The 144,179-nt window shown below is 42.8% G+C and overlaps 4 protein-coding genes and 1 pseudogene across 14 annotated transcripts in view; 3 read left to right on the top strand and 2 right to left on the bottom strand.

Moving 5' to 3' along the window:
* The window catches only part of LOC129811703 (60 kDa lysophospholipase-like), a 41,335-nt gene extending 5,998 nt beyond the window's left edge, over positions 1-35,337 (bottom strand). Inside the window, exons 1-15 of one of the 7 annotated variants that reach the window (XR_008752930.1) lie at positions 34,654-34,991; positions 27,062-27,203; positions 23,940-24,051; positions 23,520-23,645; positions 23,348-23,431; positions 16,158-16,284; positions 14,390-14,502; positions 13,260-13,445; positions 13,058-13,171; positions 12,674-12,793; positions 12,290-12,385; positions 11,289-11,452; positions 1,207-1,293; positions 680-779; positions 1-413 (exon numbers count right to left, since the gene is read on the bottom strand). The exon at positions 1-413 is cut by the window's left edge and continues 485 nt beyond it. Coding sequence is in view for 4 of the 7 variants with exons in the window: in XM_055863225.1 (XP_055719200.1) it covers positions 344-413; positions 680-779; positions 1,207-1,293; positions 11,289-11,452; positions 12,290-12,385; positions 12,674-12,793; positions 13,058-13,171; positions 13,260-13,445; positions 14,390-14,502; positions 16,158-16,284; positions 23,348-23,431; positions 23,520-23,645; positions 23,940-24,051; positions 27,062-27,203; positions 34,654-34,930 (1,918 nt within the window). In the remaining 3 variants the exon portion in view is untranslated. Of the gene's footprint in view, positions 414-488; positions 523-679; positions 780-1,206; positions 1,294-11,288; positions 11,453-12,289; positions 12,386-12,673; positions 12,794-13,057; positions 13,172-13,259; positions 13,446-14,389; positions 14,503-16,157; positions 16,285-23,347; positions 23,432-23,519; positions 23,646-23,939; positions 24,052-27,061; positions 27,204-34,653; positions 34,992-35,201 lie in introns of those variants that run through there. The other 6 variants (XR_008752931.1, XM_055863226.1, XM_055863227.1 and 3 more) reach the window with 6 other exon arrangements.
* A 12,898-nt stretch (positions 35,338-48,235) lies between these two features.
* LOC129811702 (ADP-ribosylation factor 6-like) lies at positions 48,236-52,434 on the top strand. The gene is made up of 2 exons (XM_055863222.1): positions 48,236-48,395; positions 48,556-52,434. The coding sequence occupies exon 2, from the start codon at positions 49,283-49,285 to the stop codon at positions 49,811-49,813; it is 531 nt and encodes a 176-aa protein (XP_055719197.1). The 5' UTR covers positions 48,236-48,395; positions 48,556-49,282; the 3' UTR covers positions 49,814-52,434.
* A 20,885-nt stretch (positions 52,435-73,319) lies between these two features.
* vcpkmt (valosin containing protein lysine (K) methyltransferase) lies at positions 73,320-75,743 on the bottom strand. 2 transcript variants are annotated; one of them, XM_055863220.1, is made up of 5 exons: positions 75,467-75,743; positions 75,090-75,203; positions 74,831-74,903; positions 74,218-74,337; positions 73,320-74,065 (listed from the first exon to the last, which is right to left on the bottom strand). In XM_055863220.1, exons 1-5 carry the CDS (start codon positions 75,724-75,726, stop codon positions 73,961-73,963), a joined length of 672 nt encoding a protein of 223 aa, XP_055719195.1. In that variant the 5' UTR covers positions 75,727-75,743; the 3' UTR covers positions 73,320-73,960. The 2 variants fall into 2 exon arrangements, with proteins under 2 accessions (XP_055719195.1, XP_055719196.1); XM_055863221.1 differs by lacking the exon at positions 74,831-74,903 and having other exon boundaries at positions 75,101-75,203.
* A 7,508-nt stretch (positions 75,744-83,251) lies between these two features.
* LOC129812107 (mutS protein homolog 4-like) lies at positions 83,252-98,430 on the top strand (annotated as a pseudogene).
* An 820-nt stretch (positions 98,431-99,250) lies between these two features.
* On the top strand, positions 99,251-143,738 carry LOC129811699 (kinectin-like). 4 transcript variants are annotated; one of them, XM_055863217.1, is made up of 35 exons: positions 99,251-99,433; positions 117,018-117,643; positions 117,943-118,101; positions 118,292-118,396; positions 119,567-119,802; positions 119,940-120,071; positions 120,434-120,540; positions 124,957-125,101; positions 125,512-125,608; positions 125,791-125,969; positions 126,298-126,366; positions 126,477-126,514; positions 126,671-126,761; positions 127,167-127,235; positions 127,364-127,401; positions 127,664-127,754; positions 127,875-127,943; positions 128,052-128,089; positions 128,203-128,293; positions 128,519-128,628; positions 128,714-128,813; positions 128,913-128,950; positions 129,075-129,165; positions 130,107-130,193; positions 132,412-132,501; positions 137,524-137,643; positions 137,746-137,835; positions 137,930-138,022; positions 138,138-138,206; positions 138,320-138,403; positions 139,016-139,099; positions 140,045-140,128; positions 141,396-141,485; positions 141,715-141,825; positions 142,730-143,738. In XM_055863217.1, the coding sequence occupies exons 2-35, from the start codon at positions 117,019-117,021 to the stop codon at positions 142,757-142,759; spliced, it is 3,750 nt and encodes a 1,249-aa protein (XP_055719192.1). In that variant the 5' UTR covers positions 99,251-99,433; position 117,018; the 3' UTR covers positions 142,760-143,738. The 4 variants fall into 4 exon arrangements, with proteins under 4 accessions (XP_055719192.1, XP_055719191.1, XP_055719194.1 ...); XM_055863216.1 differs by having other exon boundaries at positions 99,252-99,433; positions 128,910-128,950; XM_055863219.1 differs by lacking the exon at positions 130,107-130,193 and having other exon boundaries at positions 99,253-99,433; positions 128,910-128,950.
* The last annotated feature ends 441 nt before the right edge of the window (positions 143,739-144,179 follow it).

Raw genomic sequence — 144,179 nt, 5'->3', positions numbered from 1 at the left:
CCTCCCTCTAGGCTGTCTCGTCATTGTTAGTAGTCAGGCCTACTACTGTTGTGTCGTCTGTAAACTTGATGATTGTGTTGGAGGCGTGCGTGGCCACCCAGTCGTGGGTAAACAGGGAGTACAGGCCGGGGCTGAGCAAGCACGCTTGTGGGGCCCCTGTGTTGTGGATCAGCGAAATGTTGGTGTTGTTTCCTACCTTCACCACCTGGATGCTGCCCGTCAGGAAGTCCAGGATCCAGTTGCACAGGGCGGGGTTCAAACCCAGGGCCCCGAGCTTAATGATGAGCTTGGAGGGTATTATGGTGTTGAATGCTGAGCTATAGTCAATGAACAGCATTCTTACATAGGTATTCCTCTTGTCCAGATGGGACAGGGCAGGGTGCAGGGTAATGGCGATTGCATCGTCTGTGGATCTATTGGGGCGGTAAGCAAATTGAAGTGGGTCTATGGTGTCAGGTAAGGTAGAGGTGATATTATCCTTAACTAACCTCTCAAAGCACTTCATGATGACAAAAGTGAGTGCTGTGGGGCGATAGTCAGTTAGTATACAATCCTTTACTTTTCATGTTACATAACTAGTCTGTGTTATCTATACTATCCATGTTACATAACTAGTCTGTGTTGCCTTTACAATCCATGTTTGTAAGTTGGAGAGAGGCTCCCAGTCCCAAACACTCACCACCTCCATCGGCGTCTGCCCGTCGTAGCCTGGCGTGTCCAGGTCTCCCCCGGCCAGGTGCCACATCTCCAGGCCCTCAATGTCAGCACTGGCTGCCAGACTGCGACACAGTACCAGATAATTCATTGGGAGGGTTGATATTCAAGAGGTTTCATGATAAAGGGACTAAACAAGCAATCAGATATCTACAGTAATAACATCAGGTTTTATAGCATAATCTTAGAATAAACACACTATTTGATTCTGAATAGGACTGTGTGTGCTTGTTTGCTTCCAGAGAAAGGCCTTGCTCCAGTAACAGAGAAAATATTCACTTTTTAAAAAGAGATATCAGTTAAACGGAGCAATTCAGGGTTCTGTGGTGGTGGTGGTGATGTTTGGATGCTGCAGAGGTCTGAAGCTATGTGGTCAGGGAGCATTCCGAGTGTTTATGGCAAGACAACTAGGACAACTGGTCATACCTGCACAAACTATGCAGGATAAGTCTTGGGCAATGCATGTGAGAGAAAGCGCTGTGTGTTTCTCACCTGCACAGCTCTGAGCCGGCATCCTCCAACTCATCCCTGGAGAAATGAGCTCCAGTTTTTCTCAGCAGCTTCACCACCTCTTTGTGTCTGGATGGACAGACAGATGGACAGACACACACGCATAGATATGACCGACCTTCTTCAAATACAGATGCTATACACCGTGTGCTAGAATCAAGAAAAAGATGAAAGGTAGAAAGAAAATCAACATCACACAGTGTGAGTCAGAGTCAACTGAATCCATAAGGTGGAACAGTACTGATCCATTGTTTGAGGTCTGATTTATTATGACTGCAACGTGCATTAGTCATATTTCTAGTTTTCAAACATCTGCTGACAGTGACCGGTTATGGCACTGTGACTGGGTGCTAAACGAGTAGGGACAAGTTCCAGGTAACCATGGAGTCTTAACAGAACATCTTATTTTTATTTTATAATTTTGTGTGGGGGGGGGGGGGGGATTGCCTGTTTTGCATGTTATTTTGGCATTATGTGTGTCACATACATTTGCAAACAATGTAAAAAAATATATAATATATACACTGCTCAAAAAAATAAAGGGAACACTTAAACAACACAATGTAACTACAAGTCAATCACACTTCTGTGAAATCAAACTGTCCACTTAGGAAGCAACACTGATTGACAATAAATTTCACACGCTCTTGTGCAAATGGAATAGACAAAAGGTGGAAATTATAGGCAATTAGCAAGACACCCCCAATAAAGGAGTGGTTCTGCAGGTGGTGACCACAGACCACTTCTCAGTTCCTATGCTTCCTGGCTGATGTTTTGGTCACTTTTGAATGCTGGCGGTGGTTTCACTCTAGTGGTAGCATGAGACGGAGTCTACAACCCACACAAGTGGCTCAGGTAGTGCAGCTCATCCAGGATGGCACATCAATGTGAGCTGTGGCAGGAAGGTTTGCTGTGTCTGTCAGCGTAGTGTCCAGAGCATGGAGGCGCTACCAGGAGACAGGCCAGTACATCAGGAGACGTGGAGGAGGCCGTAGGAGGGCAACAACCCAGCAGCAGGACCGCTCCCTCCGCCTTTGTGCAAGGAGGAGCAGGAGGAGCACTGCCAGAGCCCTGCAAAATGACCTCCAGCAGGCCACAAATGTGCATGTGTCTGCTCAAACGGTCAGAAACAGACTCCATGAGGGTGGTATGAGGGCCCGACGTCCACAGGTGGGGGTTGTGCTTACAGCCCAACACCGTGCAGGACGTTTGGCATTTGCCAGAGAACACCAAGATTGGCAAATTCGCCACTGGTGCCCTGTGCTCTTCACAGATGAAAGCAGGTTCACACTGAGCACGTGACAGACGTGACAGTTTGGAGACACCGTGGAGAACGTTCTGCTGCCTGCAACATCCTCCAGCATGACCGGTTTGGCGGTGGGTCAGTCATGGTGTGGGGTGGCATTTCTTTGGGGGGCCGCACAGCCCTCCATGTGCTCGCCAGAGGTAGCCTGACTGCCATTAGGTACCGAGATGAGATCCTCAGACCCCTTGTGAGACCATATGCTGGTGCGGTTTGCCCTGGGTTCCTCCTAATGCAAGACAATGCTAGACCTCATGTGGCTGGAGTGTGTCAGCAGTTCCTGCAAGAGGAAGGCCTTGATGCTATGGACTGGCCCGCCCGTTCCCCAGACCTGAATCCAATTGAGCACATCTGGGACATCATGTCTCGCTCCACCCACCAACGCCACGTTGCACCACAGACTGTCCAGGAGTTGGCGGATGCTTTAGTCCAGGTCTGGGAGGAGAACCCTCAGGAGACCATCCGCCAACTCATCAGGAGCATGCCCAGGCGTTGTAGGGAGGTCATACAGGCACGTGGAGGCCACACACACTACCGAGCTTAATTTTGACTTGTTCTAAGGACATTACATCAAAGTTGGATCAGCCTGTAGTGGGGTTTTCCACTTTAATTTTGAGTGTGACTCCAAATCCAGACCTCCATGGGTTGATAAACTTGATATCCATTGATAAATTTTGTGTGATTTTGTTGTCAGCACATTCAACTATGTAAAGAAAAAAGTATTTAATAAGAATATTTCATTCATTCAGAAATGGATGTGTTATTTTAGTGTTCCCTTTATTTTTTTGAGCAGTGTATATTAGAGGTGTCGACCGATTATGATTTTTCAATGCCGATACTGATTATTGGAGGACCAAAAAAAGCAGATACTGATTAAAATCGGCCAATTTTTATATATATATACATTTGTAATAATGACAATTACAACAATACCGAATGAACACTTATTTTAACTTAATATAATACATCAATAAAATCAATTTAGTCTCAAATAAATAATGAAACATGTTCAATTTTGTTTAAATAATGCAAAAGCATAGTGTTGGAGAAGAAAGTAAAAGTGCAATATGTGCCATGTAAAAAAGCTAACGTTTAAGTTCCTTGCTCAGACCATATGAAAGCTGGTGGTTCCTTTTAACATGGTTCTTCAATATTCCCAGTTAAGAAGTTTTAGGTTGTAGCTATTATATGACTATTTCTCTCTATACCATTTGTATTTCATATACCTTTGACTATTGGATGTTCTAATAGGTACTTTAGTACTGCCAGCCTAATCTCGGGAGTTGATAGGCTTTAAGTCATAAACAGCGCAATGCTTGAAGCACAGTGAAGAGCTGCTGGCAAATGCAGGAAAGTGCTGTTTGAATGAATGCTTACGAGCCTGCTGCTGCCTAGCACCGCTCAGTCAGAATGCTCTATCAAATCATAGACTTAATTATAATAACACACAGAAATACGAGCCTTAGGTCATTAATATGGTCAAATCTGGAAACTATCATTTCGAAAACAAAACGTTTATTCTTTCAGTGAAATACGGAACCGTTCTGTATTTTATCTAACGGGTGGCATCCCTAAGTCTAAATATTACTGTTACATTGCACAACCAATGTCATAATTATGTACAATTCTGGCAAATTAATTACAGTCTTTGTTAGGAAGAAATGGTCTTCACACAGTTCGCAACGAGCCAGGCGACCCAAACTGCTGCACATACCCTGACTCTGCTTGTACATAACGCAAGAGAAGTGACAATTTCCCTAGTGAAAAGAAATTAATGTTAGAAGGCAACATTAACTAAATATGCAGGTTTAAAAATATATACTTGTGTATTGATTTTAAGAAAGGCATTGATGTTTATGGTTAGGTACACATTGGTGCAACGACAGTGCTTTTTTCGCGAATGCGCTTGTTAAATCACCCGTTTGGCGAAGTAGGCTGTGATTCAATGATAAATTAACAGGCACCAAATCGATTATACGCAACGCAGGACAAACTAGTGTCGTGTCTTTACTATCATTAAATTGAAGACTTAGTTTTTATCAAAGATTCTCTGTAATTAGTATTACGCGATTAAACTGATTAATCATGTAACTGTAATTAACTAGGAAGTCGGGGCACCAAGGAAAATATTCAGATTACAAAGTTATAATTTCCTAATATAACCTTTCAGATATTTTATATCTGATCAATTAGTCTATGAATTACTGAATTATTTACTTTACCTCACGTTAGTCTCATTCCAAACGTCATAAATTGTTGGTTATCTGCACGAACCCTGTCTTCACTATGAGTCATCCATACATCAACTGTCTTAAATTATTTATTTATTACTAGGTAATTCACAGAAATGCATAAAACAAACAAACAAAGTAAATATGGTTACAAGAAATGATAGGAGAATGTGCCCTAGTGGGCTAAACCGGCATGGCGGCTTGGTGGACAAAAGGGGGAGTCACCTGAGAAGTCACTACAGAGTGATAATTATAACAATTGAAATGCTAATCCTTTGCACATGAACGCTCACTCATTCGGGAACAATTGCAATCAATATATATATTTACGCTCAGTGTGTCGTCTTGATCGCTGTTGAAAAGTTAGTTTCTGTTGGAGAGTTTCCGTCCTCTCTCTCGCCCTCTCTCTCTCTCTCTGTCTGTCGTGGTTAGAGGGGATAGTTCAGAGTGACATTCATGTTGTTGTAGAATGGATGTTTCGGCGGTTGTCGTTCTTCGAGTTCAATGATACCGAATTCCTAGCTGCAGACTAGTAATTAATATCAAAGACTTATTCTTATTCTGTCGGTATCGATAGTCTAAGAGTTTAACCACGTGGTATGGTTAAAAGATTCAGCAATGGTCTGCAACCTTTGTCCACTTGTAATAGAGAAAAACATAGTCTATAATAGAAAACCCGAGTGGGGATTTTATTCGGAAGGGCAGAAAAGGGCCTGTCCCAGGATGCCCGACCATAACTGTGCTCATGGGCGGTCCTCTGATTTAGTTAAACACAAAAGGGAATTGGAGATTCCTTCATTTAAAAAGTCCAAAATCACATTACACAATTTTACAAACAGTATCATCCTCACTCATTCATCTTATACAACAATTAGATGTAAACCTTATATCTGAGGCTATTATATAAACAGCGTTATGGTAATGTGGCCGCACCATCTCCCATGAGCCTCACCAAAATGTAACAAACGGACCAGTTCGTAGCTGGATTCTTCACTGATCTTTTATACCTTCTCTGGAACATAAATGTTGTTCGGACCTCAAGTTCTGTGAGGTGGAAGAAATTCCTTTGTTCTCTATGAAACTTCACTCTGTCTCTATACTGTGGCCATGAGGGGATAATCTCTTAGAGGAATTTACGACCTCTCTGACCACAGCAGCCTAGTTATGGAAGACAGGGAGAGGGGGATGGTGTTCGCCGCACGCAAAGAGGGCAACATCATGACACTAGATAAACTAGTAATATCTTCAACCATGTGTAGTTAACTAGTGATTATGTTAAGATTGATTGTTTTTTATAAGATAAGTTTAATGCTAGCTAGCACCTTACCTTGGCTCCTTGCTGCACTCGCATAACAGGTAGTCAGCCTGCCACGATGTCTCCTCGTGGAGTGCAATGTAATCGGCCATAATCGGTGTCCAAAAATGCCGATTACCGATTGTGATGAACACTTGAAATCGGCCAAAATTAATCGGTTGAGCTCATATATATATATATATATATATATATATAACATTTTGTTAATTAAGCCGCATACAAACATAGTCACTTTTGTTTTCTTGAGTAAAGCCGCTCCAAAATGCTGGCATTTCAGCCTAGCTCAGTGCTTTCTGTGGTGGTGGGGAAAGCCCTTAGAAAATATGGAGAGTTGCGCCATGATTGGCTCAGTATTCTGTCACTCATGGGGACACTGTGTCACTACCAAGTCTAAGGGTAGACCTAGAAAATTATAGCCCCTTGGGTGCTACCATAGAGTTACATTAGAAGTGCCCATCCAAGAAGGCTCAAGCTCATTGGCCACAGATAAAATGACATCAAATCACATTAAATGTACAGTAGCTTTGATTGGACTGATCATGTCAACATCCTACTTTCAAAATCTTAGCTAGCAGTCATCATTATGAATCAAGTCGACAATCTACTGGCAAATCCTTTTTAATCCTTATGAATAGAAATAATAGATAAAGCTCATCGGCCACTGGACATACATTACACAACAAGTTGGAAATCACAAATTCAACAATGAGCGGTTTGGAAAGAATCAGTGACAGTGGCTAATGGCAAGCATTGCAAAGCAATCACTAGCCTGCTATTCGGTGGAGTGGCTGTGCTGTTCCAAATCTGGGATTAAGAGGCTCTTTTCCAAGTTTAAAATTATGAACATTCAACATTGGCCATGCTATCAATGAAGCATAATTTGTGCCGCGCTCAAAACAACTTAAGTCGGAACTGCGAAAACTTTACTTCAGTGAGTTCAAGACAACTGGGAAGTCGGGAATAAACAATCTTCGTAGCCCATGTCCTACTAACATGGTCTATTTTCACCTCATTTTGTCTACTGTTCTGACTTGGTGGTGCACATGTAGCCTATAACCTGTTTGAGAAATGTAATCATTGAATATTGTAAGAGCTTTCATTGTCTGCTTACATGCCCCATTTATTTATCCTACGGTTCTGACTTGGTGTACAGGGAGAACACTGTAAGAACGGCTCATGTTCTGAATTCTGTCGCTGTACATTTCAAAAGTGCTGAAAAAATAGTTATTGACCTTGTCCGTCCTAACTCGCTCATTAATGTCTTAATCGAAATTACGGATTGCCTCTTATCCTCGTCGTCCCCTTACGCCATAGTTTGTACATCTCAATTGTCAGCAAAAATCACATTTGTTTAAGCAAGTCGCCCTATCAGCAATGTTTTTTAAAAGGCAGTAAATTAGGCTGAATGAACTGTTTGGCTGCCAGACAAGGCTCCACTGATAGCCAGGTGTAGTAGTGGTAAGGTGTTGGGACTGCTGTTGAGACTCTGCTGTTGGGATAGCTTTATGTAGGCCCTAACAGTTTGCGGGCACCGGTTGTTACCATTATAGTGCAGTTAATATAATGTTGAATGTTGTGTAGTTGCATTGCTGGCATTAATCCACCTGTTGTTGTTTTTTGCCCCACCAAGATGTACATGCTAAAATCGCCACTGGCTCTCACACACACACACACACACACCTGTACACACTTGTGTATTTCTCCTTGAGGCACCCACAGCATGATATTTAAGACTGCAGCCTTGAATGTCTTACTGTCCCCAAGCGATGAGCACATGGCAATGTCAATGAATGATAATAAATACATGAAAAAAACAACTTAGGGTGAAAATAAATACTGGCGCTATTTGCAGATTACAACTAGCAGCTAATTATTGTGGTGGCCTCAACTCCATCAGAACACCTCTAGTTTCAACCCCCACCTGAAAGACCCAGTAGCAGTCCCCCCTCCTGGACATGATAGTAATAGCAGGCCCAGACTCCCTGCCTCAGACACCGTAATGAGCTGCAGTCTAGCGGCCTACTGTTTGTACACTATTCCCTCTAAAGATTGCCATGGAAATATAAGGAGGTTGTTAATGGCCAAAGGGGGATTTCAAATGCCCCACTTAATTCTGTGTGAATGATATTGTAAGGGGCTTAATACAGTTGTATTCCAGGCACTGGGGAGTACTCTGGTGAAGCCCATGGGAAATAAAGAAATATAGTTTAAGTGAATTGGGGAGAGGAAGATGAAGAAACCCTCGACAACTACTGTGATAATTATTATTTGACCATGCTTGTCATTTATGAACATTTGAACATCTTGGCCATGTTCTGTTATAATCTCCACCCGGCACAGCCAGAAGAGGACTGGCCACCCCTCATAGCCTGGTTCCTCTCTAGGTTTCTTCCTAGGTTTTGTTCTTTCTAGGGAGTTTGTCCTAGCCACCGTGCTTCTACACCTGCATTGCTTGCTGTTTGGTGTTTTAGGCTGGGTTTCTGTACAGCACTTTGATATATCAGCTGTTGTAAGAAGGGCTATATAAATAAAGTTGAAACAAAAAAAGGGCTGTAAACTGCTGTTACATGTGCTGACATGATTAAAAGTGAAGTAAACTGTACCTTTCGCATTGTAGTTTATATTATAAGCTCACAGACAGGGTAACAAATTTGGAGGTACTGCTGAGATTTATTTTCATGTGAGCATCGGCCCATATTCCTGGAACGGACAACGAGTGAGAGACATTGGGAGAGTAGCTAGCTAGCTAACGTTAGCAGGCTAACCACCTAACGGATTGTAGCTATTTTGCCATTGCCTGCATTGTCGCCACGTGAGTAGGACAATGAGTCGAGAGAGGAAAACGTTGTTGGATAAAATCCAACAGAGTTTATGGACTTTAACGGCACTTGTGTGTACGTTTGTGGAATAGGAGGTGTAGATGACTCTGAAGTAAAAGGAAAGAGCCATCTCGCTTTGCGGCGCACATTGATGGAAGATTACTGTGAGAAGGAGGATTTAATGGAATCAGAGGATGAGGGAATGTCTTGGCTGCTTCAACTGAAAGACGAAATCAAAGGACTATCGGACTCTGAGGATACTGTGAAAAGTCTGCCAGCCAGTCGGTGCCAACGATACAAGTGGAATAGCGAATCCAGCGGAGAGACGGGAACTGCGGCAGAACGAAAAGAAGAGGGGCTCCTCAGCCCAGCCGAGAAGTGTTCTCAGCTCCAGAAAGGCACCCGCCACAGAGAGAGAATGGAGTGAGTATGTCCAGTTATAAAGACTTTAAAATCCATGGACAGATAAGAGATCAGAATCAGAAAGATAAGCTCAGCTTCAGCACCCTACAACATCAGATTGAAAATGGAAGGAGAAAAGGGTACCATGAATTAGAAATGATAGAAGCAGTAATCAGAGCTGTGAGCCCAGGGCTTAAGATGAGGAGTTATCTGGAGGGAAAAACAGACATGACACTCTACACACTAAGGCAAATCTTGAGGACACATTATGCAGAGAAGGATGCTGCTGAACTGTATCACAAGTTGACTAAAGCAACACAAGAGCCGGGAGAGTCTGCCTTGGACTTCCTAGTCTGAGACTTTGACCTGAGAAAGAAAATGTTATCAGCCTCAGCTCGTGCCCAATCAGGACTGAAATATGGCACGGAGTTAGTCAAGAGCCAATGCATGCAGGCCATTGTTACAGGATTAACAAACGATAATGTCAGGGCAGAGATGAGAGTGCATCTCCAGAATATTAACACCAATGATGAACTGTTGCTTGAGAAAATGCTAATTGCCCAGGGCAATGAAAGTGAACGCTTGCAAAAGGCCAGGAGTTCACGTAAGTTCACACCCACACGAGTGAACGCAGTACAGAGTGAAGATAACGGGGATAGCGGAGAGGAATGTGCACAGGCAGAGCCATCACAGACCACAGCCCAAAAACAAAAGAAATACAATCCTTTCCTGAGTAAAATTGATGAGAGCAATGAAGCATTCAAAGAAGTGACCTGTCAGATAGCCTCATTAGTACAGTCAGTGCAGGGCCAGGGTGACAGTTCAGTTAGGAGTCGCTCCAACACAAAACAAAGTCCAACCAACAGGGAGAAAAGAAAATGCTAAAGTTGTTATGAGACTGGTCAACAGACTTTCCATCATTGCTACAAATGTGGCAGTGATAGCCATTGGGCAGTAGGATGTAGGATCAGGGGCAACGCACATCCATCGGGAAACGCCTGGGGGTCACAACCATGGAACGGGGAGTGACCCCTGGTACATCTAGTTCCATCCAGTGTTGCAGGGCAAAGGTAGCGAGAACCTCAGAGTTTAAGTTGTGTTCATTGTGCCATAAAGCTGCCTATTGTTCCAAAGTGTGCCAACAGGATCATTGGAAACAGCACCAACCTACATGTAAGACTGACATCTCATGATGAAGTGGGCACGGATTCATTGGGGTCACCCATGACCTTTCCCCGCCGTTCAGCCCGGCAGAGGAGGCCCAGAGACATTAACCTATAACACTTTAGGGCTGCCAAGCTCTTATCAGGATACCAACTAGAGATGTTCAGATGTGTATATTTTCTCTTGTTAACCTTTACTAATCACAGTGTAATAATGTTTAGTGGGGGTTGCATCTTTGCCCATAATGGTAGACTGGACATGTCTAGATAGTTATATGGCTGTTAGCCCAGTTTTCTTAGTTGTTCTCATGACCAGTACTGACATCTTCTGTTTTGAGGCCAGTGAAATGTTTGGGGAAACATTTCGTTTTTGTAAGGGGCTTAATACTGTTGTATTCCAGCCACTAGGGGGTACTCTGGTGAAGCCCATGGGAAATAAAGAAATATAGTTTAAGTGAATTGGGGAGAGGAAGAAAAAGAAACAAAAAAAGGTGCAGTAAACTGCTGTTACATGTGCTGACATGATTAAAAGTGAAATAAACTGTACCTTTCGCGTTGTAGTTTATAATATAAGCTCATAGAAAGGGTAACAATATCATTACTGTGTGATGCACACCCCCCTCCCTGGCAGATATAAGCCATCGGTTAGAATGGGCTACTGGGGGCTTGAATCATAAGGGATGGGTGAACATCAACTGTAGAGGCAAAGCTTTTAAGTACATATCATACTCCATTTCCCCAACACCCATCCCTCTATTCCTCAATGCACCTCAGCCACCCTCCCCAAAATGTAAAGCTCTCATCTTGGCCCACATGTTAGCTCAATCCTACCTGAAGCGCACAGCATTGCGCAGGGGTGTGTCCCCATAGCGATCTTTGGCGTAGCCAGTGGCGCCCTGGCTCAGTAGATACTGCACCACTTTTAGGTGGCCCTCACAGGAAGCGATGTGCAGAGGGGTACGTCCATCATAATCCCCCAGACTTAGATTACTGCCCTGATGACAAGAAACACATCTCATACTGTATAGTTAAATAAAGGTTAAATAATAAATACATTTTTACTGCTCTAATTACGTTGGTAACCAGTTTATAATAGCAATAAGGCACCTCGGTTGGTTTGTGATATTGCCAATATACTACGCTCTAAGGGCTGTGTCCAGGCACTCCACGTTGAGTTGCGCTTAAGAACAGCCCTTAGCCGTGGTATATTGGCAATATACCACACCCCCTCGGGCCTTATTGCTTAAATATATCACCTATAAAATAGGTTCAACCAACTGTAGTGTGGGACTGAGGGAGTAATACAAGCACACACATTTCTCTTTCACCCTGTTCACTGATGATGTTCTGGGTCAATTTGACCCAATACACTACATACACTAAGTACATAAATACATGATTTTAACCTCCAAACATGAATTTTCAGTAGTTGAGGATGTCCTCTTTAATATGCTGTATTTGCTATGTTTATATACCAAACTATTCAAAATGTAGAGCCAAATGTTTGATACTTATACCAAAGTCATAAATCAAATGAAATTTTAAGCTATTTTTTAGCCAAACTTCAGATCACTATCCTACAAGTAAATTAACCCTACCTAGAGAACTAGATGAGGGGTCATTGTGAAAAAATGAAGTGAAATAGTATGGTATCAGTATGGAAACGTGTCTTAGAACACACAAACATATGGTGTGAACTCTGTCCTACAGTCCTGTAATCATGTCGTTAGAACAGGTGTTTTCTTCTCCCCCTCCTGATAGTATGTGAGGTCAGTTGTTGCAGTCATTCTTTTTACTAACAGACATGTTGTATTTACGTAAATGTTCCTCACCATCTCCTTTATGGCATCCAAAGCCTCCAAGTCTCCTATCTTAGAAGCGGCACAAGCTAAGGTGGGGGTCAGAGCATCCCGGACGGCTTCTAGCTCCTGGAAACGTCAGCAGAAAAACCATCAGCCGTCAAGTCAATACAAAGACTGACAATCAGTAGAGAAATGCTTTATGTAACGTGTTGTAAGTGACGCCGATAGAAATACACTATCAAGTTGAATTTAACACATTGGAATGCCCAGGGATAGTTTTTTCTCTCCAAAAAAACGTATCTGTCCTATCAGATAAGCCAGAGCCCAAGGAAAACATGTTAGGTGGAAAGTAACCCAGCAGACTCAATAGTGGTGACAGTGTGTGTGATGTGGCTGGCTGTGCGGTGGCCTCACCTCCTTACAGCTGATGCTCAGGGACTTGGCGATGACCTGGATGAAGCGACTGTCGCTCAGAGTGAGCTTGGCCCCCTGCAGGTCAGCGATCATCTCTCCCCGCAGGTTCTGACTCAGCATCTGGACAGGTACAACAGAGACAACAAAGTACAGATAACACACAAACAGTCAACACAGACAAGCATGATCAAGGAATATACCATCATGTCACTGACCTTTATCCGCATGTGAATCATCTCTGCCATTATTTTCTTCTTAAAATAGGACTAACACAGATGTCACTCTAAAGTTCAGGCTAATGTTGACATAGAAAAGCTTTTGAAGCGAATAAGGGGCCTACAAAGTGTAGTGAGGTAATGAGTGTGTTTTGACTGGGACTCCTACCTTTTTTTTGGCCTCTATGCTGAGGTCCGTCCTGGCCAGCACGTAGGACAGCTTGCACAGGGCAGCCTCAGGAGTCATGTCACAGCCTGCCACCAGTCCTGCGTCACTCAAGGCCTGAGGGGATCAGGAAGACATGTTAACACACATCCATCCACATCATGTGCACTCTCCCATTCCCACTGGACACAGTGTTCTGGGGTACCTTTCCGGTGGCATACGATGTGGTGACAGAACCCCTCAGACACTGGGTGCAGTTGACCATGATCACGCCCCTCTCTGTGGCATTCCGGAACTCCTCAAGCAGGTCAGCGCGGTTGTCAGGGGCGTTTCCACTACCATACGTCTCCAGGACAATGCCCTCCATGGGCGCCTGCAGGAAGGACTTCACCTGCGCGCACACACACACACACACACACACAGAGAGATACAGCCAGCAAGATGAGCGGCCATCTCAGTCTGGCTTGTGGACAAAGGAGTGTACAGAGCTAGGATCGGGTATAACAACCTGCCCAGACCTACCCCCCTCCCCCCTCCTCCAGACCATTATATCTGGTGATTCACTGGCTCCAGGAGATCTCTTCAAAATACCAGCTCTGGCATCTGGAGAGGAGATGGCTCAAATGGCCAGGCAGGGGGAACCATTAACTTCAAGATTTCACTTGGCAGCGGACCTTAGACCTAACTTGTGGAGGGAATCATAGCAAGTTATCTTCCATTGGATTTTGGATCAAGCGCCTAGCTTGCCAAAAATGTGAACAGAATCCCAAATAAACCCCATGCTGGCAGAGACCATGGAAGGCAGAGGAGACACTGATGCATAATCAAAGAAGCAGATAAAAACATATAAATAAAACAATGAGACAGTAAACATTGAGACAGTAAAACCATCCTCCCCTCAATCTGTAGCGAGGAAGGCGTATCTAAGTGTTTAAGTGTCTGTGCCAAGCCCCTCGTCTTTAAAGGGTAATTGGACATGCCCCATAACCCGGTCTCCTTTTTCATTGGACTAAATGCCGCTGGCAGCCCCAAAGCAGCTCCCGGCTGTATGCAGACCACTTGGAACGCCCACACGATGCTGGTTCGTCAGAAAACACAGTAGGACCTGCATGAGAGGATTCACCACAACAGAGCTACAATGAAGACTTTTAGATAAATATGGCCCCAAATGGCTGTTCTGATTTAGTCTTTCTACAATAGGGTATTACTTTCACTATTACTGTATATCAGAAGTAGGAAGACAGTTGTGATTTAATGATGTGGTTGAATAGGCAACAGAATCAGGGCAGAGCCACTATCCACCCCTTCTCACCCCCACCCTGGGAAGCCTCTTACAGTCACAGCAGTGATGCCTGGGAAGAGTCTCAGCAGACCCACGTTACGGTTCATCAGAGTGCTCACTCTGAACTGCGCGGTTGTGTTCGCTCTCCACACCGTGTCCCAGTTAACTGCAGGGGAAATGGAAAAAGTTTAGTGAAAAGATCCATCCTAGGCCATGTCAAAGATTTGACTTGATATTCACTACCGTTCAAAAGTTTGAGGTCACTTAAAAATGTCCTTGTTTTTGAAAGAAAATAATATTTTTTGTCCATTACAATAACATCCGATTGATTCGAAATATAGTGTAGACATTGTTAATGATTTTTAGAAGGCCAGCATCACGGAGTCGCCTCTTCACAGTTGACATTGAGACTGACGTTTTGCGGGTACTAATTAATGAAGCTGCCAGTTGAGGACTTGTGAGGCGTCTGTTTCTCGAACTAGACACTCCAATGTACTTGTGCTCTTGGTCAGTTGTGCACCAGGGCCTCCCACTCCTATTTCTATTTTGGATAGATCCAGTTTCTGCTGCTCTGTGAAGGGAGTAGTACACAGTGTTGTACGAGATCTTCAGTTTCTTGGTAATTTCTCGCATGGAATAGCCTTCATTTCTCAGAACAAGAATAGACTGTCGAGGGGGCCTCCCGGGTGGCGCAGTGATTCTGGGTTTGAGTCCAGGCTCTGTTGCAGCCGGCCGCGACCGGGAGGCCCATGGAGCGGCGCACAATTGGCCCAGCGTCGTCTGGGTTAGGGAGGGTTTGGCCGGCAGGGATATCCTTGTCTCATCGCGCACTAGCGACTCCTGTGGCGGTGACCAGGTCGCCAGGTGTACGGTGTTTCCTCCGACACATTGGTGCGGCTGGCTTCCGAGTTGGATGTGCATTGTGTCAAGAAGCAGTGCAGCTTGGTTGGGTTGTGTTTCGGAGGACGCATGGCTCTCGACCTTCGCCTCTCCCGAGTCTGTACGGGAGTTGCAGCGATGAGACAAGACTATAACTACTACCAATTGGATACCACGAAATTGGGGAGAAAAAAGGGTCAAATAAAGAATTATAATAATACATTTAAAAAAAGAATAGACTGACGAGTTTCAGAAAAAAGGTCATTGTATATGGCCATTTTTGCCTGTAATCGAACCCCAAAAAAACTGATGCTCAAGATACTCAACTAGTCTAAAGAAGGCCAGTTTTGTTGCTTCTTTAATCAAGACAACAGTTTTCAGCTGTGCTAATGTAACAGTGCAGCTTCTGTCCCTCTCCTCGCCCATACCTGGGCTCGAACACAGGAGTGATGGTTGCTGATAATGGGCCTCTGTACTCCTATGTAGATATTCCATTTAAAAAAATCAGCCATTTCCAGCTACAATAGTCATTTACAACATTAACAATGTCTACACTGCATTTCTGATCAATTTGATGTTATTTTAAACACAAAAATGTGCTTTTCTTTCAAAAACAAGGACATTTTTAAGTGACCCCAAACGTCACTTAAAAATGCCATTGCCATTGGCTAGTTATGACTGGTTAATCACTTTGTTTTTGTCATGATTTGTATTTGTCGTATTTGTTTGTATTTGTCGTAACAAATACACCATGAAAGCGCAATACACAAGGGGTGGAACAGTGGCAAAGGTACCCACAGGGCAAACAGAATAATATTAGTCTGAGGAGTGATTAAATAGCATTAATACAACAAAAATAATTCTAAACACACCTTTACAAAGTTAAACAGATGTATTTTTTCTTCATAACAGGACAGAACATATATTACACCACTTGATTACTTTTAATATCCACTTCAGCATTGGCCAGAGGAGCCAGGTTAGGAGAATTGAAGGCATTGAAACTCCCAGAATCCACCTTGGTTACACGGTTCCCCCGGTACAGCTTGTGGTGGAAATACAAACAAACCTAGAGACGTAGATGGAGAATGAATGAAACCTACTAAGACATCATTAAGCATATACACTGAACCAAAATATAAAATGCAACAAATAAAGTATTGGTCCAATGTTTCATGAGCTGAAAGAAAATACATTCTACATATGCACAAAGCTTATTTCTCTCAAATTTTGGGCACAAATTTGTTTATATCCCTGTTAGTGAGCATTTCTCCTTTTACAAGATATTCTATCCCCTTGACATGTGGCATATCAAGAAGCTGATTAAACAGCATGATCATTACACAGGTGCACCTTGGGCTGGGGACACAAGGCCATTAAAATGTGCGGTTTTGTTACAACACAATGCCACAGATGTCTCAAGTTGAGGGAGTGTGCAATTGGCATGCTGACTGCAGGAATGTCCTACACAGCTGTGGCCAGATAATTGAATGTTCATTTCTGTACCATAAGGCAGAAATGTCATTTTAGAAAATTTGGCAGTGTGTCCAACTGGCCTCACAACCGCAGACCACGTGTATGGCGTTGTGGGCGAGCGGTTTGCTGATGTCAACGTTGTGAACAGAGCGCCCCATTGTAAAGGTGGGGTTATGGTATGGGCAGCTACGGACAACAGATACAATAGCATTTTTATCAAAGTCAATTTTAACGCAGAGATACCTTGACAAGAACCTGAGGACCATTGTCCTGCCATTCAGCTTCTCTTCCCCTCTAACCCTGGTCTGGGAATGCCGCAGTCACTTCATGTTTTTGATTTGACCTGCGGCACTCCAGGAACAGGGTTGTCTACCCCTGTACTACTGTTATAGTTTATACACTGAGTGTACACAACAAGATTCCACAGGGATGCTGGCCCATGTTGACGCCAATACTTCCGACAGTTATGTCATGTTGGCTGGATGTCCTTTAGGTGGTGGACCATTCTTGATACACATGGGAAACTGTTGAGCTTGAAAAATACATCAGCGTAGCAGTTCTTCACACAAACTGGTGCGGCTGGCACCTACTACCATACCTCGTTCAAGGGTACTTAAATATTTTGTCCTGCCCATTCACCCTCAATGGCACACATACATAATCCATGTCTCAAGGCTTAAAAATCATTCTTTAACCTGCGTCATGACGTGACTTACATTAATGTGATGACTGTTATTTATCGAATCAACTATGTTTAATTGTTACATGATTAAATTAATCATGTAACAATTAACTCATTAGGAATTTGGGGCACCACGGAAGAAGTTGTTTAACGAGTTACCATCTCCCGAATTAAACTCCAAAGAAATATAAATATAGGTTTTATCGATAACAGTCACTTACTAATCATTACCTCATATCAGTCTCATTCGGAATGTCGCAGACCTCTTGAATCCACAAAAACACCAGCCTTCTCTTATTATTCAGTCCTACACAACCAATTTTAATTATTTACTTACTAACACAGAATACACACTTACATGAGACAAAAGTCACTAGTGGACTAACAAGATATGACAGCTTGTTACACATAAGGAGAGGGAGGGGTAGATAAGAGTCAAACTTATTGTACATTTGGAAACTACCCTCAAAAGTAATACTAATTCTTTGCTCACAAAACACTGCTTGTTTGGGTAAGGAATGCAATGTATTTACGTGTAAATGTCTCTGTCCTTCGTCTCTCTAAAACCAATCAATCCTTCTATGGGAAGTGGCTCGATGGGTGTAAGGCTCTGGTTGTCCTACAGTGGTCACAATGTCCTTAGTAGTTCTGGCATGGAGTGGATGTTTCATCAGATGCACCAATGATTGTCGAGATGGGATCTTCTCCTTCCTTTCTCGGTAGATAGTCAAATTCTAGATCCCTTTACATGAACAGATGCAGACTGTCAAATGTTCTGGTCCAGTCCATCTTCTTCACCTCATGTTGAGGGTTTCTAAGCATTTCAACGTGTGGCCACAGCTTCACGTCTGGTAGTTCAGGTTATCTTCTCACCTTGTGTTGAGTCTTAGAGTTTCAACCATTCAGCTCACGCTGTCCGTCTGGCATGTTAATTCTTAGCGAGTCCTTTTAAGCACTCTAATTCGGAAAGGCAGTTCCATCACACTGACACTCTTCTGACCTCATTAGGGGCATGGCTTAGTTAATGTGCCAGGGACATGAAAAACCATTACCTCATTAGCAATGTGATTTTGGTTTCCTATCTTAACATAGTTTCCTCATTCTTCATATTGTATTAGCATCATATTGGATGGAAACTTTACAGCTAGAATGCGTTTCCTTCCTAAGTTACAGTATTTTCATTATACAGTTTTTAATGACATCAAAATGAAAAGCAATATGACAGGATTATTCTTTAGATCCCCACGGATCATTCTTAACATTCCTATCTTATAAATATTGTTCCCTTATTCACTTTTTGAACAAAATGTTTTTGGGTGGCAAAATGTCTCTAACAAAGATATCCCAATCTTTGTTACAGGAACACAGCTGGCTGCATATACGTCATCAGATACTGGATATACAGATACATCAGAGCGCACAACAGATCATTATACTGTCTACACTCGGTTTGTTGTTTATATTAAAATTGTTTCATTAAAATCAATTTTAATCAGAACTAAAGTTTAGTTGCTAAGGACTCCACAACGTGGTTAGCCTTTATGGCTGGGACTGCAGGTTCGTGTTTCATTTTTGTGTGGATTCCACGAGTGCTAGCTGGCTGCACTACAGACACCTGTCGTCGTGGGAAAGACTCGTTATCTTTTCGTAAAACAACTGGTTGCAGCTAAGGAGATCCTGAGGGAAATCAAAGAGAACCAACAGCTTTACGCTATGGAGGAACAACATACTCCATCATGGAAAGATCCGACTACCTCACAAAATAACTTTAACCTGAAAAAAAAAAGAAAAAACGGGTTAATCTACAGACACGGACGATTTACTTACCGTTGAAGTAGAGGCTAGTTCTCTGGCTGAAATCCATGCAACACTGGAAAAGTTGTGGTAACAGGGTTGGGGGAGTTTGAAATTCTCATGCTCCAAAGAGAAAACAAGGCACTCACAGCCAAGGTAAAAATCCACGATTCCAACATGGATTGTCAACTCAGGGAAAAAAGGGTGATGGAGTCGCTACTAGACATACAAAGTCGTAGCATGCGGGAAAATCAATTTTTTTCTGGGATTCCTGAGGACCCATCAATCCAGAGGGCGCGATCAGAGAATTCATGCAATCCGCCTTGAAACTTCCTATAGACTGTAAACAAGGTGGCTTTCCAACGAGTGCACAGACTTGGAGCGACAAGACCTTCGGTCCCGACCGATCATAGCAAAATTTATCACTACCAACAAAAGGAGCTGATCCAAAGTAGAGGAAGGGAGCTGAAATTCTGTCTCAATGACCAATTTCCAAGGGAGATATACAAACATCGTAAGAGACTGAATCCGGTACAAAGGGAGAAGGGTAAGCGTGCCTTTCTCATTGTGGTCAAACTCTTTATAGGATGGACAGCTATTCCGAGACAGCTCCATTACACCACAGCTGTACTACATTCTACAGGGACTTCAGGTTACGAAACAAATAAAGTATGGGAACTTTAAAAAATATCTGAACATTATGAAGTGGATTTGAACACACACGTACTCAATTACATGCTCGCTTACATCTGATCTTGTGTTTATTGTTTGTCTATCTTTTTATGTATTTGTCTACAAGTTTATATATGTTAACAACAAGCAAGGGGAAGATATCAGAATAGGGGCATAATAACATATTGTATGGAATACATTCGTACTGTAGTGAAGCCGTCTCTAGAGTAATGCACGGTCTCTTTCATGATCATGTGAAACGTCAATTGCTATGGAAATGCTGGAATGTGTTATTCAATGATGTTAAAGTTAATGATGCAACTATGACGGTGATACAATATGGACTACAATTATCATCATGAATATTAACCTCTTGGCGCACAGATCCCTTTATCAACAACCTCTGAATTGCAGAGCGCCAAATTCAAAAAGAATTACTAAAACTATTTATAGTCATGAAGTCACAAGTGCAATATACCAAAACACAGCTTGTTGTTAATCCACCTGTCGTGTCAGATTTAGAAAATTTGCTTTACAGCGAAAGCAATCCAAGCGTTTGTGTGAGTTTATCGATCACTAGACAAAACATTAAAACACCTAGCAGCAATGTAGATTGGTCACGAAAGTCAGAAAAGCAATAAAATGAATTGCTTACCTTTGATGATCTTCGGATGTTTGCACTCACAAGACTCCCAGTTAAACAATAAATGTTCCTTTTGTTCGATAAAGAATATTTTTAGAACCAAAATCCACCATTTGTTTGGCGTGTTATGTTCAGAAATCCACAGGCTCCAGTGGTCATGAATGGCAGACGAAGATTCCAAATAGTATCCGTAAGGTTCGTAGAAACATGTCAAAGGTTTTTTATAAATCAATCCTCAGGTTGTTTTTAACATACATAATCGATAATATTTCAACCGGACGGTAAACTATTCAATAAAAGAGAAAGATAATGTAGAGCTATAACTTTCGCGCGCATGAACTAATCGAAGGACATCTGGCTATCCACTGACACGTTTTGATAAATCTCGCTCATTTTTCAGAATAAAAGCTTGAAACTATGTCTAAAGACTGTTCACACCCTGTGGAATCTGGTTGATATCCCTTTAAAAATGGAAGAAAGGCAGGCAATAGAACAGGAATTCTTCAAAATAAGAGGCACTTCCGGGTTGGATTTCCTCAGGTTTTCGCCTGCAAAATCAGATCTGTCATACTGACAGACAATATTTTGACAGTTTTGGAAACTTTAGAGTATTTTCTATCCTAATCTGTCAATCATATGCATATTCTAGCATGTGGGCCTGAGAAATAGGCCGTTTACATTGGGAAAAATAACGTTCCCAAACATAAAAATTCTGCCTCCTAGCGTCAAGAAGTTAATGCTATACGCACTACATGTTACACAGACACTCAACCATGCAAATTGGCGGAGTTATTTTTTTATTCGGACATCACGCAGTCTTACACAGACATTGATATAGTGAGTGTGTACACATCCAATATCATACACATCAACCTACTCAGATTTACTACACACATAATATCTTCTCTAAATTTTCTAACATCTGTGGCATTGGCTCACAGGCAAGGGAATAAAACAAAAATTGCGCGAACCTACTTCTTAAATATCAGACATTTGAAAGCTCTGGTTGACTGTCATAATACCTCTGATGGCAGTAACTTTACAACAACTAATTATGGTCAATTTAGACTGAGAATAGTATCTAGCTATGATAAAGGGTGAAATAAGTATAGCCAGTTATAATTGTAATGGTTTAGCAGATTTTTAAAAAAGATCAGTCTTTACATGGCTAAAAGAAAAGGAATATAACATACCGTTTACAGGAAACTCACTCTACATCCTTAGATGAAGTTGTGTGTAAAAAGGAAAGGGGTGGTGAAATAATTGTCTGTCATGGACAAAGGAACTCAAAAGGTGTGATGATATTAATTAACAAAAATTTAGATCTGAATGTGCAAATAATCAGGAATGATTCGCAAGGAAGGTGGATCCTTTTGAATATGAAAGTGGACGAAAAAGAGATTTGGCTCATTAATCTATATGGTCCAAATCAAGATGATCCATACTTCTTCGAAAACATTTATACCAATTTATTGAACTTTCGGGCAACAAATGATCAACTCATTATGGTACAGTAGGAGACTATTACACACTGTTAAGTAACTCAATGGACCGTAAAGGTAATCACTCCACAAATTATCATCACCGTGCCCTAAAGGATATCACCAATATTATGAACAAATTAGAAATAGTTGATATTTGGAGACTAAAAAACCCCGACCTAGACAGATATGCATGGAGACTTAATAAAGCTAAGTCATCTTGACTACTTTGTCTCTTTCATCAAAGGTTAAAAAGTTTCAATAGGGGACAGAATGCGATCGGATCATCATCTATTTGGCATTCACATACAGTGGGGAGAACAAGTATTTGATAACCCGCAAAATCGGTAGTGTTTCCTACTTACAAAGCATTTAGAGGTCTGTAATTTCTTATCATAGGTACACTTCAACTGTGAGAGACGGAATCTAAAACAAAAATCCAGAAAATCACATTGTATGATTTTTAAGTAATTAGTTTGCATTTTATTGCATTTATTTAAATGGCTTAAGGACAACAAAGTCAAGGTATTGGAGTGGCCATCACAAAGCCCTGACCTCAATCCTATAGAACATTTGTGGGCAGAACTGAAAAAGCGTGTGCGAGCAAGGAGGCCTACAAACCTGACTCATTTACACCAGCTCTGACAGGAGGAATGGGCCAAAATTCACCCAACTTATTGTGGGAATCTTGTGGAATGCTACCCAAGTTAAACAATTTAAAGGCAATGCTACCAATTACTAATTGAGTGTATGTAAACTTCTGACCCACTGAGAAAGTGATGAATGAAAAAAAAAAAAATTCTCTACTATTATTCTGACATTTCACATTCTAAAAATATATTGGTGATCCTAACTGACCTAAGACAGGGAATTTCTACTCGGATTAAATGTCAGGATTTGTGAAAAACAGATTTGGCTAAGCTGTATGTAAACATCTGACTTCAACTGTAGTTTTTGAGCAGGTTCACTGCAAGTAAGTTGTAAGTTTCAAATATTCAATAAAAAAATAAAAAACATTCCAATCTTGCTACTAGAGCCAGTGGGAGAGTTAATTTACAACAGGGTGTGAAGGTGTGGTTAATTGTCTGCAAACAAAGTTCATCCTCACACCATCAATCAGGGAGGACATAGCCAGTCATATCACCTTATTACCATAGCAGGCTAAAAAGCTAGACACATGTCAACAGCATGGACAATAGTATGAACACACATTCAATTGAGAGAGAAATGTGATAACTGTTCATCTAAAAATGTGCAAATGGGAATATGGTGATGTTTGGCCAAGATGATTCAACTACATTGCATTCAAAAACAAGTGCAGGTGACATGCAGTCAGGTGTGTGTGAGTGCTGCTCCAAGAGGTGTCCCTCCCTCCTCTACTCACCTCAGGAATGACAAACTGACCAGCGATCAGCAGCGCCCCCAACAGGTTGTCTCTTCCATCGTTCCTCATCTCATAGATTGGCACCTGCAAGAGGTCATACATACATCAACATTTCACCCTTCTGTTATCTTAACTATATGAAGCAGTTTAGCTGTAAGGATGGCAGGTGTACCTGGGAGCCGGTGAGGATGACAGGCTTCCCCAGATGCTCACACATGAAGGACAGAGCAGATGCTGTGTAGGCCATTGTGTCCGTGCCGTGGAGAATGACAAAACCGTCATACTTCTCATAGTGTTTCTGGAACCAAGAGACAAAGAGAACAGGATCAGACTTTAAGCAAAGGTTCCAAGGTCAAAATGTGGAGCCTACATCTTGCCACAGGCTACTTGAAATAAGTACTGTATTTAATACAAAAGCTGTACATTACATTTACATAAAAGGAAAGGGACAACTGATTTTTACTTCAGTGAATGATGTGAAATTGGTGTGTTATTGCATTATAATGCCTCTGCTTATGTAAATGGTAAAAGTCAGGGTTATGGTTAATGTAAGGGTGAAGTGCAAGATAAATAAAATGACCACACCAAGTACCTCAATGTCCTTCCCAATTGTAGCCCAGTCATCTGTGGTCATATTGCAAGAGTCCAGCAAGGGGCTGTACTCTAAAACAGTGTACACTATCCTCTTATTTTGTTTACACAGCCTGGGAAAAGACAAGTTCAGTCATAATCATCATATAACAACCAAATCTTCAGAAAACACCCAAAGAAACTCTGTCTACAACCGAGCAGACAGTTTACATTGACACAAACAATCCAGGTTAAGCAAAAAAAAAATACATTTTTAAAAAAGGAAATCACTTTAGGGGTGTAGAGACACCTCTCTTTTTTGTCTTGGTTGTTCTGTTTACTTTACAAACTCTTTAAGAAATTGAGCCGGTTCTGTTTACATGAGGAAAAGGCTGAAGATAAAGGAAAAGAGTGAAACAAGCCTAGCCAACTTTATGAGGCGAGACAAAGTCTATTTGGTTGGGCCTTCTGTTTCAGCAGCAGGGTGCCCAAACCAGTCCCTAAGCGCTGGGTGTGAATTATGGACGTATGATGAGGGAGGGGGGCGACTCCGTGGGAAGCCTATGATGCTGTATGAGGAGTTACTAATTTGCGGGCGTTCTGAGGGGTAAGGGGTGCCTTTGGGAGTATGGAGGGGGGGTTGAAAAGGGGTGTGTTAGAGAGCGAGACCCCATGTTCTAATTAGACGGGGGCAGCTCATCCTGGCCTCCCATGCATATTAATATGTCCTCTAGATGGAGGTAACGTTGGCGTCCCGTATTCTCCTGCTTGAGCTCTATTAAGAGATTGTGCCTGGGCTAAGCAGCTGTGCAAAGACTTTCCTCTTAATCTCCATTTTTAAGACATGGGACAGGACAAGGGCAGGTGCAAACCATCCCCTTGTTAGGTTCAATAGAACAGCAGGGGAAATAGCAAGCCTACCCCTCAGCACCAAAGGCCTAAAGACACCCATCTAATTAGCCCTGGCTCCAGACACAATCCTCAAACATATGTTGTTGATAATATTAAAGTGATAGTGCCGCTGGAAACAATATTCAAATCCCCAATTATTAATTTATCTCCTGGTATAGCCGACGGTGTGGCAGGGAAACGGGTATTAGCATATGGAGGGTTGGGTAGGATGCTGTCCTGTGGCCTGGCCTGCTGATGAGGAACAGAGTGGTGACAGGGGCAAATGGGAGGTTGGGGTGAAGGCTTCCCACAGGGAATCTCACTACTGCTTTTCACTCAGCTGTTAAACAAATCAACTTCCTACTCCAACACAATGTAAAAAATTGAATCAATGTCAGGATATATATTAGCTTTGTCAAATGTTATTTCAAGTCCACTGCACATGCTCACTGCAAAGCAAATATATAAAATAAATAACTCAGGCATTAGGGACATTTAATAGCAATGTTTGGTGACAGCTAGTATGTGTTAATCAACATTAACTTGAAGCCACAAAAAGGAACATAATGATGGTAATAATGAAAAGTAACCTTACAGAAGCAAGGAGGAAAGAGGATGATTGAATCAACTACTGAAATTACACTGAAAACATAATGAGACTGATACATTTGTCTGTGGGACGGAATCTGAATCCATAGGTCCTATGAATCTCCTGTGAGACTGTTGAAGCGATGAGGAGTAGAAGGCTATGGAGGCGACATGGCAGTCCTCCAAACAAATATTACCATGATCCAAACAGGCACAGTGCCACCATCCCCCCTTCACGCAAACAGCTTTAAAATAGCACGCTTGTGTAGTTCTCTTATCTGTCCCCTATAACCCAGCCCCACCCTGCCCCCTCCAGTCTCTATATCTGTGGGTCTGAACTGCTCTGAGTGTGTTTGGGGTGGAGGGACTGAGCCCTGTGCTGGTTCGCTGTGTAGAGATTAGCATGCAGAGGCGCCCCCACTGCCACCGGCATCACAGGCCCAGAGGGGAGGTTGCTGGGAGGGATTTGACCCAGGGTGCCTTGGCCTGGGCCCAGGGGCGATAGCCGGCACCCCTTGGATCCGACCTGCCAGGACCATATTCAGCAGAGGGCCCTCTCTCTGCTCCTGAACACACGCACTGAGAACCAGACTACAGGAATCAAACTCACTCAACACAGATTAGCCTCGCTCTCTGCCAGCGTGGCACCAGCAACCCCTCACAGGCCTATTCTCTCTCTCTGGCAGCAGCAACACTCCTGGGGTTGCTACTGTAACATTACAGACACGTTATGAGAACTTGACTGTTCTGCACTGGTTTTAGCTAGACATGAACCAATGGGAGTAGCTCCCTCCAGTGGGAGCGAGGTGAGGTACCTGAAGAGAGGGAATAAGGGTAGAATGTCAGGCAGGAGTGAACACCGGTACTGAAATGCTGCAGCACAACTCCCTGCAGGTTTGTGCTCCAATGATCACTCCCTGACAGGTCCACACAGACAACAGCAGCAAACTGTTCCTGCCAGGCACTGTTTGACACCAGGCGGGACAGATACAGAGGATTCAAACCACACAGCGTAGCGCAGGCACACAGTATGCTACCAGTATTTCAGGACCCTTTTGATAGGTTATCAGCGAGGTGTGTCGGCATCCTGTCAAAACAACAGTTTTAGAGTGAAATGTTCCCAGGCATGCAGGGAATAGAAATGTTTGTATGATATTCCCTAACAAGCATTGTATATCCTGTAGGCCTACTGCTATGGAGGTGTCATAGTGAACAGATTTTGGGGGAGGAGGTCAACCTTTATCCTGACATGATATGCTGTGCACTAGAATATGTTGCTATTCAAAGAGCCTTTGAAAAAGCCTCGTATGCCTTGTAGGTTGAAAAAGCCATGAAATAAAACCTGTCAATGGTTATAAAACAGGAAGCAGAACTTCAGTCTTGTTTGAATTTGACAGTCAAATTAAGAAGTTATTCTAATCCAGTAAGTGCAATACACACTCATCTCCTGTGTAAAGAAATGGTAAGGGCGTGAAAATGTATGTATCGGTAGAACCGGTAGGTTGAGGTCCCCTTCGCATATTTCTATAAGACCAGTTAAAGACTGACTACTATTACTCTACTCTAATTTTATCATCATAAGTCTTAATCAACAGAAATAGAAGGCTGCAGAGGAGCCCAGGAGAGGTGGGGTGAGGGGGGAGGTGGAATGTATGGGTGACTTACGGCAGGACAAGGGTGTTCTCCTGTGGGCCACTCGTGCTGTCGTAGTAAGACATACAGGTCTGCAGGGCATAATGCTCATCATGGAGGTCGGGAAGCTTTCGCAGAGCCTTCACAAACACATTAGGCCCTGGGGGTGAGAGCACTGTGGATGAGAGAGAGAAAGAATGTGTTGCCATTAGTGTACAGAGCAACATAACTAATCAGAGTACAGGAAGGGTGAGCCCAATAATAGCCTACATAGATCTGAGTGTGGTGTTACTTTTGAAAAGAGGGTAGCAGTAGGCAACATTGGAGCATTCAGATAGGAATATGCTATGTAGAACACACACTCTGACATGTAGAATAAGGTTTCACATCAGCTCTATTGGTGGCATTTCTATCTGCAAAATACAATAACGTTTGTCTACGAATGAGTTTGGCTACCAAATGTAGCCCAGGTTTACTATTCCCAGTAAATCATGCCTTGTATTATACTCAACCCTAGTGGCAAATGTGAGAATCACATCAATATGAAAAGTAGGATGTTTGGAATATAGTTCTAATCATTCATGTATTGTGAAATGTATTGTATAAATCATCATAGTCCAAGCCACTGGAATAAACTGCTGACTAAAATTAGGACCTGTGAAAAGCTGACCATCAGCCACTGGTTACAGTAGATGGAAAGACTGCATATAGACAAATCTTGGGACTTCCAAACAGAACCATTGGAATGGTGTGAAAAGGGTAGACCTAGAAACTATGGCCATGTTATTTATGGTCTAGTGTTTACTCCAAGTACCATCCACAGTAGTGGATGCTGAATGAAATGAGAAGGGCTGGTTAGCCTAGAGATCTCATTCAGAAGACATTTGATCCAAAATGCTTAACAGTTAACGTTTCCTTGGCCCACGAAGGAATCTTCATGCTTTCTCCATTTCCCTTTCCAGGAAATGAATTATACAGGAAACAGTAGCCTTCGGTGTTCCTCAAGGTTCCGTTTCAGGATCTCGCTCTCCTTTTAATGCTATGTGAACGGCACACATCTGTACATTTCAATAAAACATGGTGAAACCAAGATTGCATATCCTGGAAGCCTGTGTTTCAGACATAAGGAAGAGGATGGCAGCAAATGTTCTACTTTTAAACTCGGACAAAACAGAGATGCTAGTTCTAGATCCCAAGAAACAAAGATCTGCTGTTAAATCTTGATGGTTATACAGTCGTCTCAAATAAAATTGAAGGACCTCAGCGTTACTCTGGACCTTAGCAATCTCATTAGGATAAAGGCCTCCTCCATTCCTGCCATTATTGAAAGAGATCGTGATACCTCACATCTCAAAATAGGGTTACTTAATGTTAGATCCCTCACTTCAAAGGCAGTTATAGTCAATGAACTAATCACTGATCATAATCTTGATGTGATTGGCCTGACTGAAACATGGCTTAAGCCTGATGAATTTACTGTGTTAAATGAGGCCTCTCCTCCTGGTTACACTAGTGACCATATCCCCCGTGCATCCCGCAAAGGCGGAGGTGTTGCTAACATTTACGATAGCAAATTTCAATTTACAAAAGAAAGAAGACGTTTTCGTCTTTTGAGCTTCTAGTCATGAAATCTATGCAGCCTACTCAATCACTTTTTATAGCTACTGTTTACAGGCCTCCTGGGCCATATACAGCGTTCCTCTCTGAGTTCCCTGAATTCCTATCAGACCTTGTAGTCATAGCAGATCATATTCTAATTTTTGGTGATTTTAATATTCATATGGAGAAGTCCACAGACCCACTCCAAAAGGCTTTCGGAGCCATCATCGACTCAGTGGGTTTTGTCCAACATGTCTCTGGACCTACTCACTGCCACAGTCATACTCTGGACCTAGTTTTGTCCCATGGAATAAATGTTGTAGATCTTAATGTTTTTCCTCATAATCCTGGACTATCGGACCACCATTTTATTACGTTTGCAATCGCAACAAATAATCTGCTCAGACCCCAACCAAGGAGCATCAAAAGTCGTGCTATAAATTCTCAGACAACACAAAAATTCCTTGATGCCCTTCCAGACTCCTTCTGCCTACCCAAGGACGTCAGAGGACAAAAATCAGTTAACCACCTAACTGAGGAACTCAATTTAACCTTGCGCAATACCCTAGATGCAGTTGCACCACTAAAAACATTTGTCAAAAGAAACTAGCTCCCTGGTATACAGAAAATACCCGAGCTCTGAAGCAAGCTTCCAGAAAATTGGAACGTAAATGGAGCCACACCAAAATGGAAGTCTTCCGACTAGCTTGGAAAGACAGTACCGTGCAGTATCGAAGAGTCCTCACTGCTGCTCGAGCATCCTACTTTTCCAACTTAATTGAGGAAAATAAGAACAATCCAAAATGTATTTTTGATACTGTTGCAAAGCTAACTAAAAAGCAGCATTCCCCAAGAGACGATGGCTTTCACTTCAGCAGTAATAAAATTCATGAACTTCTTTGAGGAAAAGATCATGATCATTAGAAAGCAAATTACGGACTCCTCTTTAAATCTGCGTATTCCTCCAGGGCTTAGCTGTCCTGGATCTACTATATCTCTTGACACAATGATGAAAATAATCATGGCCTCTAAACCTTCAAGCTGCATACTGATATCCTATTTCAACTAAACTACTGAAAGAGCTGCTTCATGTGCTTGGCCCTCCTATGTTGAACATAATAAACGGCTCTCTATCCACCGGATGTGTACCAAACTCACTAAAAGTGGCAGTAATAAAGCCTCTTGAAAAAGCCAAACCTTGACCCGGAAAATATAAAAAACTATCGGCCTATATCGAATCTTCCATTCCTCTCAAATTTTAGAAAAAGCTGTTGCACAGCAACTCACTGCCTTTCTGAAGACAAACAATGTATACGAAATGCTTCAGTCTGGTTTTAGACCCCATCATAGCACTGAGACTGCACTTGTGAAGGTGGTAAATGACCTTTTAATGGCGTCAGACCAAGGCTCTGCATCTGTCCTCGTGCTACTAGACCTTAGTGCTGCCTTTGACACCATCGATCACCACATTCTTTTGGAGAGACTGGAAACCCAAATTGGCCTACACGGACAAGTTCTGGCCTGGTTTAGATCTTATCTGTCAGAAAGATATCAGTTTGTCTCTGTGAATGGTTTGTCCTCTGACAAATCAACTGTACATTTCGGTGTTCCTCAAGGATTCTGTTTTAGGACCACTATTGTTTTCACTATATATTTTACCTCTTGGGGATGTTATTCGAAAACGTAATGTCAACTTTCACTGCTATGCAGATGACACACAGCTGTACATTTCAATGAAACATGGTGAAGCCCCAAAATTGCCCTCGCTAGAAGCCTGTGTTTCAGACATAAGGAAGTGGATGGCTGAAAACTTTCTACTTTTAAACTCGGACAAAACAGAGATGCTTGTTCTAGGTCCCAAGAAACAAAGAGATCTTCTGTTAAATCTGACAATTAATCTTGTTGGTTGTAAAGTCGTCTCAAATAAAACTGTGAAAGACCTCGGCGTTACTCTTGACCCTGATCTCTCTTTTGACGAACATATCAAGACTGTTTCAAGGACAGCTTTTTTCCATCTACGTAACATTGCAGAAATCTGAAATTTTCTGTCCAAAAAGGATGCAGAAATTCATCCATGCATTTGTTACTTCTAGGTTAGACTACTGCAATGCTCTACTTTCCGGCTACCCGGATAAAGCACTAAATAAACTTCAGTTAGTGCTAAATACGGCTGCTAGAATCCTGACTAGAACCAAGAAATCTGATCACATTATTCCAGTGCTAGCTTCCCTACACTGGCTTCCTGTTAAGGCAAGGGCTGATTTCAAGGTTTTACTGTTAACCTATAAAGCGTTACATGGGCTTGCTCCTACCTATCTTTCCGAGTTGGTCCTGCCGTACATACCTACACGTACGCTACGGTCACAAGACACAGGCCTCCTATTTGTCCCTAGAATTTCTAAGCAAACAGCTGGAGGCAGGGCTTTCTCCTATAGATCTCAATTTTTATGGAACGGTCTGCCTACCCATGTGAGAGACGCAGACTCGGTCTCAACTTTTAAGTCTTTACTGAAGACTTATTTCTTCAGTAGGTCATATGATTGAGTGTAGTCTGGCCCAGGAGTGTGAAGGTGAACGGAAAGGCTCTGGAGCAATGAACTGCCCTTGCTGTCTCTGCCTGGCCAGTTCCCCTCTCTCCACTGGGATTCTCTGCCTCTAACCCTATTACAGGGGCTGAGTCACTGGCTTACTGGTGCTCTTTCATGCCGTCCCTAGGAGGGGTGCGTCACTTGAGTGGGTTGAGTTACTGACGTGATCTTCCTGTCTGGGTTGGCGCCCCCCCTTGGTTTGTGCTGTGGTGGAGATCTTTGTGGGCTATACTCAGCCTTGTCTCAGGATTGTAAGTTGGTGGTTGAAGATATCTCTCTAGTGGTGCGGGGGCTGTGCTTTGGCAAAGTCGGTGGGGTTATATCCTTCCTGTTTGGCCCTGTCCGGGGGTATCATCGGATGGGGCCACAGTGTCTCCTGACCCCTCCTGTCTCAGCCTCCAGTATTTATGCTGCAGTAGTTTATGTGTCGGGGGGCTAGGGTCAGTTGGTTATATCTGGAGAACTTGTCCTGTCTTATCCAGTGTCCTGTGCGAATTTAAGTATGCTCTCTCTAATTCTCTCCTTTCTCTCTCTCGGAGAACCTGAGCCCTAGGACCATACGTCAGGACTACCGGGCATGATGACTCCTTGCTGTCCCCAGTCCACCTGGCCTTGCTGCTGTTCCAGTTTCAACTGTTCTGCCTGCGGTTATGGAACCCCTACCTGTCCCAGACCTGCTGCTTTCAACTCTTAATGATCGGCTATGAAAAGCCAACTGACATTTATTCCTGATTATTATTTGACCATGCTTGTCACTTATGAACATCTTGGCCATGTTCTGTTATAATCTCCACCCGGCACAGCCAGAAGAGGACTGGCCACCCCTCATAGCCTGGTTCCTCTCTAGGTTTCTTCCTAGGTTTTGGCCTTTCTAGGGAGTTTTTCCTAGCCACCGTGCTTCTACACCTGCATTGCTTGCTGTTTGGGGTTTTAGGCTGGGTTTCTGTACAGCACTTCGAGATATTAGCTGATGTACGAAGGGCTATATAAAATAAACTTGATTTGACCTTGATCTCTCTTTTGATGAACAGAGCAATAATATTTCAAGGTCAGCTCCACCCCCCATCTTCATAACATTGCAAAAAATCTGAAACCTTTTATCCAAAAATGATGCAGAAAAACACATCCATGCTTGTCACTTCTAATTTAGACTACTGCAATGCTCTACTCTCCGGCTAAAGCACTACATAAACTTTGGTTAGTGCTAAACACGGCTGCTAGAATCCTGACTAGAACCAAAAAATGTATCATTAATCCAGTGCTAGCCTCTCTACACTGGCTTCCTGTTAAGTCTAGGGCTGACTTCAAGATTTTACTGCTACAATACATGGACGTACTCCTACCCATCTCTCCGATTTGGCCTTGCCGTACATACCTACACATACGGTACAATCACATCTACCACTTGTGTTTAATTGCTAAATTGAAATTATTTCGCCACTATGGCTTATTTATTGCCTTACCTCCCTAATCTTACTTCATTTGCAAACTGTATATAGATTTTTCTAGTGTGTTATTGACTGTACGTTTGTTTATCCCATGTGTAACTGCGTTGTTTTTGTCACACTGCTTTGCTTTATCTTGGCCAGGTCGCGGTTGTAAATGAGAACTTGTTCTCAACTGGCCTACCTGGTTAAATAAAAGGTAAAAAAATAAAAAGTCAAATTAAAAAAACAAGACGCAGTCCTCCTTATTGTCCCTAGACTTTCTAAGCAAACAGCTGGAGGCAGGGGTTTCACTTATAAAGCTACATTTTAATGGAATGGTCTGCCTCTCCATGTGAGACGCAGACTCGGTCTCAAACTTAAGTCTTTACTGAAGACTCATCTCTTCAGAAGGTCCTATGATGGAGTGTAGTCTGGCCCAGGGGTGCAAAGGTGAACGGCAAGGCACAGGAGTGATGAACCGCCCTTGCAGTCTCTGTCTGGCCGGTTCCCCTCTCTCCACTGGGATTCTCTGCCTCTAACCCAATTACAGGGGCTGAGTTAATGGCTTACTGGTGCTCTTCCATGCCGTCCCTAGGAGGGGTGCGTCACTTGAGTGGGTTGAGTCACTGACGTGATCTTCCTGTCTGGGTTGGTGCCCACCCTTGGGTTGTGCCGTGGCGGAGATCTTTGTGGGCTTTACCCAGCCTTGTCTCAGGATGGTAAGTTGGTGGTTGAAGATATCCCTCTAGTGGTGTGGAGGCTGTGCTTTGGCAAAGTGGGTGGGTTATATCCTGCCTGTTTGGCCCTGTCCGGGGGTATCATCGGATGGGGCCACAGTGTCTCCTGACCCCTCCCGTCTCAGCCTCCAGTATTTAATGTGTCGGGGGGCTAGGGTCAGTCTGTTATATCTGGAGTATTTCTCCTGTCTTTTCCATTGTCCTGTGTGAATTTAAGTATGCTCTCTCGGAGGACCTGAGCCCTAGGACCATGCCTCAGGACTACCTGTCATGATGACTCCTTGCTGTCCCCAGTCTACCTGGCCGTGCTGCTGCTCCAGTTTCAACTGTTCTGCCTGCGGCTATGGAACCCTGACTTATTCACCGGATGTGCTACCTGTCCCAGACCTGCTGTTTTCAACTCTCTAGAGACAGCAGGAGCGGTAGAGATACTCTGAATGATCGGCTATGAAAAGCCAACTGATATTTATTCCTGAGGTGCTGACTTGTTGCACCCTCGACAACCACTGTGATTATTATTTGACCATGCTGGTCATTTATGAACATTTGAACATCTTGGCCATGTTCTGTTATAATCTCCACCCGGCACAGCCAGAAGAGGAATGGCCACCCCTCATAGCCTGGTTCCTCTCTAGGTATCTTCCTAGATTTTGGCCTTTCTCCAGAGTTTTTCCTAGCCACCGTGCTTCTACGCCTGCATTGCTTGCTGTTTGGGGTTTTAGGCTGGGTTTCTGACCAGCACTTTGATATATCAGCTGATGTAAGAAGGGCTATATAAATACATTTGATTTGATTTAGACTGCTGCGCCACTCAGGAACAAATTATTTGTAATTATGTTCCGCCATCCGAGGCTGAAACTAGTTGATGATCCCTGATCTACAGGTAGATAATTACACCGAAGTGTTTGCTTGTTACAATTTACAAAGCAAAACAAGTGTAGCAGTGACAAGACCCCTGCGTGCCAGGAGTGTATTCATTACGCCTTGCAACCGAAACAGTTGACCGTTTAAGAACCAAATGGAGCGAAATGGAGAGGGACCTACCTGAATTTGACCAATAGAAACTCGTTTCCGTTGCAAAAGTTCTGTTTGGAGTAAACTGTTTCTGTTGTAACAGACGAAACGTTTTGCAACAAAATCGGTGTAATGAATACACCCCAGGTCAACTGCGACTGTGTTGCATCAACATGCGTAACACTACATCATTCAAATCAAAGTACTTTGTTTGGGCAACAACAAATACATTGTTAAAGCCCCGGTCAAAAAGGCTTTACCGTTATTATGGTACATCATCCCGATAGTTCCTCCGGTGTTGATGACCAAGACTCGCGCTTCAGCACAGAGGCTCACATCCAGAGACTCAACACTGTTGCTGCTCGACAACCTCCGTCGGCCTGGCTGTGCAACATTGCTCTGGTGAACAGAAGTCTGCGATTTGAACACATCAGACTGATCAGGTTGACTCAACCTTGAATAGGACAAAGCTCTAGCTAGAAAGGTCATTACTGAAGCTGGAGACGGACATGATGTAGGCTTTTTACATTCCGCCATAATGACTGGACAACTGATGGCGGGGGAAAAGAGTGCATGTTGAACCAAAGGGATGTTCTTAAAGTGACAGACCGCAACCAATGACAGGTTGTTGTGAAGTGCCAAAACGCAATTTACAGAGAAACCTAGCTATATCAAAACTGTAATGTTACTAATCTGATTGATTTTATTATAAACCTAAGCAAATATAATGATTCACAATGATAATATTGCCCAAAATGTTTTTCCAAGTTAAAACAATGCACATGCAATGCAATTATAAGAGACTCACCAGAAGGAAGAAGTCCATAATGTAGTGTACGTTAATGGCTAGAGTTTTTCGTCAATAGCCTTCGAGGATAATTTCAAAAGAGTAGCGTCTTTAACCAATAGGAAAAAATGGTAGACCAATCCTTGAAGTTGTTGGCAAAACACCATGATCACGTGGGAGTAATTAACCCTTGTATGGTGTTAACGTTTTTGTTACTCACCCAATGTTCGCCGGTCTGATGGACCCACAACATTATTGGGTTTTTAAAACAATACAGCCATAACAATTTACGTAAAAATGTTTCAAACTTAATACTTAAATGTTGACTTATTTGGGGCGGCAGGTAGCCTAGGGGCCAGTAACCGAAAGTTTGCTGGATCGAATCCCCGACCTGACATGATAAAAATCTGTCGTTCTGCCCCTGAACAAGGCAGTTAACCCACTGTTCGCTGGAAGCCCGTCATTGTTAATAAGAATTTGTTCTTAACTGACATACCTAGTTAAATAAAGGTTAAATATGTTTTTTTTTTAAATCAATTACAAGCAGTATACATGGTTAATATTTGCCATTTACCTCTGCTAGATCACATTTATCAATAAAAGCGCTATTTGTTTGGATAAAATGTGATTTTTGTGAAAATGAATCAATTATATTCAAGACATGGGTGGAATAAATCATATTTATCTTGAACAAATATAAATTAAACAAGGTTTTCATCACTATTGATGTTTATTGCTTTGAATTGAATAAATTGGATGCCAAATTTGCATACAGTATTTTATGGAAATGATAAATGAGCCCCATTTAACACAAATGAAGGCCAGTCTACACACCACATGAGGGACAGTTTTACCGTGTGCGTGTTGCAAATGTATTTCTTGCAGTTGATGCATGTGTACTGTGTCTTCCTGTCCTTCTTGGGTCCACACACATCTCAGCGCTTCTTGTTGCTACTGGCTGCAATCTAGAATGATGAAAACACTTAGTTCAGGAATTTTACTAACATCTCACTCACTCACATATATAGTTACAGCAGGCCAAGGTAGAAGAGTCAGACACACACACATGCAACAATATTCCTCACACTTACTTCCGGGAATTGGAGTTGTTGGTTCTGTGGGTCGGGCGGATGGGGCACCAGTATCCTCCTCCTGAATCCTCCTCATGATGGCTGCAGAAGCTGGGGTAATTGGAATTCAGTCTTCAGCGAGAATGCTGTTAGCCTAGTTGCTGTCTCTGTTCAGCTATTACTTGCCACTCCTGTCATTGAATTCCACTCCTTGCCACTCCTGTCATTTGCCAATTGATATGCAGGATAGGAACACTCCATTCCAGCTAAACAATGGACATATAGCACAGGTGTCAAACTCATTCCACGGGGGGCCGAGTGTCTGCGGGTTTTTGCTCCTCCCTTGTACTTGATTGATGAATTAACATCACTAATTAGTTAGGAACTCCCCACACCTGGTTGTCTAGGGCTTTATTGAAAGGAAAAACCAAAAACCTGCAGACACTAGGCCCTCCGTGGAATGAGTTTGACACCCCTGACATATAGCAATAAGCAAAAATACACATTTTCATACATGTCTAAAATCTATGAATAAAAAATGTGAGAACAGTAATATTTTACACACACATGAACATACCCATAAGCAATGATTTCTGATTTAAAAAAAACACAAATGTCAAAAACGTGTGGATGAGGCCTTTCAGAATTAAACTCTTCAAATATACAGTGGATATACAATTGATATACACTGAGTGTACAAAACATTAGGAACACCTGCTCTTTTCATGACATAGACTGCCCAGGTGAATCGAAGTGAAAGCTATGGTCCATTATTGATGTCACTTGTTAAATCCACTTCAATCAGTGTAGATGAAGGGGAGGAGACAGGTAAATAAGGAGTTTTTATGTATTAAGCACCAAAATAAAGTATAAATCATTTAAAATTCCTTATATCTTGTTTTTTTAATTTACAGATAGCCAGGGTAACACTCCAACACTCAGACATAATTTACAAACAAAGCATGTGTGTTTAGTGAGTCCTCCAGATCAAAGGCAGTGGGGATGACCATGGATGTTCTCTTGATAAGTATGTGTGTCACGTTCTGACCTTAGTTCCTTTGTTTTGTCTTTATTTTAGTTTGGTCAGGGCGTGAGTTGGGGTGGGCATTCTATGTTGTTTTTTCTATGTTTTGTTCTATTGTCCTTTTCTATGTGTTTGGCCTAGTATGGTTCTCAATCAGAGGCAGGTGTCAGTCGTTGTCTCTGATTGGGAGCCATATTTAGGTAACCTGTTTTTCATTGTGTTTTGTGGGTGATTATTTTCTGTGTAGTGGATGTCACCTTACAGAACTGTTTCGTTCTCCTTTGTTATTTTGTTTAGGGTTCTATGTTTAATAAATATAATGATGAACACTTACCACGCTGCGCTTTGGTCCTCACCTCATTCCAACGACGAGCGTTACAATGTGAATTTGATCATTTTCCTGTCCTTCTAATCATTCAAAATGTCACTTTTGGGTGACAGGGAAAATGTATGGAGTAAAAAGTACATAATTTTCTTTAGGAATGTAGTGAAGTAAAAGTTTAAAAATTAAGTACAGATACCCCCCAAAAACGAATTAAGTAGTACTTTAAAGTACTTTACACCACTGAACATGGGCCGGCATCACTGTGGAACGCTTTAAACATCTTGCAGAGTCCATGAATAGACTTATCTCTTCAGTAGGTCCTATGAGTGTAGTCTGGTCCAGGGGTGCAAAGGTGAACAGCAAGGCACTGGAGTGATGAACCGCCCTTGCCGTCTCCCCACTGGGACTCTCTGCTACTATTACGGGGGCTGAGAGTTTCTCTCTCCAAAGACTGGAGTTGAAAAGATGGGCAGATAAAAGTTCCAGTGTTGTATTGGAAATGTAATTATCTTTCTAAGGGTGTGTGGATGAAAGCTCCTGATTCAGCTGATCTTTTCCTCAAATTCATATTCTAAACTGGCAAAGGTTTGTGGTGAACACGATCATTTAGGTCAACTGTGACTTATTGGACAGTTAACCAGTACTAAAACAAACAATACTTTTGGTTATCTTGTACCCTTAACAAACATAATATTATGAAGCTGAGTCCTGCTGTTGCCTAATTTTGTACGTCATAGCTAGTTAATCATTAGTTGACCGTTAGGGCAGTACACATCCATCCACAGTGTGTGTGTTCTCAAATCCATCATACAATCTTCACTAACCATGCATGGACAAACATGATCATGATCTTCAAGGTGCAACCAATATATGTTGCAAGAAGTTCACATGACCTTCTGCAGCAGGGTTCCCCGACAGGCAGTCCTCATTTGGCCTGTGCTCGGTTTTATTCCCCACTTTTTGAGCTAAATTAATGTGTTTTATGTTGTATTTTTATTGTTGGATATCAACTGTAAAAACACCATAAAATCAGCTCAAGTGACTTAAATTTTGGAACTCTGATCAAGTATTCCCACGCGTAATAGAGCCACTTGATCATACACAAAGTAATCCATGTTAGAAATGATTGTTTGTCAAACATTATATCTGTTTGGGCTTCTTGTTATCAATTTGCAGTCTGCAAATTTGTAATTATGTTTTCCCGCTCTCCGACCATCCGCGGCTGAATCTAGCTGATGATCCTTGTTCAACAGGTAGATAATGACGTCTAAGTGTTTGCTTGTTACAATTTACAAAGCAAGTGTAGCAGCAGTAACATTTGACAACTCACGAGACGCGACCCCCTGCATGCCATTCATAATTGAAGGCTCTTCTTTTGTTATTATTTGGCTTTTTATTAGTTTGCATGGTTCTCATCTACAGTCCTGCCAGTGGAGATATAAGTCTGGTACAAAAGTAAAGGTCTACATCAGATATATTAGAAACCAGAATGGTTGATATTTTTTTTTTTTAGCAGGTCACAGATTGCCTTTTCTGCCTCCCAATTGTGTCATTCTGCCTTGCCCAAAAGCCCAAACTTGCCCAAAACCTGTTCTTTTTAACTCCTTATTTATCTTTCTGCAGTATTTTTGTCCTATCAATGCATGTATTGATATTTTCTTCCAGCTACTAAAACATCATCGTCATTGATTGGACGTTACGTTATTTGCCAGCAGATGGCGCATAATTACACATAATGTAAATACAAAGGACAATAACATTATGACACAATAAAGCAGGAAGCATTATTGACTCACTCAATATGGAAGGGGTCAGATGATGCAGATGCTACGCTACAGCACTGTTTTGCTAGCACAGACTGGAATATGTTCCGGGATTCATCCAATGGCAATGAGGAGTATACCACCTCAGACATCAGCTTCATCAATAAGTGCATCGATGACGTCATCCCCACAGTGACCGTACGTACATATCCCAACCAGAAGCCATGGATTACAGGCGACATCCACATCGAGCTAAAGGCTAGAGCTGCCGTTTTCAAGGAGCGGGACACTAATCCGGGCGCTTATAAGAAATCCCGCTATGCTCTCAGACGAACCATCAAACCAAAAAAGCGTCAATACAGAATTAAGATTGAGTCATACTACACCGGCTCTGATGCTCGTCAGATGTGGCAGGGCTTGAAGACTATTACGGACTACAAAGGGAAACCCAGTCGCGAGCGGCCCAGTGACGCGAACCTACCAGACGAGCTAAATGCCTTTTATGCTCGCTTCGAGGCAAGCAACACTGAAGCATGCATGAGAGCACCAGCTGTTCCGGACGACTGTGTGATAACGTTCTCGGTAGCCAATGTGAGCAAGACCTTTAAACAGGTCAACATTCACAAAGGCCGCAGGGCCAGACGGATTACCAGGACATGTACTCAAAGCATGCGTGGACCAACTGGCAAGTGTCTTCACTGACATTTTCAACCTCTCCCTGACTGAGTCTGTAATACCTACATGTTTCAAGCAAACCACCATAGTCCCTGTGCACAAGGAAGCGAAGGTAACCTGCCTAAATGATTACCGCCCCGTACCGTAGCACTCACGTCGGTAGTAATGACGTTCTTTGAAAGGCTGGTCAAGGCTCACATCAACAGCTTCATCCCGGATACCCTAGACCCACTCCAATTCGCATACCGCCACAACAGATCCACAGATGACGCAATTTCAATCGCACTTCACACTGCCCTTTCCCACCTGGACAAAAGGAGCACCTATTTGAGAATGCTGTTCATTGACTACAGCTCAGCGTTCAACACCATAGTGCCCACAAAGCTCACCACTAAGCTAAGGACCCTGGGACTAAACACCTCCCTCTGCAACTGGATCCTGGACTTCCTGATGGGCCGCTCCCAGGTGGTAAGGGTAGGCAACAACACGTCTGCCACGTAGATCCTCAACACTGGGGCCCCTCAGGGGTGCATGCTTAGTCCCCTCCTGTACTCCCTGTTCACCCATGACTGCATAGCCAAACACGACTCCAACACCATCATAAAGTGTGCTGACGACACAACAGTGGTAGGCCTGATTACCGACAACGATGTGAGATGGTCAAAGACCTAGCAGTGTGGTGCCAGGACAACAACCTCTCCCTCAATGTGAGCAAGACAAAGGAGCTGATTGTGGACTACAGGAAAAGACGTGCCGAAAAGGCCCCCATTAACATTGACAGGGCTGTAGTGGAGCGGGTCGGGCGTTTCAAGTTCCTTGGTGTCCACATCACCAATGAACGATCATGGTCCAAACACACCAAGACAGTCCTGAAGAGGGCACAACAACACCTTTTGCCCTTTCAGGAGACTGAAAAGATTTGGCATGGGTCCCCAGATCCTCAAAGTTCTACAGCTGCACCATCGAGAGCATCCTGACCGGTTGCATCACCGCCTGGTATGGCAACTGCTCGGCATCTGACTGTAAGGTGCTACAGAGGGTAGTGCGTACGGCCCTGTACATCACTGAGGCCAAGCATCCTCCATCCAGGACCTATATACTAGGCAGTTTCAGAGGAAAGCCCCAAAAATTGTCAAAAACTCCAGTCACCCAAGTCATAGACTGTTCTCTCTGCTACCGCATGGCAGCTTCTACCCCCAAGCCATAAGCCCCCTCCCCCCATTTGTTTTTACACTACTGCAACTCGCTGTTTATTATCTATTCATAGTCACTTTACCCCTACCAACATATAAATTACCTCGACTAACCTGTATCCCCGCCCAATGACTCGGTACCAGTACCCCCTGTATATAGCCTCGTTATTGTTATTTTATTGTGTTACTTTTTATAATTTTTTACTTTAGTTTATTTGGTAAATATTTTCTTAACTCTTTCTTGAACTGCATTGTTGGTTAAGGGCTTGTAAGTAAGCATTTCACGGTAAGGTCTACCGACACCTGTTTTGTTCAGCACATCTGACAAATGAAGTTTGATTTGATTTTAAATCTATGAATAGAAATGTGAGAACAGTAATATTTTACACACACATGAATGTAACCATAAGCAATAATTTCTGATGAAAAGAACACAAATGTAAAAAAATGTGTGGATGTAGTGTTTTGGAATTAAACTCTTCAAATATACAGTGGATATACAATTGATATACAATGAGTGTACAAAACATTAGGAACACCTGCTCTTTCCAAGACAGACTGACCAGGTGAATTGAGGTGAAAGCTATGATGTCACTTGTTAAATGCACTTCAATCAGTGTAGATGAAGGGGAGGAGACAGGTAAAGAAGGATTTTTAAGCCTTGAGACAATTGAAACATGGATCGTGTATGTGTGCCATTAAGACGGTGAGTGGGCAAGACAAAAGATTTAAGTGCCTTTGAACAGGGTATGGAAGTAGGTGCCATGCGCACCAATTTCAGTGTGTAAAGAGCTGCAGCTCTGCTGGGTTTTTCACACTCAAGAGTTTCCCATGTGTATCAAGAATGGTCTACTACCTAAACGACATCCAGCCAACTTGACACAACTGTGGTAAACATTGGCGTCAACATGGGCAGTGGTGAAAGAAGTACCCAATTGTCATACTTGAGTAAAAGGATATCTCAATAAAAAATGACTCAAGTAAAAGTGACTCAAGTAAAACCCAAAAAGAACTACTTGAGTAAAAGTCATTAAAGTATTTGGTTTTAAATGTACTTAAGTATCAAAAGTACATGTAATTGCTAAAATATACTTAAGTATCAAAATAAATTATAAATCATTTCAAATTCCTTATATTACTCAAGCCAGACGTCACAATTTTCTTGTTTTTTGTAATTTACAGATAGCCAGGGGCACTCTCCAACATTCAGACATAATTTACAAACGAAGCATGTGTGTTTAGTGAGTCCTCCAGATCAAAGGCAGTAGGGGTGACCAGGGATGTTCTCTTGATAAGTGCGTGAATTTGATAATTTTCCTGTCCCGCTAAGCATTCAAAATGACACTTTTGGGTGACAGGGAAAATGTATGGAGTAAAAAGTACATGTAATGTAGTGAAGTAAAAGTAAACATTTTCACAAATATAAATAGTTACGTAAAGTAATTATCCCAAAAAATGACTAGTACTTTTAAAGTACTTTACTTAAGTTCTTTACACCACTGAACATGGGCCGGCATTCCTGTGGAACGCTTTCAACAACTTGCAGAGTTCATGCCGTGATAAATTGATTCTGTTCTGAGAGCAAAAGGGGTGCAAATCAATATTAGGAAGGTGTCCCTAATGGTTTGTAGACTCAGTGTACATGTACACATGTACAGTATCAGTATAAATATATCTAAATGCAGAGAGATGAATGGTGCAAATGCAGTATAGTGCAGTTATTTTGTGTACATGCATTACATATTTGGAGTCATGTATTGCATTTATGGTTTTAGATATCCTACTGTTTCACGTCATTGCTGTTTATTTAGCCTCTCAGATAGTGATCTTAGTGATCCACACCCATCAGGTTCATGTACCTAATGTATACATTCACTGGTCATGAGATTGATCCATGGAATTTAAAGTGATTCCACTACGATTAAGGGCCTCCGCTATTATTCCACAATTACTAGTATGTTCTGAGTTTGCAACACAAGCGTTGGAAAATGAAATGAAAATCCTCTGAAATGTGTGTCTTGTGCAGTTCACGCTGGCAGTTTTATATAATTAAAGGACAGTGAATGAAATCCAGTTTGTGAAACTTTAATGATGAGCTACTCACACGGTCTTCTACACAGGCGCTTTAGTCATCTGAACTCTGCTGTAAATATTTCATAGCCACAAGTCTGTCATAGTCTCTTTCTTACACCACAACAATAACGTAACTCACATGTATAGTCCCCTGCAATGTCCTGAGAGGAGAGCTGGACATACCAACTCTCAATATTGGGGTTTACATGCTCTTTTAAATATAATTGGGTGTGGGTTAAGCCTCATCTGTCACCTGTCAATTAGCAGGGATTAAATTGTTCTACTTTGTGCAAAGTGAATGAAATCCAGAGGGCTGTAAATAAAGCTTATCAAGAGATCACATGACTACCAACATCTACATGGGCCAGGGGTTCAGATTACATAATGAGAGAGAGAGAGAGAGAGAGAGAGAGAGAGAGAGAAAGAGAGAGAGAGAGAGACTCCCTACAAAGTAGAGTAGACACAACCAACTTTCCTCTTGAGATTCCCTGTGAGATTTTGTGAAATGACACAGTAACAGATATATGTATCATCAAATTCATCAAAGGGATACTGATTTTATTCTCAGGTTAGTGCCATTTATTTGACTTACTCTGAAACTTTTATTGGCCACATACACATGGTTAGCAGATGTTATTGCGAGTGTAGCGAAATGCTTATGCTTCAAGATCCGACAGTGCAGCAGTATCTAACAGGTAATATATAACAATTTCACCACAAAATGTTATATCTAATAAATTCCACAACAAAATCTAATACACACAATCAAGTAAAGGAATGGGATGAGAATATATAAGTATAAAATATATGGATGAGCAGTGACAGATCGGCTAAGATGCAATAGATAGTAAAGAATAGATAGTGAAGGATACAGTATACAGTTTATACATACAGCTGAAGTTGCAAGTTTACATACACTTAGGTTGGAGTCATTAAAACTCATTTTTCAACCACTCCACAAATTTCTTGTTAACAAACTATAGTTTTTGCAAGTCGGTTAGGACATCTACTTTGTGCATGACACAAGTCATTTTTCCAACAATTGTTTACAGACAGATTATTTCACTTATAATTCACTGTATCACAATTCCAGTGGGTCAGAAGTTTACATACACTAAGTTGACTGTGCCATTAAACAGCTTGGATGATTCCAGAAAATGATGTCATGGCTTTAGAAGCTTCTGATAGGCTAATTGACATAATTTGAGTCAATTGGAGGTGTACCTGTGGATGTATTTCAAGGCCGACCTTCAAATTCAGTACCTCTTTGCTTGACATCATGGAAAATCAAAAGAAATCAGTCAAGCCCTCAACTGCACATGGGGACAAAAATTGCACTTTTTGGAGAAATGTCCTCTGGTCTGATGAAACAAAAATGGAGCTGTTTGGCCATAATGACCATCGTTATGTTTGGAGGAAAAAGGAGGATGTTTGCAAGCCGAAGAACACCATCCCAACCGTGACGCAAGAGGTGGCAGCATCATGTTGTGGGGGTGCTTTGCTGCAGGAGGGACTGGTGCACTTCACAAAATAGATGGCATCATGAGGCAGGAAAATTATGTGGATATATTGAAGCAACATCTCAAAGCCCTGACCTCAATCCTATAGAAAATTTGTAGGCAGAACTGAAAAAGCGTGTGCGAGCAAGGAGGCCTACAAACCTGACTCGGTTACACCAGCTCTGACAGGAGGAATGGGCCAAAATTCACCCAACTTATTGTGGGAAGCTTGTGGAAGGCTTCCAGAAACATTTGACCTAAGTTAAACAATTTATAGGCAGTGCTACCAAATACTAATTGAGTGTATGTAAACTTCAGACCCACTGGGATTGTGATGAAAGAAATAAAAACTGAAATAAATCATTCTCTACTATTATTCTGACATTTCACATTCTTAAAATAAAGTGGTGATCTTAACTGACCTAAGAAAAGGAATTTTTACTCTGAATAAATGTCAGGAATTGTGAAAAACAGAGTTTAAATGTATTTGGTTATGGTTATTCCGACTTCAACCGTGTGAGATGAGTAATGTGAGATACGTAAACATTCTTAAAGTGGCATTATTAAAGTGACTAGTGTTCCATTTATTAAAGTGGCCAATGATATCAAGTCTGTAGGTTGGCAGCCACCTCTCTGCGCTAATGGTGGCTGTTAAATAATCTGATGGCCTTGAGATAGAAGCTGTTTTTCAATCTCTCTGTCCCAGCTTTGATGCACCTGTACTGACCTCGCCTTTTGGATGGAAGCGGGGTGAACAGGTAGTGGCTCGGGTGGTTATTGTCCTTGATTATCTTTTTTGCCTTCCTTGACATCAGGTGTTGTAGGTGTCCTGGAAGGCAGGTAGTTTTCCGCCGGTAATGCATTGTGCAGACCGCACTACCCTCTGGAGAGCCCTGTGGTTGTGGGCGGTGCAGTTGCCGTACCAGGCGGTGATACAGCCCGACAGGATGCTCTCAATTGTGCACCTGTAAAAGTTAGTGAGGGTTTTCGGTGACAAGCCACATTTTTTCAACCTCTTGAGGTTGAAGAGGCAATGTTATGCCTTCTTCACCACACTCTGTGTGTGCGTGGACCATTTCAGTTTGTCGGTGATATGTACACCGAGGAACTTAAAACTTTCCACCTTCTCCACTGCTTTCCCATCGTAGGGGGGTGCTCCATTTGCTGTTTCCTGAAGTCCACAATCATCTCTTTTGTTTTGCTGACATTGAGTGAGAGGTTATTTTCCTGACACCACACTCCAAGGGCGCTCACCTCCTCCCTGTAGGCTGTCTCGTCTTTGTTGGTAATCAAGCCTACCACTGTAGTGTTGTCTGCAAACTTGATGATAGAGTTGGAGGCGTGCATGGCCACGCAGTCGTGGGTGAACAAGGAGTACAGGAGAGGGCTGAGAATGGACCCTTGTGGGACCCCAGTGTGAGGATCAGCGGAGTGGAGATGTTGTTTCCTACCTTCACCACCTGGGAGCGGCCCGTCAGGAAGTCCAGGACCCAGTTGAACAGGGCGGGGTCGAGACCCAGGGTCTCAAGCTTAATGATGAGTTTGGAGGGTACTATGGTGTTGAATGCTGAGCTGTAGTCAATGAACAGCATTCTTACATAGGTATTCCTCTTGTCCAGATGGGATAGGGCAGTGTGATGGCGATTGCATCGTCTGTGGACCTATTGGGGCGATAAGCAAATTGGAGTCGGTCTAGGGTAGCAGGTAGGGAGGAGGTGATATGATCCTTGACTAGTCTCTCAAAGCACTTCATGATGACAGAAGTGAGAGCTACGGAGCGACAGTCATTTAGTTCAGTTACCTTAGGTTTCTTGGGAGCAGGAACAATCTTGAAGCATGTGGGGACAGCAGACTGGGATTGGGATTGATTGAATATGTCCGTAAACACACCAGCCTGCTGGTCTGCGCATGCTCTGAGGACGCGGCTAGGGATGCCGTCTGGGACGGCAGCCTTGAGAGGGTTAACACGTTTAAATGTTTTACTCACGTCCGCCATGTAAATGCAGAAGCCGCTCACTGCCACAAAGCATGAACTATACAGGTACCAAGTCCAACAACATAAGGGCCTGCTCCATAGCCTGGATTTGGAGCATATATACTGTATGGGGGGATCGAAAAGCAGCAGACACTGTACTACTGAGCACTGGGGAGACTGGGGCCTGGCTGCTGTCTCTCATCCCAGAGGTCTAGTGCAAAGATTCCCTGCAGCTCCACTCTTCCTGCCCTCCACAGTGCACAGACAGGGAGCTGGAGAATGGGGTCTACCAGGGCCCAGATGGCCACATCTGTGGATGGGAGGAGTGACACTGAGGAACCACAACCCGACCCGAGATTGTCCTTGGACCATTCTGCCGGTGTTGAGACTAACATGATTTGGACTAGGGCTGTTGTCAGACAGCCTACTTGGGCAACCTTGACGTTTGCAGATATAAGACACAGACACATGGCCATGATCCAAACGATGGAACCTTTCAGGAAATGGAAACACATGATTTTGTCATCTACAGGTCAGCCAGACACCAACCAAGAGCCTAGCTGGAACCAGCAAGATCCAAACAGCCCACAGGTCATGAGGTCAGCCAGCATCAGAACACAGAGAGTATCCCTCTCACATGCATCCACACAGAGATTTAAACAGTTTAACAAAACTGACAGATAATAGACAACCTACCCACCACTATTGGTGCTCCAAGAGATAGACTAGGACTTGTAAACTGAGTGACAGACTTGTGGCTATGCGTACCTGCATATATATTTGGTCAATAACTTAAGTAAAATGAAAAGCAGTGCCAATGCATGCCACATGGTGGTGTTATTACACTTTGTATCGAGGACGTAGACCAAGCCTACATACCATTTTTGTGCAGTCCATGCTTCACACAGTAACCTAGCCTGCATGCATTTTTTCATTTAAGGCTAGAAAGTAACCTAAATTTTAAAATATATGTTTATTAAGCATGCCAAATGCACTACTTTCATTTAAAAATGCATATTAATCCTGTTGCAATTTCATTTTTCATGTTGTAACCATGGGCCTACGTGTTTTATGTGCTGTAAAATTGATACGAATGAATTGGTCTTCCATCATGTAATTAAATACATTTACCCAATACATTTAGACTAGCTAATATTTTGTTAGATATTCTTTAGCACCATGCACGGGCACCAAATAGAGGCATCCACTTCCATGTATGGTGCCGATGGGTTTATATACATCATTGTATGGTGCGTTACATTTTCCTGCTCTTTACAAAATTTGCACCTGAACCAGTACTGGTTAAATTCGCGTAATGCATTTACGTTATACGAATCAATGGACCGCATTTCGGACAATGCACGTAATGTCAGAGTAATCCGTGGAGCCGAAATGACGTTCAAGCTGTGAAAGCTCTTGCGCAAGCCAACTAACTACTGAACGATCCAGAGGAAGTGACTGGTGATGTAGTCCACACCTTTCCGGTAGATCAGAGTAGCATTGCAACTCGGCTGAAAAGGAGAGATAGACGAAAGCGGTTTGGAAATTACTAATAGAGGGGGGAAACAGAATATAATATATATATTTTGGGGAGATTTGTGTAAAAGATACACGGAACGTAAGTTACCGACTAACGTCTGCATTTTTCAATTTTGTTGAGCTATCCACAATGCAGCATGTAGGTAGCTAAGTTAGCAAGCTAGTGTTAGCAAGCTAGCTAGCTGTTAACTTGCTAAGTTGAGCTTTCTGACACTCCTCATTATCCTCTTCTGTTTCAGGGGGACAAGAAGGGATTTTTAAAAATTGAATCAATGACCTTCGTCGCCGGGACTTTAGGAGAACGGGCTCCTACGAACGAGTGTGTAGCCCAGCGTGACGTTTGATGGAATAGCTGCAGAACATTGCCTTTCTCCTCCGGTGGTGTTGATCGGAACAAGGACGAGGAGGGGGACCTCGAGACACATTCACCAAGAGGAAGTAAGAAGTACCGCAGGTTTTTTGGAGGGCCTATTCGACTTCCTTGCTCTATCAACAGATTCACTACCCCGCCCCCTCCCGACCCTGAAAAGAATAGAAATCAATAGTATGAACATTTTGTGTCAGCTACAATTAAGAAGTAACAGTATACTTAGGCGGCTTGTCATACAATTTACTTATCTCACCTTTGGGTACACATTTGAACTCGGATGTCTCAAACTCTGAGAAATATGTTATGAACAGCAATACTACAAGTTAGCTAATGATTTGCCACCAAGAATATTATTGTTGCCAGTTTGAGACTCCTTTCTTTGGCCGACACATTGTAAAGCATTGATAGACCCGCACATGGCTCAGTTTGAGCTTCATATTTCACACCATGTCCATTTGTAATTAGTTGCCTAGTTACGCCCGGTTAAGCAAATAAAGTTAGCCTGCATGGTTTTGACATTAAGGAAGTAAAAAGGGAAATATTGAAGAATCCAACCATTTTTTTCATTTGGAACGGAATATTTATGCACTGTTTACATGATGGGGAAAATGCTATCGAAAATCTTTGGCAACAAGGAGATGAGAATATTGATGCTTGGACTTGATGCTGCTGGAAAGACCACCATCCTTTACAAACTGAAACTTGGACAGTCAGTCACCACAATTCCCACAGTTGGTTTCAACGTTGAGACTGTGACTTACAAAAACGTAAAATTCAATGTATGGGACGTTGGAGGCCAAGATAAGATCCGTCCCCTGTGGCGACACTACTACACGGGCACACAAGGGTTAATCTTTGTTGTGGATTGCGCAGACAGAGATCGCATTGATGAGGCCAGGCAGGAACTCCATCGCATCATTAATGACCGTGAGATGAGGGACGCCATCATCTTGATTTTTGCCAATAAGCAAGACCTGCCCGATGCCATGAAACCACACGAAATCCAAGAGAAACTAGGATTGACCCGCATTAGAGATAGGAATTGGTATGTTCAGCCCTCCTGTGCGACCACGGGAGACGGACTATATGAGGGGTTGACATGGCTAACATCAAATTACAAGTCCTAATGATTGAGTGATTACTGTTTTAGATTAAACTACAAAAAAGTCAAATTCAGGCAAGTAACATAACTTTACTTCTCAAATAAATATATAATAAAGAGAAGTTTGATCTCCATTTATTTTGATTACTATGATGACCCTATAACTAATTTATCTTAATAAACTTGGTTTTCTGGCTTATAGTTTGCTTCTACTTAGCTCTTGAGAACCCAAGGTGTCTTACAGCCGGTCCCGGTGTTGGGTTCTTAGCTGATGGTATGGAGGACAGCTGGCTCCATGTGAACTACAATCCAGACGCTCTGTTTTAACGTTTAGAAACTTTAATAATCCTTGCTTGCGATACGGTTTTGGAAACCTTTAGTTGCAAACTTTCCCATCAGGGTGAAATAATCATTCAAATACAAATGATGCAGTTTAGCAAAGTTGCACCTGGCATTATTATTTTTTAAACGGCCCTCTGTGGAGGTATGAAACTTCCTCCCCGGTTAAGGTAAATTCACACTGCGGAAGCCATGTAGCGCAGTGTTGCAATGTCGTTTTTCGTCACAAAAGGGGCAGCTCCTTGTAATATGCTCCGGCATTCAACGTACTTTTGTACTACCTGAACATTTTGGAGAGCTGTACCATTCCTTCCGCAACACGGGGGCAGTGTTGCTGTATGGTTCCTTGATCTGATCAATGCTATATGCTGGGCTCCCCAACCCTGTTCCCGGAGAGCTACCCTCCTGTACGTTTTCACATGGAGATGTGAGAAGCTAAAAAGGCTAGCTATGTTTTAAGTTAGGCTAACGCCAGCTAGCCAGGCTCCCAACTAGCTACTACTAGCAAGGGAAGGCGACTCTTCCTTGATTTCACAAAATTAAATGACAAAATAAAAAATAAATGCTGTCGCCTCCTTGTGAATTAGAGTGGGACCGGTGAAGATATCATTTTACCAACAGGGGTCCGCTGCTCCAAAATTCGCACGCACGTAGATCAACGGAGTGAAACTTGTAGTAACCTTTACGCGCCATTGGAGACGTTTGGAGGGGAGGAAGTGTAGCCTGTTGGAGGCGGTGTTCTTGAAAATACAGCCGGGTGCAACTTTCCTAAACTGCTTAGAGAAGTGTATATTTTGTATTTGGGGGGGGGGGGGGGGTTGGTTATATGTAAGTTAAGTTCCAAATGTTTCCAACTGCAAGGCGTATTTGAGTTTAGGCAAAGCATTTGTGCAGTGTTGGCATTGAGCCAAGTCCATTGGCTCAATGTAATGCAGTGGAATTGGAGTCATGAATAAGGGTTAGCTTCTACTCTGTAGCAAGCCTAAGTGATATTATGTGGCTTGATGAATATCAATTAAATGTGTTCATAATTCAAAGCTACAGAGAGGACCAACTTTGCCTATTCTTTATCACATTTTTATATATTTTCTAATGGAGCTGGATTTGTATCTTTTCATTAGGGCTCAGGCTTGGTTCATGTATGGTTTTAAAGATACTGTTGGATTGTGAGTAACATAAGGGTCTGATTCATAGTTTTTCCTTTCAGAACTAAAGTCTGATGTTTAGTCTAGCTTGTTTGGGACAACTACAACACTTTATATTACACATGTTTTTAATACAGAAAACATTTAGCAAATGTAGGTATTTGTTTTAGATTTGTATTGACGAAAACACTGCAAGATGTGATTTAAAATTTTCACCATTGCATACATTTAATTGTCAACATTCTGGACATTGTTGTGACAAAATTATGTCAGGAAAGATATTGACTGTCCAAATAGCCATACTTGCATTCAAAATAGTAGGTATTTTGGGTATGCAAAAATATGGTTCATAGTATGTGCAATGTCAAAAATTGCGTATGCTTTAAATGCCAGGATGTCATACTCATTTCGGCACTTCATCTAGTAAAATTCACTGCACACTGTTAAGGAAGAGAATAGTTTTTCGAGACCCACGTGTGTTTGATAACAGCTGATAATCAGATATGGTGATGTGCTTTACCAAAATAAACAAATGGCAGGAATCAATGCAATTTGAGCATTAGATTATGCACTCAGTATGGATGAGCCTAGTATGTTATTTGTTGCTAACTGTATTCGATTTTACTAAACAGTATGTTCTAAATAGTATTTAGTACGATTAGTACACAGTATGCAGTTTTAGTAAGTAAAAAAACAAGACAGATTTGGGACACAGCCAGAGTGTAGTGCTTAGACTCGTGCAACTGGGTTCCAGATGGCAAGTGATTCCCTATAGTGGGCTATATTGTGAATTAATTGGCCTTTTTGTGTACTCATATTTTGATCCCAGATTGTGCTCAAGCAAACTGAAACAGGTCTCTGTTAACTCAAACATGCTTTTCAGAATGCAGCTTTTGTTCATATGGTAACATTGATGGTTATGAAGCCAATGGACTCAATATTTCCAAAGGAATGTCATTCAGCTCTGAGCTTTCAACCTACTACCATTCATATGTCTCAGGATGCGAGACCTTTTACTAGCCTATATCTGCAGCATGAGTACAGAAGTATAGTAACCCTTCAGCAGAGTGGGCCTGTCTTGCAATGGGAGAGAGCAGCTCCCTGGTGAAATTATGTTTTGGTTCAGCTCATTGTAATGTCTAATTAAAAAAGTAATTTTAAATGTCTCATTTTCTTATTTTGATCATAACTTGACCAAAAGTGATTTAATTGAATAAACTGCCTTAATTTTGCTGGACTCTGCTTTGGCAGCAGCTAATGGGGATCCATAATAAATACAAAGGAACACAGTTATCATATACACAGCTTCCCTAGGACTCAAAATCCATTATAAGAAAGTATGTACAGAATGCTAGCAATAGGATTGTGATTGTTCTTTGCTTATAGTTTACCACCCTTGCATTGGGGAAATTCTTATCTGCTTTATGTGAGCGTTTACCCCCTTGAGGAATGATTTATAACAGAACTTGTTCTCAACTGGCCTACCTGGTTAAATAAAGGTGAAATGAAATTTGAGCAGAGCTTGCACCTTTGATGTGCTACAGACTGCCAGGTGTTAAAATATCCAACACATAACACCTTCAAGGCTTCAATACTCTGCTTAAAGATGTTCTTTTTACGTAGGCTAATTGCCAGTATATGTTGACCTATTTTAACTGCATAACTAAAAGCTGTGGTTTAAGGTGTGGCAAGCTTAACCTTTACCAAGAATGTAATTTCCCTCCAGATGAATGGACTACTCTTTGATGTGAATTGGTCAACAACAACAAAATAACGTAATGTAACCTTCCAGTGTTTTTCAGCATTCCATTCACATTAGGTAATGACTCATTCTGTTATATTTTATGTGAAGAACACAATGTCTTGTTGGTGTGTTGCATTGAGACTTTTCAGGCAGTTTATATAGCTGTCCACCCTCAAAGCCTTTTGTCACTCTGTTCGCCACCATTGAATTGGGAAATATGTTTTTCCTTCTACCCCATGTACAAAACAGGAAGTCCAAATGGTCTCAGTGGAATAACTACAGAGCCACATTGCTAGCCCGCATTGGGGGTTGGTTGAATGACAGGCTGCATAAATGTTGGAGCAATACAGCAGTTTCTGAATTCTGTCAGCTGTGGTTCAAAACAGGCTGTAAATTCATAGTTTTTGCACATATATATCGTTTCTTGGGATACTGTACAACATTGTTTAAAAAAACATAATGGTTTTTGTACTGTTTTGTGAAAAGTTTTGGGCTGAGCCTTGATTTACTAACAGACCAACATCTGCTACCAAGTTGTAGAATTTGATTTGATTTGGATGATTTGATTTGTTCTCTCCAGTAAACAATCCAGCTGCATGCTGGTTTGTATATTGTCTGGGGTCCTGTGAATATTGTAAACTGTTCACCAGATTGGTTAAACTCAGAAAAACATGTTTTTGTTTGTAGAAATTGCCCTGCTAAATGTGCTTTCTTTTTCTCGAATTGGGTTTTTATCTTTGCCTAGAGGTAAATGTAGATTAAGGAATCAAATTAAAGGTCACAATGGGACAAGGTCTCTAGTTATTCATTTAATTTCTATATTATCCCACACCAGGCAGTAATGGTGCCTTGTCTTTCTGGGTCTAGGCCATTTCCTAATTGTATCACCTCAAGGTGTTTTCCAAGTCTTGACTTAATGAATCTTATTGAGTAGTCCTCATTACAAGAGTAAAAATAATATGGCCAGAGACTGTAGCCTTTATACTCTGACACACTGACTCGATCAGCTGAAGAACCAGCATGAACGTATCTGGTTGGCACATGCTGAAGAGAAGTGCCAAGGCCATCTTCTGTAGTCAACCTATTGGTTCAGTAGGAGAGGAGTTTACTAAGAGTCAAAAGACCAAAGAAGAAGAGGCAGGCTTGACTTTAAACCTAAGAAAGTCATAGGACAGATGCACAACATCAGTGATAGCCCAGGCAACGGGAGGTTGTGATACAGTTGCGATAAATGATATGGCTTTTGTTTGACTCAGTGTCTAATATGGACCGCTGCTGGTTGGTGTATTTTGACTGACACTGCAGGAGCCCAGGCAGTGGTGTCACGTCAGACACCAGCTGATAGTCTAGCTTCAGGAAGTTATGAATTATGCCCTTGCAACTATACACCTCACACAGCTAAGTTAGTGGATATAAACATGTTTACTTTTCAGAAGCATTTATAGTGTTGTCAATAGAATCTATGGCATACCATGAACATTCTAACTTAGGAGATGGAAAAGGATGAACATGTTTCAGCTGTGCTGTCAAACTGTCTCTCAAACTTGCAGACAAGTTTGAGTTCCAAAGTGGTTTCCTCTTTGCTTGCTAGTTGCTACTAGTCAGGAAGGGGTTGTTGGTGGGTTCTCTAGCACTGGGTAGCCAGCCATTGTTGAAAGGATGTGGACATTGTATGCGGTGTGGGAAAGGACTGATGTCCAGAAATTATGTTTGATGAATTGTGCCTTGTTTAAAAATAGCACCACCACTGTACTGATGAGGATACAGTTACATAGTAGGGGGAATTTGACCCTGAGCAGGAATGGGGAAGGAAAGAGGTGCTCGAACTGGCCCTAGCATTTGGTACAGGACGAGTTTTATACTTATTTGTCAAAAAGGCCCAGGGATAGGTCTCCTGTCCCTCGACAGAGGATGGATGGTTTTGGTATAACAGCATCAGCCTGGGGTGTGATGGGCATCCCTCAACAGTGGGAGGAGAGTGATCCACCCCTCGATCGATGTTGAAGGACGGAGGACTCGCAGCATCTCACACAGTCAATATCTGGCAGTACCACAGAGAGGGAAGGCAGGCCTCTCCTGGGATATTTATTGATCCCCATTTTAAACTGCAGTGGCTTGGTGGGGTCTGATGAATACATTTTAATAGAATTGTTCGAACCTCACATGCTTGTTATAGGGCAGGACAAGTGAAGACAGACCAAGCCCCTCCAACTTTTAAGTTTTCATGGTCAACTGTCATTTTTCACATTATCAATCATTTTCATATTGGTTGTTTATTGTTCATTATCTGACTGATTGGATTGCATTTCTCTTGATGTCATGTCTATAAACTATACTGATTGAGTGTTTGTATATTAACTGGTTGCCTGAAATAGAAATGTGAATGTAAATACAAATAGTGCATGCACTGTGGTGCACCCTTACAATATATATTGCTTATTGTGCCGAGGTCTTATTTCTTGTGGTCACAGGCTCTATGAATAAGATTAGTCCCTGTTTTAACAATTCAAAAATAATAATAATTACAATTCACCAGCAATAGGACTCCATTGGAGCCAAACCGAGACAGACACTGAGGAGGCGCAATGGAAGGAATGCTATAGTTCTCCCATTTTAAATCTGATTAAGGACAAAGGGAGTGTTTACAGTCCTCACAAAGACAGGATTGATGCGGGTAGGCCCTGGGGTTTTGGGCAACAGAAGATTCGTTAGGAAATACCCGTTGCGGTTGAATAAAACTTTCAGCAGCACAGCACGGGACAGTGTCCTTTTATAGGTTTGATAAGTTTAGCAATAAATGTATATATATATTTTATTTATTTAACCTTTATTTAACTAGGCAAGTCAGTTAAGAACAAATTCTTATTTACAATGACGGTGATCACTGTATTCCATACATTTCATAAAATCTGATTTTGAAGTTAACCACACTGCTACCCCTAATGCTTAACCCTAACCTTAAATTAAAACCAAAAAGCTAATTTTAGTTTTCATGAATTTAAAAAATACAACCAATTTTGACATTGCAGCTGGCCTCTCTACAGGTAAGCTGAAATCGCTCAGTACAAGACCATAGACTGTACAAAATATGGACGAATTGTTTCCTATGAAAATGTTCAGTGATGCGTTTGAATACCAGGAAGTGTAATTTCAGCGTGTCACCGTCTTGCAACATGGGGGTGTTTTTGGAACCATTGCATGCCCAGTTGGAGCTGCGCCTTTCTTTTTCCCAACGCAGTTAAGCCAAAACCACGCCCCATTATTCAGAGGGCCGTTCTACAACGCTTTTGAGCGCTCTCCAAGTCCAAGAGTGAATATCATGTAGCACAAAATTTCAGTCACTGATTAATAACATTTGCCCTTGTATTTCAAGATTTAAAAATATAACATAATGTCGTGGACCAAGCTAGCCATTAAAGTCCCTTAACGCTCAAAGACGGATTCAATGGCTGTAGTATAGCGTATTCGACTGAATGATTAGCGAATAAATATGAGAAATTGTGAATAATAAGTATATGCTTTTACTTGATAATACACTACTATTGATAATATAACAACTTAAAATATTGAGCTAGTAATGTTAACTTAGCTAAAATTTTCTCAATTGAAGGTCAGCTGAGTTAATTAGACATTTTTGCAACTCATTGAAACTGAAAATAAATTCATGGGCAAATGTTGACAAACATGATGATAATAATAGGCCTAATAATAGGCAGCAAATTGTTAAATTACACTCCATCCTTACCACTGTCTCTGCGCTGATCGCCTGTGAGTGAGACAACGCTAGCTAGCCAATGGGAGCATAGTAGAACGCCCTCTGAATACCGGGGTGTGGTTTTAGCTTAACTGCGCTGGAAAAAAGAAAGACGCATTTGAGCTATTCTAGGAAGTGATGTTGCAGGCTAGCTCAGTGCTGCCCCCTCATTGAATATCTCAAGTTGAAGGTTGACTGAGGTACTGCAGGCTGCCATTAGCTACTAAATTATCCTTTTAACTTAGTCTGTGTGAAATTTTAAAGTAATCGGTTCAAGGACATACATCTGGTGAAATAGAAGCAATTATTGGTACCATGATTGTGTTTGACATTTTTTTTATATATCCATTAATATTGGCCACGAAGATCGCCATTTCCCCATTCACATTAATGGGGATCCTGTTTTCTGGAAACAATGCCTGCAATAAATATCAATTACGGTCCCATTCTCATTTGCTTCCAACAGTACCAAAAATTAGAACAGGTCATGGTAGAAATAGTTTTAGTTACTCAGCTCCATGGTCCTGGAATTCTCTCCTGAACATTTTAAAATTTGATGATCTGTTTTACCTTTTTAACTAGGCAACTCAGTTTAGAACAAATTCTTATTTTCAATGACGGCCTTCCAGAGGACAGTGGGTTTATATGCCTTGTTCAGGGGCAGAACAACAGATTTTTACCTTGTCAGCTCAGGGATTTGATCTTGCAACCTTTCGGTTACTAGTCCAACACTCTAACCACTAGGCTACCTGCCGCCCCATCTAGTTTTGTTGGTGGAGTTTTAACACTTGATCGATGTAGAAGAGTGTAATTGTCTTTAGGACAGCTGTTTTGTAGTCAAGACTTTTGTGTTTTTAACGTAATATGTAATTGTTGTACTGTATGTGTGTTTATAAACTTAGCAAAAAAAGGAACGTCTCTTTTTCAGGACCCTGTCTTTCTAAGATAATTCGTAAAAATCCAAATAACCTAACAGATCTTCATTGTAAAGGGTTTAAACACTATTTCCCATGCTTGTTCAATGAACCATAAACAATTAATGAACATGCACCTGTGGAACGGTCGTTAAGACACTAACAGCTTACAGACGGTAGGCAATTAAGGTCACAGGTATGAAAACTTAGGACATTAGAGGCCTTTCTTCTGACTCTGAAAAACACCAAAAGAAAGATGCCCAGGGTCCATTCCCATCTGCGTGAACATGCCTTAGACATGCTGCAAGGAGGCATGATGACTGCAGATGTGACCAGGGAAATAAATTGCAATGTCCATACTGTGAGATGGTGTTTATCGTCGAAGGAATGAGCGTTACACCGAGGCCTGTACTCTGGAGCAGGATCGATTTGGAGGTGGAGGGTCTGTCATGGTCTGGGGCCGTGTGTAACAGCATCATCGGACTGAGCTTGTTGTCATTGCAGGCAATCTCACGCTATGCGTGAGACATCCTCCTCCCTCATGTGGTACCCTTCCTGCAGGCTCATCCTGACATGGCACTCCAGCATGACAATGCCACCAGCCATACTGCTCGTTCTGTGCGTGACTTCCTGCAAGACAGGAATGTCAGTGTTCTGCTATGGCCAGCGAAGAGCCCGGATCTCAATCCCATTGAGCACGTCTGGGACCTGTTGGATCGGAGGGTGAGGGCTAGGGCCATTCCCCCCAGAAATGTTCGGGAACTTGCAGATGCCTTGGTGGAAGAGTGGGGTAACATCTCACAGCAAGAACTGGCAAATCTGGTGCAGTCCATGAGGAGGAGATGCACTGCAGTACTTAATGCAGCTGGTGGCCACACCAGATACTGACTGTTACTTTTTCCCCATTTGTTCAGTTACACATTTTTCCATTTCTGTTAGTCACATATCTGTGGAACTTGTTCAGTTTATATCTCAGTTGTTGAATCTTATGTTCATACAAATATTTACACATGATAAGTTTGCTGAAAATAAACGCAGTTGACAGTGAGAGGATGTTTCTTTTTTTGCTGAGTTTAGTTTAGTTTAATGTTGTTAGTGTATGTAAGTTGTTGTGTCTGAAACGTTGTTCCCCCTGCTGCTATTGGACCAGGTCTCTCTTGGAAAAGAGATGTTATCTCAATGAGAAGAAAAAGTACCGCGGTCGGCCTTCAACTTGAAATCCTCAATGCGAGGGGGCAGTCATTCTCTCCTGGACAAGACTCAGACTGACACTAAGGCTGCGGTTCAAACTCATAAAAGACACCCTCGTCCATTTACACTCGCCTTATACCCTTGGGGGAATCCCCGTCGCCATCTTGGAGGGTGGTACAAATGATTAGCCAAGCAAGGGAAGTTTGCAACCTAAGCCCCTCGGCCCTCGTTTTTAGTCGGCTTTGCGAGTGTACAATTATGTTCACTCCGGGGCCTGAAACTCCCCATAATTCAATTTGCGACGATTGTACATCCGCGAAGAAAAGTCCACCAAAACTTAAAAACAACATCAATGGAGAAGTCAACATACAAGTGTAAGTAAAAACGAATGCAAATAAGTTAGAAATTGTGCTATTAATGCACATGACGGCACAAACACCTTATAAAAAGTAAATATGTTTTGGAAATTGTAGGCGTATATTTATAGTTAATATACGTGGACATGCAATCATAATTGACTGTAGCGCATATAAAGCACCCACAAGCTACCGGTGGCTGAAAACACAATCATCGCGGGATGAACGAGTGACAGATTTCCGGTTGACCATGGGCTGATTCTGGCTCATTCAGTTTCGGTCAGACAGGTCAGGTGACATCGCCTCACATGATATGGCACTGGTTAAATGTATCACACATTTAAGTCATTTAGCAGACGCTCTTATCCAGAGCGACTTACAAATTGGTGCATTCACCTTATGCCATCCAGTGGAACAGCCACTTTACAATAGTGCATCAAAATCTTTTAAGGGGGGGGGGGGGGGGGGGGGGGGTCAGAAGGATTGCTTTATCCTATCCTAGGTATTCCTTAAAGAGGTGGGGTTTCAGGTGTCTCCGGAAGGTGGTGATTGACTCCGCTGTCCTGGCGTCCACACAAACCACATGCCACAAGCAAATGTGCACCCCACACAGCTGAGTTAGTGGATATAAACATGTTTACTTTTCAGAAGCATTTATAGTGTTGTCAATAGAATCTATGGCATACCATGCACATTCTAACTTAGGAGATGGAAACGGATGAACATGTTTCAGCTGTGCTGTCAAACTTGCAGACAAGTTTGATTTCCAAATTGATTTCCTCTTTGATTGGTATTTTCTACTGGTCAGGAAGGGGTTGTGTGATTTACAGCACTGATAAAACACATACAAATACTTAAACATATGCTTACTTGCATTTCCTCAGACTCAGTTAGTGTGCTTGTGTGTTGGTGTCAACACACTCCGTCACCCTCCTCCCAGTAGGAGCTCAGTCAAGGGCCTCCATTAGGACACTGATTGCAGTTTAATTGGGTAGTAATGACTACTGTTGCTCTCCCTGATTCATTACTATCAGATGATCTCTACAACCTTTATGACAGCCATACGAGGACAGAGATAGTCAGCCAGGTTTTACAACCATTCCTCTGTAAAGATGAGACCCCCTGCCCCCCTCTATTCCCGCTGAGGTTGGCTGAAATCCCAGAGGCTTCCTGAGAGGAAAAGATGGCTAGCAATGGGTTTTCATGCTTTTGTGTAAGGAAGGGAGATGTGCATTCGGAAAGTTTTCAGACCCCTTGACTTTTCCCACATTTTGTAATGTTACAGCTTTATTCTAAAATGGATGAAATTGTTCCCCCCCCTCATCAGTCTACACACAATACCCCATAATGACAAAGCAAAAACAGGTTTCTATACATTTTAGTTTTTTTTTAAAATACATTTGCTATCTCATTTACATAACTATTCAGACCCTTCACTCAGTACTTTGTTGAAGAACCTTTGGCAGCGATTACAGCCTCGATTCTTCTTGGGTATGACGCTACAAGCTTAGCACACCTTTATTTACTGGACAATTTTATCTAAATCATGGACATTCTTACTGACAGTTGTGGCTGCTTTGTATAATGTGTTGTTGTCTCTATCTTCTTGACATTTGTGCTGTTGACTCTGGCCAATAATGTTTGTACCATGTTTTTGTGTGTCACGGCCGTTGTAAGGAGGAGACCAAGGCGCAGCGTGGTATGCGTACATTCTTCTTTATTAAAAGAAAAAACACTGAACAAACGAACAAAACGAACCGTGAAGCTAATATGAGTAGTGCATACAGGCAACTAAACATAGAACAAGAACCCACAAACACCAAAAGGGAAATGGCTACCTAAATATGATCCCCAATCAGAGACAACGATAAACAGCTACCTCTGATTGGGCACCATATCAGGCCACCATAGACATACAAAAACCTAGACAATACAAAAACTAACGTACCCAGCCTAGTCACACCCTGACCTAACCAAAATATAAAGAAAACAGAGATATCTCAGGTCAGGCGTGACATTGTGCTGCTACCATGTTGTGTTGCTACCATGTTGTTGTCATGTTGTGTTGCTACCATTGCTGTGTTGTCATGTTTTGCTGCCTTGTTATGTTGTTGTCTTAGTTCTCTCTTTATGTAGTGTTGTGTGTCTCTTGTTGGGATGTGTGTTTTGTCCTATATTTATATTGTATTTTTTAATCTCATGCCCTCATCCCCGCAGGAGGCCTTTTGCCTTTTGGTAGGTCGTCATTGTAAATAAGAATTTGTTCTTAACTGACTTGCCTAGTTAAATAAAGGTTAAATAAAATCATATAAAATTGGGGTGGGGGGGGTTCCCATTCCTCTCTGCAGATCCTCTCAAGCTCTGTCAGGTTGGATGGGGTGTGTCGCTGCACAGCTATTTTCAGGTCTCTCCAGAGATGTTCGATCGGGTTCAAGTCCAGGCTCTGGCTGGGCCACTCAAGGACATTCAGAGACTTGTCCCGGAGCCACTCCTATGTTGTCTTGGCTGTGTGTTTAGGGTTGCTGTCCTGTTCGAAGGTGAATGTTCGCCCCCAGTCTGAGGTCCTGGGTGCTCTGGAGCAGGTTTTCATCAAGGATCTCTCTGTACTTTGCTCTGTTCATCTTTCCCTCGATCCTGACCAGTCTCCCAGTCCCTGCTGCTGAAAAACATCCCATGCTTCACCGTAGGGATGGTGCCAGGGTTCCTCCAGATGTGACGTTTGTCCTGAATGCCAAAAAGTTTAATCAGACCAGAGAATCTTGTTTCTCATGGTCTGAGAGACTTTTAGTGCCTTTTGGCAAACTCAAAGTGGGCTGTCGTGCCTTTTTACTGAGAAATGGCTTTCGTCTGAACACTATCATAAAGGCCTGATTGGTGGAGTTCTGCAGAGACGGTTGTCCTTCTGGAAGGTTCTCACATCTCCACAGAGGAACTCTGGAGCTCTGTCAGAGTGACCATTGGGTTCTTGGTCACCTCCCTGACCAAAGCCCTTCCCCCGATTGCTCAGTTTGGCAGGGCGGCAAACTCTACGGAGAGTCTTGATGGTTCCAAACTTATTCCATTTAAGAATGATGGAGGCCACTGTGTTCGTTGCAACCTCATGGCTTAGTTTTTGCTCTGATATGGACTGTCAACTGTGGGACCTTATATAGACAGGTGTGTTCCTTTCCAAATCATGTCCAATCAATTGAATTTACCACAGGTGGACTCCAATCAAGTTGTAGAAACATCTCAAGGATAATCAATGAAAGCAGGATGCACCTGAGCTCAATTTTTGACTCTCATAGCAAACTTATGTAAAGGAATGAAGATGTATATTTACTTGGTAGATGTTACATGGTCAAATGTCTCAACAGTTGGGACTGGCCTTAGATGCTTTGCCAAAATACCTTTACCACACAAGGTGGAATGATCATAGATGTGGTCATGGAGCATGTGTAGTGCCAGTGCTCCAGGACCCAATAAAACCACTGCATATGACAGGGAAATGGATCAGGAAGCATGTGTTCACTGAACTTCAGTGTTACCAGTGATGTACAGCCACGTGTTCTTGGAACCCTGCCACTGAAGGCTCGATCATCAGTATCTCCCCATTGAAACTGGAAAAGTGTTGAGCACTTGACTTCTGTGTGCTAAACTGACATAGCAGGAGGGCGAGAGCATAACTATATGCAAAGGGAACAGCTTGACATGCACACCCTTTCACTGGTTTCTCCAAGAATGTGCAAGACAAATTCATCAGTTTGTTGGGCCGGTGGGTATGGTAACGCCCTAATGGGGCCAGTGGAGTGGTTTTGATAACACTGAGGTAATTTAGTTTGAACTGTTTCCCGTAGTGGAGTTCCTCTATGCTATCTGGAAAGGGGAAGACAGCGAAGAAAACGAGAGACCACAAACCTGTGAACAATTTCACATTGCACTCTTGGCCAGGTTGAGGTCTTTGCCCTCTAGGCAAATATTTAATATTAATATTTCAACAAAGGCATGTGGATAAACATGGTGAGTACAGCATTGTAGACATGCACTTAGGCCTCACCCCTGTCTGTGGTGTTAGGCTTACTAAAGCATCAGGCCCTGTGAGTAACTCACCTCTGGCCCATTCTCTTCTGCTCTTAGTTTGGGCTGAGTGTGGTCAACTGATGGCCCAACGCTGGAGCTTACATTCAGCCACCACACCCAGGGGGATAAGCAGTGTGGTTTGTGAGTCTCACACACAGTGACTAAGGTAGATTATTTGACATCTGCCAAGTGGTAGAGGGAGCCCCACTCAAAACCACATTGCACAAAGCTCTGTTGGGTAACTGCTTATCCTCAAGGACAGTAAAACATACATTACAGAACCTCTCTCCTCTGGTAATCCCAACCCATAATGAGTTATAGCTACCTCTGACACACTGCCAATAATATACACACAGAGAAGTGCTCAGTTTAAAGATGGGACAGGAAGTGGTTTTGAATTTAGCTTTGTGTTTCCTGCCGGGGCTCAAATGCTTGAATGAAGTAATACGTGCAAGCTCTCAGCAGACCAGAGTGAACAAAATACATATAGCTGCTGGCTGTGAGCAAAGTATTGACTTGAGGTTGAGGATTGGTTATCACTGCTGAATGTATTTTAGTTTAAATACATAGTAAATATTGAAATGCAGTGTACCAATTTAGTGAGAATTAGGGCCAGAAAGTCATAGATGCACACTGGGCATAGCTCCAGAATACACTCCAATCATATCTAAGGACCAAGTTTGGGGGGGGGGGGGGGGGGGGGGGAAATAGTAAGAAGGCAGGGGTTGAATAAAGTCCTGTTATAAATGATTAGCGACTGGTGGTCAGTGCTCTTTAATGTACTGAGGTGGTGACATGAGCCTGTTAACCACCATAGCAATTTGATCCATTAAACAAATTAAGAGTCCAGTCTAGTTGGAAGCTTGTGCATTGACCAATAATCAGGAACAGCAATGCATTATGACTCACATAACACTCTTTTGTAAGGAACCCGGTAGGGGGCTTCTATTTATATCCTAAACTGTGAAAGCCTCAAGTTTGTCTGTATAGGCCCTCTGGGGTATTGCAGTATATCTATCCCAGCTGTGTGAGGGTGTGGACACACAGAAAAGCTGATTTTATACAGTATTTGTCCCAGAATGTCTGGACTCATATGCAGAGAGCACTGTGTTTGACCAGCTGTACAGGACATGAGTAAAGAGTCTCTGATCCCCCATTCTCCTTGAGTTGTGTTGTATAGTAGGAAGAACAGCACTCTAGACTACACCTGTTGTTGAGGGGAAAATAACTCACTTCTAAATCTAGTGTATTACACAGTCATTTTCTAGTTGGATGTTTTACCCTCTGTCTTTTGAGGGTATGCGTGCTTGTGTGTACAGTATATGTCTCATGTCTTTGTATCAGGTCTTGTGAGTCAGAGGGCCTGTATTTGCCATGCACCTTTGTTAAGTAGAGGTGCAGCACTGACCTACCCAGTGTGATGTCAGTCCACCTGTGTTATAATGGGATCACTTAGATGTGCATCTAGAACAGAGAAACTTATCGTGCTCAGTTAAGGTTAATTGACTGATACTGACACCTGGGCTTTGAATAACTGTCTTTCATTATCTATGTTGAGTAACTATCATACGCGTATACAGTGGGGAGAACAAGTATTTGATACACTGCCGATTTTGCAGGTTTTCCTTCTTACAAAGCATGTAGAGGTCTGTCATTTTTATCATAGGTACACTTCAACTGTGAGAGACGGAATCTAAAACAAAAATCCAGAAAATCACATTGTATGAGTTTTAAGTAATTAATTTGCATTTTATTGCATGACATAAGTATTTGATCACCTACCAACCAGTAAGAATTCCGGCTCTCACAGAACTGTTAGTTTTTCTTTAAGAAGCCCTCCTGTTCTCCACTCAATACCTGTATTAACTGCACCTGTTTGAACTCGTTACCTGTATAAAAGACACCTGTCCACACACTCAATCAAACAGACTCCAACCTCTCCACAATGGCCAAGACCAGAGAGCTGTGTAAGGACATCAGGGATAAAATTGTAGACCTGCACAAGGCTGGGATGGGCTACAGGACAATAGGCAAGCAGCTTGGTGAGAAGGCAACAACTGTTGGCGCAATTATTAGAAAAGGGAAGAAGTTCAAGATGACGGTCAATCACCCTCGGTCTGGGGCTCCATGCAAGATCTCACCTCGTGGGGCATCAATGATCATGAGGAAGGTGAGGGATCAGCCCAGAACTACACGGCAGGACCTGGTCAATGACCTGAAGAGAGCTGGGACCACAGTCCCAAAGAAAACCATTAGTAACACACTACGCCGTCATGGATTAAAATCCTGCAGCGCACGCAAGGTCCCCCTGCTCAAGCCAGCGCATGTCCAGGCCCGTCTGAAGTTTGCCAATGACCATCTGGATGATCCAGAGGAGGAATGGGAGAAGGTCATGTAGACTGATGAGACAAAAATAGAGCTTTTTGGTCTAAACTCCACTCGCCGTGTTTGGAGGAAGAAGAAGGATGAGTACAACCCCAAGAACACCATCCCAACCGTGAAGCATGGAGGTGGAAACATCATTCTTTGGGGATGCTTTTCTGCAAAGGGGACAGGACGACTGCACCGTATTGAGGGGAGGATGGATGGGGCCATGTATCGCGAGATCTTGGCCAACCTCCTCCTTCCCTCAGTAAGAGCATTGAAGATGGGTCGTGGCTGGGTCTTCCAGCATGACAACGACTCAACACACAGCCAGGGCAACTAAGGAGTTGCTCCGTAAGAAGCATCTCAAGGTCCTGGAGTGGCCTAGCCAGTCTCCAGACCTGAACCCAATAGAAAATCTCTGGAGGGAGCTGAAAGTCCGTATTGCCCAGCGACAGCCCCGAAACCTGAAGGATCTGGAGAAGGTCTGTATGGAGGAGTGGGCCAAAATCCCTGCTGTAGTGTGTGCAAACCTGGTCAAGAACTTCAGGAAAAGTATGATCTCTGTAATTGCAAACAAAGGTTTCTGTACCAAATATTAAGTTCTGCTTTTCTGATGTATCAAATACTTATGTCATGCAAATAAATAAAATGCAAATTAATTACTTAAAAATCATACAATGTGATTTTCTGGATTTTTGTTTTAGATTCCGTCTCTCACAGTTGAAGTGTACCTATGATAAAAATGACAGACCTCTACATGCTTTGTAAGTAGGAAAACTTGCAAAATCAGCAGTGTATCAAATACTTGTTCTCCCCACTGTAAGTGGCGCATTTCAACCACTGGTGTTTGGTGGTGATATTCACTGAGTGTCACTGGCGGCCATGATCAGTGACTAACCTACTTCATCAGTGACAGGCTGACGGATATAAGGCATTCACCGCTCAGAGACTTCTCATTATGCTCCATCCACAGAGGAGCTCACCACCACACTGTCACACTCAATATCAGACTCTAATTGAAGCAGTGGTGTAAAGTACTTAAGTAAAAATACTTTAAAGTACTACTTAGTTTTTTGGGGGTATCTGTACTTTACTATTTATATTTTTGACAACTTTTACTTCACTACATTCTTAAAGAAAGTAGGAGTACTTTTTACTCCATACATTTTCCCTGACACCCAAAAGGACTAGTTACATTTCGAATTGCTTAGCAGTACAGGAAAATGGTCCAATTCACGCACTTCTCAAGAGAACATCCCTAGTCATCCTTACTGCCTGTGATGTGGCGGACTCAATTAACAACACATTCTTCATTTGTAAATTATGTCTGAGTGTTACCCCACCAAACCCGTAAATAAAAAAAACAATAAAATGGTGCCAACTGGTTAGCTTAATAAGGATGTAAAATTATTTACAGTTTTACTTTTGATACTTAAGTATATTTTAGCAATTATGTTTACTTTTCACACATAATTATATTTAAAACCAAATACTTTGACTTTTACTCAAGTAGTATTTTACTGGGTGACTTTTACTTGAGTAATTTTCTATTAAGGTATCTTTACTTTTACTCAAGTATTGGGTATTTTTCCCCCACTGAATTGGAGTAGTGTCAGGGTTCAGACTGACAACGTGCAGGCAGCCTAGCTGTTAAGAGTGTTGGGCCAGTAACCGAAAGGTTGCTGGTTCGAATCCCAGAGCCATCAAGGTGGGAAGAATCTGTGAAGTGAACCCCCAACAACAACTGCTCCCCGGGTGATGACGTGGACGTCGATTAAGACAGCCCCCCGCACCGCTCTGATTCAGAGGGGTTGGGTTAAATGAGGAAGACACATTTCAGTTGAATGCATTCAGTTGTGCAACTGACTAGGTATCCCTTTCCCCCACTATACAACAGCCCCTGACTCCCTGAAGAAACCCCAGAGTGCCACTCCCTCAGACTGGGGAGAGGTAGTGACATGCCCCAGCAGCCCTCCCCTAGTGGTAAGGCCATCACATCTTAATGATGACAAACATACAGTCACTCTAATCTCACTATATTTATATGATGTAATAATCTATTTCTATATTACTCTTGCGGTAATTGCCATCTCCATTGTACAGATATGGTTCATAATCTCCACTGCCTGCTGTACTATAGCAGCATGAGTATATTATGTTTGCGTGCAGTGGGTACAGACAGGGACTGAAGCACAATAGTGCTGATAGCAGTGGAATGGGGAGGGCTAGTGTTCACAATATTCACATAGTGTTGGAGTCCCCTCTCAGCTGCAGCACAGCTGTCTTAACGCCACCCTCCGTCCGCATGCAGGGAGGGGTGTAGAGTCAGCACTGTGGCTCCACCAACTAGTTTTACAGCCGTTGCTCTATCCATTCAATCTCTAGAATTGGGCTATGCTCCATTGGCACTGTAAACTCCTTTCTTAGAACTGACCTTTGAAAATAATCAGCCATCTGTGCCTTCTTATCCAAGACCAGGACACCGCAAATACAAAACATCACAATAAAATGTTATGCTCTATTTAGAACATTTTGAGCTTTTGTGTACATGGGCCTGCCAGTCTGAAATCAGAGCGCTGGGTCTGTAAAAACAGACAATGGGGAGGGAGGAGGTCTTTCGGGAGGGATTTTGTCATATCAGAGCAGTGGAGGCTGATGGGAAGAGCTATAGGAGGACGGGCTCATTGTTATGTCTGGAATGGAATCAATGGAACGGATTCAAACATGGGGTTTACATATGTTTGATACCGTTCCATTAATTCCATTCCAGCCATTACAATGAGCCTGTCCTCCTATAGCTCCTCCCACCAGCCTCCACTGTATCAGAGGAGCCCCACTTTTACACTACTGGTACCAGTCTATTTTTAATAATCTCAATCTGATTTCTATTCTTAAGCAGTCAAGAAAATGTGGCGACAACGTCTCCTGGCTGGGATGAATTGGCAGCAGCTTGATGAGGATGACACAAAGGCTCTTCTGTGTCACTAGGCTGTGATGCAGCAGTCTCTCTCTCTCTCTCGCTGTCTGTGGAATTTATGCAGAGGTTTGGGAATGTGCTCCAGAATGGCTAGCACCTTTACAGAGCACTCCATAACATGAGAATGATGACCTACATGCAAGACTGGAAACAGTAGCCCCATCACATGATCATCATCATTATGACTTAATGTTTTCCCTTTTCACAGAACTGTGAAATACAGAGGAAGTTGTATCTCACAGTAACAATGTGTATGCAGGTTTACAGAAGTATGCTCCACATTGAGTATGCTCCAAATTGCCTCTGAATACTAAAAGTATTTCCTAAATATTGGCCACCAGCAGTCCTTAAAGTTTTTTTTAAGCAGTGATATTTCTGCTTGTCAAAAATGTTATACCATTTAAAAAAAAGAAAAGGATACTCATATACACTGGACAGGTCACACATACAGTATAACTATCAAATGAAACACTCAGGTTCAAAAAGATAAGTTTATCATCAGAATGCAGTTGTTCTCATTTCAGTGAAAGCCTTCCTACTATATTATCCTGTAGTGCTAGCCTAAATAAACAAAACGAGGATACATTTTAAGAGAACGGAAGCTTTAACATTTTATAGCAGTAGAAATTGCAAGGGAGAGGAGAGAGGGACAATCTGAAATGCTGCTCAATGATATCATGTACTGGACTTCCCCTTCATTCCTCTGCCCTGTCATGCCCTGTCATCACCACCCAGAGGGGAGGAGGATGACACTCAATATCTGCTCTGTGTCAAGTAATTATGCTAAACATATCCTGGCCAAGGAGAAGAGGGGTTGAATAGGAAGCCCTACTACTTTGATCCTTACAGTCCAGTGGCACTTGGACAGCATACAGAGGGAGAAAAGAGAGCCACTAGCAGTAATTCTCAAATGATCTGTTTTGGTTATTTATAGCAAAGGCAACAAATGGCAATTAATCTCTGTGCAATTGCCACATTCCTCCTGCCTTTTCCTGTTGAGTGGAAGGACTTAGAGGCTATGTATTATCAGCCAAGAAGGCCTTGAAGGGATTTGAGGGTGGGGGTGGTGGTCTGTGATTCATTCAACTAACATGCACACTTTCATCTGTCTCCTGTGTGTGTTTGTGACTAGGACATTTTAGAATGTACAGTGTGTGTATTTGTAAAAGGTTCTGATATTCACCACTTTTTTTGTCTCTCAAGTCTTTTTGATAGGAAAGGGAGGCGTGTGTATTCTGATTTGGTTACATTTTTTTTATTTAGTCACATGCACATGTAGTTGCAGTGTACAGTGATTCTTAAGCACCGAGACCTCAACAGTGCAGGTGTGAATGAAACAATTATAATATGTTTACAACTGTGACAATGATAAATCTACAGTAAATCCACTGTTTAGTCATTCAAAATTGGATTGAGAATTAATACATTCTCTGTCCGACCGCTTTAGATTTAAAACAAATCTCTTGGTATTCACTTTAGATTTCAATCCTTTTTAAATCTGAGAAGTTTTTTAATACAAAATGTCCTACTTTAACAAACAAGGCCAAACTCAGGGAGTGAATAGTATACATCACAGATGGTCAGTTAAGCAGGTTTTAAGATAGCAGTGAAAAACCTACTAAGTGGATCACTTGATTGAACCCAGACAATGACTGGTATAGTTTGATTACTATCCCTATTAATCATCATTAATGAATCTGACAGATTTTATTTAAATAACAAATAAATACACATTTTACAAAGTCATTAGTCAGCAAACACTTAACATGGAGATTAACCCCGACTTGCTTGTTAGTAAATGTCATTGAGTCTCTCCATATAGCTGAAGAGAGGGCATTGGAGGCAGACCTGCCAACCAACAACACTACAGCCCCACTATGTAAACAGAAATCTGCATGAAAGGCTGCAAGGGGGCCCATGCATGTCTGTGGGAGTGGCAGCGTGCTTCATGGTTTATGCTTGAAAAAGAGAATCTTCCTACTAATCTGGGGCTTGGTGAGGAATTTCCCCTGCATGGAGGGCCATTCAGGGAAGCTGGCTATATGCTCAATCTACTTGGTGATGCATGAACATTGAACTACAGTGTGGAGTATAGAATAACTATGACATGTAACATGGTAAATTATTTGGTGGCTCATTGTATTAATTATGGTGAATGTCTACTTTAGCTTATATGTTAAATCTGAATCAAATCAACATTAAACATCTACATGTAGAAATGTTACCTTTCCATGTTTAGCAGCACAACTTCCTGTTCCCCATTGTGAGCAACTATTGCCCCCTAGTGCTCAGAAATGGAAGTGACTGGTAATTTCTTTGGAAATCATCCTGGGCCTCATCTGAGGGTCATGTGCTCGATTACCCCCAACACTACATATTTTTGTTGTGGCCTCAGACAAGAACACCTGATTCTACTTGGCAACTAATCATCAAGCCTTTGACAAGTTGAATCGGGTGTTTTTGTCCGGGGCAAAACATGTGTGCTGTTGGGAGTACTTGATGACCAGAGTTGGGAAACACTGGTTTAGTGAACCCATCCATTTGAGGCATATGAAAGGCAGTGGGTGCCAATTCTAGAAGCAGGTCACCTGAAAGGACATAGCTAGAACCATTCCCATCCACCAGGCCTGTTCTGCAGCTAGCGGTTTGCATGGAGTCCAGTGGGCTTCCGAGTGGCACAGCGGTCTAGGGCACTGCTTCGCAGTGCTAGAGGCATCCCTACAGACCCTGATTCGATTCCAGGCTGTATCAATCTGCAGTGTTTGGGAGTCCCATAGGGTGGCACACAATTGGCCCAGCGTCGTCCGGGTTAGGCCGGTTAACAGACTTGCCTGGTTAAATAAAATCACGCACAATAGAACGAACAGGGTATTGCTCAGAGCCAGTGTGATTTAACATTCAGTGCTCCATGCTGTGCACCAATGTATAAGGTCTGGACAGGGCGCACACACTGAACAAATAACTCAGTGCATCGCAGAGAATAGTGATTGTCTGCTATCTACAGTGCCTTCAGAAAGTATTCACACCCCCTTTGTGTTACAGCCTGAATTTAAAATGGATTAAGTTGAGATTGTGTGTAGGCCAGTGACACAATACCCCATAATGCCAAAGTGGAATTATGTTCATTATTTTTTAAACAAATTAATAAATAAAAAAATCTGAAATGTCTTGAGTCAATAAGTATTCAACCCCTTTTATGACAAGTGTAAATCATTTCAGGAGTAAAAATGTACTTTAAAGTCACATAAGTTGCATGGACTGTGTGCAATAAGTGTTTAACATGTTTGAATGACTACCTCATCTCTCTACCCAACACATACAGATCACTGTAAAGGTCCCTCTGTAAAGCAATGAATTTCGAACAGATTCAACCACAAAGACCAGGGAGGTTTTTCAATGCCTCGCAAAGAAGGGAACTTATTGGTAGATGGGTAAACATTTTAAAAAGCAGACATTGAATATTCCTTTGAGCATGGTGAAATTATTCATTACACTTCGGATGGTATATCAATACACCCAGTCACCGTAAAGATAGACGTCCTTCCTAACTCAGTTGCCAGAGAGGAAGGAAAACAGCCCTCACCACGAGGCCATTGGTGACTTTAAAAGTTAGAGTTTAATGGCTGTGACAGGAGAAAACTGAGGATGAATCAACAAAATTATAGTTACTCCAGAATAGTAATCTAATTGACAGAGTGAAAAGGAAGCCTGTACAGAAAAATGGCTGCATCATGTTATGGGTAGGCTTGTAATCAGCAAGGACTAGGGAGTTTTTTAGGATAAAAGAAACAGAGCAGAGCTAAACAGGCAAAATCCTAGAGAAAAACCTGGTTGTCTGCTTTAACAGACACTGGGAGACTAATTCACCTTTCAGCAGGACAATAACCCAAAACAGAGACCAAATATACACTGGAGTTGCTTACCAAAACGACATTGAATGTTCCTGAGTGGCCGTTAGTTATAAATCAGATTTTTAAAAAATGATGGCATGACATGAAAATGGCTGTCCTGCAATGATCCAACTTAACAGAGCTTAAATATTTTTGTGTATGAAATTGTACAATCCAGGTGTGCAAAGCTCTTGTAGACTTACCCAGAAAGAGACTCACAGCTGTAATCACTGTCAAAGGTGATTCTAGCATGTATTGATTCAGGGGTGTGAATACTTATGTAAATTAGATCTGTATATAATTTACAATAAATGTTAATGTTTCTACAAACATGTTTTCACTTTGTCATTATGGGATAGTGTGGGGAGTGGTGAGAAAAAAAGTTTAAAATTTAGGCTGTAACTACAAAATGTGGAATAAGTCAAGGGGTATGAATACTTTCTGAAGACTTATCTACACACTAGCACTCTGCTCCTGAACATGATATACACTGAGTATACAAAACATTAAGAACGCCTGCTCTTTCCATGACAGACTGACCAGGATGTCACTTGTTAAATCAGTGTAGATGAAGGGGAGGGAGCCAGGTTAAAGAACTTAAGCATTGAGACATGGATTGTGTATGTGTGCCATTCAGATGGTGAATGGGTAAGACAAAATATGGTAGTACGTGCCAGGCGAAACGGTTTTTGTCAAGAACTGCAATGCTCCTGGGTTTTTCATGCTCAACAATTTCCTGTGTATTAAGAGTAGTCCACCACCCAAATGACATCCAGCCAACTTGACACAACTAGGTATAGTCAGTGTATTTGACATACTTTAATTAGCAAAAATTATATTTCATGAACTTTTATTAAAAATTAACTTAATCATCCCACAAATGTGTTCCAACAGTTAAATACTGCAATGAGAAAAACATGTTCTGAAGGAGAATGTTTTCTTTTCCTTTTCAAAGGTAGACACAGCGAAATGACGTTGCCACGTTCAGCACCACATATATTGCGATAAGCGAGATGCAAGACTTCGCTCCCACAGTCACACACAGTATCTGCACGTGTATATGAGTTTGTGTCTCGCTGTACGGGACCAAAACAGCTGAGAAGTTTAGCCTCACGCTTCAACACTCTTCGATGCTGCGGAAATTGATCCACTATGCTGTTTACTTTGTCATATCGTGGAGTCTACCTCTAATGAACTGGGATTTGTTTTAGAATCATGGTGCAATGAGTATCACAGTCTGGTAAAACTCATAGTCCGTACTGTGACAACATGGATATATCGATAAAGGATTTTCAAATGAGTTCTTTCAACATTAGTGCTCTCCCCTGGGGTCCATTCCATTTAAATTCCCATGTGAACTGTACATGAGTGCAATTCAATCATTTGTATACCACAACCCTGACAACCACATATACACAAGACACTCACTCATTCACTCAGACAGTTCTGCGAATGTGAAGGATGCGGATATCAGGACTGTTATACTCTGGGTCCTGCTTGTTCAAAGGGATCTCCTCAGACTGGAAGTCTTGTAGAAGCAACTGATTGGATAACAGAACAGAGGAACAGCACATCATTGAAGAGGAAGATATTCCTAAGAACTCCACAGAAGAAATGAAAAGTTTACATAACAGCTAACTACATTTCCTTACACAACAGTATATATGATAACAAGAACTGACAGAATTCTCACCTCAAAAAATTGTTTCTCCACTTTGGGGTTGACACCCACTGTGCGTTGCTCATAGCAGCATATGATGGTGGTCTCTGGTCCAACCAGGTGCTTCAGGGTTTCCACCAGTGGCTTCACGGACTAAGTACAACAGACAGTAAAAAACAAAGTTATTTTTCACCCATGTATTGAAATCAAAGTAACTCATCCCACAATAGTGATTATTATTATTTGACCATGCTGGTCATTTATGAACATTTGAACATCTTGGCCATGTTTTGTTATAATCTCCACCCGGCAAAGCCAGAAGAGGACTGGCCACCCCTCATAGCCTGGTTCCTCTCTAGGTTTCTTCCTAGGTTCTGGCCTTTCCTAGCCACCGTGCTTCTACACCTGCATTGCTTGCTGTTTGGGGTTTTAGGCTGGGCTTCTGTACAGCACTTTGAGATATCAGCCGATGGAAGAAGGGCTGTATAAATACATTTGATTTGATATGACTAAATGTGTTGGGCAGTTGTATAGGTGATCAAGCAACAAAAAGCAAGTCCAACAAAAACTGAGCCTAGGTTAGTACCCCCAAATATTAAAACTGCACAAATTCAGTATCACAACAGTAAATGATAAAGTACAACACCTGTTCATAATAAATGCAGTCCGCCATCAGGATAAAATGTGGGTGTGGTAGAAACTCTGACACATTTTCACCCCTTTAAAGATAAGAGAATTCCACATTTGAGACATGAACTAGGCTAGATTACATGGCCCATCTATAGAAAAGACATGGTTTGCTTACACATTATAGCCTACTGTGATGACTATGGTTGTAGTTTGCCTTGTCTTAGGAAATACAATCTATATTAACTAACAAGTACTGGGATAAGTACAGTACAGACCATTTTAGTACCTTGGCTTCGATGGATCCACTGCTGACAAGTTCCTGGTTGTCTTGGATATTGACTTGGAGTAGAGACTGCAGGTCCTCGAGGTCTGTCACAGTAACCTGAGCTCTACAGGACAGAAAGAGAGAGGGAGGAAGACAATATGTTCTTTATGATTAAAATAATTTCATCAATGAGTTCTGTACCAATGTAATTTCAGACCATTCGATAGGTTGCTAACGTAGCTATACAGTTCAGCTAGACAGAAACGTTAGCGAGCTAACTAATGTTAGATAGTTTACTTTAGTTAGAAGCGAAGCAAATAGTTAGTCAACTATTCATATAGATAAAAGGCTCACAATAACATTTAGTAGCTACTTAACGTTACTCACCCCAAAGATGCTGCCATAAGGCCCACTACTCCTGTTCCTGCTCCTAACTCTAGAATGTTTTTGCTAGCCCACATGTTCACGCCCGAGCAAGGGTCATACAACGGTTTAGTTTCTAAATATTTTGACAGGACAATTGCTGCGTCCCACACCACACAACCGACGTCTCCTTTAAAGCACTGTTTGATTTTCAAGACAGATCCGTCGTTTTTCTCAACGTCTCTTGTAAAATAATTATTGTGGTGTAAGGTATGCTCCGCCATCTTTTCTTCTTCGATGAGATATGACCGCGGTTGGCATCCAATAAATGTTGCATTACCGCCACCTACTGGAGTGGTATGAATACTTTATTTAACTCCCTTACACTTCGCTAAAAAAATTACATCTTCAAAATATAATTTGAAAACAAATAAAAAACACAACAAATACCCTACCATCTAACACTACACTCACAAATAATACTACATAATAATGTATATTTTTTTAAACTCCCACATCTTCCTTCTTTCAATTCTCCATATTTTAACAAGGCTAATCTTAAAACAAGGCTCCCTAAATTCAATCAGCATATCGATTGCGCGACCCGGGCTGGCAAAACCCTGGATCATTGTTATTCTAACTTCCGCGACGCATATAAGCCCATGCCCCGCCCTCCTTTCGGAAAAGCTGACCACGACTCCATTTTGTTGTTTCAGCCTATAGACAGAAACTAAAACAGGAAGCACCCGCGCTCTGTTCAACGCTGGTCCGACCAATCGGATTCCACACTTCAAGATTGCTTCGATCACATGGACTGGGATATGTTCCGCATAGCGTCGAACAACAACATTGATGAATACGCTGATTCGATTAGCGAGTTTATTAGCAAGTGCATCGGTGATGTTTTACCCACAGCGTCTATTAAAACATTCCCCAACCAGAAACCGTGGATTGATGGCAGCATTCACGCAAAACTGAAAGTGCGAACCACTGCTTTTAATCACGGCAAGGTGATTGGAAACATGACCAAATACAAACAGTGTAGCTATTCCCTCCGCAAGGCAATCAAACAAGCTAAGCGCCAGTATAGAGACAAAGTAGAGTCGCAATTCAACGGCTCAGACACGAGAGGTATGTGGCAGGGTCTACAGTCAATCACGGACTACAAAAGAAAAACCAGCCCCGTTGCGGACCACGATGTCTTGCTCCCAGACAGACTAAACAACTTCTTTGCTCGCTTTGAGGACAATACAGGCCCAGACGGCATACCTAGCCGCGTCCTCCGAGCATGCGCAGACCAGCTGGCTGGTGTGTTTACGAACATATTCAATCAATCCTTATCCCAGTCTGCTGTTCCCACATGCTTCAAGAGGGCCACAATTGTTCCTGTTCCCAAGAAAGCTAAGGTAACTGAGCAAAATGACTACCGCCCCGTACCACTCACTTCCATCATAATGAAGTGCTTTGAGAAACTAGTCAAGGACCATATCACCTCCACCCTACCTGACACCCTAGACCCACTCCAATTTGCTTACCGCCCCAATAGGTCCACAGACGACGCAATCACACTGCACACTGCCCTAACACATCTGGACAAGAAGACTATCTATGTAAGAATGCTGTTCATCGACTACAGCTCAGCATTTAACACCATAGTACCCTCCAAACTCGTCATTAAGCTCGAGACCCTGGGTCTCAACCCCTCCCTGTGCAACTGGGTCCTGTACTTCCTGACGGGCCGCCCCCAGGTGGTGAGGGTAGGTAACAACATCTCCACCTCGCTGATCCTCAACACTGGGGCCCAACAAGGGTGCGTTCTCAGCTCTCTCCTGTACTCCCTGTTCACCCACGACTGCGTGGCCATGCACGCTCCCAACTCAATCATCAAGTTTGCAGACGACACTACAGTGGTAGGCTTGATAACCAACAACGACGAGACGGCCTACAGGGAGGAGGTGAGGGCCCTCGGAGTGTGGTGTCAGGAAAATAACCTCACACTCAATGTCAGCAAAACAAAGGAGATGATTGTGGACTTCAGGAAACAGCAGAGGGAGCAGCCCCCTATCCACATCGACGGGACAGTAGTGGAGAGGGTGGAAAGTTTTAAGTTCCTCTGCGTACACATCACGGACAAACTGAAATGGTCCACCCACACAGACAGCGTGGTGAAGAAGGCGCAACAGCGCCTCTTCAACCGCAGGAGGCTGAAGAAATTCGGGCTTGTTACCAAAAACACTTACAAACTTTTACAGATGCACAATCGAGAGCATCCTGTTGGGCTGTATCACTGCCTGGTACGGCAACTGTTCCGCCCACAACCGTAAGGCTCTCCAGAGGGTAGTGAGGTCTGCACAACGCATCACCGGGGGTAAACTACCTGCCCTCCAGGACACCTACACCACCCGATGTCACAGGAAGTTCAAAAAGATCATCAAGGACAACAACCACCCGAGCCACTGCCTGTTCACCCTGCTATAATCCAGAAGGCGAGGTCAGTACAGGTGCATCAAAACGGGCACCGAGAGACTGAAAAACAGCTTCTATCTCAAGGCCATCAGACTGTTAAACAGCCATCACTAACATTGAGTGGCTGCTGCCAACATACTGACTCAACTCTAGCCACTTTAATAATGGAAAAATGTATGTAATAAATGTATCACTAGCCACTTTAAACAAAGCCACTTTATATAATGTTTACATACTCTACAATACTCATCTCATATGTATATACTGTAGTCTATACCATCTACTGCATCTTGCCTATGCCGTTCGGCCATCACTCATTCATATATTTTTAGGTCCTGCTGCTGGGTTGTTGCCCTCCTACGGCCTCCTCCACGTCTCCTGATGTACTGGCCTGTCTCCTGGTAGCGCCTCCATGCTCTGGACACTACGCTGACAGACACAGCAAACCTTCTTGCCACAGCTCGCATTGATGTGCCATCCTGGATGAGCTGCACTACCTGAGCCACTTGTGTGGGTTGTAGACTCCGTCTCATGCTACCACTAGAGTGAAAGCACCGCCAGCATTCAAAAGTGACCAAAACATCAGCCAGGAAGCATAGGAACTGAGAAGTGGTGTGTGGTCACCACCTGCAGAACCACACCTTTATTGGGGGTGTCTTGCTAATTGCCTATAATTTCCACCTTTTGTCTATTCCATTTGCACAACAGCATGTTCAATTTATTGTCAATCAGTGTTGCTTCCTAAGTGGACAGTTTGATTTCACAGAAGTGTGATTGACTTGGAGTTACATTGTGTTGTTTAAGTGTTCCCTTTAATTTTTTGAGCAGTGTAGAATTGACAATTGATATATGCCATTGGATGAGGTAATGTTTTGGTACCAAGCATGAGATTGAAACCTCGTCTTAGGAGACCAAACTGAATGATAATTTATAGCTAATGCTATCTAGCTATGGGATACTCCTCTTTCAAGTAAAAGGTTCTTTGTAAGTTGAGAGTTGTGTATCTTGACTATAAATGATACTAAGAATTGTTTTGTAGACACTCTCAGAGAATTCATTTATAGACACTGAATTGATCTGAGAGTCAAAAAGGGCTATGGTGAAGCTCATATATTATTAAAGATGGAATTTATAATATAACTCTGACTTGTGTGTGGTTGGCTCTCTCATCATTGAGTAGTACAGGAAATTACCACAACAAGAGTTAGGCCTTTCAGCGGGAGAGGAGCTTGTCCTGCTCATCAAATGGCTTGGCGCAGAGTCCTCTGAGCAGGCACGCAGGATAAAGGCAGTCCATGTCAGATATCCTCCACCTGCATTGATGATGCTCTGAGAGAGACTTGAGGAAAGCTACGGCTCACCCGGAGCCATTGAAAGGGCTCTCTCTGCCATGTTGGATAACTTCCCCAAGGTGACAAATAAAGAACCCCAGAGAATCTGTGACCTTAGAGATCTACTATTGGAGCTTGAAGCTGCAAAGCAAGATGGCTACCTACCTGGCCTATCGTACCAGGACACATCCAGAGGGGTGAGCCCGATTGTAGAGAAGCTCAAAATTCAAGCTAGAAAACAACATCACCTTCTCTTCATTCTGGGTGTTCGCCAATGTTATCCCTAGAGAAGCCAAAGTCAGGACAGACCCCAGCTTTAACCTCTTCTCCTCCCATGCGGCACCTGTCAGAAGAGACAAGCAAGACAGACATGGGAAGACGATATCTGTCCACAAGACAGTGTCTTCCACTGAAAACACGGGGGATAAGAAGAAACAAGTGGATTTGAATAAGCACTGCCCCATCCACAACAAGCTCCATCCGTTAACTTCTCTAGGATAGGGGGCAGCATTTTCACGTTTGGATGAAAAGCATACCCAAATTCAACTGCCAGCTACTCATCCCCAGAAGATAAGATATGCATATTGTTAGTATATTTCGATAGAAAACACTCTAAAGTTTCTAAAACTGTTTGAATCATGTCTGTGAGTATAACAGAACTTATTTAGCAGGCTAAACCCCGAGGACAAACCATTCAGATTTTTTTTTTTTAGGTCACTCTCTTTTCAATGGATTTTCATTGGGAATAGAGATTTCTAATTGACCTTCTTGCAGTTCCTACAGCTTCCACTGGATGTCAACAGTCTTTAGTAATTGGGTGAGGGTTTTTCCTTTGTGTAATGAAGAAGTACGGCCATTTTGAATCAGGGTCACTTGTTGTGTCCTGTTTGTTAGAGGCGCATGACCAGAAGGCTAGCTACAGTTTGTTTGAATCCTGTATTGAACACAGATCCTCCCGTCTTCAATTTTATCGATTATTTACGTTAAAAAATACCTAAAGTTGTATTACAAAAGTAGTTTGAAATGTTTTGGCAAAGTTTACAGGTAACTTTTGAGATATTTTGTAGTCACGTTTCACAATTTGGAACCGGTGTTTTTCTGGATCAAACGCGCCAAATAAATGGACATTTTGGATATATATCGACGGAATTAATCGAAGAAAAGGACCATTTGTGATGTTTATGGGACATATTGGAGTGCCAACAACAGAAGCTCGTCAAAGGTAAGGCATGAATTATATTTTTATTTCTGCGTTTTGGGTCGCATCTGCAGGGTTGAAATATGCTTCTCTCTCTGTTTACTATGGTGCTATCCTCAGATAATAGCATCGTTTGCTTTCGCCGAAAAGCCTATTTGAATTCTGACATGTTGGCTGGATTCACAACCAGTGTAGCTTTAATTTGGTATCTTTCATGTGTGATTTAATGAAAGTTTGATTTTTATTGTAATTTATTTGAATATGGCGCTCTGCATTTTCTCTGGCTTTTGGCCAAGTGAGACAGTAGCGTCCTGCCTAAACTTAGATTTTTGGATATAAATAGGAACTTTACTGAACAAAACATACATTTATTGTGTAACATGAAGTCCTATGAGTGTCACCTGATGAAGATCATCAAAGGTTCATTTGATTCATTTTATCTCTATTTCTGCTTTTTGTTACTCCTCTCTTTGGCTGGAAAAATGGCTGTGTTTTTCTGTGGCTATGTACTGACCTAACATAATCGTTTGGTGTGCTTTCGCCGTAAATCCTTTTTTAAAATCAGACAGGTTGGCTGGATTCACAACAAGTGTAGCTTTAATTTGGTGTCTTTCATGTGTGATTTCATGAAAGTTTGATTTTTATAGTAATTTATTTGAATTTGGCGCTCTGCATTTTTACTGGCTTTTGGCCAAGTGGGACGTTAGCGTCCCACATATCCCAGAGAAGTTAACGAGGTGTAGAGGTTTCAGAGAGTCCCTGGAAGACCACAAACAGTTCCCCAAAGAGAACTCTGTGTGTTTTCAGTGCTGCTCTTCCACAAATCCTCTCACCAAGAACTGTAAGGAAACGGGGAAAAGCAACAAATGCGTTAGCGACCGGGACCTCTCAGCACTCCATCCCGGCCCAGCTCCATGGAAGTTAAGCTCATCCCCTTCCTCTTCAGAGCATGGCGGGGAGGAAGAGGACAGGCCAATCGGGAGATCACATCTAAGTGCACCAAGGTGTGTAGAGAAGGAATGAGCTCGAGAGCATCCTCCAAGATATGCCTCGTTAATGTGTTCCCCAAAGGACGTTGTGATGATTCCAAAAGGATGTATGCTAAACTGGATGAACAAAGCAATCGGTCTCTAGCAAGATCAGAGTTCTTTGACATTTTCAAAGTCAAGATGTGTGCGGGACTAAGAGACAGCAGGCAGGAGGGCCTGTGGTTACGTTGTGGAGTCAGTCGATGAGAAGATGAGTCTCCGACTTCCAACACTCATCAAATGTAACCTAGTCCCTAACAACCACTTAGAAATTCCCACTCCAAAACACAGCTCGCCACCACAATCATCTGATACGCATCGCAGATCCCACCTCTGGACCCTGACATACTTCTCCTCTTAGGCAGAGATGTCTTGAGAGTACATAAAGTCAGGAACCAAATTAACGGTCCAGACGATGCTCCATTTGCCCAGAAGCTAGACCTAGGTTGGGTTGTTATCTGCGATGTGTGTCTAAGAGGTGCCCACAAACCATCTCAGGTGAGCTCGTTCAATATATCCATCTTGGAAAATGGTTGTCCAACCTACGTCAGCCCATGCAACAATCAGGTTAGACTGAAGGAGAAGCTCAGTTACGGAGCATAGCAGCAGATCCTCGACGAGCCAAACTTGCAAGACAACTCACTGATACTTACTGCAGAGAATCTGGGTCAGTCAATCTTCTGTCGCACCACTAGCGATCACAAACTTGCACCTTCGATCAACGAACCGAGATTCCTTCAGATCATGGACATTAAGATCTGCCAAGACAGCTCCAACAGCTGGGTCGCGCCGATGCCCTTCCAGACACCCAGACGATGGCTGCCTAACAATAGGGAGTACGCTTAGTAATCTCACCTCACTCCGTTGTACTCTAGAAAAGCGGCCTCAGATGAAGGAGCACTTCCTAGAGTTTGTGCAGAAAATGCTCCTCAACGACCATGCAGTGGTAGCTCCACCACTCCAGGAAGGTCTAGAATGCTGGTACCTCCCTTCATTTGGACTCTATCACCCTAAAAAGCCAGGCCAGATCCGTGTGGTGTTCGACTCAAGTGCACCATTCGAAGGAGTCTCCCTCAATGATGTACTCCTCACAGGCCCTGATCTCAACAACAGCCTGCTGGGGGTACTCATGAGGTTCAGGAAAGAACCCGTGGCCATCACTGCTGATATCCAGCACATGTTCCACTGCTTCGTGTTGAGGGAGGATCACAGAAACTTCCTCCGCTTCCTGCCAAGGAAGAAAAGGATGACTTTGGCCGCAATGTGAGAAGGTTCGTTGAACGTATGTTCTATGTCGATGACTCACTGAAGTCATTTGCAACCGAAACAGAAGCCATCAGTGTCCTTGAGCACAAGAATATAAACCTCCTCACTGATGATCTCCCCCTACAGCGCAGTCTAGAAGTGTGTTGGAACATCACAGCAGACACATTCACATTCCAAGCTGTAGACGACAAGAAGCCATACACACGCAGGGGAGTGCTCTCTACGGTCAATAGCCTATTTTAATCCACTTGGCTTCCTAGCCCCTGTCACCATACAAGGCAGGCTACACCTCAGAGAGCTCTATACGCGAGCGGAAGATTGGGATTCACCCCTTGCTGCAGACATGGAAGAGGAGTAGAACAAATGGAGAGATTCACTTCAAGACTTACAGGAGCTCCAAATACACACACCTACACGTCTTCCTCTACCTCTAATGCTCAGCTCAAGGAGCTTTGTGTCTTCGCAGATGCATCCGTGAAAGTTATCACAGCTGTAGCTTACCTGAAGGTCAACACTCAAGATGGAAAAAGTGAAGCCAGACCTCACTATCCCCAGACTGGAACTCTGTGCAGCCGTGCTGGCAGTCGAGATCGCAGAGTTGATAGTTGAGGAGATGGATCTGAAGTTTGACAGCATCACATACATCCACAACCAAACAAGGCAGTTCTACGTCTATGTGAGCAACAGAGTTCAGTGTATCCGGCCATCCACGTCCCCAGACCAATGGAATTACGTGCCCACAGATCTCAACACAGCTGACCATCGGTCTAGATCCATAACAGTAGCCCTTCACAGCAACATGACATGGCTGTCAGGACCAGACTTTCTTCAGAATCCAGCCCTGCACTCATCCAAACATCTAGTTGTTTGACCTTATAAACTCTGCTTCTGACTCTGATATACGGCCACAGGTGACTACTAATGTCACTTAAATCTCCAAGAACCTTCTGAGCTCCAAACGCTTTGAGTGTTTCTCCAAATGGAACAGTCTCACAAGGACAGTAGCACATTTAATCCACATAGCTCGGACCTTCTCTCAGCCTGCACAATAGAGCACCTACCATGGATGGCACATCTGTCAGAAGAACCCCACTGAAGAATAGCTGGAAAGAGCCAAAGTCCTTGTGATAAAGAGTGTCCAAGACAAGTGTTATGCAGAGGAATTAGGTGCATAGCAGCAGAAAGCAGTCTTCCTACTGACAGCAGTCTACGAAGGCTGCATCTTATCGTTGACAGTGATGGACTGCTCAAAGTTGGAGGCCAAATCGCGCAATCTAAATTAAGAACAAACGATGTCAACTCCATCATCATTCCAGGTCGTCACCACCTGGCAATCTTGCTTGTGCGTCCCCACCATGAGGCTGTGAAGCATCAAGGGAGACATTTCACAGAGGGTGCCATCCAAGCAGATGGACGAAGATGCTCCGCGGGAAGACGGAACACCAGCAGATGGCAGAACTGCCAAACGAGCAGCTACAGGTAGCACCACCTTTCAACAACGTAGTTGTGGACGTTATCGGCACATGGGAGGTGGTCTCATGCCGCACCAGAGAAGGACACGCCAATAGCAAAAGGTGGGCGGTGATGTTCTCATGCACAAGAGCTGTACACATAGAAGTAATTAAATTACTAAGTGTTTCCAGCTTCATAAACACCCTGAGAAGATTATTCTCAATCAGAGGCATATCAAAGCAGATTTTGTAGGTGATACCAACTTTGTTGGTGAAACCGAGACCTGAGGATGGATCAAGTTCTAGTTCAGAGAGCGCAGAGATGTATCTCCAAGAACAGAAATGTACCTACAGTTGAGGTCGGAAGTTTACATACACCTTAGCCAAATACACTTAAACTCAGTTTTTCACAATTTCTGACATTTAATCCTAGTAAAAATTCCCTGTCTTAGGTCAGTTAGGATTTTATTTTAAGAATGTGAAATGTCAGAATAATAGTAGAGAGAATGATTTATTTCAGCTTTTATTTCTTTCATCACATTCCCATTGGGTCAGAAGTTTACATACACTCAATTAGTATTTGGTAGCATTGCCTTTAAATGGTTTAACTTGGGTCAAACGTTTCAGGTAGCCTTCCACAAGCTTCCCACAATAAGTTGGGTGAATTTTGGCCCATTCCTCCTGACAGAGCTGGTGTAACTGAGTCAGGTTTGTAGTCCTTGCTTGCACATGCTTTTTCAGTTCTGCCCACACATTTTCTATGGGATTGAGGTCAGGGATTTGTGATAGCCACTCCAATACCTTGACTTTGTTGTCCTTAAGCCATTTTGCCACAACTTTGGAAGTATGCTTGGGGTCATTGTCCATTTGGAAGACCCATTTGTGACCAAGCTTTAACTTCCTGACTGATGTCTTGAGATGTTGCTTCAATATATCCACATAATTTTCTTCCCTCATGATGCCATCTATTTTGTGAAGTGCACCACTCCCTCCTGCAGCAAAGCACCCCCACAACATGATGCTGCCACCACCGTGGTTCACGGTTGGGATGGTGTTCTTCGGCTTGCAAGCCTCCCCCTTTTTCCAAAACAGTTCTATTTTGTTTCATCAGACCAGAGTACATTTCTCCAAAAAGTACGATCTTTGTCCCCATGTGCAGTTGCAACCCGTAGTCTGGCTTTTTATGGTGGTTTTGGAGCAGTGGCTTCTTCCTTGCTGAGCGGCCTTTCAGGTTATGTCGATATTGGACTCGTTTTACTGTGGATATAGATACTTTTGTACCTGTTTCCTCCAGCATCTTCACAAGGTCCTTTGCTGTTGTTCTGGGATATATTTGCACTTTTCGCACCAAAGTACATTCATCTCTAGGAGACAGAATGCGTCTCCTTCCTGAGCGGTATGACGGCTGCGTGGTCCCATGGTGTTTATACTTGCGTACTGTTGTTTGTACAGATGAAAGTGGTACCTTCAGGCATTTGGAAATTGCTCCCAAGGATGAACCAGACTTGTGGAGGTCTACAATTTTTCTTCTCAGGTCTTGGCTGATTTCTTTTGATTTTCCCATGATGTCACGCAAAGAGGCACCGAGTTTGAAGGTAGGCCTTGAAATACATCAACAGGTACACCTCCAATTGACTCAAATGATGTCAATTAGCCCATCAGAAGCTTCTAAACCCATGACATAATTTTCTGGAATTTTCCAAGCTGTTTAAAGGCACAGTCAACTTAGTGCATGTAAACTTCTGACACACTGGAACTGTAATACAGTGAATTATAAGTGAAATAATCTGTCTGTAAACAATTGTTGGAAAACTTACTTGTCATGCACAAAGTAGATGTCCTAACCGACTTTCCAAAACTATAGTTTGTTAACAAGAAATTTGTGGAGTGGTTGAAAAACGGGTTTTAATGACTCCAACCTAAGTGTGTGTAAACTTCCGACTTCAACTGTAGGTGTTCAACCCACCTCACTCATCCCATATGGGTGGTACATGGGAGCGGATGATTGGCATCGCATGTTGTATACTTGACTGCATGCTCCTCCAACGTGGATCTTCATACCTTACAAATTAAGTCCTGACAACACTGACGGCCAAGGTCATTGCTGTGAAGAATGCCAGGCCCCTCGTCCCAGTATCTTCAGACCCAGAATAACCCCTCATCCTCACTCCAGCTGTGCTCTTGACCCAGAAGACTGTCGTCCCCCCTCCTCCACCAGGCAAGATCTGGGACGAAGAACTCTACAAGGAAGAGTGGAAGCAGGTACAAATTCTAGCGGACACCTTTAGGAACAGGTGCCGGCGGGAGTATCTCTGCACGCTGCAGAGCCGACGTACATGGCAGGACAAGAGGCCAGATCTTAAAAAAGGGGATTTGGTCTTAATGAAGGACAGTCAGGCTAAAAGAAATGAATGGCCTATGGCCATCGTTGTGAAGACCCTTCACAGCCGGGACGGGATGGTGAGGTAAGTCAACGTCAGAGTTGTCAAGAGGGAACTATGAAGGTCTTCTCGGCCTATCTCCGAAGTGGTTGTCCTTCTTTCTTCATAATATCCCAGTGGTCAGAGTTAGGTTTATATGGGATCGTTAATGACCCCAGGCGGGGAGTGTTCTGGACCTGTTAGTTGTTTAGCACCCCCCAGTGGCAGTTTAAGTGCAGCAGTGTAGAATTTACCTTTTTGTGTCATTTAACAGGAAGTGTGTGACAGTAGTTACAATCCTTCAACATCCTTCTTTATAAGCTTTGTAAGATGCAATGTCTGTAAGTACATTTGTTTATTAACACAAGATAAATGTTTATCACCTAATTTTAATGTTTCTGTAAAATATTTAGTTAGCTGTTAGCTACTTTGCATTAGCTTCGGTGCTATTTCTCCCTAGGGACACCTAGTTTAGCAATATCAAGCATACAGTTGAATTCTAGTAACTGTATTTTATATTTGACTCTAAATGGAGTACTCTTATTCCTTATTTCATAAATTTAGTGCAGTTATTGTGTAAGACATTCTGTGCACTTTACTACTGTATCTGAAAACATGTAATTTTGTGTTTGTTGCAGTTTCACACTGATTCTACTAAACTTCCAAAACGCCAGCCTGCTTCTCGCAGACTATTTTTATGAGTGTTTAGTTCATTGGATAGCTGGATAAGGACTACTGTACGTTTAGCAAGTCCAGTATAGTGTGAAAAAATGGTACATTTTAGAGTGTCCTTTTACTGTACCCAGCACAAGGTGCACCTGTATAATGATCATGCTGTTTAATCAGCTTCTTGATATGCCACAGCTGTTAGGTGGATGTATTACCTTGGCAAAGGAGAAATACTCACCAACAGGGATGCAAACAAATTTGTGCACAAAATTTGAGAGAAATACATTTTTAGTGAATACAGAAAATGTATGGGGTCTTTTATTTCAGCTCATGCAACCAGCGTATAGTTTCTATAAATTCGCAAAGTTAAGGACTGCTAAATTCTGTAAATAAAGCTTATACACATTTGTATATTTTTAATTACAAGGCACAAGTGACTCAGCTAGGCAGGCTTATTTTGAGATGTACAGTAGCCTAGTAACTTACAAGTTGATTGTCTTTCTTTGACCCAGGTCAAGTGAATCACAGCTTCAGAGGGGGCAGGACATGTTAATATGTCCCACCCTCTGGTTCATCATTTAGTGGGACTCCCAGACCCATAGGGGGAACCCCCAGACTCAGGAGGACCCCAGGCTCAGCTGGGGCTGTAGGAATACACTTTGCATAAATGCCACAGACTGAAACCTCTGGTAAAGCTACAGCTCAGACACACACAGCTGAGTTGTTTTTCACTAGGCTGTCGCAGTTTGAGAGTTTAATTATTCCGCTCTCTCCATGCCTGCAGTGACCACTGGCTGCTCCTCTGTGACCTCGGCCACTGCTGCCTCTGTGATTGTTGCGGTGGTAGAAGCGCATGGGTTGGCCAGGGGAGAGATTGGCATGGCCAGTATCAACCTGAAATGTGCAGAACTGGTTCTCTCAGTTTGCAGACACTGGGACCTATGCCAAGGTAGAACATAGTAAACAAACAGGCTGAATTAGTTTACTATCGGCAGTATCTCAGAACAGGGAGAGGCAGGCAAATTCATCTCCATGAGGCCAAGCTAAGTGCATGGTTATCTCAGTCTGTACTGAAAGTACTGAATGCATGTAAAACTTGTCTCTCATCCACTTCCAGGTTATCACCAAGGTTCACATCCTGGTGCCACTGGAGATACTAATGCCAGACACTGCCAGTGAGAAAGGCAAAGGGACCAAGCCCTACAACCTCATCACAGAAAACATTCAGGTACTAGGTGGTCTGCCTATACTGCTGAAGTGAGACACCTTTGTAATGTCTTATGTGTTATTTGTTGCCTAACCTTTGTTTCAGTCAGTAGCTTTCACTGCAATGAGAGAAAAGGGCTGGAGTACATCCAGCAGATGTGTGCCCCAGAGATACTTGGAGTTCATTCAGAACTCCATCTATGCACCCAAATCACTGAAAGTGAGCTTCAAAGGTAGTGAGCAGACTGCCATGACCACTCGGGCTCCTGAGTGGCGCAGCGGTCTAAGCCACTGCATCTCAGTGCTAGAGGCGTCACTACAGACCCTAGTTCGATTCCTGGCTGAATCACAACCGGCCGTGATTGGGAATCCCATAGGGCGGTGCACAATTGGCCCAGTGTTGTCCGAGTTTGGCCGGGGTAGGCTGTCACTGTAGATAAGAATTTGTTCTTAACTGACTTGCCTAGTTAAATAAAGGTTACACATCAGCTCAACGTCTGCCACTAACCTGGAGTTGGTTGTCAACAACAGGGACCACAGGTAGGGGGGCATGTCAGAAGAATGTGTGACAATAAAAAATGTAATAAATAAATAAAGATGCACAGGGCTGGTTGACCAGGTGGGGGAGAAGTATGGGTTGCCGATGCGCTTTAGCACAGCTCGAGGGTTCATCCAGATGAAACTAGATGGGTGGCTTCACCCGATGGGAAGATCCAAGCTGACTTCCTCAAGGTACCTCTAATAGCCTATTTGAACACTGGCAATACTGAACAATTGCAATGATGAATAGGTTATACAGAGCTTTAAGTGAGGGAAACTCATTACAAGGTGTCATTGCTTCATGTTCATTATTTAAAATGGGCTGTACTGTCAGAATTGCTGTGGCTCTATATTACAACAACACGTGTCCGCATTCTCTATAGTAATGTATTTTTATACCTTTGCTGTTTTTTTTAAATAAATGGCTCTTCCCTCAGGTGACAAAGCACAAGAACAACTACAGCTTCACCACAGCAGACCTGATGAAGATTATTGATCTCTGTGATTCCACATGTCCTATTTGTGAGTAAAGAGGAGCTAAATAGCCTCAAAATTGACCCTCCGCTAAGCCCTGACCCCCTTAGTTAATGTTGCAACCTCGGCCATAATTTCCCCTGGGAAGCCCAAATCAAATCAAATATTATGTCACAATACAACAGTAAAATGCTTACTTAGAAGCCCTTAACCAACAATGCAGTTTTAAGAAAAATAAGTGTGAAGTAAAAAATAGATATGTTAAAAATAACAAATAAAAAGCAGCAGTAAAATAACAGTAGCAGTACAGGAGGTACCGGTAGAGAGTCAATGTGCGGTAGTTAGTCGAGGAATTTGAGGTAATAAGTGTGTAAGTAGAGTTAAAGTGACTATGAATAGATAATAACCAGAGAGTAGCAGCAGTGTAAAAAAGGGTGGGGGCAATGCAAATGGTCTGGGTAGCCATTTGATTAGCTGTTCAGGAGTCTTATGACTTGGGGGTAGAAGCTGTTAAGAAGCCTTTTGGACCGAGACTTGGTGCTCCAGTACCGCTTCCCGTGCGTTAGCAGAGAGAACAGTCTATGACTAGGGTGGCTGGAGTCTTTGACAATTTTTAGGGCCTTCCTCAGACACCGCCTGGTGTAGAGGTTCTGGATGGCAGGAAGCTTGGCCCCAGTGATGTACTGGGTCGTACGCACCGTCTATAGTGCCTTGCGGTTTGAGGCCGAGCAGTTGCCATACCAGGCAGTGGTGCAACCAGTCAGGATGCTCTGTAGAACCTTTTGAGGATCTGAGGACCCATTCCAAATCTTTTCAGTCATCCGAGGGGGGGAATAGGCTTTGTTGTGCCCTCTTCACGACTGTCTTGGTGTGTTTGGACCATGATAGTTTGTTGGTGATGTGGACACCAAGGAACTTGAAGCTCTCAACCTGTTTCACTACAGCTCCGTTGATAAGAATGGGGGTATGCTCATTCTCCTTTTCCTGTAGTTCACAATCATCTCCTTTGTCTTGAACACATTGAGATGGAGCTTGTTATCCTGGCACCACACGGCCAGGTCTCTGACCTCCCTATAGGCTGTCCTGCCGACGACACAAACTTAATAATGGTGTTGGAGTCATGCCTGGCCATTTAATTATTTTAATATATATATTTAACCTTTATTTAAATAAGCAAGTTAGTTAAGAACAAATTCTTAATTACAATGACGGCCTACCAGGGAACAATGGGTTAACTGCCTTGTTCAGGGGCAGAACGACAGACTTTTTACCTTGTAAGCTCGGGGATTTGATCCAGCAACCTTTCGGTTACTGGCCCAACGCTCTAACCACTAGGCTACCTGCCGCCGCCATGCAGTCATGGGTGAACAGGGAGTACAGGAGGAGACTGAGCACGCACCCATGAGGGGCCCCCGTGTTGAGGATCAGCATGGCAGATATTGTTACCTACCCTGGGGGCGGCCCGTCAGGAATTCCAGGATCCATTTGTTTAATCCCAGGGTCCTTAGCATAGTGATGAGCTTTGAGGGCACTGTGGTGTGGAACGCTGAGCTGTAGTCAATTAATAGCATTCTCACGTAGGTGTTCCTTTTGTCCCGGTGGGAAAGGGCAATAGAGATTGCATCATCTGTGGATATTTTGGGTCAGTATGCAAATTGGAGGGGGTCGAGGCTTTCTGGGATAATGGTGTTGTAAGCCATGACCAGCCTTTCAAAGCACTTCTTGGCTACAGACGTGAATGCTATGGGTCGGTAGTCATTAGTCATTTAGGCAGGTTACCTTACACGGAAACCCAAACCGGCTGCGCGCGTGCGCCATCGTGTGCCATTGTGCATAAATTTATTTTGTCCCCCCACACCAAACGTGATAACGACACGCAGGTTAAAATATCAAAACAAATTCTGAACCAATTATATTCATTTGGGGACAGGTCGAAAAGCATTAAACATTTATGGCAATTTAGCTAGTTAGCTTGCACTTGCTAGCTAATTTGTTCTATTTAGCTAGCTTGCTGTTGCTAGCTAATTTGTCCTGGGATATAAACATTGAGTTGTTATTTTATCTGAAATGCACAAGGTCCTCTACTCCGCCAAATAATCCACACATAAAACAGTCAACCGAATCGTTTCTAGTCATCTCTCTTCCTTCCAGGCTTTTTCTTCTCGACTTCATATTGCGATTGGCAACTTTCATAAATTAGGTGCATTACCGTCACTGACCTCGTTCGTCTTTCACACCCACTTGGGTATAACCAATGAGGAGATGGCACGTGAGTACCTGCTTCTATAAACCAATGAGGAGATGGGAGAGGCAGGACTTGCAGCACGATCTGCATCAGAAATAGAACTGATTTCTATTTTAGCCCATGGCAATGCAGATGCTCGTTGGCGCGCACAATAATTGAATAACCTAGATCAATAAATGTATTTTGCAACGCTCGCGTACGCGACGCGAGCAGTGTGGTCTGCCTGTTAGTGTTCTTGGGCATAGGGACTATGGTGGTCTGCTTGAAACATGTTGGTATTAGACTCCGTCCTGGTAATCACAGTCTTCCGGAACAGCTGATGCTCTCATGCATGCTTCAGTGTTGCTTTCCTCAAAGCGAGCATAGAAGTAATTTAGCTCGTCTAGTAGGCTCGTGTCACATTTAACCACTAACGAAATCTCCTCACGTTGATCCAAACAAGGTTTTGCTAATCAGGAAACTGGGTATGTTGTGGTGGACTGTCATTATAATTGCTTTACGGGAACCTGGTAAAATTATGTTTGTAGTACAGTAATCCCTCGTTTATCGCGGGGGTTACGTTCCGAAAATGACCCGCGATAAGTGAAATCCGCGAAATAGAAAACTTTTTTTTTTTTTTACAATTAGCAACTATTACATGTATACAAATACAGTGACTCACGTGTAGGCCGTTTCACTGCTCTTCAGACTGGGCCGCTGCATCCTGACTGCGCTCTGCAGTGTTCTCTTCTTCTGAAGCCCGCGGTGCAGGTGTGTTTGTTCGGGAGAAGAACATAGTGATAGGCAGCTGTTGTCGCTCTTTTTTCTTCTTTGCAAAAAGATCCTTGTACACCGACATGCCACCATCGATTACGTTGGAGAACTGTAATGAACGGCTCATCAAAGGGTCCCATTCCTCAGCTACTCGCTTAAGTTCAGTGGCCATTCGCACCATGGTTGCTAAGCGACCAAGCGTTAGTCCTTCCTCCTCATCTCTCGTGTCCTCTTCTCCCTCTTCTCTTTCATCGTCGCTTTGTGGCTTTGTCATTTCTGCCAGCTCTGCATCGGTCAGCGGCTGTGCGTCTCCATCAATCAGGGCGTTTATGTCATCCGGACTCATGTCATTAAAGCCGTCTCCTCCAATCTGTTTAGCCAGATTCACAGCTGTTTCTACGGCAGAGTGGTGGACCTCGTCAAGCGAGCCTCCGGTTGCGTTTTGCACTGCCTCTGGCCATAGTTTTTTCCAGCAGGCCTTCAGAGTTTCCGTTTTCATTTCCTGAATGGCCCTCTGAATGTTTTGGAGACACGATGCGATGGTGTATCCACGCCAGTAGTCCTTCAGTGAGAAATCTTGATCCGAGTCCATAGCGTCAACAAGATGTTGCAGGGTGTTGCGCGTATAGAGAGCCTTGAAAGCACGGATGACTCCTTGGTCCATGGGCTGAATCAGGGATGTAGTGTTTGGCGGCAGAAATTCGATTTGCACACCATCATATGCCAAATCATTACCGTGACCTCCGGCGTTGTCAAGGAGCAGAAGCACTTTAAAGTTCAGTCCCTTTCCTCTCAAATAACACTTGACCTCCGGGATGAAACAGTTTTTGAACCAATCCAGATTGAGCGCTTTTGTCATCCAAGCCTTTGCATTGTACATCCAGTAAACAGGCAAATCATCCTTATTTTTGTTTTTCAGCGCCCTGGGATTTTTAGACCTGTAAATCAGCCCCGGTTTAATCATGAAACCTGCGGCATTTCCGCACATAGCCAGGGTCAAACGGTCTTTGTGAACTTTAAATCCTGGGGCTTTGGCTTCTTCCTGCATGATGAAGGTGCGGGAGGGCATTCGTTTCCAAAATAAGGCAGTCTCATCCATGTTAAAAACTTGTTCGGGCTTATATCCCCCCTCCTCAATGATCGCCTTGAATTTATTGTTCACGAAGGCTTCTGCCTCAGCGGTATCCGCAGACGCCATCTCACCGTGCAGACAAACATTTTTAAGTCCAAAGCGTTTCTTAAACTTTTCAAACCAGCCCTTGCTTGCATTAAATGCGCTTGGCACTTTGTCAGCAGCACTTGCTGGGGGCCTGGCATCCTCTCCCACTGTGTCAGCAGCACTTGCTGAGGGCCCGGCATCCTCTCCCTCTTCCCCGTCACTGACAACAAAGTTTTCATACAGCATTCTCGCTTTTGTGCAGATAACGTTTGTATCCAGGGTTATGTTTTTTTTCCTGCAGTCATTAATCCACAGAGCTAATGCCGTCTCCATCCGTACCATGGTCTTGTTGCGGACAGTTACAACCCTTTTTGCATTCGTATTAAAATTGACTGCTGCTGTCGTCCTTATGTTTTTTTCCTCCTTCTTTATGTAACGAACGGAAGATTCATTGATTCCGTAATGGCGAGCAACGGCTGCATAGCTTTTACCTTCCCTTAGCATGTCCAGAAGTTTAACTTTATCTGAGATAGGTAGCATCTTCCGCCGTTTGGGCCCATCCGCAGGTGCTTTTGTCGGTCCAGGCCGTTTCGTCGACATTATGGGTTTAGGAGATGTTCGAAATTACAAGATAATTTGGCCAACTTAATGTAAATTTGCCAAGCTGTTTTATGTACGTACACATAACTGCACGAGACGACAAAATGATAGCACAATTCGTAGCATGTTTTGATACAAGAAGCGGGAGTGAGTTTTTAGCGAATCAGAATGCAGAGCACAATGCACCAAAAAAAAAAAAAAATGCATTATGAAAATCCGCGAAATAGCGAATCCGCGATAAGTGAACCGCGAAGTGGCGAGGGATCACTGTATAGTTAGCCACTGAATGGCATTGAATTCAGTCAGCGTGCAGTGAAACTATAACTACTTTTGGAGCAAACTAGTGCTCTCAAATCGTATCCTGATGTCGACAGCAGATGGGAGTTGTATTCATAACATTGCTAACTTAACTAGTTAACATACATTTTGAGAAAAAAGTTATATTGAGTGACTAGCTTAGCAACATTTGGTGGTCAATAAGACAGAGAGCTAGCTAGTAGCTAACCAACTGAACTAGCAAACAATGTAACAAAAGTATAATTTCTGATTTAAAAAATACTCAAACAGGCTCTACATTTCAGTAATCACAGTAGCAAGTCGTCCTGGTGCACAGTTAAATTATTTAGCCGTTGAAACTTTTTTTTTGCCATAGCACTCACTGGCTTTCATGCGATATAAACGTGAGCTTGTCCAAGGTGTTAGATTTGATGACAGTTGCTATCCTATGCTATGCTATCTTGGCCAGGTCGCAATTGTAAATGAGAACTTGTTTTCAACTTGCCTACCTGGTTAAATAGATTTTTTTTTTTTTTATCCATTGGAGCGCTGCCATTGGTTGCCCAAAATGTAGCTCTGCCCCAGAATTTTCATTGAATAATGTGATCATAAAAATAGATTATTTGCTTTGTTCTGATTGACCAACCTACCCTTTATTTCTGTATTTATCATGTGGCATGAAATAAAACTGGGGGAAATTGGATGTACTGATTGTTTACCCAGTAGATGGGGCTGTTTGGTTTGTTGTGGAGTTTTAGATCATGTTGACCTGTTTACACCTGTCTCTTCCCAGGGTGGTGCCAGCTGCTGAGTACAGTTCATGAGCATATCCACTGCCTATACAAGCTGTCCAATGCTGTGTCCATGCTAGACATGCTGCTGTCACTAGCCAATGCATGCACCATCTCAGACTGTTAAGTCAAGCAGGAAAGTAAATAAATGTAATAAATTAAACATTTTCACCCAACATTTCTGCAATAGAACATAAAAACAGTTGTTCAAAATCATATACACGCTAACCATATGATCCAGTCAGATTCAAGCTATCCCTGGAGTTGGTTGACCTCTGAGTCTAGTCAGTATCTGAAGAAACAACCACCCACTCATCCTTCTCACATAGCAGCCAGTCAATGCAGCATGATTGAATACAGTGCGTCAGCAGCAGCGCCCTCTCTTCTCCTCTCTGATTGACAAAGAGGCTGCTGTGCTCTGCTCTCTATGTAACATTGGTTGCCCTGTTAGCTTCAGTTGTCTGGGCAGCAGCCCCATTAGCAATGTGGGTGGTGACCACTGGCCCCCAGCTGTCTGAAAGGATTACTGTAGAGACACGTGCTGACTGCCGGCCTTCTCTGTCTCATTCATCTCACTTTCAGATGACCCGAGTTACGTAACTGTTACTGTATTTGACCAGACCAATCTCTCTGCATTACACGACAACTGTAGATGTCTGTTTTGACTGCATGTACTGTACGCTAGTAGTGTTTGGAATTCACATAAAATTAGTAGTAAAATAACAAGCCCAACTGAATTTCATTCACAGCAATTCAACCCAGATGGAACATTTTTATTTACCAACAATGTAATTATCAAAGTGTTCTTCCTGAAGTTGTTATCCTGCTCTGTGCCTGCAACGCGTCCTTAGTTCACAGACACACTGACCATCAAGCAGGGTTGTTACCCCATTCTGGATCGCATCACTGGCCGGCAGCCCATGTCCAACAACAGCTACATCTCTGAGGGCAGAAACATTGTCATCATCGCTGGGCCCAACATGAGCGGCAAGTCCACCTACCTCAAACAGGTGGTGCTGTGCCAGATCATGGCTCAGATAGGTAGGTGGAGAAACCACACACTTCATTCAAAATGGAATGTTGTTTTATAGTATCTGAATTAACTTAATTTTCAGTGTGCCAGTGTTGTAACCATTCAACAGGCTTACTCACAGGTTATTTAAATAATGAGTCTGATCTGTCCTAGGCTCCTTTGTGCCTACTTCCGCATTGCTGAACAAATTTTCACCAGAATCGGGGTGGATGACAACTTTGAGACAAACTCCTCAACCTTCATGGTGGAAATGAAGGTGGTACATTTTCAATACATACTGGCCACTGATGCAGTGATATGGTATGGACTTTTAAAATCTCTGAAATGCCCCAACGTGGCAAAATAGTTTTGTTTAATTGTGTCTTTGTATTCCCAAGGTCTCAAATATAATCCATAATGTGAAGTGACAAGTCTCTCATCATAGACGAGCTTGGGCGTGGCACCAGTGCTGAGGGGGGCGTCGTCATATGTCACTATCTGCAAGTTCCTCGTTAGCCTCAGGGTAGGTACACTGTCCAACCAGCACAGTGCCTCAGTCTGAAACAATAGATGATTAATTGGATTGTTGTGTATGAATCATAGAAGCCTTCATTTTCTTTGACTTCCTGTTACTTGCACTGCTCAAACTATCATAAGTTAAATATGTGTACTCTGCTCTGTTTCCCTGGTGGTCTCAGACATTCACTCTGTTTGCCACACACTTCCTGGAGCTACAGTATGTGAGCTGGAGACATTGTACCCCAATGTGGAAAACCAGCACATGGAGGTTCAGCACACCTGCACTGGTAACACGGGTACAGAGAGTGTTGTCTACACTTTCCTGCGGAGCCATGGAAGCTCAGAGGAAAGAAACTAGGGTAAGGAAATACGATTGAACATTCTTAAAGGGGAGCTGAACTTCCTGATTTACCCTCGGTTGCAATTCTCCTCATTAGGAAATGCGACTGAGAACAAGATTTGGGTTTGGAGGCAGGCTTTGACGTGGGTGTCTCGTGTGTGTTCGAACGTGAAAAGCGTTTGAACTTTAACTCTGCCAAAACACTACACAGTTAGTCACTCACCCTTCTAGAAAACTTGAAACAGTTAATCAGATCTTGTCTTGAAGTTTCCTAGACTAGCTAGCCAACTTCTTTCGACAATTAGTTTCAGCCAGCTGTGTGCAACAGTAGAAATTTGGCTAGTTAAGGACGGTCAATAAATTACACAATGTAAATGAGACAATATTTTTATGTTGCACACTTTTTAGTTGTCTCATTAAATGCTTTCAACATGGTATATGAATTTGTCATTTATAGTTGGTCTAAGTAATTTGGTGCTATTGACATTTAAATATACATTGTGTAATTTACTGAGGTCCCCAACTAGCCCCTTAGGCTTACGGGATATTGAATGTCAAACCAAATTGGACATGGGCATTACAATTGGGTCTAATTGTTAATTACTTGGGTGCTGCCAGCTGTGGGCAGGATTTAAATAAACCCAACTTAACTGTTATGGTGCCCGTTATTCCATGACATACCACTTTTTTTCCTAATTATCTCGCAAATCTCATTTTTGGATTAGATACTTTTTTACCAAAATGATCCTATTTACATACTTTGTAGTCAATTTTAGTGATGCCACAATTTTTGTGATGCCACAAAGGCCGTTTTCAAAAGGATAAGTTGCTTATTACGTTAGGTTGCTCTTTAACATTGTCCAATCATTAACCTAAATAGTAAAAGGTTTACTGTAATGTTTAACTTGCAGGTCTGAGGGCTGCAGAGATGACTGCACTACCTACATCCATAATCCAAGAAGCAAAGGCCATTGCCTCATAAGCCAACAGCTCTTGGTATGATTTTTCCAGTAGACTATTTCTTATTGTTATTTAGATCAAATGTACCTTCCATCTTATTCTGTGGTCCCTGCTGGTCTGTCAACCTGTTAGCTTCCTCCTCTGTGTATCACCTGGCCACCCGGCTCCTGTAAACATCCAGGGACTCCATGCTGGACCTTGACAGCCTGCGCATCTATCTATAAGGCCTGAAAATACACTCTGAAACAGAAGAACATGTGTCCATGGAGACAGAGGAACAATGAGAAAGAGGATGTCAGGTTGGGATGGGTCGATGACAGAGGTGAGGAATTTTGAGGAAGCTTGTGGATTTAAATTATGCTGTTTGACTACAAATAAAGGTTAAATAAAAATATCCTATATGATATTAAATTACAAGTTCGGTGTAATATTCTCAATGTTTCTGTAATATTTAATAAAGTTCATTATTAATTTGACATTAAGTGGGACAGGGGCCCAAATGTAAACAGCCACCTAGGTTTAAAACCCCTAGACCTAGCATGGAAACCCGACAGTATTTAATTCTACGTCGGGCATTAATGAGCATTTGGGTCAGGAAGGTTTCCTCATGACCACTACAAGCCAGCATGTTGAATGAAATTGTATTTTAACTTACTTTACCGGTTGTCCATGTGGTTTTTGCAAGTAGGAATGTGTGAATATATAAGAATAATTACAACTATTCAAAGCGCTGGTGGTAGTGCGTTCACATTTCTATCACCTCAAGCGTCACAAGATGAAAATACTTGCCGAGCTCGTGCATGTGTTTACATGGTTCTTGGCATGCTTCAGGTGATAGAAATATGAATGCACTACCAGTGCTTTGAAACGTTTGTAATTATGCTTTCTAGTGGATATATTGTCTCACATTCCTACCCGCAAAAGGACCAACCGGTAAAGTAATTTAAAATATAATTTAACACTTTTGCTAGAGGTCTTGAGAGGAAACTTTTATAATCACTAATTTATGCCCGACATAGAATTAATGAAATTCAATGTCGGGTTTCCAGGCTACCCTGGTGCACCCGGGGTAGTTGTAGTCTAATCGGGTGCATAGAGCAAGAGGCCATGCCTTCTCCACATCCTCTTATCCAGTCCCATCCCTTCATTGAATCATACGCTATGTGCTGAGAGAGACCGACCCGCCCCCGCGAAACCGAAACACAAGATACGGGCTTGGGTTGGAGCTGCTCCGGGGAACTCGCCATTTCATTTCAACATTTAGGGAACTTTGGCACTAAGATACAGGTATGTACATTAAATTTTCTCCTACATTTGTTATTTTTAAACCGATCTAGTCATTCAAGGATTTTCGTAGCTGAGACCATTATCTGGGCCTGGCACTGCCTGAAAGTAGGGACGCGAGAGTGGGTCAGAGATTTCAGAATAGAGGGGGGGGTGGGTCACTTTATAGGCGAGGCCTTTTGTTAGGATTGACTTCTCAGGTGCTGTACACTGTGTTGGGTTTCAGAATAAAGCCAACATTAGCTGTGATTTTCTTTAAACGTTATTTGTAAAATAAAGTATGTGTAGTTAAGACTAGAGCATTCCACCTATTTAAAATATAGAGTAACGTTAGCTGTATCCGTGCATCTCGAGACGTCTTGTCAGTGAGTGACGAGCCTTTCCGCAAATGTCACGATTCGTAGCACGATGACACAGGTGGAGCTGGCAAGTTCGCTTCATTTCTTGTTAACTAGTTTTTCTTCAACAACCGCTAACTAGATAAACGCCCAGACCCCCCCCCCCCCCCCCCCCCCCCAAAAAAAATGGCCTACCCGGTTTGTGCTTCTAGCTAATGTGAGGTAGGCGTCACTGGAAACCCGGAGTGGTTAGCTAACTAGCCACCAACATGTGCGCCCCTTGTCAAATAATGACATTAGCACGGCTTTGTAGTTAGCAGGTTCGTAGCCATCGCGTCAGTATATCTTATTCAGAATAATTTCGCTGTCGTGTCCAACTCAGGTGTACTTTGCTAGCCAAGTTAACGTTAGTTATATAATACATTCGTATTATGATTTGCTAGTCAAGTGTCACTAGTAGTGGTTAACGTTAGCTAATAGCAGAGCAATATCTAACCAGCTGCACGCTAGCTTACTTAGCTAGCTAAGTTACGTGCAAGGCCATGACATGTTAGCAAAGACTGAACATTATCGTCTTGAAACGAAACTGATCAGCCTAAGACCAGGCCCTATGCAATACCAGATAGTTGTGCTTGGAATATATGCTACTAGCCTGTTCTTAAACATGCCACAAACATCCCTTGTAGGCAATTTTTAGGTGTAAAGGAAATTATATCTGTAGAATAGTTCCATTAGCTAGCTGTTTACATAATTACAAGCTATGCAACGTTAGCGTTTCAATGGACAGCAGGATGTCTGTTTTGAATTGTTGTTAGGCTTATCATATGATCTCTAATAGTGATTGTTCTGAGCCTCACGTAAGTGTAAATTTCTGTCCTACCATCTGTAGTAACGTTAGCTGTTGCGATTGAAGAATGAGTGATCCTTGAGGTATGTGTTTAACTACACGTATTTTGAAGATGCTCTGCAGGTCATAACATTTTAACTGGGTTAGCTAAATCCCCCAAGTGTGGTGTAATTTATTACAGACAGTGACTTATGACAGGGGCCATCTACAAAATGTATTGCATTAATAATTTTTACAGTAGACTATATACTTCCATATTTCCACCATTCCTGCCTGCATCACTGACCAAGATGCTGTTTGTATTGTATACAGCACATTCATAGAACCACGTCATCACCACACCATTTCACCTTTGAGTGAGGCCTGGTTCTCCTCCTGCATCCTTTGGCTATGTAAAAATGGGGAGATGCACAAAATTCTCCCCTCCCATTCCCCCAGTATCTCATCTCGGTTTTTCATAAACGGAGACCATTAAAGAGAATAGATCATTTAAACGAGTTACAGATTGAGGCATTTAGGACCAACTGCCTTTACCTCTCCCCTGCACTTTCAAAGAGGCCAGTGCAAGTATTTGATCTGCTAAAAGTCATGGAATAGAGAAATTGTCACTGGTTAGCCTACTCACAGGTCCTTTTCCTCACATCAGTAGTGATTGGTCAGTTAGGACAGTGTGCATGGAAACCTCTAGTGAGTCTTATTCCAGATATGGCTTGAGGGGGTAGTTCTATTTGTGTGCACCCACAGGGCTGGCTGCTGAGATACCTTATCAGCCTCTGGCACCAGAAAGGAGTATTGTGGGATACTGAACTCACCCACGCTAGAGTAAACCTCATGGCTTAACCTGCATACTGCGGGATGTAATGGCTGGTTCTAATCAATGTCACTGTCTCTCGTGCGGTTACATGATCACCAATGTGGTTATTGTAGAAAGTCGGATGAATATAAGTCAGATTAAAATGTTTACATGCTTTGCAAGAACAATTTCCCCAATAATCCTGTTTACATGAACATCTGAAATCAGATTACCTGATAAAAGCAGAAAACCAGCAATCAAAATAAACGTTCTACCTCAGAGAACATTTTATTTTTGCAAAACATTTGAGTACCGACATCTGAAGTTTGAAAACCACTTCTGAGACGCGTTCCGTTGTTCCAGACACACTAAAGAGAGAGGCTTGCCCGGTTGGTGCAGATCAAATACACTGCCAATTTAAGGTTTTTACATGTTCTAATAATTAGAAAGATTGCTCAGAACACCAGGTTTTAATCGGTGTATGCTTACTTCGATTTTGATCTCATGCAGATTTAAGATAAGCATAGTAAGGTGACTATTGCATAATCTGCCTACTGCCATCAGTTTTAATATCAAATGATTACTGTGCATGTAAACAAACAGTATCTCTGGTGGGTTTATTTGGAAGTTGTAAATTATGCTTGTTTGAGAATATAGGCCCTAGAGTACCAATATACTGTATTTTTTATGGATCCATGTTAGCTGTCAATGCAGCAGCAACTCTTCCTGGGCTCCAGCAACATAAAATCGTTACATACAGTTTAAATACTTGACATTTCATAACACCTTACCCAACAGTGTATTACCTCAGGCCACCACACATCTACAATACAAAATCCATGTATACATATGTCTTATATGGCTGTGTGTCCCTTCACAGTCCCTGCTGTTCCACAAGTTGTATTTTTTAAAATTCGATTCTTCTACTTCATCAGTTGCCTGAGTTGGACTAGAGTTCCATGTAGCCATGGCTCTATGTAGTACTGTGCACCTTCCATAGTCTATTCTTAATTTGGGAATTGTGAAGAGACCTTTGGTGGGATGTCTTGTGGGGTATGCATGGGTGTCTGAGCTGTGTGTTAGTGGATTAAAAGACACCTCGGTGCATTCAGCATGTCAACACTTTTTACAAAAACAAATAATGATTAAGTCACTCTCCACTTTGAGCCAGGAGAGATTTACATGCATGTTATTAACGTTAGCTCTGTGTACATTTAAAAGCCAGCTGTGATGCCCTGTTCTGAGCCAATTGTAATTTGAGGTCCCTCTATGGCACCTGACGACCTGACTCAACAATAGTCCAGGTGCGACAAAACTAGAGCCTGTAGGACCTGTTGAGTGTTTTTAAAAGGCAGAGCAGTGCTTTAATATGGACAGACTTCCCCATCTTAGCTACTGATGAATCAACATGTTATGACCATGACAGTTTACAATCCAGGGTTACACAAAGCAGTTTAGTCACCTCCACGTTATATATTACAATATTTAGTGAATGTCCCAAATACAATGCTTTTAGTCCTAAATATATTTTTATTTCACCTTTATTTAAACAGGTAGGCCAGTTGAGAACAAGTTCTCATTTACAACTGCGACATGGCCAAGTTAAAGCAAGGCAGTTTGACAAACAGTTACACATGGGATAAACATAGTCAATAACACAATATAAAAATCTATGTACAGTGTGTGCAAATGTAAAATTAGGGAGGTAAGGCAATAAATAGGCCATAGTGGTGAAAAAATTATAATTTAGCATTAACACTGGAGTGATAGATGTGCAATTAGATATTGGCGTACAAAATAACATGGGGATGAGGTAGTTGGTTAGGCTATTTACAGATGGGCTGTGTACATGTGCAGTGATCGGTAAGCTGCTATGACAGCTGATGCTTAAAGTTAGTGAGAGAAGTCTCCAGCAAAAATATATAATTTTTTTGTGTGTATTTTTTTTGCAAAGGAGGAATAGGCTTTGGGGTGACCGGTGAAATATACCTGCTGAAGCGTGTGCGTTGCTATGGTGACCAGTGAGCTGAGATAAGGTGTGGCTTTACCTAGCAAAGACTCATAAATGACCTGGCCAGCCAACGAGAACATACAGGTCAGTGGTGGGTAGTATATGGGGCTTTGGTGACAAACGGATGGCACTGTGGTAAAGTGTTGGAGGCTATTTTGTAATTTCATCGCCGAAGTCAAGGATCAGTAGGATAGTCTGTTTTACGAGGGTATTTTTGGCAGCATGAGTGGAGGAGGCTTTGTTGTGAAATAGGAAGCCGATTCTAGATTTAACTTTGGATTGGAGATGCTTAATGTGAGTCTGGAAGGAGAGTTTACAGTCTAGCCAGACACCTAGGTAGTTGTCCACATATTCTAGGTCAGAACCGTCCAGAGTAGTGATGCTAGTCGGGGCGGGTGGGTGCGGCCAGCAAGCGGTTGAGCATGCATTTAGTTTTACTAACATTTAAGAGCAGTTGGAGGCCACGGAAGGAGTGTTGTATGGCATTGAAGCTCATCTGGAGGTTGGTTAACACAGTGTCCAAAGAAGGGACAGATGTATACAGAATGGTGTCGTCTGCGTAGAGGTAGATCAGAGAATCACCAGTAGCAAGAGCAACATCATTTATATATACAGAGAAGAGTCGGCCCGAGAATTGAACCGTGGCACCCCCATAGATTACCAGATGTCCGGACAACAGGCCCTCCGATTTGACACACTGAACTCTGTCTGAGAAGTAGTTGGTGATCCATGCGAGGCAGTCATTTGAGAAACCAAGGCTATTGAGTCTACCAATAAGAATGCAGTGATTGACAGAGTCAAAACCCTTGGCCAGTTTGATGAAGACGGCTGCACAGTACTGTCTTTTATCAATGACGGTTATGATATCGTTTAGGACCTTGAGCGTGGCTGAGGTGCACCCATGACCAGCTCGGAAACCAGATTGCATAGTGGCGAAGGTACGGTGAGATTCTAAATGGTCGGTGATCTGGTTTGCTAACTTGGCTTTCGAAGATTTTAGAATGGCAGGGCATTATGGATATAGGTCTATAATAGTTTGGGTCTAGAGTGTCTCCCCCTGTGAAGAGGGGGATGACCGCGGCAGCTTTCCAATCTTTGGGGATCTCAGACGATACGAAAGAGGTTGAACAGGCTAGTAATAGGGGTTGCAACAATTTTAGAAAGAGGGTCCAGATTGTCATGCCCAGCTAATTTGTAGGGATCCAGATGTTGCAGCTCTTTCAGAACATGAGCTGTCTGGATTTGGGTTAGGGGGGGTTTGGTCAAGTTTGGCCAGCCATAGAAAAATGCTTGTTGAAATTCTCGATTATTGTAGATTTTTTTGGGTGGTGACAGTGTTTCCTAGCCTCCGTGCAGTTGGCAGCTGGGAGAAGGTGCACTTCTCCATGGGCTTTATTGTCCCAAAATTTTGGGGATTTAGTGCTACAGTATGCAAATTTCTGTTTGAAAGGCTATTCTTTGCTTTCCTAACTGACTGTATATTGGTTCCTGACTTCCCTGAAAAGTTGCATATCGCGAGGGCTATTTGATGCTAATGCAGTACGCCACAGGATGTTTTTGTGGTGGTCAAGGGCAGTCAAGTCTGGAGTGAACCAAGGGGCTATATGTTCTTAGTTTTTTTTTTTTATTGAAAGGGGCATGCTTATTTTAGATGAGGAAAGTTGTACCTGGTAGGTTCCTTGATCATTTGTGTGAGATTGAGGGCATCTAGCTTAGCTTGTAGGATGGCCGGGGTGTTAAGCATATCAGATAGATGGGGGAAGCATATCAGATAGATGGGGGGCAATTAATTCACCAATGGTGTCCAGAGCACAGCTGGGGGCTGAGGAGGGTCTATAACAAGCAGCAACAATGAAAAACTTATTTCTGGAAAGGTGGATAAAAAAAAAAAAGTAGAAGCTCGAACTGTTTGGGCACAGACCTGGTTAGTTTGACAGTACTCTGCAAGCCATCTCTGCAGTATATTGCAACTCTGCCCGCTTTGGCAGTTCTATCTTGATGGAAAATGTTGTAGTTGGGGGTGGACATTTCAGAATTTTTGGTGGCCTTCATAAGCCAGGATTCAGACATGGCTAGGACATCAACGTTGGTGGAGTGTGCTAAAGCTGTGAATAAAACAAATTTAGGGAGGAGGCTTTGATGTTAACATGCATGAAACCAAGGCTTTTACGGTTACAGAAGTCATCAAATGAGCGCTTTGGGAATAGGTGTAGTACTGCGGGCTATAGGGCCTGGGTTAACCTCTACATCAGAGGAAGAGTAGGATAAGGGTACGGCTAAAGGCTATAAGAACTGGTCGTCTAGTGCGTTGGGGACAGAATAAAAGAAGCAGATTTCTGGGCGAGGTAGAGTAGATTCAGGGCATAATGTACAGACAAGGGTATGGTAGGATGTGAGTACAGTGGAGGTAAACCTAGGCATTGAGTGATGAGAGAGGTTGCATCTCTGGAGGCACCAGTTAAGCCAAGTGAGGTCTCCGCATTTGGTGGGGGGGTTGGACAAAAGAGCTGTCTAAGGCACGTTGAGCGGGACTGGGGGCTCTGCATTGAAATAAAACAATAAGAACTAACCGAAACAGCAGTAGACAAGGCATATTGACAGAGGCATAAAGCAATCACAGGTGTTGATCAGGAGAGCTAAGACAACGGGTAAATGGCAATGAATGGGCAGAGTCAGTTAGGTACACACAGGAACGGAGTTGAGGCTGGGGCCGACAGAAACTAAATGAGGTACCGTGTTAGTGAACAGTCCAGCAGGCATCAGCTGTGTAGCTGAGTGATCATAGGGTTCAATGAGCAGCAACAGGTGAGTCAGGGAGCCGTTCAGTAGTCGCTACTACGCTAGGTGAGGAGGAGACACGGCGTTCAGAAAGCTAGCAGGCCAGGGCTAGCAGATGGGTCTTCGGCGATATCGCAACGGAAAAGCCTGTTGAAACCACATCTGACGTTTACGTCGGCAGACCAGTCGTGATGGATCGGCGGGGCTCTGTGTCGACAATAAAGACCAGGCCAATTGGCAAAAGAGGTATTGTAGCCCAAGAATTAGCTGGTAAACTTTGTCGGCTAGCCGGGAGATGGGCCGAGGCTAGACCAAGGCTAACTGGTGCTTGCTTCGGGACAGAGGCATTAGCCAACAATAGCCACTCGGTTGCAGCTAGCTAGCTGCAATGGTCCAGAGCTTGCGGCAGTAATCCTGTGATGTGTTAGAGAAAAGTAGTCCGATATGCTCTGGGTTGATATCGCGCTGTGCAGACTGGCAGGTATTGACCGAGTTAGTTACACCAGCGTAGCTACCGTATGTCATTGTCGGTGAGGTGTGGACATTTTGCAGGTGAAAGATTGTTAATTTGCACAAAATTGTTGCATAGTTTTCTGAAGGAAGAGCGGCATGTGTACACGGAGCAGAGGAAGGAGAAAAGCGCTAATAGGAAGAACAGGGGGGAAAATGACAGCTGTACAAACTCATCCAGAGCTCCCTGACTTCTGTCAGAAAGGCATATGATATGATGGAAAACATACTCATCCAGAGCTCCCTGACTTCTGGCAGAAAGGCATATGATATGATGGAAAACATGAAGTTACACTTGTAGGAAATTCATGTGCGCCGCACAACAGAGACTCGCAGATATAGAACGCTATTGACTCACCGTCTCCCGTTGTGCTATTTACAAACGTGACTGGCTCAGCTGTTTTGGGGAACTACGGTCAACTTCATAATGTCAAATGTGACTGTAATAAAGAATGCTATCTCCTTTATCTCTTAATGTATTGCACAAGTAGACTGCAGGTATTAACTAAAAGTAGCTACAAATATATACATGTATTGAAAAACTTCATACTCCGTACAAATATTTAACACGCAACATGTCAATTATTAGTCCCATGTTTTATGAGCTGAAATAAGATCCCAGAAATGTTCCATATGCAAAGCTTCTCAAATTTTGTGCACATGTTTACATCCCTGTTAATGAGCATCTCTCCTTTGCTAAGATAATCCATCCACCTGACAGGTGTGACATATCAAGAAGCTGATGAAACAGCATGATCATTACACAGGTCACAATAAAAGGTCAGTTGTCACACAATGCCACAGGTTTCTCACATTGAGGGAGCATGCAATCAGCATATTGACTGCAGAAATGCCCACCAGAGCTGTTGCCAGAATTGAATGTTAATTTCTCTACCATAAGCTGTCCCACGGCCCTCACAACCTCAGACCACGTGTATGGTGTTGTGTGGGCGAGCAGTTTATCCGCCGCCATCACCTCATGTTTAATCATAATGCACGGCCCGTTGTCGCAAGGATCTGTACACAATACCTGCAAGCTGAAAAATTCCCAATTCTTCCATGGCCTGCATACTCACCATACATGTCACCCATATTTGGGATGCTCTGGATCAGCGTGTGCCAGTTCCCACCAATAACCAGCAACTTTGCACAGCCATTGAAGAAGAGTGGGACAACATTTCAGACTACAATCAACTATTCGAAGGAGGATGTGTGGCACTCCATCAGGCAAATGGTCACACCAGATACTGACTTCCTGATCCACGCCACCACTTTTTATTTTTTTTAAAGGTATTTGTGACCAACAGATGCGTGTCTGTATAACCAGTCATGTGAAATCCATAGATGAGGTTATAAGGAATTTATTTCAATTCTTATTTCCTTACATGAATTGTAATATCTTTGAAATTGTTGCATTTATATTTTCAGTCAATAGTTGACTGTTAGTCGAATGAAAAGGTATTAACTATTCCGTGTCTTTTTCCAAATACCCCGGTATACCTCCCAAGCCTAGTTCCCAAACATAGATGGTACAAACAAATGACAAGCTACAGGTCAGGTGTAGTGCCCTGAAAGGTTGGTTCGCCACGTTCTGACATTTTATCATGGGGTTACTGAGGCCTGTCTCTGCCAAAGCAGGAGGTCTGGGGAATGGCCCAAGAGAGCTTTGTCTTCCAGGCTCATTTCCATGCTAGGATATGGCTCCTGCTGCAATGGGAAATGTTTGCACCGTCCAGTCCGAGGCATAGTCAGGGCAGAAAGCAATCAGGCAGGTATGATGCGACTCACCCACCGCAATCCTGTCCACACTGCCTAGTGTTCTATTCTGCTTAAGAGGTCTTAACTTTCACATCTCCAATTGTTCCAACTAGTGTTTTCTGCTCTTGCAGGTCAACAATGAAATAACTGAGGGTGGGTGCTCTGGTTTGGTGCTGAAAGAGTTAGCATACAAGACAGTGCCAGAACTGAGAAATAAAGTATAACAAAACATGCTAATCAAAAAAGGCCATTGTCAATATTTATAGAACTCCGAATATAAGAAAAGGAAGTAATCTAAAGAAAGTAAAGTGTCAAACTCTGATTTGGCAATAAACCTACAAAGTTAAAATTATACATGTAACAAAAAAACTACTTCAGCGCCCAGTACACACAACAAACAATGAGGTAAAAACCAGCTGCTTATATAGGTGAGGAATGGAGAGGAATGCTGATTATCAGAGTGAGTTCAGGTGTGGTGAGTTGGCAGGAGAAGGGGTGTGTCCAGAGGGTAATTAGGGAATTGGTGAGGTGGCATACTCCTTCAGGGGGTTGACGCTAATATATAGAACTCTTAAATATTGGCTTGAATTCACCTTTAATCACAACAACCACGCAAAATGTAGCTCATGGGCAATTCCATGGTAATGGAGACTCAGATTTTTTCACTTAAAATCTATACCAAACAAAAGCCATTGATTTCAAAGTTTAACAATCCATCGAACTCTATGCGCAAGGACTACTTCACAATTTCCACAGAATTTTACAAAAACACATTTACAGGAAGAACTGTGCAGATAAAATGTTTTACTGTAAATGTTTTTATTTATTTTTCTGTGTAAATTGTCAAGTAGTCATTGTGCATAGAGTTGTATGGTTTGTTAAACTTTGAAATCAATGTTTTTTGTTTGGTATACATTCTAAGTGAAAGATCTGAGTCTCCACGGTAAATCTGTTACTGTGGAATTGCCCATATGCATTAGTGCTCTGTGAGAACTCACTTGAATACAATTTTGTTCTACATGGAGAAGTTTTGTCATTGAAATGGTCTGAAGCAATCTCTCAGAATGAGGAACAAGTGAATGATAAGTTAGCCTTACATGATGACAGTTGTTGGATATATATCTATCTGGCTGCTTGCTGGAGTATGTGTGTGTGTTTGTGCATGAGTTGGTGTGTGTGTGTCTGTGTGTCAGGCGTGAAATAATGGGAGAGGTTTTACAGTCCTAGATGAAACTGACTGTTGCACCTCAAGCCCATCAGGCCCAGAGAAGCACTGCAGCGGAAAGTTATTCTTAATGTATTATCATGGGTAATCTGCTTAATCCAAAATTAGTGCCTAACTAAGAGGCCCAGCATTGGAGATGTGCTAGCTAGACAGAGGGGGCTGGGTCCTGTGCTATTGCTGACACCAATCTGAATCCAGAGCAAGCGGGTATTGTCCTGTCAGCCACGGTTGGTGCCACTGTTTGTATTGTTGACAACAATAGTACACTTCAAACTAGACCATGCCCCAGGGCTGAAATGTTTTAATTTCCTCTGTACAAATACGGTGATGCCTGACTAAGTAAAACAATCTCTGTTCACATGGTTGTTGGACAGGCATTTTTTTCCTACTAATGTTATTTGGCAATGTAATGATTCTCGTGAGTTTTTACCACTATATTGTCTTCCACTATTGTGGTTTCTTGAAACTAATAGAGCCTACTATGTTTGCATTGATACTTGGTCTCCTTCCTCATCTCCTTTTCTACCACAGACTACCATATCCTGTTTTAAAGGCACCTAAATATTGTCTTGCTTAACCTTTTGAATGGCAAACATACATTTGGAAAGTATTCAGACCCCTTCCATTGTTCAATTCTTTTTACGTTGCAGCCTTATTCTAAAATGATTTAAAAATAAATAAAAAAATCCTCATCAATCTACACACAATACCCCATAATGACAAAGTGAAAACAGGTTTTTAGAAGGTTGTGCAAATGTACTAAAAATAAACAGATACCATATTTACATAAGGATTCAGACCCTTTGCTATGAGACTCGAAATTGAGCTCCGGTGCATCCTGTTCCCATTGATCATCCTTGTTTCTACAAATTGATTTGAGTCCACCTGTGGTAAATTCAATTGATTGGACATAATTTGGAAAGAAACACACCTGTCTTTAAGGTCTCACAGTTGGCAGTGCATCTCAGAGCAAAAACCAAGCAATGAGGTTGACGGAATTGTCCGTAGAGCGCCGAGACACAGATCTGGGGAAGGGTACCAAAAAATGTCTGCAGCATTGAAGGTCCCCAAGAACACAGTGGCCTCCATTCTTAAATGGAAGAAGTTTGGAACCACCCAGACTTCCTAGAGCTGGCCGCCTGGCCAAACTGAGCAATCGGGGAAAAGGCCCTTGGTCAGGGAGATGACCAAGAACCCAATGTTCACTCTGACAGAGCTTCAGAGTTCCTCTGTGGAGATGGGAGAACCTTCCAGAAAAACAACAATTTCTGCAGCACTCCACCACCAATCAGGCCTTTATGGTAGAGTGGCCAGACGGAAGCCACTCCTCAGTAAAAGGCACATGAAAGCCTGCTTGGAGTTTGTCAAAAGGCACCAAAAGGACTCTGACCATAATAAACAAGATTGAACTCTTTGGCCTGAATGCTAAGCGTCACGTCTGGAGGAAACCTGGCACCATTCCTACGGTGAAGCATTGTGGTGGCAACATCATGCTGTGGGTATGTTTTTCAGCAGCAGGGTCTGGGACACTAGTCACAATTGAGGGAAACATGAACAGAGGAAAGTATAGAAAGATCCTTGATGAAAACCTGCTCAGGGCCTCAGACTGGGGGCGAAGGTTCACCTTCCAACAGGAAAACAACCCTAAACACACAGCCAAGACAATGCAGGAGTGGCTTTGGGACAAGTCTCAATGTCCTTGAGAGGCCCAGCCAGAGCCAGGACTTGAGCATCTCTGGAGAGATCTGAAAACAACTGTGCAGCGACGCTCCTCATCCAACCTGACAGAGCTTGATAGGATCTGCAGAGAAGAATGGGAGAAACTCCCCAAATACAGATGTGCCAAGCTTGTAGCGTCATACCCAAGAAGACTCGAGGCTGTAGTCACTGCCAAAGATGCTTCAAGTACTGAGTGAAGGATCTGAATACAAATCAAAGTCAGAGAGGCTGCTACCTACATTGAGACCCAATCCCTTGCCACTTTAATAAATGGATCACTAGTTACTTTAAACAATGCCAATTTGAAATAATGCTTACATATCTTTAATTACTCATATCACATGTACACTACCGTTCAAAAGTTTGGGGTCACTTAGAAATGTCCTTGTTTTTGAAAGAAAAGTCCAGTGTCTGTGTTCTTTTACCCATCATAATCTTTTATTTTTATTGACCAGTCTGAGAGATGGCTTTTTCTTTGCAACTCTTCCTAGAAGGCCAGCATCCCGGAGTTGCCTCTTCACTGTTGACGTTGAGACTGGTGTTTTGCAGGTACTATTTAATGAAGCTGCCAGTTGAGGACTTGTGAGGCATCTGTTTCTCAAACTAGATACTAATGTACTTGTCCTCTTGCTCAGTTGTGCACCGGGCCTCCCACTCATCTTTATATTCTGGTTAGAGCCAGTTTGTGCTGTTCTGTGAAGGGAGTAGTACACAGCGTTGTACTAGATCTTCAGTTTCTTGGCAATTTCTCGCATGGAATTTCTCAGAACAAGAATAGACTGAGTTTCAGAAGAAATACCTTTGTCCCTGGCCATTTTAAGCCTGTAATCGAACCCACAAACGCTGATGCTCCAGATACTCAACGAGTCTGGATGTCATTAGGTGAATGCACCAATTTGTAAGTCGCTCTGGATAAGAGCGTCTGCTAAATGACTTAAATGTAATGTAAATGAGTCTAAAGAAGGCCAGTTTTATTGCTTCTTTAATCAGACCAACAGTTTTCAGCTGTGCTAACATAATTGCAAAATGGTTTTCTAATGATCAATTAGTCTTTTTAAAATGAAAAACTTGGATTAGCTAACACAACATGCCATTGGAACACAGGAGTGATAGTTGATGATAATGGGCCTCTGTAAGCCCATGTAGATATTCCATAAATCTGCCGTTTCCAGCTACAATAGTCATTTACAACATTAACAATGTTTACACTGTATTTCTGATCAATTTGATGTTATTTTAATGGACAAAAAATGTGCTTTCCTTTCAAAAACAAGGACATTTCTAAGTGACCCCAAACTTTTGAACGGTACTGTATTTTATACCATCTATTGCACCTTACCTATGCTGCTTGGCCATCGCTCATCCATATACTTATATGTACATATTCTCATTCACCTCTTTAGATTTGTGTGTATTAGGTAGTTGTTGGGGAATTGTTAGATTACTTGTTAGATATTACTGCTCTGTCGGAACTAGAAGCACAAGCATTTCGCTACACTCACATTAACATCTGCTAACCATGTGTATGTGACCAATAAAATTTGATTTGAGTAAAGGGTCTGAATACTTATGTAAATGTGATTTATTTTTTATTTTAATACATTTGTAAAAAGTTTAAACCTGTTTTTGCTTTGACGTTATTGTGTGTGTGTGTGTAGATTGATGGGGGGGAACAATTTAATCAATTTTAGAGGAAAGCTGTAATGTGACAAAGTGGAAAAAGTAAAGGGGTCTGAATACTTTCCGAATGCACTGTATAAAATCCATGTCTCAATTGTCTCGTGGCTTAAATCTTTCTTTAACCTGTCTCCTCCCCTTCATCTACACTGACCACGTTTACATGCACACCAATATCCCGTTATTATTCGGGATACTCAAGTATTCTGTTTTTGAGTTGACACATATCCCGAAAAACCTTCTATCCCGGTTATGAGAAACCCGGATAAGATGCCTGGGAAATGCTAATCTAAGACTGGATACTGTGCAGGTAAACAACTTATCCTGTTTTACTGTCGTTTTTGCACTCTGCTCAGTTTGCATATCATGGGTGATTTTGTTTTCATCTGATTGTCAAACAAATTACTTAAAGTAGACTATATGCTCAGTTCGATCCACCATAATCTAGCCTACTATAATGAATTTACTACAGGACACTTTCACCACCTAATATAGACATGTTTCTGCTTTGGTAGGCCATATTATAATTCACGACATTTGGTAGCCATTTGTCAACAGTAGTTTTATACATGTAGCTTCTTTTCTGCCACAATTTATTGCCCCAGAAGACTAAATAGAGTAGTTCTCAACGGAATAATGTCTTACATAACTAGATTACTAATGCATGCATTCTAACGCTGGTAAAGTTGTCTGTTTTGTTTAGTGACTGGGGAGAAAACTGGAAAGATTGGTCCTGTGCAAAATTGGTCCTGTGCAAAATGTCCAAATGTCATCAGCTTGACCGGTTTTAAGGAAATGAAAAGCTGAGAAAAAGTCCACATGTTTCTGTTAAGATTTCGGTTTGTCTTGGCTGCATATTTTATGTGGTTAAAATACTATCTGCTTGCATAACAACAGTGTCAAAAGAACACATAACATAGCTTTCACATTTTCTCAAGAAATGCTGAAAGGAAGAAATCCTATTTCTCCACTCCTGTTCCCGAGACAAAATTTATATTTGTTGTATAATTTCACTGCAAGAAATGTATAATTCTGCAGGAGTTAATATTATATTACGCTACATGTGAGCGGTTATAGCCCTACACTCAGTGTGCCTATTTCAAATACTATTCTATTTAACCCATATACTTAAATTAGGAATATTCTGTTTATTCATGGCTACAAGGATACTCGTGAGTGGGTTAAGACCTTAAGTGGGATTTGAGCTACTATACGGAATACTGTGCGCATGTAAACATGGTTACTGATTTGAATTGGATTTAACAAGGACATTAAGGGATCATAGCTTTCACCTGGTCCGTCTTTCATGGAAAGAGCAGAGCTGTGTTTTGAATACTCATACTAACTGTACTATTTGTGATGTAAATGTAGTATGCTTACTGGTCATAGTATGGATCTAGTTAGAATGCCAAATGTTCCGGGATGTCATACTACATTCGCCAAAATACGAAGTATACAAGCAGTGGACACTATTTCCGTGCTTCTAGGACCCATAATGCAGTTTATCAGAAAATGGCCGTGGCTTCACAACGTTTTCAGATTTTGGGTATTTAGGGGGGGGGGGTATTTTATTAGGATCCCCATTAGCTTTTGGCTACTCTTCCTGGGGTCCACACAAAACATAATACAGAATGACATAATACTGAACATCAATAGACAAGAACAGCTCAGACTGTTATATGCAGCCAAAGTCCAACAAAAGCGGATACAAATTCATTGCTTTTACTAATTATGACAAATGTTAAAATGTTGAGCAATGTAATAAAGTAATGACTTTTCATGACAATTTGTTAGCTACACTATCCGTAATGACAATTTGTTAGCTACACTATCCTTACGAACCGCATAGAATATCATTACAGCAGTATGTACCACCGGTATGTTAGCTAGCTGCCTAACGTTAGTTGGCTATTAATACATCGAACTTGCCAGTATATTAACTATATGCTATCTAACTAACCAATGTTTATTGACTTGATTATTCCCGTCATAATTAGCTTAGCTAAGTAGTATAGTCGTGCGTTATCAATGGACATTCGGGTGCGTTTGTAAATTCGCTCTGGCTATCTACTCCGCTTTCAGCTCACTCTTATCTGAGTGTACCAGAGACCAGAATAACTGATGAATTTACGAACGCTCAACACCTGTTGAATATGGCAGTAAACGTCGGCAAAAAAAGCATAATTAAATTGTTGCCAGCAGCACAGTCAACAACGCTCTGAATAACATGAAAACAGCCTAACGACTGCTGCTTATTTGTTGTTCATATCTCTTCATATCTCTATCTCGGTGCATGTGACAAATACAAATTTATTTGATTTGTCAGAGTGAGGTGTTCTCTCATTTGTGTCTGGAAGTAGCTAACCAGTTAGCTTGGGTGCTTGACTGCTGTTGTGTGGTCAGAACGCTTAGATCAACCCTACTCCTCGGCCAGAGCGTTCAGTGTACGCTCTGAGAGCGAAATGCTCTGAAGTAACAAACGACAATCTGACAAAGCTTTGAATTTACTAACGCCCAGAGCACACTCTGAGTGCACTCTGGCACTCCAGATTGAATTTAAGAACACACCCGAAGTTGTAAAATGTATAGCTAGTAATTTGTTACGCTAGCAAAAGGTTGCATAGCAACAGCATCAACTTCCGGTAGACAGGCGAGCACTAGTACGCACAACTGAAAGGATACCGTTCTTTTACATTATACTAAAATGAACTAATAGTATGTAGTATATACTCATTAAGTATGTAGTATACAGTATGTTAGTGTGGGTATTTAAACACCGCTCAGGTGTTTCTAATGTTTTGTACACTGTTTATGTCCAGCATCCTGTGTAAGTGCCAAGGGACATGCGTAGGCTTTACCTTGCTTGACAACGACATATTGCTGTGTCTTGGGCCTGCCAGGAGAAGAGAATTTTCACCTCTCAACAGGCTGGTGCAAAACTGCAGCTGCAGCACTGGGACAATATTTACACGTTGGTGTATTTTTGCCCCTTGCAAAGCCCTCCTCTATTGAGTTTAGAGTGTCATGTCACCCTCGAGGAGCAATCCATCAGGGTGTCCATTTTGTTTCTTTCATCTACCTAATACACACACTATGGACATGATAAAGGTTAACAGATTAATTCAGTGCATATTGTTTCCCGTAAGTACATTTATTTGTAAGCGTTACCAACTTTAGTAGCTAGTCTACCGTGATGTGTGTAAAGAAAGTATTAGGCTGTAGGCTAGGACAGTGCACTCTACTAGTCTAATAGACCCTATCACAGAGATGAGAGGACTATGGGTGAGGGAGGACACAAAGGCATCCTCCGTGCATGTTAATCACCCCTCCCTACACACACACACACACACATATTCACTCTGCACAGGGCTGTCTCCCTCTGACTGCAGATAACCTCCAGGAGAAAAATACATTGAGCTGTCATATTTCTTACCAATAAATGTATGCAGTGTGGAAAAGGCATTAGCATTTCTGCTGTAGTATATCAAACCCATAAAGTATTGAGGAAGTGTCAGCAGCAGCGCCAGCGTCCTCTTATTTGGGAGGCACTGGGAGAGGTGTAATGTGTTCTGGCACCACAGGTATTCGTGTCAGGCTGATCTGGGATGTATGGAAGCGCCTGGAGCTGTTCATCTTGTAAGTCATGTTACCCCATTTCCCCTTTCACTGGGCTGCCCTGGCATGGATGGGGCTGTGCCAGTGTCTGACTGGTCTTGAAGTTTGGAATTGACCTAGTCCGTGTGAGAATCAACTTTTTCATCTAAAATATGTGGCAACAAAGAAGAGGTATAGGACATTTAGGAATGAACTGATCAGCTATTTTGCTATGTATTATTTGCAGCTATGAAGCATTTGTTAAATGTCTTATGTTGACAGTTGGCTTATCATGTGCATGATACTAATGACTCATTCTTGCTCTGTCTCTCTTCAGAATGGCGCTGGACATCTATGACTCTCAGTACTTGGTGATCCTGGCCCCATCCCTGGTCATCGCCCTCATCTTCCTCTTCTTCTGGCTCTTCATGAAGGAGACCTCTTATGATGAGGTGCTAGCCAGGCAGAAACGAGATCTCAAGCTTCCACCCTCCAAACCAGACACCCGCAAGAAGAATGACAAGAAAAAGAGCAAGAAGAAGGAGAGCAGTAGCGGAGGAGGTGGCGGGGGAGGAGGAGAGTCAGAGGAAGACCTGCGGGACTTTGACATGGCTGACGCCGTGAGCAGCTCCACCGCTGAGGAGGAGGAGCCTACCCCTATGGCCCCGCCCACCCCGGTTCCTGTCCCTGTGGCAGCGCCAGCCGAGGCCCCTGCAGGGGTGAGGGAGAGGAAGAAGAAGGAGAAGAAAGCTGCCAAAGCTGCAGCCGCTCCCCCTGCCGAGGAACCTGAGGTGAATGGCTCCAAGCCAGCTGGCCGCAAAGCAGAGCCCCCTGCCCCAGTGGCTAAACCCAGTCCCCCCTCACCCCAGCTTGACCACCAGTCTCAGCCCCCATGCCAGGCGCAGACCCCACCCCAGCCCTCTGGCAAGAAGAAGAAGGAGAAGAAGCAGAAGACAGAGTCTGGTGAGTGAAAGGCCAGAGTGGCTTTAGTAGGATGAGGATATGTGGTGCCCGGGGCACTTGCCTGTGTCCGCAAACGGGGCTAGCATCATCTCTGAGGCCCCTCATTAGTGTCTATCCTCCCGAATCAAATCTGATTATTTAAAGCACAGTATGAGTAGGGAGTGGGAGGGAGTTTGTTACAATGGCCATAACCTCAAAATACCTTCTACGCAAATGTGTCTATCACAAGGCCATCATAGTGGCATCCTTTTTCCTCGTATTTCCTAAACCTAATTGTCCTCTTGTTCGTTCCTGTCTAGTGGAGGAAGAGATTAAGATGGAGAAGGCTCCAGCTCCAGTCAAAAAGGAGGCTCCGGTGCTGGTGGAAACCAAAGCACAGGATGGTCCTGCCCCCCCAGACACCACCACAACCAGTGGCAAGAAAAGAAACTCTGCCAAGAAGCAGAAGACTGAGCATGGTAAGGATGATGAATACTTACTGTAGTGTAATCAAAGTCAGAGTAGGTTCAGAGACATTGTTTGAAGATGCTAGCAAAAAGCTGAATATATCTAAATCTGCCTTTTTTTGAAAATGAAATCCTTGGGCCAACAATATCTTGATTTTTGTGTCTGGCACCAAATATGACCATGTGCTTCTGTCTCCCCCAGCCCCAGTGGATGATGTCCAGGCTGACTCTGCGACTTCTGCCAACCACAATGATGACGCGCCCTCCAAGGGGAGTGGCAAGAAACAGAAGAACGAGGCCAACAAAGGTGTGAAACCTACACTCTAACATATAGCTGCTATACCATGTTTATACAACGGGTGTGTCTAATCCTGAATGCTGATTGGTTAAAACTTAATTCTAGCCGGTGTCTATTCCGCAAGTTATCCCCAGCTAAATCTATGATGTTAAAATGGCTATTTACTCTGTTCCATCTGACTGGGCAATCCACTGTGTCATCAGCCCAGCCAGGCAATTTATCAACTTGATCTCCACTATAAAAAGCATCGAGACATTATCTCACATTTCTTTTAGACTAACATTTAGTTTTCAACAGCAGAGATTTGTATAAACCTTACTGTCTGTCTCTCCGACATTTGCAACATTGTTTCAATATTCAAATTGGATCTCCAGCCGTAATGTTGTGAACGTGTCAGGAGTTGGGATGAGACAGACAGCCAGGCAGCTTTTCTCAGCCAGTTGAAATCATGAATCAGCTTCATTTTTATGGATATACAAATAACTATCAATAGAAAACAGGTCAAACGAAACAAGGTGCAGCTAGTTTGCTATCTTTCCAGCTTCAGTTGGAAGTGATTGTGTTAGCTGGGTTGTTGGCTATCTCCTCTGAACAACAGTGTCCTGACGAGAGAGCACATTTTCTATGCCAGGCGAAATTGCGCATCATTAGCTCTTTTGTTATTTCTGTATCCAAATAAATGTCGCTAGCAAACAGCTTAAACGAACGCAAATGCAGCTACTTTGCTGTTATTCTGGCTGCACTGTTTGATGTGACTGTAAGTTAGCCGTAGTTGGCTAGCTAGCAAGCAAGGTTTAAGAGCGTTGCCAGCCTGTATGGCAATGGAACATTTTGAATGAACGATAGAAAGTCCATAGAAAGAACAAAAAGACTGAACGATTGGGTCGTGTCTCTAGCAACCGAACCAATAGAACGAACGACCAGCCGGCCTGGGTAGCAACCCTAGATTTGTGTCCAGACTATATCTTGTGGAAGGATGAAATAGTATGAATAAACAACACCCTTGCCAATATATCCTCCAAACACCGGCTTCTCTGGCATTATAACTTAATTAAAGCTGACATATGAACAGTGATATTTTATAAATGTATTTACACTGCACTAATTTATTCAACACATCAGCTACCATACAACACATAATATAATTAATCCTCTACCTGTATGTGTGTGTATTTGCAGAGAATTCTGAGGTGAAGCTGAAGGAGCTGCTGGTGGGCCTGGGCAGTTTGGCCCTGTCACAGGCAGAGGCTGTGAGTGTGGTTACTGTTCTTAAAGAAAAGAACCCCTCTGCCCTGGACGCTTGGCAGAAGTCTGCAGTGAAGACTGACCCCTCATCCCTGGAGAGAGAGAGGCTCCTCACCACTCTGCAGGAGGAGGCCTCCATAGCAAAGGACAAGGTCCAGCAACTCAGCAAGGTACAGCTGCACACACTCATAAGATAACCCTAAGATACCGGTACAATAATGCATATCCATTGACTACATCACTGGTTGATTACCTGTGGCTTGGTGACATTTCACTCTTCTGCTGTTTCTGCCCTTTCCTCTGTTAGGAGCTGCAGCAGGAGAAGCAGAAGACTGTGAGAGCGGAGGCAGTTCTGAGGGACCAGCGTGGGGCAATGGAGAAGGAGCTGAATGTCGTGCAGGCTAAAGCCCAGGGAGAGCTTCAGGGCATGCAGATGAAGGTGAGCACCATCCACCACTGATACAACCTTTACCTTAACAGGCCAAACCTCAACTACCATCACCCTTTTACTGTCATGCTTTATACTCAGACATCAGTCCTAAGGCAGTATACAGAGTACTGTTTCTGATGCTGTATGTTAGGTGGTTAGAGCAACAGTTAGCCTAGTGGTTAGAGTGTTGGGCCAGTCACCGAAAGGTTGCTAGATCGAATCCCCGAGCTGACAAGGTAAAAATCTGTCGTTCTGCCCCTGAACAATGCAGTTAACCCACTGTTCCTAGGCCGTCATTGTAAATAAGAATTTGTTCTTAACTGACTTGCCTAGTTAAATAAAATTCACTCCCAGTGTTTTGTACTGTGTAGTTCCAGAAGCTGAGGGAACAGCTGGAGGGTCAGATCGCCAGGCTGCAGCAGGAGAACGGCATCCTGAGAGACGCAGTCAGCTCTGCTACCAACCAGATGGAGAGCAAGTGAGAGCCACTTCCCAGCCCTCCTAGTTTGTAAAATGTTACGGTCTTCGTTGTCCCCCATGTTCGTACGTTAGTCGCACACAATACCTCGGACAGCACTGGCCCAATTTTGACTAAACTTGGGTGAATGATGCGTCTTGCCAAAGAAATCCTGCATTTACAAAAGTATAATGATTGGCCAGATGGTGGTGCTATAACAAAAGATTGAAAATGCTAACTTTGAAAGGTCACGCTGCTCACCCCATTTGACCTAAAGTCATGAAATTCGGTGCATAGGTCCCTCTACTCACAAGGAGCAAATTTGCCATTAAGGATTTTCATCCATTTCGAATTTTGTGGAAAACACTTAAAACGCTATTCTTCTGGCACTGAAGGACCGATCTGCGTGAATCGATCTGCGTGAATTTATTAGTCACATGCACTGAATACAACAGTTGTAGATCTTACAGTGAAATTTACTTAAAAGCCCGTAACCAACAATGCAGTTTAAAAAATAAGAATAAGAAATAAAAGTAACAAGTAGGTACAGAGCAGCAGTAAAATAACAATAGCGAGACTATACTGGGGGTACCAGTACAGAGTCAATGTGGGGGGGGGGGGGCGGGGGGGGCGGTTAGTCGAGGTAATAGGTACATGTAGGTAGAGTTATTAAAGTGACTTCATAGATAATAACAGAGAGTAGCAGCGGTGTAAAATGGGGGCAATGCAAATAGTCTGGGTAGCCATTTGATTAGATGTTCAGGAGTCTTATTGCTTGGGGGTAGAAGCTGTTTAGAAGCCTTTTGGACCTAGACCTGGCGCTCCCATACCACTTGCCATGCGGTAGCAGAGAGAACAGTCTACGACTAGGGTGGCTGGAGTCTTTGACATTTTTTAGGGCCTTCCTATGATACCGCCTGGTATAGAGGTCCTGGATGGCAGGAAGCTTGGCTCCAGTGATGTACTGGGCTGTACGCACTACCCTCTGTAGTGCCGAGCAGTTGCCATACCAGGCAGTGATGCAACCAGTCAGGATGCTCTCGATGGAGCAGCTGTAGAACCTTTTGAGGATCTGAGAACCCATGCCAAATCTTTTCAGTCTCCTGAAGGGGGAACAGGCTTTGTCGTGCCCTCTTCACAACTGTCTTGGTGTGCTTGAACCATGTTAGTTTGTTGGTGATGTGGACACCAAGGTACTTGACGCTCTCAACCTGCTCCACTACAGCTCCGTCGATGAGAATGGGGGCGTGCTCGGTCCTCCTTTTCCTGTAGTCCACAATCATCTCCTTTGTCTTGATCATGTTGAGGGAGAGTTAGTTGTCCTGTCACCACACGGCCAGGTCTCTGACCTCCTCCTTATAGGCTGTCTCATCGGTGATCAGGCCTACCACTGTTGTCATCTGCAAACTTAATGATGGTGTTGGAGTCGTGTCTGGCTGTGCAGTCATGGGTGAACAGGGAGTACAGGAGGGGACTGAGCACGCACCCCTGAGGAGTCCCTGTGTTGAGAATCAGCAGGGCGGATGTGTTGTTACCTACCCTTACCACCTGGTGGTGGCTCATCAGGAAGTCCAGGATCCAGTTGCAGAGGGAGGTGTTTAGTCCCAGCGTCCTTAGCTTATTGATGAGCTTTGAGGGCAATATGGTGTTGAACGCTGAGCTGTAGTCAATAAATAGGATTCTTACATAGGTGTTCCTTTTGTCCAGGTCTTACTCACATTGGCTGTGGAGAGTGTGATCACACAGTCATCCGGAACAGCTGGTGCTCTCAATCATGTTTCAGTGTTTTTTCCTCGAAGCGAAGATAAAAGTAATTTAACTCGTCTGGTCGGCTCGCGTCACTGGGCAGCTCTCGGCTGTGCTTCACTTTATAGTCTGTAATGGTTTGCAAGCCCTGCCACCTCCGACAAGCATCGGAGCCGGTGTAGTACGATTCGATCTTAGTCCTGTATTGACACTTTGCCTGTTTTGATGGTTCGTCAGAGGGCATAGCGGGATTTCTTATAAGCTTCCGGGTTAGAGTCCCGCTCCTTGAAAGTGGCAGCTCTAGCCTTTAGCTCAGTGCGGATGTTGCCTGTAATCCATGGCTTCTGGTTAGGGTATGTACGTACGGTCACTGTGGGGACGACATCATCGATGCACTTATTGATGAAGCCAGTGACTGATATGGTGTACTCCTCAATGCCATTGGAAGAATCCCAGAACATATTCCAGTCTGTGCTAGCAAAACAATCCTGTAGCTTAGCATCTGCTTCGTCTGCCCACTTTTTTATTGACCGAGTCACTTGTGCTCCTGCTTTAGTTTTTGCTTGTAAGAAGGAATCAGGAGGTTAGAATTATTGTCAGATTTGCCAAATGGAGGGTGAGGGAGAACTTTGTATGCGTCTCTGTGTGTGGAGTAAAGGTGGTCTAGAGTTTTTATTTATTTATTCTTCTCTCTGGTGGCACACTTCAAACATCCTGATTTGAAATTTGGTGAAACAGATTTAAGTTTCCCTGCATTAAAGTCCCCGGCCACTAGGAGCGCCGCTTCTGGATGAGCGTTTTCCTGTTTGCTTATGGTGGAATACAGCTCATTGAGTGCGGTCTTAGTGCCAGCATCGGTCTGTGGTGGTATATAGACCACTATGAAAAATACAGATGAAAACTCTCTAGGTAAATGGTGTGGTCTACAGCTTATCATGAGATACTCTACCTCAGGTGAGCAAAACCTAGAAACGTCCTTAGATATCATGCACCAGCTGTTGTTTACATGTATGCATAGTCCACCACCCTGTGTCTTACCAGACACTGCTGTTCAATCCTGCCGATAGAGTGTATAACCAGCCAGCTGTATTTTGATAATGTCGTTGTTCAGCCACGACTCCGTGAAGCAAAGGTCTCTCAACACAATATTTTCCAGACTAGTACCTAAAACAATATTGACCAATAAAACTTTGCCGTGGGTGTGGTCTGGCACATAAATGCATAAATGGATATTTGTATTGTAACAAAATTTGGTACACATGTTGTAAACAGTGTCAAGACTAAACATATGCAACAACATTTATATTGACCTATAACGGGCACATGTTTATCTCTTTGATCTGTTTGACTCAGTCATTAAATTTGGCACACATGCTCAGGGATATGAGTCTCGCTAACCCACGTGATATCTGACACCACTGGCCCACTTTCTATGAAACTTGGGTGAATAATGCGTCTTGCCATAGAGATCTGCCATTTGCAAAATTACACTGATTGGCCCAAGGGGGACGCTGTAGTAGTCAACTGTACGTAGTCAGCTGTTTGTTCACTCGCACCCGCCCAAAATTGCTAATAACCCATCAGCAACCACCCGACTATATGTGACAAAGTGAAAATCTGAGGCCTGCAACCAACCCTAACCCGCTAATATAGAAAATGCGCTGTAGGCTAAAGTCAGAGGGCAGAATGATTTTTTTTGGATGGGTTACAGGACTTTTTTTGCCTGATTTTTAGATATGTTTCTGCTTATAATTTCCAACATTTTCGTAAGCTATTTTTTATTCTACTTGTCTAGTTAGATATATGCAGCTTCTCTTCTGTCATTATATGTTGCCATAGAAGACTAGATAAACCCTTGCTCACCAGAATGTCATAAATTGATTGAAGCATTCATTCTATCTAGTTGACATCGGTAAAGTTTTCTGTATTCTCTGCTTCTTTCGCGGAGCAAAGGCGTTTAAGGACCGGGGAGAAAATACAATAACACAAAAAAACTGGAAAGATTTTCAGTGCAAAATGTCCAAATGACATCAGTTTGACTGGTTGTAAGGAAATAGAAAGCTGTGAAAACGACCCAACACGTTTCTGATAAGATTTGAGTTCGGCTTCGATCCATATTTCATGTGGTTGAAATACTGTCAGCTTTTATGATGCTAATAAAGAGCACCTCTACAGATGGTATCTAACTGAGCATTCGCATTCTCTCAAGATGCTGAAATAAATAAATCATATTCCTCCGCTCCTGTTCCCAAGTCCAAATTTTTCCTACATTTTGGCGTATAATTTTACTCCAAGAAATGCTTCATTCTGCAGGAGTTAATATTAAGGCTGTGAAAGAGGTTATTGATCTGCAGTGTGTCCAGATTTCAGTTTCCATTTAACCCATCTTAACAGTAGGACACAGTTCCTTTGATGTGCCATAGGCCTATTTGAAGTCCCCATCTTGTGACTGTTGAATTTGTGTAGCGCTTCACATAACATAGCCAGACACCACTGGCCCCATTTTGACGAAATTTTGGTGAATGATGCGTCTTGCCATAGAGATCTGTAATTTACAAAATTACACTGATTGGGGGATGACATGTTTACTGTTGCCTTGTTTGGTATTGTATCGCATCGTAGAAATACTAGTTGTCTTTGAAGCATGGCATTGATGAGTGTGTGGGTTGTAATAGTTGGTGTGTATGGCAGGCAGTCGTCGGAGCTGAACCAGCTGCGCTCGGAGTACTCTGGTCTGATGAAAGAGTTGGCGGAGAACAACAACAAGCTGCAGCAGGAGGAGCACCAGAGGAAGTCGCTGGAGGTCAACTACAAGCAGAACGTGTCTCAGCTGGAGGTATGCTGTCTTTCAGGGGAGGGACCGTGCCTAACACAGGCATCTTATTTAGTTATTTATTCAGCACATAGTTCACTAGGCTGCCCCACAGAGATGAAACACAAAGGAATCTCTCCTTCATGGTGAGACCTGGACTGTTTAGGGTTTCTCACTGTAACCATGGGAGGGCCTGTGTCCGTCCATCCTAAGGAGGGCTGGATGGTGTGTAATAGAACAGGGAAGTGGAGAATATGTTGGTTCAGGAAGTGGGGCTGTTTGAAGCTTTGTGCTCAGTATAAACACTGCTTCCCTGCAATGCACACCCAGGTCAGCCTTTCCTGTGTTTTTCATAACCAGTACAGTACAATGAGAGGTTGTGTCAGTGTATGTACACTGTTAAAATGCTAAATGTTGTGTCCCGTTGTCACCAGGCTCAACTGCAGGATGCTAAGCGTGGTTGGGAGGAGCTCCAGAACTACCTCCACAATGTCAATGCAGAAAGGGAGAAACTTCATGCTGCTAAAGAAGGTGATCACAGAGTTTCTATAAACGGACCTCTAAACTCAAGCTAATGAACCTCCCATTGCTAATAAGTAATAATAGTATTTGCAAGCCAATTTTGAGCACCATTGTCATGAGCAGCACTTGTATAAGTGGCTTGTGTTGTATACCCAGTAAGTGATTTTTATCTGGTGTGGCTCCACTCTCAGAGCTGCAGAACCAGCTACTGGCGGTGGAGACAGAGATGAGCAACAAGAACAAGGAGATCCAGACGCTGCACAGCAGCCTGACCGACACCATTGTGTCCAAGGACCAGGTGGAGCAGAAGGTGATGCACCTGCTGGAGGTGTCCCAGCACAACCTGGCTGAAGACTCAGTGCAGGTCAAGGTAGGGGAACACAGCCCTTATTGTTGTAATGACAGATGTGATGTGTATAACAATAACACATTCTCTATGATTTACAGTTGACAGTTCTACTTGGATGTTGTGGTTATTGTGCCAGGTGTGGATAGGTCGTCTTTAGACTCTCAAACCTTTCAGAAACAAGGGAGAGGGGTAATTAAAAAATGGTGAAACGGCTTGGTTGAGAAACTTAGATGGTTGAGAAACGGGGATAAAACAATAGGCTTATTTTTAAGTATTTCTGTAATATTTATATTTTTTGCACAAAGATATTCTGGTATGCACTGAAAATAACAGCCTTTGTTCCTGACAGGATCTCCTGAAGGAAAAAAGTGGCCTTAATGCCCAGATTGAGACTCTGCAGGCCCAGTTGAGCTCCCAGGTATGGACGAGCATGTTTCACCCTTTAGTTCATCAACAAGAGTTGATATGTTTCTATTTGTGTACCGGTATGTGAGTATGTTGTGACTACTGTCTTCCCTCCTCTTTCAGGCCACTACTGTCTCCCACTTTGAAGAGCTGCAGAAGCTGTAAGTGTTTTGCAAGTTTGAAATGAATGCCCACCCCTCTTGCACATGTGCTTAGCCTGCTCCTTGAATGTCCATTTGTTCCATATAATGTCCTCTCTGACTCTTCTCCCTGTCCTATGGGTTGTGTTGCTGACTCCTGTCATGTGTGGCGTCCAGGCTGGCTGAGAAGGAGCTACAGAGGAAGAGTCTGGAGGACTCCCTGAATACTGAGAGGAGCAGTGGCGCTAACAGGGAAACTAACATGCAGGTACCTACAGTAATACTGTCTAAACCCCCATTATTACTCCTGCTCTACATATGATGGTCTGTTGACCGGCTGGAATGTGTTGCGCTAAAGGAATGCTGCACACAGTACGGTGGGTTGATTTGAAGGGCTTACTGTACATGCAATTTCTGTCTTCGTGAGGCATATTAGCTAATGCAGTAATAAAACAGATATGACATCCCTCTGGGCTGCTTTTGTCCATTTTGCAAAGTGAATTAGCTGGAAATATGAATTAGTATAAAGATATTATCAAACTACTGTAGACTTACATACATACTGTCAACTTAATAGTAAGATATCTCCTTTTTTTTTAGATGAATGTTGTTGACTCTGGGCCTCCTGGCCTCACCCTCTTTTCCTTCTATGTTGCTTCTCTGGCCTCCACAGGCCATGCACAATGAGAACATGTCACTGAAGGCAGCGCTCCAGAATCTGCAGGCTCAGATTTCTGAACAGGTCAGAAGTGAAAAACGCCTGTTTTCTTAGATGGAACTCCTGCTGTGATCTACCAGTCCCTCAATATGCACACCCTCTGACACCCTTTCTCTCTCCTTCCTTCTCGCCCTCCTTCTATCCTCATCTAGACTGTTTCTCAGCTGGCCTTGGACCAGTTCCAGAAGAGGTGTGTGTGTGAGAGCATTTTTAAGCAATTTAGATCCTGCCAGAGAGTTGAATGTTCTGCTTCTCATTCTATCTAGTTACATCAAATGTGCACAAATTGTATCCTTATTGCTGGGTAGTTTTACAAGTAGATAAAATGTTGTCATCTTGCCTCTATTTAGAAACGTGGTATTAATACCACACCAGAAAACAATGCTATAATTATAACCCTTATAACCCTGTCTCACCATGTGTCTCTGTCTTTTGTGTTGTGCCACCTGCAGTGTCCAAGAGAGGGAGGAGAAAATCAAGACTGTGGAGGACCTGCTGAAGATGGGAATGATTGAGGTGGCCAATAAGGAGGAGGAATTGACGGTGAGTAGAGGTCAAGCATAGGGAATAAGCTTGACCCACCTGACATCACTGTTTTGGTCATTGTTTAGACAAATATTGTTTTAAGTGTTGTTTAAAATCAAATGGCTTTCTCTGTCACAGACTGTAAGAGAAGAGAATAAGGCTCTGAAATGTGATATGGAGGCATTCATTCTTCAGACTACTGAACAGGTAAGTACTCACACTGATCTGCTGTGTTTTTATTTTGCATAGTCTCAACCCCGTTCCCTCATTGGATTCTCATTACATTTTTTCCTGGTGTCTTTTCCTACTCTCAAGACATCATCCGATTTGATAATGGAAGGTCTACAGAGCAAGTAAGTCAATGAAAATACCACTTTTTGTCTAGCAAATGCTATGAAACCTCTTGCCACATTCATGGACAATTTGTTCTGTGTTTAATACGTTTTGTAATTCTGTGTTTCTTAAGGATTCAAGAGAAAGATGAGCAGATTAAGTCAATGGAGGAGAGCCTACAGGCAGCACAGGCGAGTGGCTCCAGCAATGGGATGACCATTGAGGTGTGTTCATAGTAGTACATCTCTCTCTCTCTCTCTCTTTCTCTTTCTCTCTCTCTTTCTTTCTCTCTCTCTCTCTCTCTGCTGTATGTCAGAAACATAATATGGCAATGTGAAATTAAACATTGTATGTGTGTTTTGACTTTGCCCAATGTTACAGTTTTGGTTCTGGATTGTGCTGTGTCTCCCTGCTGGGTGTTTATGTAACTGTGTGTGTTGTCCCTGCAGTCTCTGGAGCAGCAGGTGGCAGGGCTGCAGTCTGACATGGAGCAGCTGAGACAGAAGCAGGCTGTGGACACCACCAGTGCCAGCGACCAGCTCCTAGAACTACAGACACAGTAAGTCTACTGTACTATCCCTCTGCTCTGACCTACTCTACTGCATTGTACTCTGAAAAGCTAGACTAACACAGTCTTTGTCCAGGCTTGCTGCTAAGGACCAGGAGATCCAGACACTACAGAGTGAGTTGGAGTCCAGGGCCAAGGAGGTGAGCGACAAGGTGCAGGAACTACAGCAGAAACAGGTGAGGGAAGAGGTGGAAACAGTTGATTGGTGACCTTTATTGGCTGAGAGGGAGAGAAAAGAATGAGAGTTAACAACTTTTATTTTCTTCTTCTAGCAGACCCACACAGAGGCCCCAAGCCCGGAACTGCTGACAGCGTGAGTCACCGCAATACTTCACTGAATTCCCTTCAGTATACAGTGTCCCTTGGCATGGGGCCACCCAGCAGGGTTGTGATTGGTAGTGGTGGTAATGTATGTGTGGTGGTGTTCTGTCCTCCAGGTTGGCAGAGAAGGAGAAGCAGGTGTCTGATCTCCAGGGAGAGCTGGCTAAGCTGAGGGAGTCCTTGGAGCTTCACAGGAACAAGAACAATGTAGGTGTCCTGTCCTGCAGACAGTGCTGCTACTGCCTCAGCCCACACTACCAACCTACCCTCCACATCTCCAGTCTGGCCCTGCGATACATCTGCAGACCTCATCCTCGATGTGCTCCCCTAAACCACACCCTCTCAGTGATGTCACACTACGCATGCATAATTTCTCTACTCCTTTTACAAAGTGGTTAGGTTGCATTTTGTCGCAGACTATGAATATTTATTAATCTAATTGAAACTATTCAAGACAATGATACATTTACCATTTACATTTTAGAGCTGTTAATTTGCTATTCTATGCTTATGCTGGCTAAGGCTTGCTACAATCAAACAGTACAGTTTTTAGGGCAGTCAGTCTACTCTGCTCTGTCCTTTGCCATGTTTACAAGGACTGTATTTCTGTGTGTCAGCATGCATGTCTGTGCGTGTGAATGTTCTGGGGCTTAACAATGGCCTTGTTTTGCAGAGACAGACAGCTACCTTGTTGACTAGCTCTATATTATGTGATTTGGCTTTTCCTATCTAGACTCATTGGACTTTTTTGGCAGTGAGTTGCAGCTCTCATTCTTCACGTTATTTCAGTTTGTCTATGCCAAAGACCTCTCTACGGTGTTACTATCAGAGCTGTTTCACTGTTTGTTTTTGACAATACAATTTAGTGTCTGATCCTTCTAAAGACTCAATCTTTAGATGGCCAACTCATGTTAAGTTGAGCTTGACCCTTAGACTGGTTTACGGTAAAATGCAGTGAGGATTTTCTTTAAACCTAGACTCCGAAACAGGATAGGATAGGATAGGACAGGACAGCTGTAAAGAAAAGGAGAGTCACATTTTTTTTGCTAATGGTTCTCTGTTCATCCCTATATAAATTGTGTTTGTGGGTCACTGCATACTTTTCCCTGAGGCTAAACTGAAAGTGATATCTCTCTGAAACTGACCAGGAGCTTCGGGTGAAAAACTGGAGCGCTATGGAGGCTCTGGCAGCCACCGAGTCCATGCTTCAGGGGAAACTCAGCAAGGCCCTCAAGGTTCGGATCCCACTTCCAGTCTGCTTCACTCTAGATTGAAAATCTGATGCATCCCCAAACAGTTATTACCATAATCAACCAGTGAGATTACTCCATCATTTCTACATGCTGCTGCATACTCATTTCTCCCCTCCCTCTGCATTCTGGCCCTGAATAATTGGCAGTCTATCTCCATGAATCTATTCCCCTCAGGAATTTCACAAAGACTAAATGTATTTTTCTGTAGAAAAAACACTGCTCTACTTGAGTTCTGCTTGCTATTCTGCGCTAGAATGCATTGACCTCTTAAAGGACACAATCTTTTTGTTTCATACAGTACAACTATTTATTTTAACTACCGGTACATCAATTCCAATACAAAGTAAAGAAATAGACATTTGAAAATGAGTGTGCAGTGACTGACTCCAGATTTCCTGTAGATGGTCATAATAAGTTTGAGATCCATGGTCTTCATGATGCTCCTCTCGCTCCCTGCCATGTGCTTTCCTCATTTTCTCTCCCCAATCCAGCATGTGTTCCATTCTGCTTTGTGTATATACTGTCATCATTACAGCGATCAGCCTCTAATGAAATTCGATTATAAGATTTTCAAAATAAATTTGGTCTTGCAGAGTTGCCTTTTTGAAAAATTATGTCCAGATTATGTGTAATAAGTCAACATAATTGTTTTGTGTAAAATAATTTTTGGAAGCAACAAAACATATACTGAATATCAGTGAGTTATTATATAATAACGGTACTTTACTCTGTGTGGACACATCCATCATCTTATTGCATGGAACCATTAGAAACCAGACAGCCCCTCAGCTTACCTGCTGTTTATATCCACCCAGTTGTTTCCTAAGGATTTTTTTGTCCTCTTACATTTTTTATTTACAGGAGCAATTGGGATTAAGTGTCTTGCTCAAGGGTGCATCGGCAAATTTTTCCACATAGTCGGCTCGGGATTCAAACCAGTGACCTTCCGATAGCTGGCCCAATGCTCTTAACTGCTAGGCTACCTGCCGCCACTCTTCAGTGAGAATCTAATCTGCCATAGCCCTTTTTTCTTTTCTTTTTTACCTTTATTTAACTAGGCAAGTCAGTTAAGAACAAATTCTTATTTTCAATGACAGCGGGTTAACTTCCTTGTTCAGGGGTAGAACGACAGAGTTTTACCTAGTCAGCTCGGGGATTCGATCTTGCAACCTTTCGGTTACTAGTCCAACGCTCTAACCACTAGGCTACCTGCCGCCCCTACCTTTGCTTAACCATATGTATTTAGGGATGCACTAGTAAACCATAGACTAACAGATTGCTCTTACTATAAACAGTTGTGTGGGGTTCAGGGAATTTTTGCCTAAGCTGTGACCCCCGTTCCTCTCCATGTCAATACAGCAGACAGGGCACATAGTGAACTGATTTACCCAGCGGCTGCTCTCGGCCAATTTGGTACAGTAAAAATGTAGGCGGACACCTGTTGTGTACGCTCAGGAAAGTTCATGCTTGTACACAATCTAAAGCATATGTCGTAGTGTCGAACCTATTCCCCTTACAACACAACGTGCTAATGAGATAGAGGTGAATGTGCCAGCTGTTTGTTACAAGACTCACTCCATTGGAGGGTAGAGGGGTTATACATGACATCGCTCTCCTTCTGAGAGTTTCAAGACTTGTGCAGCTAATGTGCTTAACGGTACCAACATTGTGGTTTTTGTTTGGGGGTTCCTGATAACAGAAGTATGTGTGGTGCTCTATGGATGTCTGTTTCTGGACAGAATGTTAGATACTCAGGGGCATTACTGTACTGCAACTATATGAACACAAGTGACTTTGATGTTCCTCCTTGAGAGGATAAAAATATGAAATAAGTGAACCTGTGTAGGGTGAGGTCTAAAGCTTGAGGAACTTGTCTTGTGGTTGTGTGTGGCTGCTGAACAGTGGGGCGTATGAATACTTGCTTGGAGCGCACACAAAAAAATTGAGCCATTGTAAATGTTAGCTGTTTGTTCACTGGAGTGTCATGGAGAGGGAGTTGTGCTGGTCAGAGGCTATACTCCTGTGTGTACTTTGAGATGGGAGGAGTGAAACCAAGTAAGCAGAGGTAGTGTCTTGAGGTTGGATGTTTGCCTGCAGAGCTATTCAGCTAACTACTGTACAGGTTCCCCAATTGTGTGTGTGTTCCCTGAGTGCAGTCCATGTTGAATGTCTTCTCTTTCCTCCTCCTTTACCTCTTCAGGAGAACCAGACAGCCCTGGAGATAGCCCAGGCAGAATGTCGAGGTGTTCTGCACAGACTGCTACCGAACGTGCCTCTGCCCACTGAACGGGTAAGTGCTCACATAATATAATCTATAGTATTATATATATATATAGTACCAGACAGAAGTTTGGACACACCTACTCATTCAAGTTTTTCTTTATTTTTACTATTTTCTACATTGAGAATAATAGTGAAGACATCAAAACTATTAAATAACAATAATTTAGTAACCAAAAAAGTGTTAAACAAATCGGAATATATTTGAGATTCTTCAAAGTAGCCACCCTTTGCCTTGATGACAGCTTTGCACACTCTTGACATTCTCTCAACCAGCTTCACGAGGTAGTCACCAGGAATGCATTTCAATTAACAGGTGTGTCTTGTTAAAAGTTCATTTGTGGAATTTCTTTCCTTTTGAGCCAATCAGTTGTCTTGTGACAAGGTAGGGGTGGTATACAGAAGATAGCCCTATTTGGTAAAAGACCAAGTCCATATTATGGCAAGAACAGCTCAAATAAGCAAAGAGGAACGACAGTCAATCTGGAAAATTTCAAGAACTTTAAAAGTTTCTTCAAGTGCAGTTGCAAAAACCATCAAGCGCTATGATGAAATTGGATCTCATGAGGACCGCTACAGGAAAGGAAGACCCAGAGTTACCTCTGCTGCAGAGGATAAGTTCATTGGAGTTACCAGCCTCATAAATGGGCAATTAACTGCACCTCAGAGTTCAAGTAACAGACACATCTCAACATCAACTGTTCAGAGGAGACTGCGTGCATCAGGCCTTCATGGTCGAATTTCTGCAAGGAAACCACTACTAAAGGACACCAATAAGAAGAAGACTTGCTTGGGCCAAGAAACACAAGCAATGGACATTAGATCGGTGGAAATCTGTGCTTTGGTCTGATGAGTCCAAATTTGAGATTTTTGTTTCCAACCGCTGTGTCTTTGTGAGACGCAGAGTAGGTGAACGAATGTTCTCCGCATGTGTGGTTCCCACAGTGAACAGTGGAGGAGGAGGTGTGGGGGTGCTTTGCTGGTGACACTATCAGTGATTTATTTCGAATGCAAGGCACACTTAACCAGCATGGCTACCACATCATTCTGCAGCGATACGCCATCCCATCTGGTTTGGGCTTAGTGGGACTATCATTTGTTTTTCATCATAACAATGACCCAGAACACCCCTCCAGGCTTTGTAAGGGCTAGTTGACCAAGAAGGAGAGTGTTGGAGTGCTCCATCATGACCATGACCTGGCCTCCACAATCACCCGACTTCTACCCAAATGCGATGGTTTGAGATGAGTTTGACCGCAGAGTGAAGGAAAAGTAGCCAATAAGTGCTCAGCATATATGGGAACTCTTTCAAGACTGTTGGAAAAGCATTCCAGGTGAAGCTGGTTGAGAGAATGCCAAGAGTGTGCAAAGCTGTCATTAAGGCAAATGGTGGCTACTTTGAAGAATCTCAAATATAAAATATATTTTTATTTAACACTTTTTGGTTACTACGTGATTCCATATGTGTTATTTCACTATTCACTATTATTCTGCAATATAGTAAAAATGAAGAAAAACCCTTGAATGAGTAGGCTGAAGATGGCGCCGAAGAACATGGCTGACCTTTTACATTCTCCCAAACAATTGTGTTATTTTGTTAGTTTTTTGCACTTTGTGTAACTTGTTTTTTAACTTTTTGTGAACATAATGCTGCTGCTACCGTCTCTTATGACCTAAAATATATTCTGGACATCAGAACAGTGATTACTCACCGCGGACTGGAAGAAACTTTTTCCTTTAATGAGTCTGACGAGAGGGATACCCTGCTTTCACTGGATCAGGCCGAGATCCCAGCCTTTTGTGTGAAGAAAAGACACAGGAAAAGGGGCCGCGGATCGGGCAGCCCTCTGATAATCCGTAGGCGAGCGAGTAAACTCCCACTGCCATCCATTCTTCTTGCTAACGTGCAATCATTGGAAAATTAAAATTGATGACCTACGATTTAAGATTATCCTACCAATGGGACATTAAAAACTGTAACATCTTATGTTCCACCGAGACGTGGCTGAACGACGATACGGACAATATGGAGCTAGTGGGATTTTCCATGCACTGGCAAAACAGAGACACTACCTCTGGTAAGACGAGGGGTGGGGGTGTGTGTCTATTCATCAATAACAGCTGGTGTGTGATGTCTAATATTAAAGAAGTCTCAAGGTATTGCTCGCCTGAGGTAGAGTACCTTATGATAAGCTGTAGACCACACTATCTAGCAAGAGAGTTAGAAGCTGCGCTCCTAGTGGCCGGGGACTTTAATGCAGGCAAACTTAAATCAGTTTTACCACATTTTTACCAGCATGTCACATGTGCAACCAGAGGGGGAAAAAATCCTAGACCACCTTTACTCCACACACAGAGATGCATACAAAGTTCTCCCCCGCCCTCCATTTGGCAAATGTGACCATAATTCTATCCTCCTGATTCCTGCTAACAAGCAAAAACTAAAGCAGGAAGTCCAATAGCATTGAGGTGTACACAACCACAGTCATCGGCTTCATCAATAAGTGCATCGATGACGTCGTCCCCACAGTGACCGTACGTACATATCCCAACCAGAAGCCATGAATTACAGGCAACATCCGCATCGAGCTGAAGGCTAGAGCTGCCGCTTTCAAGGAGCGGGAGACTAATTCGGACGCTTATAAGAAATCCTGCTATTTCCTCAGACAAACCATCAAACAAGCGAAGCGTCAATACAGGATTAAGATTGAATCCTACTACACTGGCTCTAACGCTCGTCGGATGTGGCAGGGCTTGAAAACTGTTAGGGACTACAAAGGGAAACACAGACGCGAGCTCTCCGTGACGCGGAGCCTACTTGACGAGCTAAATGCCTTTTTATGCTCGCTTCGAGGCAAGCAACACTGAAGCATGTACGAGAGCACCAGCTGTTCTGGATGACTGTGTGATAACGCTCTCGGCAGCCGATGTGAACAAAACCTTTAAACAGATCAACATTCACAAAGCCGCTGGGCCAGATGGATTACCAAGACGTGTACTCAAAGCATGTGCGGACCAACTGTCAAGTGTCTTCACTGACATTTTCAACCTCTCCCTGACCGAGTCTGTAATACCTACATGTTTCAAACAGACCACCATAGTCCCTGTACCCAAGGAAGCGAAGGTAACCTGCCTAAATGATTACCGCCCCGTAGCACTCACGTCGGTAGCCATGAAGTGCTTTGAAAAGCTGGTCTTGGATCACATCAACAGCATCCTCCCGGACACCCTAGATCCACTCCAATTAGCATACCGCCCCAACAGATCCACAGATGACGCAATCTCAATTGCACTCCACACTGCCCTTTCTCACCTGGACAAAATGAACACCTACGTGAGAATGCTATTCATTGACTATAGCTCAGCGTTCAACACCATGGTGCCCACAAAGCTCATCACTAAGCTAAGGACTCTTGGACTAAACACCTCCCTCTGCAACTGGATCCTGGACTTCCTGATGGACCGCCCCCAGGTGGTAAGAGTAGGCAACAACACGTCTGCCACGCTGATCCTTAACACTGGGGCCCCTCAGGGGTGTGTACTTTGTCCCTTCCTGTACTCCCTGTTCACCCACGGCTGTGTGGCTAAACACGATTCCAACACCATCATTAAGTTTGCTGACAACAGAACAGTGGTAGGCCTGATCACCGACAACAATGAGACGGCCTATAGGGAGGAGGTCAGAGAACTGGCAGTGTGGTGCCAGGACAACAACCTCTCCCTCAATGTGAGCAAGGCAAAGGAGCTGATCGTGGACTACAGGAAAAGGCGGGCCGAACAGGCCCCCATTAACATCGACAAGGCTGTTGTGGAGCGGGTTGAAAGTAAAAAAAAAAAAAAAAAAATTTAAGTTCCTTGGTGTCCACATCACCAACAAACTCTCATGGTCCAAACATACCAAGACAGTTGTGAGAGGGAACAACAAAACCTTTTCCTCCTCAGGAGACTGAAAAGATTTAGTATGGGTCCTTAGATCCTTAAAACGTTCGACAGCTGCACCATCGAGAGCATCCTGACCGGTTGCATCACCGCCTGGTATGGCAACTGCTCGGCATCTGACAGTAAGGCGCTACAGAGGGTAGTGCGAACGGCCCAGTACATCACTGGGGCCAAGCTTCCTGCCATCCAGGACCTATATAATAGGTGGTGTCAGAGGAAAGCCCATAAAATTGACAGAGACTCCAGTCACCCAAGTTATAGACTGTTTTCTCTGCTACCGCACGGCAAGCGGTACCGGAGCACCAAGTCTAGGACAAAAAAGCTCCTCAACAGCTTCTACCCCAAGGCATAAGACTGCTGAACAATTGATAAAATCGCCACCGGACAATTTCCATTGACCCCCCCCCCCCCATTGTTTATTATCTATGCATAGTCACTTCATCCCCACCTACATGTACAAATTACCTCAACTAACCTGTACCCCCGCACACTGACTCGGTACCGGTGCCCCCTCTATATAGCCTCGTTATTGTGTTTTATTATTACTTTTTACTTTAGTCTACTTGGTAAATATATTTTCTTAACTCTTCTTGAACTGCACTGTTGGTTAAGGGCTTGTAAGTAAGCATTTCGTGGTAAAGTCTACACTTGTTGTTTTCAGCGCATAAAGTTTGATTTGAGTAACTTTTGACTGGTACTGTGTGTATATATACAGTGGGGAGAATTTTGATACACTGACGATTTTGCAAGTTTTCCTACTTACAAAGAATGTAGAGGTCTGTAATTTCTATCATAGGTACACTTCAACTGTGAGAGACGGAATCTAAAACAAAAATCCAGAAAATCACATTGTATGATTTTTAAGTAATTAATTTGCATTTTATGTATATATATATATATATGTATATATATATATATATATATGCAATTTAGCAGACGTATATGGGTGGTCTCTGGAATTGAACCCACTATACAGCCATTGCAAGTGCCATGCTGTACCAACTGAGCTACAGATATGATGTGATATTCAATTATAAGTTCATCTTTTCCACAAATCCTAGTTTTGTATCTTGTCTACTGTCTTCTCTCTCAGAACCACCAGGAGTGGCTGCAGAGGTTTGAGACTGCAGTGAAAGAGGCCCCGGCAGCAGAGCCCAACCCTGCCCCTGAAGCAGCACCTGAACCTGCTCCAGAGGGCTCAGAGGACACCAAGGTGACGGCACAGCCTTTACTGTTTCTTTAAAAATAGTTGTGTTTTCAAATGTCTGAGAACTGAGGTGAAAATGAGTGTAACCAGGGCTGTTCCTTTCACCAGGTATTGGCTGATAAGCTGAAGGAATCTGAAGAGGCCCAGAAGGTTCTACAGAAAGATTGTGAGACGTACAAGAAAGTGTTGGCTGAGACGGTGAGGTGATGCTCTATCAGTGTCCTGTAGATAACGCTATAAAGGCGTCATGAGGTATTTTAAACTAACCTGTAATACCCTCTACTGTCCACAGGAGGGCATCCTTCAACGTCTCCAGAGCAGTGTGGAGAAGGAGGAGTCTCGATGGAAGGTGAAGCTGGATCTGTCACAGACAGAGCTGAAAGAGGTGAACACTGAAGACCATTCAATCAAACTGAATTTGTATTTATATTGCCCCTTTAACCACTATATAATTGGTATGTGTGGTGCTTATGGTCACTCTCCTGCCCTCTCTTTCCTAGATGAGCGTGAAAGTTGCAGCACTGGAGCAGGATGTAGACAGACTGAGTGACGTCGGGGAGTTGGACAACGTCAGTCCAGTTACACACTTAACACATCTCTCAGCAATTGTATTAGTCACTTTACATCAGTTGACTCAAGTGATTTTTCATATGTCAAAATTCCTTGTTTTGTTCTTTCATAGTTGATAAGAGACAAGCAGCACCTTGAGTCTGCGCTGGAGAGAGCAGAGCGTGAGAGCGCCACCTATGTGACAGAGGTCAGAGAGGTGAGCTGACTAGACTTCCTGTCATCTGCCAGTCATCCTCGGTCATGTCATAGTGGTTATTCATCTATGTAGTCATAGATGTAGTCATTTGCTTCTGCATTGTTTGTGGGTGGCTTTGTACTGTATGTTTATGGTGCATGTCTCTGTGTTTACTGTTTGTGGTATCCACCAGTGTTTGTACATGCAACAATTAAGACATTACATTCACCGTTCACACACCACACAGTTTATTCTGGTATGTTCTGTTATAGAATTTGGTTGAGAGGGTTTACACACTTTACACAGTAACTTACAGACTGAGTCTGCCCCGTTGTTGTTACAACATTGGAGTCACTGCAGTTACACAGAACAAAAACATTGTCAGGCAGGTGAATTCATTCATATCACCACACAATTCCTCCATTGTTTGAGAATGTGTTTTATGTAGATGCTGTAGAGCATTGATTAAATGTAGAAAAACCAACCAAACACCTTGATACTATAGGCTTGTACAGGCTCACCATAGCAGACGATCGACCACCCCGTTCCCCTGCTTCAGCTGTGTAGCGTTCTGTCCCCTGGCTCCTCCGATCCCACAGCTGCCTGTTAAAAACATCTCACACTTCATTTCAGCTCAAAGATCTGTTGACTGAACTGCAGAGCAAACTTGATGGCTCTTATACAGAAGCAGTCAGGCAGAATGAGATGCTGAATTTGGTAAGCCTTGCTCACCCGTATAGGTAGAGCTCCCATAACCTGTCCCTACTGCACCAGCACCACCCAACGTTATCTCTGAGGTCACCACCTGCCTGGGGAATACAGGGTTCTCTGAGTCCTCTGGATTTCAGTCCATCGATCTACAACCTATGGATACAATAGTGATGTAAGCTCAAATGCAACATGGGCTAAACTATTCTTATATGCAAGAGGCATGCATAAGGTGTGTTTTCTTTGCTTTTTAGGAGAAAGTTTTTTCTTAGTGTAACGTAAGACTGGAGTATTAGTATCATAGGTTATAGATGATGGACAACTTTTACTCGGTGAGAGGACAGGAGGACAGACTAACACACACTACTGTTTCCACTCGGCACACTATCTACTCCGCCATCACTTCTACTAACAGGCTTATAGTGGCTTACTGCTACTCCTGCACAATGAGCTTTTCCATGTCAGCCATCTTTGGGGATACATTCTATGCCTTCAACTGCACACGCTTTCATCATTCATCTGCCTCCACACACAGTTGAAACATTTTCAATCTCTGTCTGGTTGTCTTGTTTGTCTCTTGTCTTGCCACCCTCTGTCTGTGAACATCTTCAAGGATAAGTAAAGCATCTCTGCTGGTTTTTCATTGATAATACAACATTTAATGTCTTTATCAGTCTCTAGCTAATCATTGAATAGCTAGTTTAGTAGAGACATAACTGACATCAGAGTTGCCATAAGTAGCTATCTATACATGTCTCAACCACTCTAAAAGCCAAGTGAAACCAGTTTTGGTGTATGTAAAATGGTCTAATTTGTCTTGGTAGAAATATTTGAATACCACCTCAGTGTTTATGCAAATTCCCCCCTCCAAACAGTTTGAGATCAGATTTCACCAGGAGTGGGGCTGTGATTGTCATGAATTAATTGTCTCATCGCTGGTGTTTTCGCTTGCAGCTGAAGACCCAGCTGACTGAGACTCTGTCAAAACTGGAGACCGAGGAGAGTGAGAGGCAAAAGGTGGCTGGAGATCTCTATAAGGTAAGACGTCCACTTGTCCCTTAGGATTGGACTACCTTTAGTTTGTTTGGATTTACATTACTGTTAGAGAAACAATTAGTCACCAGTCCACGTCTAGAAAGAAGCAACTTACTCTAGGAGCTGAGGATGTTAACGGTTAGCCGCCGAAAAAAACATTTGACCGGTCATGCTTATTAGCCTATAGGGCCATTTGCATAATTGTGCTGTATTAAATTGGCGAGTGTGTATTTTCGTTAGTCGCCATGCATCTTAATTATCACAAGTGCACAGCACTGAACTGCAGAGCAAACTTGATGGCTCTTATACAGAAGCAGTCAGGCAAAATGAGGAGCTGAATTTGGTAAGCCTTGCTCACCCAAATAGGCGGAGCTCTCATACCTGTCCCTACTGCACCAGTTTGAGGAGCGGAATATCCTACCACATGTCAGACGGCGTGAGAGTAACTCCTTAAAAAGTCTGTAGGCTACTGGAATGAAACCTGCGTTTGTAAGCCCAGTCATTGCGCAACAAATAACAATTCTAAATGCAGTCACCTATTAACTTCGGTGGCCACGAATTAAAGGAGCTATTTTTATTCCTTCATCACAACTCGTAATTAAAGCGTGCCTCCAATTTGTCATTCGGTTGCATAGGCTATAGCCTGCCTAGCAGCACGTCACCCACCACTTTGCAATGGGAGCTTGAGGCAGTGTAATTGTTTGAAACCTGAATTTTTTAGTTCACTTCAAATAATGAGGCATGTCTTACCTTGCTTCAAAGTAGCCTTGCGAAAATCCATCTGTAGAAACGTGGAGGCAAATATTTTATAAAGGCTTGCTATTATTGCATGTTTCCATTAAGTGCTTAATGAAAAATGTCCTGTGCATGCATAGTATCAAAGAGGAAGAGGCAAAGCGAGAGGTTTCACTCTACACAAAATCTGTCCAAAATAAGGCTAATATGTTTAAATGGGCTTATTTTGGGCCTAAGCTTGTCGCCTGCCTTCCTGCCTTGGGCGGAAACATAAGCATCTCATTATTATATACAGAACTCAAATAGTATTTTTTGTTGGTCACATGATTTTACTGTTTAATTATTTATTTTTTTACACAGTTTGTTGACCGGTTAATGAGGGTCAGTTAGTCGGCAGCAAAATTGACCGAAATTTGCATCCCTACTAGCAGATAAATACACACTGAGCATTTGAATACGTGTTGAACACACTTATATTACCTGAAATGTAAGCTTAAATGTTTCTTGTAATTTCCCCCACCCTGCTCCACCTCAGGCCCAGCAGTCTCTGGACCTGATCCAGGAGGAGATCTTCAAAGAGACAGGCCAGGGTGACCTGATAGAGAACAGCAACCTCTCATCACACGTAAGACTTAATAGACGGGGAACTGTCTGTGGCTATATGTTGCACATATTATTTAGGTAGTGTATATTCATGGTCAAAACAAAGGTATCGAGCTACTAAGAGTAACTAAGATGTAGTTGTGTATTAAATGTAACCAGTCTTTAAATAGGGGTCGTTTTATTGACAAGTAGGTGTAGTTATATTGAAAGTGACTACAGGGTAGTAACTAACCTGTCACTGTGTCCATCAGGAGGAGATTGACAGGAAGGAGAAGAAGACTGCAGGGCTGAACCAAACTGTGAGGGAACTGCAGCAGCTGCTACAGGCCGTCAACCGGCAACTCACCAAGAGACAGGAGGCGGTACGACGTATTTATTATGCATCCACATTTAGATAATACAGCCATCAAAAGAAGGCTTTAAAATATAGAAGAAAAAAAATATACAAATAGAAAAGGAAATTTACTGAAGTAAATGTGTGTGCTTGCTACTCTTGCAGTATTTATGGTTGTGAAATAGTAGTGGTAGTGACAGCAGTAGTAATGGTAGTAATATGGTTTTCATAGGCTGTGGGTTAGTTATAGTGACCTATTTTGGTGTGGTTTGTAGGTGTGTAGTTATTATAGTGGGATATACATTGCATTCGGGAAAGTATTCAGACCCCTCGACTTTTTCCACATTTCAACATTGGGTTGGTTGTTGTAGCGGAAACAGATCAAGAGCAGTGGTGAATAAAATGTTTGCCTTTTGAAGTCTATGGCGCTTTTATGCTAATTTAAAATTGTTATATTTCAAAAGTACAAATAGCATCACAATCTTTTGACAAGCAATCCAAGTTGAGTCAATTTGAACATGCCAACATTGGTTTGGTGTTTGTATGCTTTAACGGTTCAAGAGCAGTGGCAGATCCAAATAATTTCCATTGAAGCCCATGGATCTTTTATGAACATTTTAAAATGGTTATAGTTCAAAAAGCATAAATGGTTGAAATCTAGGCACGGTGCAAAGTTTTACCATTCAAGTCTATGGCTGTTGAAATGCATAGGAATGTATGCAAATATGGATGTAGTGTAAAAAGTATAAGTAGTATCAATGTTTTTTTCTTCAGGTTCCAGCAGGGGGAGAATAATAATAAGTATGAACAGTTTCTAAAATTGTGCTTGGTTTTCAGCAAGCACATCTGTTAAATCGGGGTTGTAACTGGCAAGCAAATATTTCTTGTAACACACAGAGGTCTTAAACTGTGCTTCCTTTTTTTCTTTTCAGGAATCGGACAAAGACTCGCCTGAAGTATAGGGAGGGGAGGATGGACACTCCCAATCTTACTACAAAGACCACCCCCAACCTCCCCACCACCTCTCCTATCATGGCTCTCCTCTCCTGACACACTCCTCTCTTTCCCCTCACCTGTACTGTAGGCAGCCTCTTGCTGATCCTCTGTCACTGCCTGCCGCTGACCTGTAACCTCTGACCTCCAGCTGCTCCTCCTCAGCAGGGTGAGGGAGAGACTTCGCTGGGCCCCAGAGGAGAGGGGCTCCCTCACGCTACACACACACACACTCCGGACACCAAACCAGACCTTACTACTCCAAAGTCCCCCCACATTCCTCATGATCCCTACAGTAGCACAGCCAGCGCTAAAGATATCCTACACGTGTCAGACTATGGCATCTCCCCCCGTTTACCCCCTTTTTTCAATGGAAATCTTTGAATACAGATGTAGTTTTTTTCTCTGTTAGTTTTCTTTGTCCAGAGGGTGATGAAGTGGATTCCTACTTCACTAAATTAACTTTGGGTTCTCTTTCCTTTTTTTAAGTTGAAAAGGAAAAATGTATTGTTGAAAAAGTAACTGTTAGGACCTGCTGACATTACACTACAATTGTTGATCTCCTTTGCTGACAGCTCACAAACTGTAAATGTGCATTGATTCATGAATACATAGGTACTGTATATGCATACTTTGGCTGAGGTATTGGAGGGGGCAAGGGCATAAGGGAGGGTCCCAGCATGTCAGACGGGTAACTAAGTAACTAACCATGGAGGAAGTCTAAGTGCAGAGCCAGTAGGAGGGAGGCTGTGACCATCCTCGCTGTGGGAGCAGTTGGACAGGTCTACAGAATAGAGGTTTTAATCCTACTGTAACTACTTTAGGAAGAGGTGTCCCATATCATCTGTAATCAACACTCACTATATTGTTGCTAATTTCATTAACATGGAATCATTTTTTTGTTTTGTAACAGGTGACAGTTAATTAAAGGGATGCTTGATAAATCTGCTCGTTGTCCTGTGTTTAGTTCTGCTTCTCTTGACTGCACTTCCTTTGCCATACCACCGTGGGGCACCAATGTCCCAGACCTTATCCCTCTACTTGTTTGTTAACATTTTGTCTATCATGCACATATAAAATCAACCCCTTAACACATCTAGACACCACCTCGAAATGTAGTGTACTACTTTGCCTACTAGAGGCTTGAGTGAAGTGTTTGTTTTTGCTTTCACTTAACTGATACTTTCAGACCTATGAAGAGCCATCAGTCTAGGAGTAACGGGCTGCGGCTAGGGGTTGACTTTTGGTCTGGATGATCTTTTATCTCTGCAATGTGCCATTCAATTTGATTAGACCCTGACTTACTACAAATAAAAGGTAAGGCCATTCCCTCAGCTCTGGTTTTTGCCCTGATGACAAATGTGCTAAGGGGTGTGTGACTGACTAATA

Source organism: Salvelinus fontinalis, chromosome 15 (genome assembly GCF_029448725.1).
Source record: "Salvelinus fontinalis isolate EN_2023a chromosome 15, ASM2944872v1, whole genome shotgun sequence".
NCBI lineage: Eukaryota > Metazoa > Chordata > Actinopteri > Salmoniformes > Salmonidae > Salvelinus > Salvelinus fontinalis.
This window is presented reverse-complemented; position numbering and strand designations above follow the sequence as displayed.

Bases quoted from the DNA above. Each gene is read 5' to 3' on its own strand.
- LOC129811702 (XM_055863222.1), top strand. From the start codon at position 49,283: ATGATGGGGAAAATGCTATCGAAAATCTTTGGCAACAAGGAGATGAGA.
- vcpkmt (XM_055863220.1), bottom strand. From the start codon at position 75,726: ATGGCGGAGCATACCTTACACCACAATAATTATTTTACAAGAGACGTT. The intron at 74,904-75,089 runs GTCTGTACTGTA...TTATCTTTAAAG, and splicing joins GAAGCCAAGGTACTAAAATG to GGGTGAAAATGTGTCAGAGT. The intron at 74,066-74,217 runs GTGAGAATTCTG...TTATCCAATCAG, and splicing joins TGGAGAAACAATTTTTTGAG to TTGCTTCTACAAGACTTCCA.
- LOC129811699 (XM_055863216.1), top strand. From the start codon at position 117,019: ATGGCGCTGGACATCTATGACTCTCAGTACTTGGTGATCCTGGCCCCA. The intron at 125,609-125,790 runs GTGATCACAGAG...CTCCACTCTCAG, and splicing joins ACTTCATGCTGCTAAAGAAG to AGCTGCAGAACCAGCTACTG. The intron at 140,129-141,395 runs GTAAGACGTCCA...GCTCCACCTCAG, and splicing joins TGGCTGGAGATCTCTATAAG to GCCCAGCAGTCTCTGGACCT.